Source organism: Dendrobates tinctorius, unplaced genomic scaffold, assembly GCF_039654945.1.
Source record: "Dendrobates tinctorius isolate UK_male_01 unplaced genomic scaffold, ASM3965494v1 ptg000143l, whole genome shotgun sequence".
Classification (NCBI taxonomy): Eukaryota; Metazoa; Chordata; class Amphibia; order Anura; family Dendrobatidae; genus Dendrobates; species Dendrobates tinctorius.
Window position 1 is genome coordinate 14,904,335 of NW_027361810.1, and position 112,553 is coordinate 15,016,887.

Consider the following 112,553-nt stretch of genomic DNA (forward strand, 5'->3'; position numbering starts at 1 on the left):
ACAGGAGGGAGGACCCTGCCCGCAAGAGCGCACAGTCTACAGGATATTTTTAAACGCTTTTTTGTTTTTTTTACTTTTGGCAAACCTCAATACTCTCCATGGGAGACTAGAAGTTGCCATAACCCGATCAGCTCAGCTACATAGAAGCGATGGTCAGATCTAGTTCTTCTGGCGGGATTGCCGGAAGTCCTTGTTAAATGCTGCAGTCAGCGTTTCACAGCAGCGGTTCATAGCTGCGGGTGGATTGCAATTCCACCCTCGGCTATTGCGGGCACATGTCAGCTGTTCAAAACAACTGACATGTGCTGGAAAAGATGTGGGCTCACATCAAAGGGAGGGAGTCCGACATCGGCGTAAATGTACGCCCGATGTCGGAAAGGGGTTAATTTTCACCCTTTTTTTTTTTTTTTTTTTTTTTTTTTACATATTGCGCCTGTTTTTCATTTCCACTTTTTTACATTTTTCATTATAATACAATTTTTTTCACTTTATTTCTATTTGCGACTTTAGTAACGTCTGTTTTCCATGTGTTGCTCGGCTTTATATATACTGTATATATTTTAAATTATGTTAACACTCACCATGATGGACAAGGTTTGGGCTTTCCAGAGGTTTTTGGTTTATTTGTCAATTGCAACTTTTTTTTTTTGGCGCAAACGTCCATCTGTCCGTCTTTCTGGACTAATTTGACTTTTGCCTAAAATCTTAGGCGATCATGTGATTTTTTTTTTTCGCTACACAGTTGCGTAAGAAGAAAAATGAGGATTTCTTTTATTTTTAATGTACTGAAAAATGGGAGAAAACAAAAATTAAACTGGGGTTAAGTTCTGAGCCCCAATAAATAGAAAAAACAGCCCACAATTCTGGAATTGATTTTCGTGTTGGTATTTACTTAGATCGGCAACTTTTTAATTTTTCCAGTGAAGTTGCCGTTTGGGGGCTCGTGTTTTTCGTACAGGTCAGTCGTTTTTCTTGGCACCCCTTGGGAGCTCATACGAGACTTTTTGATCTCTTTTTATCACATTTATTAGTGTAGTGCTGGCGTGTAGATTTTTTTCTCTTCAAGGTGTTTAAGTTATGGGCTAAATCATTTTAAACTTTGACAAATCTGTTTTGTATTGTTTGTTAAACTTATATTTCTGTACTCGAAAAGTGGGGGTGATTATATATTAATATATATTATACATATTTTAAATAAATATTTTTCAAAACTTTTTTGTATATTAATTTTCACTTTATTTTTATCCCCACCAGGGAACTTGAACTTGCAATTACGGTATTTCTTTTGTATACAATAAAACAATGCAGTTTACAGTAAAATGACTGATCTCCAATGAAGCCCGGCATCATCAAGATGGCGGCTCCGGGGGCCAATGCCGGTGGATATCTGACCTATCTGGGGTTGTCCAGATGAAATTGCCTACATAGTATTTATGTGTGCGTTGGGCAGAGAGCTGGAAGCTATCAGAAGTTCAACATCAGAAATAACAGCAGAAACTAATATAATTTTCAATAGCTCTGGAAACACAACCGAGATTACTGCATAGATATGGTACCAAAACGGAGCAGACTACACAGATACGGTAACAGAACCAAGGTTACTACACAGATACAGCAACAGAACCAAGGTTACTACACAGATACAGCAACAGAACCAAGGTTACTACACAGATACAGCAACACAACCAAGGTTACTACACAGATACAGCAACAGAACCAAGGTTACTACACAGATACAGCAACAGAACCAAGGTTACTACACAGATACAGCAACAGAACCAAGGTTACTACACAGATACAGCAACAGAACCAAGGTTACTACACAGATACAGCAACAGAACCAAGGTTACTACACAGATACAGCAACAGAACCAAGGTTACTACACAGATACAGCAACAGAACCAAGGTTACTACACAGATACAGCAACAGAACCAAGGTTACTACACAGATACAGCAACAGAACCAAGGTTACTACACAGATACAGCAACAGAACCAAGGTTACTACACAGATACAGCAACAGAACCAAGGTTACTACACAGATACAGCAACAGAACCACCAAGGTTACTACACAGATACAGCAACAGAACCACCAAGGTTACTACACAGATACAGCAACAGAACCACCAAGGTTACTACACAGATACAGTAACAGAACCAAGGTTACTACACAGATACAGCAACAGAACCAAGGTTACTACACAGATACAGCAACAGAACCAAGGTTACTACACAGATACAGCAACAGAACCAAGGTTACTACACAGATACAGTAACAGAACCAAGCTTACTACACAGATACAGTAACAGAACCAAGGTTACTACACAGATACAGTAACAGAACCAAGGTTACTACACAGATACAGCAACAGAACCAAGGTTACTACACAGATACAGCAACAGAACCAAGGTTACTACACAGATACAGCAACAGAACCAAGGTTACTACACAGATACAGCAACAGAACCAAGGTTACTACACAGATACAGTAACAGAACCAAGGTTACTACACAGATACAGTAACAGAACCAAGGTTACTACACAGATACAGTAACAGAACCAAGGTTACTACATAGTACAATCCCTCTCCGTGATTGATGGGTGCCAGAATGATTGTGCAAGGCCTTCTCTACTGCTGTCAGACAGCGCCAGGTTTTGCTCCACCTACAGATGGGAGATGTGACTGGCTACAATCCGTCTGGACCTACGTAATACACATTTTTTTTCCTGTGAATAAAGGATTATGTATGCACAGATTACAGCACGGCGGGTGTGTTCAGCGCCGGTGGACATCGAACCTTTCTAGGGTTGTGAGGATGAAAATGTCCACTGTATTTATGTGTGCGCTGGGCAGAGAGCTGGAAGCTATCAGAAGTTTAATGTGAGCAATAGCAGCCGAAACTGAGATTTAATGTGGCGACACCAGGTGACCTATGAACAATAACTCAGAGAATAGAAAACATGGAGCAGCCATGAGTTAACCTTTCAAAACAGTGGACAGGCGCATTTCTCCAGTTTTTAAACCGTTTCACCACTCTGGATATTGACAAGCATGTTCCATTCACTGACAGCAAGCAAAGGTCTTGAAAATTGTTAGGGACTAGCCTCATTTTACCTCAGCACTGCTGTTACCTCCAGTATTATATCATATACACAGGGTGGACAGCAGTGTGAGCAGCCTCTTCTTACCTCAACACTCCTAGTATCTCCAGTATTAGATCAGATAGATAAGGAGGACAGCAGTATGAGCGGCCTCTTCTTACCTCAGCACCCCTGATATCTCCACTATTAGATCAGATAGACAAGGTGGACAGCAGTGTGAGCAGTCTCTTCTTACTTCAGCACTTCGGATATCTCCACTATTAGATCAGATAGACATGGTAGACAGCAGTGTGAGCGGCCTCTTCTTACCTCAGCACTCCTGGTAACTCCAGTATTAGATCAGATAGATAGGGAGGACAACAGTGTGAGCGGCCTCTTCTTACTTCAGCACTCCTGATATCTCCACTATTAGATCAGATAGACATGGTAGACAGCAGTTTGAGCAGCCTTTTCTTACCTCAGCAATCCGGGTGACTCCAGTATTAGATCAGATAGATGAGGAAGACAGCAGTGTGAGCAGCCTCTTCTTACCTCAGCACTCCTGGTGACTCCAGTAATAGATCAGATAGATGAGGAAGACAGCAGTGTGAGCAGCCTCTTCTTACCTCAGCACTCCTGATATCTCCACTATTAGATCAGATAGACAAGGTGGACAGCAGTGTGAGCGGCCTCTTCTTACCTCAGCACTCCTGGTGACTCCAGTATTAGATCAGATAGATGAGGAAGACAGCAGTGTGAGCAGCCTCTTCTTACCTCAGCACTCCTGGTGACTCCAGTATTAGATCAGATAGATGAGGAAGACAGCAGTGTGAGCAGCCTCTTCTTACCTCAGCACTCCTGGTGACTCCAGTATTAGATCAGATAGATAGGGAGGACAGCAGTGGGTGAAGCTTCTTACTGCACATTCTCACAAGCAATTGTTTCGATCAGAGTAACAGGGTGATGAACAATTTAATATTGATTACCTCCCTGGACAAAACAAGTGTGATTAGCTACATAAAGCTATTTAGCAATTTATTTTATAATGACATTTTCTTTAGTTATGTCTTTATTTGCAGAGAACCCCTTTAATATTCTCCATCTCCGATCACGGAGCAGCAGTTCAGTCCACCAGACGGCGGCGCTGTTAGCGAACGACACCACCCGATGAGCGATGAAGCACTGACCGTCTGGGTCATTAGCGGTTAGCTGTGATTTTGGAGGATCACTGGCGGCTTTTTCCTTTCCAGAACACAACGTATAAGATGTAACTTTGGAAAGACAATTGAGAAGTTTGTGTCCGAGAACTCGGCTGCGATGACATTGAGATGCGGCTCGTAAATCTGAGTTATCTGCGCGCCGCACGCTCCTCGGATAGCGACATTATTCCTGCGATATGAAGCGGACCTGACAGCGGCATCACAAGAGCTGGGAGATCGGACAGTAACCGGCAGCGCCTCCTGTCAGAGGGCTGAATATATGACCGGGGTCTGATGTACCGCTCCTAGCGCATCAGACGAGCAGGGAGGACGGCTTCTATACTCACAATAAAGTGCTTAAAGGGATATTCCCACTTCCATGACCCTATCCCAATATGTAGTAGGTGTAATAATAATACTAACAAATATGTCCAATTACAAATTAGTATAGTTCTTCTGATTATGTGGAGGGCATTGCAGAAGGTTAGGTATCCATGGTTACGACCACTCATATAGTGAGATTTAGTTGACTACTGCACAGCCCTGCACATGGGGTAAGCGACATAGCAAATCAGAAGAACTATGCTACATTTCTAATTGGAGGTATTTGCTATTATTATTCCTCCTATTCCATATTGGGATAGGATCTTGGAGATGAGAATACCCCTTTAAAAAACTTCTTCACCTTTTTGGAGAGATTATTTTGTTTTTACTTAAATACATGTACTTTTTGCTAAAAATCATTTTTGTCATTGACTTTCATTAAACATTTTGCACTATTTGCCTTCTATAGCTGCAGCGTTGCGCGGTTTACTGCTGGCTGCAGAATGGGTTAACTGAGCACATGTCAGTGAGCTCATTCTGAGAGTTTCTAACTCTTATCTGTCTTTTCTGAGCTCCTCTCAGCTAATTTATGACCATCTCAAAACTGAATGTGCAAAAAAAAAACCAAGGAGCCAGAAAAAGCCAAACTGTGCAACTTTTTTAATAAAACCAAATAGCAAAAATAATTTCTGGACACAAATCCAGCCATTTAAGGGAAAAAAAAATTGTCCTCAAACGTTGACAACCCCTTTAATGAGGTTGCACATAAGGCGACACGCCAAAAAGGGACTATTAAAGGAGTTGCACATAATTGGAAACACATGGTCATTTTCGTCCAATAACATCTGTCCACAGGTTACATGTGGTACTGCAGCTCGGCTCCATGCACTTACACCCAGACACAACCCGTGGGCAGGAGAGGAGCTGTTTCTAGCAGTCACGGGTCAGGACGCTCAGATCTAGGCTGCTGTTTGCTTCAGCACCACCCCTTTTCTGGACTTTGGTGAAGGGTCAGAAATCCGTCTGCGGAAACCTGCACGGATCAGCTGCGATAAAGGGAAGATGCAGCTGTCCGTACATTTACACAGCAGCGCCCTCTACAGGAGGGGGGGAGATTAGCATCTGCCAGCCCCACATATGACGTCCCTCCTGCTTTGCATGGGTGGGCCACCTCTACGTCAGCCTAATAAAGGGGCATCACACGGGAGGGAGCAGTAATGGCAGGTGGCTTTCCCTATCACAAATCTGCACCTCCAGTCCTGCTGTCATCCTGTTAGCTCTCAGGGTGCAGACCTTAGAGGGGTCTTAATAAGTGATCCGGCTTTGGTCACTGGTGTTCGGCTGGTGGGGGGGGGTCAGACCAAGAAAAGTCAGCGAGAGACAACCTCGGACATTGATATAGGAGCCCCGCCATTATTCCCCTCCCCCCACAAAGAAAGAAAAGTCGCGTGACCTCGATCGTATTCAAGTACTTTACTAATTGCCTCGTTAGGAGTCACTTGCTTTTGCAGCGTTCGGCACTTTATGGCACTGTGCAGTTATCGTTATAAAAGACATTGATTAGGACGTTATCGTACGAGGTTACAGGTCTCCGGCCCAGACAGGCGATTAGTGATCACAGGATTAGCGCTGCCCGTTACCTACAGGATATAAACCCGTCTCGGACCAGAGGGAGATCTAACAGGACTGGCGGCAGCCTGGCGGTACGGCTTCCATAGTGCACAGAAAGGTGGTGGCTAGCAGGTGATTCCAGCTCTGGGGGCGTCTTATGGGGTAAGCCTCTTGGGGTCACGGGGGAACATGGAGGTCTGGCGGACATTGTGCAGTCCAAGGTACAGCATGGTGACCCGCTCCAGACCTACGGCAGAGGAAAACAGGGAGTCACGGGGGAGAAAGTACACTGGATGTAGAGGATGTAGAAGTGACCCGTTCTTACCGATGCCGCCGCCGGCGTGAGGTGGAGCTCCGTACCGGAAGGAGTCAATGTACGCCTTGATTTTCTCCAAGTCTTAAGAAAAAAAAAATTAGTGCATTATTTTTTCTATGATTTTAAAGGTCGTCAATAACTTTGCAGCCATTTATAATTGCTCCAGTGCGACCGCAATATAACAATACAGCACACAGCCTCCCGTTTTGTGTACACAGCTCCTCTGCTGATACTCAGGATTGTGATTAATGCTGGCGGACATTCCAGTGTCTGCAGATCATAGACTTCTCTCTGGAAATACACATCACCACGGTGCTGTCATATGGATCCCAGATTGTGTCATCCGGATTTCTTACCGATCTCATGGTGCTGCGCTCGTTCAGTCAGCAGCTGAGCGTCGTGCACTCTCTGAGCCCCCGACAGGATCTCTTCACCCCTCATGAACATGTCATACGAGTTGGAATATTTCTGTGCAAAAAAAGTGAGAAGAAAATATTACTATTAGCAGCATTCACACTGACACCTAGAACTGTGGCACATTGACACCGAGAGACCTAGCACTGCGTTATCCAGACACTGGGGGTCCTACGACTGCGGCACACTGACACTGGGAGACCTAGCACTGCGGCACATTGACATTGCAGGCCATAGAACTGTGACACACTGCCACTGGGGTCATAGAACAGGGGAACACTGACACTGGGTGTCCTAAGACTGGTGTTCACTGACACTAGTGGTCCTAGGACTGGGGCACACTGACACCGGGGGTTCAAGACTGGACACACGGACTTCAGGGGTCATAGAGCTAGCGCACACTAACACTGTAAGTCCTAGAACTCAGGCATACTGTCATCGGGGGGTCCCAGAATACGAGTACACTGACACCAGGGGTCCTGGAACTTAGGCACACTGACATCAGAGGGTCAGAGAACTGGGCTACACTGACATCGGGGGTCCTATAACATGAGCACACTGACACCATTTAATCCCTTTGAAAATGCTGAACACTTCTATTATGGGTATAATACGCACCGGCTCCTGGGGGTCGGGCATTGTGTAGAAAGGTCTCACAGCCAATGGATATTTATCGAGGATGTAGAAATCAGTGTCGTACTGAGAGATAAACAGAGCAGAATATCTGACATCAGCATCTACCAGATCAACGTACATTCGACTGTAAGCCTACGGGTCAAGCTGGAGTCACAGGATTATTTTTCTCTTTATTGTACTGAAAGAAAACTGTAATTATGTGCATAATAATTCTGAGAAATGTGAACTCACCTTTTCTTTCACTAACCGTCCCAGAAGTTTCTCATTGGGGGTGCTGGGGAAAAAACAGAGTAAGTCCATGATGTCTACACCAGGCAGTGAGGTCTCTGAACAGACCTTAATAGATCTTCACAGTGATGGAAGCTCCAAAATCCTGCATAGACTTCTATGTACCTTATGTCTCAGGATAAGCTGCCCTGTGTACATGAGGAATAACACTACTTTGGGCCATTATATGACTTGTATCCTGAATTTTTTCCCAATGTTCAGCTAGTAGAGACCTCCTGCTATGATGTCTCCTATACACAGAGCACACAGACAAGAGGGACTCCTGCTCCCCTGTCTCTATGTAGAAGATGTGAGAAGCAGCAGCATGCAGGACATTATTCAGCAGTACTGAGCAGTGTATCTGTGAATCCAGCATTGAGGTGAGATAAACACTTACTAAAAAGCAGGAAAATGGAAGGTATTATACTGAGGTACTGAGCAGTTTGGCTGTGAATCCTTCAATGATGGATCACGCCTCGTAAATTTTCAGTCTGTTACAGACAAGCTAAGTCCAATATGGCCGAACCTACACTACACAATGACCCCTATTAACACTCAGCAGAAGAAATGTATGTTTTGCAAATATCAGTTAAAAATACTCACCTGAGATCTTCTTCATCTCCCATTTCTACTCCAGCCTCACGTAACATTGCGACACCCTCTCGGTACTCCAGGCGTAACGTGGGCTCCAAGAACTTAAAAGGCTCGGAAGGATATTGTTTGCCCACTGTATGGATTTCAGTCTGAAATCTATAAAAATAAATTAAAAATAAAATCAATACAAGTAAATCCAGTTATAAAGAAGTCAGGCGACCCCGAATACAAACGACTATAAAATTGTGACTGCAATAACTAGAATCAACACAAGAGGGAGCAGTTGTCAAGCAGAACTTTATGGACATTTATTATCTAAGTTATTATTATTTATCCTCATTGCTGTGATCATGAATGTCGCTAGAAAAACAGCGCTGGGCTGCAAGACTATGCAAACCACCTCCAACCTGCCATATAAGTCATAGAAAGTCACATTACCTTTCCTGCAATCCCTTAAATATCTGAACCAGGGTGTCCGCAATCTCATCCACAACTTCATGATAATGGTAGCTGAACGCCATCTCGATATCCAGGCCTACGAACTCCGTCAGGTGACGATGAGTGTTAGAATCCTCCGCACGGAAAACTGTAAGAAACACAACAAAGTCACCAAAAACGGGTTACTAAGAATGAATGAAACAGCACACAAACCATTAAAGGCCAGTAAGACCATAACGCTCAGTATTCACAAGAAATGTCACAATTATATCTTATTCTTAAAATTAGTATTTTTTATATATAGAGAATAGACATCAAAATAAAAAAAAAAAATGCAGTTACACGGGAGATCCACTGGAGGGCGCCACACTCCACCACAGAACATATATTACAGCAGCATCTATTCCTGTGCATGTAGATGTACAGCGGCCAGCACTGCTGTGAGCGGCAACACCCCGTCCCTCCATGGGTCGAGCACAGGATCTGGCTCCAGATTTACACATTAGGTTTAATCACTGCATGACGAAGAGTTCTACAACTTTCTAATACACAGTGTTCAATTCTGCCCCTTTTCAAGATCTCAGCTTGCTGTCAGGAAAAAAAAAATCTAATTCTAATAAAACAACGAAAAACCATCCTGACCGAATAACTCTCACAGCTGAGGGTTTGTTACAATTGAAGACAATCATCTTTAAGCATAGCGCTCTCTTGTGCTGATAGTTTGCTACAATGTGCCATGGCTTGTAAAATGTGTCAGCAAGAAGTCCGTCTGTTCACATGGCAATGTGGAGGTTATATACAAACGCAGCAAACTCTCAGCTGCGGACCCGAATGATTTTTAAGTAGTGAGAACAGGAGAATTGAAACAAAAAGCACATTATTAAAAATGATCAAATATTACAAATAAGCTGAACTTGCAAAAAAACAAACAGAAGAACTACATTTAAAATAAAAACAAAGAGAATCTTAATAAAGTCATGAGAGTAGGGACTTCTGCCACATGACAGTGAGTAACAGCAGCTGACACTCATTGTAGTGGGCTGCAACTTGATTGCCATGTAATAACCTGTGGCTGCCACTAGAGTGAGTTTACAGAAAATAGATGTATTATTGATACATTTATAAGAGCTATATAAATCTGTATGTAATGAGCTCCCTCTAGTGGTGGCAGTATAAATCTGTATGTAGTGAGCTCCCTCTAGTGGTGACTGTATAAACCTGTATGTAATGAGCTCCCCCTAGTGGTGGCTGTATAAATCTGTATGTAGTGAGCTCCCCCTAGTGGCGGCTGTATAAATCTGTATGTAGTGAGCTCCCCCTAGTGGTGGCTGTATAAATCTGTATGTAGTGAGCTCCCTCTAGTGGTGGCTGTATACATCTGTTTATAGTGAGCTCCCCCTAGTGGTGGCTGTATAAATCTGTATGTAGTGAGCTCCCCCTAGTGGTGGCTGTATAAATCTGTATGTAGTGAGCTCCCTCTAGTGGTGGCAGTATAAATCTGTATGTAGTGAGCTCCCTCTAGTGGTGGCTGTATACATCTGTATGTAGTGAGCTCCCTCTAGTGGTGGCAGTATAAATCTGTATGTAGTGAGCTCCCTCTACTGGTGGCTGTAGAATTCTGTATGTAATGAGCTCCCCCTAGTGGTGGCTGTATAAATCTGCATGTAGTGATTTCCCTCTAGTGGTGACTGTATAAAGCTGTATGCAGTGAGCTCCCTCTAGTGATAGCTGTATAAATCTGTATGTAGTGAGCTCCCCTTAGTTGTGGCTGTATAAATCTGTATATAATGAGCTCCCTCTACTGGTGGCTGTATAAATCTATATGCAGTGAGCTCCCCCTAACAGTGGCTGTATAAATATGTATGTAGTGAGCTCCCTCTAGTGGTGACTGTCTAAAGCTGTATGCAGTGAGCTCCCCCTACCGGTGGCTGTATAAAACTGTATGCAGTGAGCTCCCTCTAGTGGTGACTGTATAAATCTGTGTGTACTGAGCTCCCCCTAGTGGTGACTATAAATCTGTATGTAGTGATCTTCCTCTAATGGTAGCTGTATAAATCTATATGTAGTGAACTCCCCCTAGTGGTGACTGTATAAATATGCATATAGTGAGCTCCCTTAGTGGTGACTGTATAAATCTGCATGCAGTGAGCTTCCTTTAATGGTAGCTGTATAAATCTTTATGTAATGAGCTCTCTCTAGTGGTAGCTGTATAAATCTGTATTTAGTGATCTCCCTCTAGTGGTGACTGTATAAACCTGTATGTAGTAAGCTCCTCCTAGTGGTGGCTGTATAATTTGTATGTAGTGAACTTCCTCAAGTGGTGGCTGTATAAATCTGTACGTAGTGAGCTCTCTCTAGTTCTAACTGTATCTATCTGAATATAGTGAGCTCCCTCTAGTGGTGACTGTATAAATCTATATGTAGTGAACTCCCCCTAGTGGTGGCTGTATAAATCTGTATGTAGTGAGCTCCCTCTAGTGGTGACCGTATAAATCTGTATGTAGTGATCTCCTCCTAGTGGTGGCTGTATAAATCTGTATGTAGTGAGCTTCCTCTAGTTGTAACTGTATCTATCTGTAGGTAGTGAGCTCCATCTATTGGTGACTATATCAATCTATATGTAGTGAGCTTCCTCTAGTGATAGCTGTAAAAATCTGTCAGTAGTGAGCTCCCCCTAGTGGTGGCTGTGGCTGCATAAATCTGTATGTAGTGAGCTCCCTCTAATAGTGATGGGCGAACCCGTAGATGTTCAGGTTCAATGGGTTCGGCTGATCATTTAAAAACAAGTTCAGTTCAGGTACCAGAATAGTACCCAAACTCGAAAAAGGGCCCCATTCAGATGAATGGAAAGTCCAAACATCCAGTCACAAGTTTGGCTGATGAGAGAGTACTACTCTCATCAGCGTACGCCTGCTGTAGCTGATAACAGCAAGAACAGGCGAGGCTGAAGAGAGTATTTGACAGCCGGCACGTGTGCTATAAATAGATGAATAAAAAAATTACTTGTGATCATTTAATTGAAACAAAGACACTGACACCTTTTTTTTTTTAATTTAAGAAAAGCAAAGTTATAAGCACCTTTACACCTAATCCACTGAAACCCAAGTCACCTGTTAAAGACAGAAAATAATAAACAACCATAATACTCACCTTTATGCCTAATCCACCGATCCCCATGTCCCCTGTAAAAAGGAAAAAAAAATACTGAACAACCATATCCCTCACCTGTCCAACGTGAAGATAATCCATATCTGTCCCACAAAGATCCAGATGATTTGGATAGAGGTCACATCAGTTTGTAGCACTGAACTCCCATGAGAAAGGTCACTGGAGTTCATAGCCAAGTCACCTAACTTAAAGCACCGGTTACCCCATCGAGGTTCATCAGCATCACTGATGTGATGGCTATCCAAATGACCTGGATGTTCGTGGGACAGATATAGATTATTTTCACGTTGGACAGGTGAGGGATATGGTTGTTTATTATATTTATCGGTTTACAGGTGTCACGGGGTCCTTCTCTGGTATCACACAATCAACAGAGCAAGCGAAGAGTGAACAATTCCAAGACCTTTATTCAGGCAAAAATACGAAAGAATGCAGTCCAGTATCAGGATAAAATGTCCAGGGAAACGAGATTCCACAGCTCTAGCATCCAGAGGATAAAAATGGATCCTTCTCTCTGAAATGCAGCCTTTTCACCATCATGTCTATACCGGAACTGACTTGTCCCAGCTGCTGTTCTTCCCCCCACCCCCTTCCTTGTCCAGGGGTAGTCAAACAAGTTGCCTCGCAGAGGAGAACAAAAGGCCTTAGGGATAAATGCACTACAGGCGGTCATCAAGAGACAGATACAGTGAGGCTGTAGACTTACAATGTAATAAGAAAAACACTATGAAAATAACTGGAATTGTTAAAAATAGGAATATACAAAAAATGACATCCACATAACATATCACACCATCACAACCTCTCCCCCCCCCATAATAAGTGAGCCCGCCATGAAGTCTACACAGACCTCTGGCCTGCTCACTTTAGTCCACATTGCTCAGTTATTTATAATTCCTTGTACAGTGGCAGGGGTAGGTCGGCCTGGGGAGCCTATGGTTCTTCTTGTCGAGACAGCCCATCGGCGTTCTGGTGTTGACTTCCTCGCTTGTATTGGATGGAGAAGCTGTAGGGTTGTAAGGACAAGCTCCACCGCAGCAATCTTCCATTGTCCCCTGATAGGCGATTCAGCCATGTGAGGGGATTGTGGTCTGTAACAATTGTGAAGTCTCTGCCATACAAGTAGGGCTGCAATTTTTTTAGCGCCCATACGATGGCAAGGCACTCCTTTTCAATAGTGGCATAGGCAACTTCCCGATCCAGTAGTTTCCGACTGGCAAAAGCAACAGGATGTTCTTCTCCGGCGGCGTTCACTTGGCTAAGTACTGCCCCAATCCCAAAGGTGGATGCATCTGTCTGCACGAGGAACCTGCGTTTATAATCCGGGGCAGCCAAGACAGGAGCAGTGATGAGGGCAGTCTTTAACGCTGAAAAGGCATCCTCATCCTCGCATGCCGTCGTCCACGTCACATTCCTAGGCATGTTCTTGCGGGTCAGGTCGGTTAGGGGCTTGGCCAAGGTGCTGAAGTTAGAAACAAATTTGCGATAGTAACCAGCAGTTCCTAAAAACGCAAGTACCTGCTTTTTAGTCTGGGGTCTACACCAGTTGCTAATGGCTTCCACCTTGGCAGGCTCAGGCCTTAGTGTCCCAACCCCTTCTCTATGCCCGAGGTACTGCACCTCAGCCATCCCTATTTGGCACATATCAGGGCGAATGGTCAGTCCTGCAGTAAGGATACAGTCCAGCACTATGCCCAAGTGTTTAAGATGTTCCTCCCAGGTTGTGCTAAAAATGGCGATGTCGTCTAAGTAAGCACAGAAAAAGTCCTGACATTGTTGTAACAGTCGATCCACCAGTCTCTGGAAAGTAGCGGGGGCAGTTTTCATCCCAAAGGGCATTCCCAGGAACTCATAAAGCCCAAATGGAGTAATGAAGGCTGATCGCTCCCAAGCGTCCTCCGTCAGGGGTATCTGCCAGTACCCCTTGCTCAAGTCTAACGTGGTCACAAATTGGGCACTGGCCAGACAATCCAATAGGTCATCAATCCTGGGCATGGGATAAGCATCACTCTTGGTGGCATCATTTAGTCGTCTGTAATCAACGCAGAATCGTGTTGTACCATCCTTCTTGGGGACCAGGACGACAGGAGAGGCCCAAGAACTGTGAGATGGCTGAATAACTCCCAGCTGTTTCATCTCTTCCAGTTCGTTCTTTATCATGCCTTGAACAGCCTCTGGAACCCGGTAGGCAGCCTGCTGGATGGGGCGTTGTCCGGGGGTTTCCACATGGTGGCTGGTGAGAGTAGTCATCCCCGGCTTTGAGGAGAAAGCAGCAGCCCTCGACCTTAGTACGGCGACAATATCGTCCTTTTGTATATCCGATAAATGGGAGCCCAGGGGCACTTGTTCCAGTGATCCTCCCGCTTGGGCAACCTGGAGGAGATCTGGGAGATACTCGTCGTCGGCGGTATCACTAGGGGGGTGGCAGACAGCTAGAACAGGCAGAGATCGGTCGTGGTAGTCTTTCAGCATGTTAATGTGGACGGTTTTCTGTCGTCGACCACTAGAGTCCAGGGCAATAACATAGTTAGTGTCATTAATTTTCTTGACAACCTGATAAGGGCCTTCCCACACTGCTTGAAGCTTGTTGGCAGGGGAAGCAGTAATCATGAGCACTTGCTGTCCTTCCATAAATTCCCGGTTCCTGGCATTACGGTCATACCAGGTTTTTTGTATGAACTGGGCCATTCGCTGATGTTCTTTAGCGAAGGTAGCTAGCTGGGCGAGACGGTCTCTGAGCTCTAGAACATAGGGAACGATGGGCATTCCAGTATCTGAGATGTCTCCCTCCAAATGTTCTTTCAGAAGAGTGAGAGGCCCACGGACCTTCCGGCTAAACAGTAGTTCGAAGGGAGAGAACCCTGTGGACTCTTGGGGAACCTCCCGATAGGCGAAGAGGAGATGTGGCAGGTACTTTTCCCAGTCTTTTTCAACGTCAACAAAAGCCCTCAGCATATTTTATAGGGTTCCATTAAAGCGTTCACATAGTCCGTTGGTCTGCGGGTGGTATGGGGTGGTGCGAATGGCTCGAACACCACAGGTATGCCATAGGGACTGGACCAGATCTGACATGAACGGAGTGCCTTGATCCGACAATATTTCACTAGGAAACCCTACCCGGGTAAAGATGGTAACAAGGGCCTCGGCTACCTTTACTGCTGTAATACTGGACAGGGCCACAGCTTCAGGATACCTAGTGGCATAATCCACCACGGTCAGGATATATTTTTTCCCTGACCTGCTGGGGTGGGCCAGAGGACCTATGATGTCGACGGCTACACGTTGAAATGGTTCCTCAATTATGGGCAGGGATTGCAGGGGTACCTTATGTCGAGCGCCTGGATGCCGCATTCGCTGGCACACATCACAGGTGCGGCAATAATGGGCTACAGACTGCGAGACGCCCGGCCCGTAAAAACTTTGGGTGAGTCTCTTTTCAGTCCTTTTTCTCTCTTGATGCCCAGCCAAGGGGATGTCATGGGCCAGTTGAAGTAGCTGTGCCCTGTACTTGTGAGGGACAATGAGTTGCCTGGTCATTGTGTCAGGGTTGCCCTGGTCACTGCCCTTTGTTACACGATAATACAGTCCGTTTTCTCGAGTGAAGCCATCCCCATTATCTCCCATGTGCCCAGTTTCTGCCTTTCGCCTAAGGGCTGCTAAGGTAGTGTCACCCTCTATTTCTCTCCTAAACTCCTCTCTGTCCCAAGACTCTCCCAATGTAGTAGCAGCGAAAGTATTGCTTACCGACTCTGATGCGGTTCGTGGTGGTTGCTCCCCGGTGGGGTCCGGATGACGTAGTGCTTGAAGGGCTTGTAGTCGGGTGACTGCTCCCACAAATTGGCACTGTAACTCCCCAATGTCGTTCCCAAGGAGGATATCTGCAGGAAGTCCTCCTATAACTCCAATCCAACACAGTTTTTCTCCACAACCATAATCCAAACGCACAGAAGCTCGCTGTATATATTTGCGGGCACCGCCCGCCAGGACAATGGAAATTCCCGGACCCTGGTAAATTGCCTCGGGTCGAACCACACGGGGGTCAGCGATAGTCAAGAATGCCCCCGTGTCTCTAAATCCTGACACTTTGTATCCATCAATAAAGACATCCTGCAGGTGGCGTTGCCGTTGCTCTGAGTAGCTAAACGACAGAGGCCGGAGTCCGTACACTCCAGGAGGGGTATCTATGGTGCCGTGGTCGGTGGTCCACTCTGGTGGGGGTGGTGGTAGCTCTTCCTCAGGTGTGGTGGAATGTACAAGATGCACTGGACGAGGTGGGGCTCCCTCCGAATCTTGGAGGGACAGCCAGACTGCAAATGTCCAGGTTGCCCACACCCATAACACCTCCTCTCTGTGATACCCCCAGGTCGTGGTCGGAACTGTTGGGGCCTAGGATTGTGAGGCGTGATTGTCATCGGCTTGCGACTAGGTGGAAGGGCAGATATAATTGGAGGGGGACGGGGCGCGGGAGCAGGCCGTGGTTCATTGTCCGGAAGCCTCCTCCATTGCGGCCGGATAGTAAGGGCTTCATCGGCCAGGGCTGCAGCTCTATCCACGGTACACGGCGTGCGCTCCCGGACCCATTCCCGTACCTCTGCAGGGCACTTGGCAAGAAATTGTTCTATAAGGAACGCCTGTATAACATCTTCCACAGTAAAGGCGTTTTCTGCTTCCAGCCATCTCCGACATGCCTCGGACATCTTATGTGCATACATCCTAAACGATCCCCCCGTGGTGCATGGGAGGTCTCGGAACTTGGCCCTATATGAGTCTGGGGTGATAGCATGGTAATCCAGGATAGTCCGCTTTACAATGTTATAATCCCGATTCCGCAGTGCATCAATGGTTCGGTAAGCCTCCTCCAAGCTTCCGTTCAGGAGCCCCACTAACAAACGCATCCAGCTAGAGTGGGGCACCTCCATCACCGCACACTGCTGCTCAAAGTCTTTGAAGAACCCCTCCACATCTCCAGAAGCCTCATCAAATGGCTTAAACTCTGTACGGGTGATCCGTACAGGCTCCTGGATTGTTGGGGTTACACTCCACATTGCGTTACTCCCTTTTTCAAGCTCCATTGCTACCTGTCTCCGCTGTGCCCGGCGGGCAGCCTCCTCCTTGTACTCCTGAGAGACGCCGGGGCCCAGAACCGCCATCTCTTCTTCATACCACACCAACCACTGGCTTTTCTGGATGGGGATCCCTGTCTCCAGTGCTCGTCCTTCAGACATCTGGGAGGAGGTGGCCGGGCTAGCGTCCACCAGTAGATCGATTAAGGCCTCTTTAGTCAGTCCCTGGTAGTTCAGGCCCAGGTCTCTGGCTCTCTCCTGTAAACTGCATACAGTCCAATTTCTGTACTCACTCTGTGGGTGGTTCTCCATTGGGTGACGCTCTGTTGATCCCACCGCTGCCACCAGTTGTCACGGGGTCCTTCTCTGGTATCACACAATCAACAGAGCAGGCGAAGAGTGAACAATTCCAAGACCTTTATTCAGGCAAAAATACGAAAAGGTCCATATTCAGTCCACCACACTGAGGATAAGATAGTCCAGAATAAGAATGCAGTCCAGTATCAGGATAAAATGTCCAGGGAAACGAGATTCCACAGCTCTAGCGTCCAGAGGATAAAAATGGATCCTTCTCTCTGAAATGCAGTCTTTTCACCATCATGTCTATACCGGAACTGACTTGTCCCAGCTGCCGTTCTTCCCCCCACCCCCTTCCTTGTCCAGGGGTGGTCAAAAAAGTTGCCTCCCAGAGGAGAACAAAAGGCCTTAGGGATTAATGCACTACAGGGGGTCATCAAAAGACAGATACAGTGAGGCTGCAGACTTACAATGTAATAAGAAAAACACTATGAAAATAACTGGAATTGTTAAAAATAGGAATATACAAAAAAATGACATCCACATAACATATCACACCATCACAACCGGGGACATGGGCATCGGTGGATTAGACGTAAAGGTATTATGGTTGTTTATTATTTTCTGTCTTTTACAGGTGACATGGGCTTTAGTGAATTAGGAGTAAAGATGAGTATAAGGCTATGTGCCCACGTAGCGTTTTATTCCGGACACTAAAAACCGGACTCCTTCCCAGAAATCGCGCATTTTTTCCGCGCGATTTCACCGCGATTTTCGCGTGCGATATTCAAGCACTTTCCAAGCGATTTGAAGCATCGCTTGGAAAGTGATTGACAGGCTGGTCACACTCGTCAAACATAGTGTTTGACAAGTGTGACCAGGTTTTTACTATTGAGGCCGCCTATGCGGCATCAATAGTAAAAGACAGAATGTTAAAATGCTAAAAAAAAATAAAAAAATCGGGGTATATTTACTTTCCGGCGTCCCGCGCTGCATTCCCAGCCTCAGCGTTCCCAGTAATGCCTTGCGAGACCTGTGATAACGTTGATCTCGCGTTGCTATAGCGATCTCGCGAGACCGCTAGAGTCACGCGAGACTACGTCATCACAGGACCGTGCCGCAAGGCATTACTGGGAACGCTGAGGCCCGCGATGGCAGCGCGGGACGCCGGAAGGTAAATATACCCCGATTTTTTATTTTTTATTCTTTTTTTTACAGGGGTATGGTACCCAGGGCCTGGAGGACAGTCTTCTCCCCTCCACACCGTGGGTACCAACCGCACACGAGACGCTTAACTTCCCGCATGGTGGGCATAGCCACATGCGGGAAGTAAGCGGTTCTCATGCATTCCTATGGGTGCGGAATCGCGGCAATTCTTTGCGATTCCGCACAAAAGAATGAGCATGCTGCGATTTTTTCCGCGATGCGATTCCGCCGCGGAAAAAAGCGCAGCATTAGCACAGCATGTGCGGAATGCCATAGGAATGCATGGGGTGCGCTCTGTACATGATTTTTAAACGTTTACGCTTAAAAATCGCTACGTGGGCACACAGCCTAACTTTGTTTTTTATTTTTATTTCAAATAAAGGGGTCTGTGTCATTATTTCAGTTAAAGGTTTTTTTCTGGCTGTGTTTATTTTACAGACTAACCTATGGGGTTAGTAATGGGGTCGTCTTGTAGACGCCTCTCCATTACTCCATTTGGGCTTGGTGTCAGAGGCAATAAAACAGCTGACGTCAACCCCAAACCTATTACCCCACTTGCTACTGCACCAGGGCAAGTGGGAAGAGCCGAGCAAAGCGCCAGAATTGGAGTATCTAATAGCTGCACCTTTTCTGGGGCGGCTGCGTGCTGCTATCTTCATACTGGGGGGAGGGACAATGTCCATGGCTCCTTACAAGTCTGAGAATACCAGTCCTGAGTCGTCTGCTTTAGTTTGGCTGGTTGTCAAAAATCACCTTTAAAAAAGAAAAAAAAAGGATTTATTTAAATAATGAAAAAAAAAAAAAAAACGGCGTGGGATCCCTCTATTCTTGACAGTGTGGGAACCGCAGCTCTCTGATCAGTGGTGACTAACTTATCGCCCATCAGGGATGCTGGTGTTTCTCACTCAGTCACACAGATGACAGCGTAGGAAACGGCCAATGTTTGGGGTGCCGAACAGTAACACTGACTTCCTGGAGAAGTCGATGTTTGGGGTCCGTGCACGGACACTAGGTGTTCAGTACGACAATACAGTTCGGGTTTGCTCATCTCTTCCCCCTAGTGGTGGCTGTGGCTGGATAAATCTGTATGTAGTGTGGTCTCCCTAGTGGAGGCTGGAAGCAGACATTCATCATTTAGCTCAACAGCTGTTAATGGAAGCAGTGGATTGAGAGCGTTAACAGAAAAGTGAAGCTACAACCTCTACAAACATATGAGATATATAAATATGATCACATAACATTCTCAGGTGTGTAATATAACCATCACATCATCCACATTAATCCTTTTGTCACTCACATGTTCAGGTACATGGAGCGAATAGCTTCCACAAAGCACAATAAAAAAAAGTGCCTAACAAAAAGGAGGTCACCCCTCCCCCCCGCTAATGCAGAGTTTTATCACTTACTTTGATAATTAAATTACTTTGCGCCCTGAATGAGCTCAGACTCTTTAATGCCAATTATTCTCCTCCGGGCAAAAGAACCGTTGTGTGACAATTACGGAGGCATTAGATCTGTTATAAGTGTTAGTAATTATACACAGCGCAGCGCTCAGCTTCATACTATAGCCCAAAGAATAAGACAAAGCCCAAAAATAATGAAATCTTCTATAAAAAAAATAGATTCATTTATCTCCAAAATCATCAGCAGTCAGTGCAGCCACATAACACGGACATAGAGGAAATATATGGAGTTAATGACACATATATCCTCCTAGATAATTCCTTTATAAAGCGGGCAGTATTATAGTAGTTATATTCTTGTACATAGGAGGCAGTATTATAGTAGTTATATTCTTGTACATAGGGGACAGTATTATAGTAGTTATATCATTGTACATAGGAGCAGTATTATAGTAGTTATATTCTGGTACACAGGAGCAGTATTATAGTAGTTACATTCTTGTACTTAGGGGCAGTATTATAGTAGTTATTTTCTTGTACATTGGGGCAGTATTATAGTAGTTATATTCTTGTACATAGGAGGCAGTATTATAGTAGTTATATTCTTGTACATAGGAGCAGTATAATAGTAGTTATATTATTGTACATAGGAGCAGTATTATAGTAGTTATATCATTGTACATAGGAGCAGTATTATAGTACTTGTACGTAGGAGCAGTATTATAGTAGTTACATTCTTGCATATAGGAGAAGTATTATAGTAGTTACATTCTTGTACTTAGGGGCAGTATTATAGTAGTTATTTTCTTGTACATTGGGGCAGTATTATAGTAGTTATATTCTTGTACATAGGAGGCAGTATTATAGTAGTTATATTCTTGTACATAGGAGCAGTATAATAGTAGTTATATTATTGTACATAGGAGCAGTATTATAGTAGTTATATCATTGTACATAGGAGCAGTATTATAGTAGTTATATTCTTGTACACAGGAGCAGTATTATAGTAGTTACATTCTTGCATATAGGAGAAGTATTATAGTAGTTACATTCTTGTACTTAGGGGCAGTATTATAGTAGTTATTTTCTTGTACATTGGGGCAGTATTATAGTAGTTATATTCTTGTACATAGGAGGCAGTATTATAGTAGTTATATTCTTGTACATAGGAGCAGTATAATAGTAGTTATATTATTGTACATAGGAGCAGTATTATAGTAGTTATATCATTGTACATAGGAGCAGTATTATAGTACTTGTACGTAGGAGCAGTATTATAGTAGTTACATTCTTGCATATAGGAGAAGTATTATAGTAGTTACATTCTTGTACTTAGGGGCAGTATTATAGTAGTTATTTTCTTGTACATTGGGGCAGTATTATAGTAGTTATATTCTTGTACATTGGGGCAGTATTATAGTAGTTATATTCTTGCACATGGGGAGCAGTATTATAGTAGTTATATTCTTGTACATGGGGAGCAGTATTATAGTAGTTATATTCTTGTACATGGGGAGCAGTATTATAGTAGTTATATTCTTGCACATGGGGAGCAGTATTATAGTAGTTATATTCTTGTACATGGGGAGCAGTATTATAGTAGTTATATTCTTGTACATAGGGGCAGTATTATAGTAGTTATATTCTTGTACATAGGAGCAGTATTATAGTATATTCTTGTACATAGGAGCAGTATTATAGTAGTTACATTCTTGTACATAGGAGGCAGTATTATAGTAGTTATATTCTTATACATAGGGGACAGTATTATAGTAGTTACATTCTTGCATATAGGAGAAGTATTATAGTAGTTATATTCTTGTACATAGGAGCAGTATTATAGTAGTTACATTCTTGTACTTAGGGGCAGTATTATAGTAAGTAAAAAAAGTGTAGTCAGCTTACCCGTCTGCAAAGCAATCCCCAAGCCTGCCAACGCCCAGCACGGACTGTGGTGAGCATTCACATGAATTAGGAGCAAGAGGAATTAAAAAAAATTGATCCAGCTGGAGACGGAGGCGGCTGCAATTAACAAAGCTTTATTGGACAACTTAAAAATATGTTGGGTCTAAAAAATTTCTTATAGCAAACGCGTTGATCCGCCTCACTGGTGTGCTTGGTGTTTGCTATAAGAAAATTTTTTAGAACCAACATATTTTTAAGTTGTCCAATAAAGCTTTGTTAATTGCAGCCGCCTCCGTCTCTAGCTGGCTCAATTTTTTTTTCTTTCAGTATTATAGTAGTTATATTCTTGTATATAGGAGCAGTATTATAGTAGTTATATTCTTGCATATAGGAGCAGTATTATAGTAGTTATATTCTTGTACATAGGAGCAGTATTATAGTAGTTATATTCTTGTACATAGGGGGCAGTATTATAGTAGTTATATTCTTGTACATAGGGGCAGTATTATAGTAGTTATATTCTTGTACATAGGAAGCAGTATTATAGTAGTTATATTCTTGTACATAGGAAGCAGTATTATAGTAGTTATATTCTTGTACATAGGAAGCAGTATTATAGTAGTTATATTCTTGTACATAGGAGGCAGTATTATAGTAGTTATATTCTTGTACATAGGGGCAGTATTATAGTAGTTATATTCTTGTACATAGGAAGCAGTATTATAGTAGTTACATTCTTGTACATAGGAAGCAGTATTATAGTAGTTACATTCTTGTACATAGGAGGCAGTATTATAGTAGTTATATTCTTGTACATAGGGGCAGTATTATAGTAGTTATATTCTTGTACATAGGAGCAGTATTATAGTAGTTATATTCTTGTACTTAGGAGCAGTATTATAGTAGTTATATTCTTGTACATAGGAGGCAGTATTATAGTAGTTATATTCTTGTACATAGGAGGCAGTATTATAGTAGTTATATTCTTGTACATAGGAGCAGTATTATAGTAGTTATTTTCTTGTACATTGGGGCAGTATTATAGTAGTTATATTCTTGTACATAGGAGGCAGTATTATAGTAGTTATATTCTTGTACATAGGAGCAGTATTATAGTAGTTATATTATTGTACATAGGAGCAGTATTATAGTAGTTATATCATTGTACATAGGAGCAGTATTATAGTACTTGTACGTAGGAGCAGTATTATAGTACTTGTACGTAGGAGCAGTATTATAGTACTTGTACGTAGGAGCAGTATTATAGTAGTTACATTCTTGCATATAGGAGAAGTATTATAGTAGTTACATTCTTGTACTTAGGGGCAGTATTATAGTAGTTATTTTCTTGTACATTGGGGCAGTATTATAGTAGTTATATTCTTGTACATTGGGGCAGTATTATAGTAGTTATATTCTTGCACATGGGGAGCAGTATTATAGTAGTTATATTCTTGTACATGGGGAGCAGTATTATAGTAGTTATATTCTTGTACATGGAGAGCAGTATTATAGTAGTTATATTCTTGCACATGGGGAGCAGTATTATAGTAGTTATATTCTTGTACATGGGGAGCAGTATTATAGTAGTTATATTCTTGTACATGGGGAGCAGTATTATAGTAGTTATATTCTTGTACATGGGGAGCAGTATTATAGTAGTTATATTCTTGCACATGGGGAGCAGTATTATAGTAGTTATATTCTTGTACATGGGGAGCAGTATTATAGTAGTTATATTCTTGTACATAGGGGCAGTATTATAGTAGTTATATTCTTGTACATAGGAGCAGTATTATAGTATATTCTTGTACATAGGAGCAGTATTATAGTAGTTACATTCTTGTACATAGGAGGCAGTATTATAGTAGTTATATTCTTGTACATAGGAGCAGTATTATAGTAGTTACATTCTTGTACTTAGGGGCAGTATTATAGTAAGTAAAAAAAGTGTAGTCAGCTTACCCGTCTGCAAAGCAATCCCCAAGCCTGCCAACGCCCAGCACGGACTGTGGTGAGCATTCACATGAATTAGGAGCAAGAGGAATTAAAAAAAATTGATCCAGCTGGAGACGGAGGCGGCTGCAATTAACAAAGCTTTATTGGACAACTTAAAAATATGTTGGGTCTAAAAAATTTCTTATAGCAAACGCGTTGATTCGCCTCACTGGTGTGCTTGGTGTTTGCTATAAGAAAATTTTTTAGAACCAACATACTTTTAAGTTGTCCAATAAAGCTTTGTTAATTGCAGCCGCCTCCGTCTCTAGCTGGCTCAATTTTTTTTTCTTTCAGTATTATAGTAGTTATATTCTTGTATATAGGAGCAGTATTATAGTAGTTATATTCTTGCATATAGGAGCAGTATTATAGTAGTTATATTCTTGTACATAGGAGCAGTATTATAGTAGTTATATTCTTGTACATAGGGGCAGTATTATAGTAGTTATATTCTTGTACATAGGAAGCAGTATTATAGTAGTTATATTCTTGTACATAGGAGGCAGTATTATAGTAGTTATATTCTTGTACATAGGGGCAGTATTATAGTAGTTATATTCTTGTACATAAGAAGCAGTATTATAGTAGTTATATTCTTGTACATAGGAAGCAGTATTATAGTAGTTACATTCTTGTACATAGGAGGCAGTATTATAGTAGTTATATTCTTGTACATAGGAGGCAGTATTATAGTAGTTATATTCTTGTACATAGGGGCAGTATTATAGTAGTTATATTCTTGTACATAAGAAGCAGTATTATAGTAGTTATATTCTTGTACATAGGAAGCAGTATTATAGTAGTTACATTCTTGTACATAGGAGGCAGTATTATAGTAGTTATATTCTTGTACATAGGGGCAGTATTACAGTAGTTATATTCTTGTACATAGGAAGCAGTATTATAGTAGTTACATTCTTGTACATAGGAGGCAGTATTATAGTAGTTATACTCTTGTACATAGTGGCAGTATTACAGTAGTTATATTCTTGTACATAGGAGCAGTATTATAGTAGTTATATTCTTGTACTTAGGAGCAGTATTATAGTAGTTATATTCTTGTACATAGGAGGCAGTATTATAGTAGTTATATTCTTGTACATAGGGGCAGTATTATAGCAGTTATATTCTTGCACATAGGGGGCAGTATTATAGTAGTTATATTCTTGTATATAAGAGCAGTATTATAGTAGCTATATTCTTGTACACGGGGCAGTATTATAGTAGTTATATTCTTGTACATAGGGGCAGTATTATAGTAGTTATATTATTGTACATAGGAGCAGTATTATAGTAGTTATATTCTTGTACATAGGAGCAGTATTACAGTAGTTATATTCTGATACATTGAAGCAGTACTATAGTAGTTATTGTACATAGGGGGCAGTATTAAAGTAGTTATATTCTTGTACATAGGAGCAGTATTATAGTACTTATATTCTTGCACATAGGGAGCAGTATTGTAGTAGTTATATTCTTGTACATGGGGCAGTATTATAGTAGTTATATTCTTGTACATAGGGGGCAGTATTATAGCAGTTATATTCTTCAATATAGGAGCAGTATTCTAGTACTTATATTCTTGTACATAGGAGCAGTATTATGGCAGTTATATTCTATATAGGAGCAGTATTATAATAGTTATATTCTTGTACGTAGGAGTATTATAGTAGTTATATTCTTGTATATAAGAGCAGTATTATAGTAGTTATATTCTTGTACATAGGAGCAGTATTATAGTAATTATATTCTAGTACACGGGGCAGTATTATAGTAGTTATATTCTTGTACATAGGGGCAGTATTATAGTAGTTATATTCTTGCACATAGGGAGCAGTATTGTAGTAGTTATATTCTTGTACATGGGGCAGTATTATAGTAGTTATATTCTTGTACATAGGGGGCAGTATTATAGCAGTTATATTCTTCAATATAGGAGCAGTATTCTAGTACTTATATTCTTGTACATAGGAGCAGTATTATGGCAGTTATATTCTATATAGGAGCAGTATTATAATAGTTATATTCTTGTACGTAGGAGTATTATAGTAGTTATATTCTTGTACATAGGGGCAGTATAATAGTAGTTTTATTATTGTACATAGGAGCAGTATTATAATAGTTATATTCTTGTTCATAGGAGCAGTATTATAGCAGTTATAATATAACTAGTATAATACTGCTCTTATATATAAGAATATAACTGCTATAATACTGCTCCTATGTACAAGAATATAACTACTATAATACTGCTCCAATGTACAATACTATACAATACTATATACAACTATACAACTATATACAACTATATACAATACTATATACAACTACTATAGTACTGCCCCTATGTACAAGAATACAACTATTCTAATACTGCTCTTCTATATAGGAGCAGTATTATAATAGTTATATTCTTGTACATAGGAGCAGTATTATAGTAGTTATATTCTTGTACATAGGAGCAGTATTATAGTAGTTATATTCTTGTACATAGGGGGCAGTATTATAGTAGTTATATTCTTGTACATAGGGACAGTATTATAGTAGTTATATTCTTGTACATAGGAGCAGTATTATAGTAGTTATATTCTTGTACATAGGAGCAGTATTATAGTAGATATATTCTTGTATATAGGGGGCAGTATTATAGTAGATATATTCTTGTACATGGGGCAGTATTATAGTAGTTATATTCTTGTACATAGGAGAAGTATTATAGTAGTAATATTTTTGTACATAGGAGCAGTATTATAGTAGTTATATTCTTGTACATAGGGGGCAGTATTATAGTAGTTATATTCTTGTACATAGGAGAAGTATTATAGTAGTTATATTCTTGTACATAGGAGAAGTATTATAGTAGTTATATTCTTGTACATAGGTGGCAGCATTTACTAGTTATTACAATTAATGTCAATATCAATCGGTTCATGAATCATTATGGCCAAATGTTCATTAATTTCTTACCTGGCCCAATGCAAAACACTTTCTCAAAATCAGCACAGATACACATTTGCTTGTAGAGCTGTGGGGATTGCGCTAGGTAGGCGCTGGTTTTGAAGTAGGACACAGTGAATACATTGGCTCCCCCTTCACTGGCCGCTAGAAGAATGAAATAACTACAAATTAATCAGACGGTCACTCGTATGTGCGTCGGAAAATAATAAAAATGTTTAATTTTCAAGACTGTTTCTTGTATTAAGTCTACGTCTACATTAAATGTAGGAAGTGGCTCTTGCAGCATTTATAAAGCTAAATCTTCCATGGCGGCAGTAGCGCTGGTGCCTTCCAGGGTGGTACTGTGTGAGTCAAGTAGTATGCAATGTCATTTTTATCGCTACTGACCGGTTTTGATACCCCTCTTATGCTGGCCATGTACAGCCCCAATATATAGTACACCCAGCATATGGGACCCAGAACAATTCACTTAAAACTCCCATTGACTGTGAAATCACATAAAAGACATCAGTATTTCAAACCTGATATAATTTTGGGAGTCTGAATCTCCACAAATCCTTTGTTGCTTAGTGTCTCCCGGAAGAGTTGACAAACCCCAGACTGGAGGGTGAAGACCGCATGACTGGTGGAGGTCTGCAACGTAAAACACAAGGTGATAAAAAGATCTGAGCAAAGACTGGTGCCATTACATTATAATAATGCCAGTCATGACATTACTATCACTGTACCAGGCCCTTTGTCAGCTGTGTAACTAGATCCAAAATGCAGCCATCAAAAAGACAAAATTGATTTGAAGGACATATTGGGACAAAATGCAGTTCCAGGCACTAAGCAAAAGCATCACAAGGATGGCATAAAAGGAAATACTCGGTCATTTAGTGTGAAAACACAGGACATATCCACTGAGCACTGAACTTGCAGCTCCACAAGCAGGGGACACCCACTGAGCAATAAACTTGCAGCTCAACAAGCAAAGGACACACACTGAGCAATGAACTTGCAGCTCAACAAGCTAAGGACACACACCAAGGCCCGATCTTTAACCTCCACAAGCAGGGGACGCCAACTGAGCTCTGAATTTGTAGCTGGGGACAACCAATGAAAGCTAAACTAGTACCTACATAAGCAATGGACTCTCACTGAGCTCTAAACTTGCAGCTCCACAAGCAGTGGATACCTACTGAGTCCAGAACATAAAGCGCAACAATCAGGGGATATCCACTGAGCTGAATTAAGTTGCAGACCCACAAGCAAGCATGGAAGAAGCAGTATGTAAGAGTAAGATACATTTACTATGAAGCAAATGGGAGCTTATATATCAGTATGTATTGAGCTGCCCTTATTAGAGGCTGAAGGTTGAAAGAACCGTATAGATGAAAGAACACGGCACTTTAACATTTATAAAGATAGAGAATTATATAAAAAAATTACAATGACTATACTAACAAACAGGATCAGACTGGGTTCATTTGTTTTAAGCTAGACTTGAACAAACTCATTAAGCCTGCCGCCGCCTTCTGCTTTGCTTCACCTTTTTTTGCCAAAAACACACACCATACTGACACACTTCTCTACTTCTTTACGCTGAGGATTCGCAGTTATCAGTTTGTTGTTTATTTGGTTACACACATGTTGCTTTATCACAAAAAAACATGTGATGTCAACGCCTGATTGAAGATCGAAGGAGAGATTTGAAAAAGTGCAAAGGGAAGGTAAATAATATGAGAAAAAGAAAGTTATACAAGAAGCCATAATGACACAATTGAGTATTTATGGTTACTACGGTATATAATTCTTTATGATGCATATTTTTTTTCATATTTTGGGTCATTTTACATCATAATGCATTTTCTACATGAGAAGATATACAGTAGGAATTTTCCATATTTATTTTTGTTATTGATTTTTAGTCTTTTAAAATAGAATCTTTCGCTTGCCTTGAATGCATTTTTTTAATTAGTTTAAATGCTGCTATTCTCCTAAATCTGACACCAATTTCCATTTGCATCTGCCCCTCTTGTATATACATCTTATACCATCATGTCAGGAGTGTAAGATTGAGGAGATCAGAAAGCAAATGTACAAAGTGAAAAAAAGAACAACTCGGGAAACCCACTGAACTCTGAACTAGCAGCTTCACAAGCTGGGGACACTCAATGAGCTCTAAACTAGCAGCTCGAAAAGAAGGGAACACCACCTGAGCTCTGAGCTAGCAGTTTCACAAGCTGGGGACACCCAATGAGCTCTAGACTAGCAGATGGAAAGGCAGGGAACACCACCTGAGCTCTGAGCTAGCAGCTTCACAAGTAAGGGACACCCAATGAGCTCTAGACTAGCAGATGGAAAGGCAGGGAACACCACCTGAGCTCTGAGCTAGCAGCTTCACAAGTATGGGACACCCTATGAGCTCTCAACTAGCAGATAGAAAAGCAGGGAACACCAACTGAGCTCTGAGCTAGCAGCTTCACAAGTAAGGGACACCCAATGAGCTCTCAACTAGCAGATGGAAAGGCAGGGAACACCACCTGAGCTCTGAGCTAGCAGTTTCACAAGCAGGGGACACCCAATGAGCTCTCAACTAGCAGATGGAAAAGCAGGGAACACCAACTGAGCTAGCAGCTTCACAAGCAGGGGACACCCTATGAGCTCTAAACTAGCATCTGGAAAAGCAGGGAAAACCAACTGAGCTCTGATCTAGCAGCTTCACAAGCAGGGGACACCCAATGAGCTCTCAACTAGCAGATAGAAAAGCAGGGAACACTGACTGAGCTCTGAGCTAGCAGCTTCACAAGCAGGGGACACCCAATGGGCTCTAAACTAGCAGCTTGATAAGCAGGGAACACCAACTGAGCTCTGAGCTAGCAGCTTCACAAGGAGACACGCTCTAAGTTTCATACTTGCTGCTCCACAAGTAGAGGGCACCCACAAAACTCTGAACTTGCGGCGCCACAAGCGAACATGTCAGAGTAAACTGGTCTTGCAAATAGAAAGAGCAATGGGAATTAATCACAGTTGCAACCCCACCGGAACCATTTCTCCATGGTAAAAATGCACATACCTTCTCCTGAGTCCACAAATTAGCTATATCTGAGTCACTGGGGTATCCTCATATGTGAGGATTCAACATTAGTAAAAATAATAATATATTCATAACCGATTTCTATTGATTGGAGCCCTTACGATCGTAGTGATGGATTTTGTAGAGTTTCCAATGCTCCACTCTGGGAAAGACCATGGAAACGGTTGTGTCATTCGTAGCTTGTGGAAAGTTGGATAACTGCAGGTATGAGGAATCGACTGATCGCCATTACTGGCTCATAACTTTATTAGGCATGTTAAAAAAGAAAACCAAGATGCAAATGGATTAAATATAGATGAAAACTTGACAAGGACTTGAATTGACTTGAAGTTTTTCTGCTTTTTAAGGGAAATGAGTCTTAATAAAATGACAAAAGTGAAAAATATTCAGACTTTTATTTCTCTACAATTTTCTATCAAATACAACCATTGTATTGCACCTTAGGAAGCTCCGTGAGACTCTTGTGTTGATGGACTGAGAATTATTCATGAATGTATAATACGGATTTCCTGGAGAGGGGAAGATGCAAACAGCGGCAATAGATGGGAACATCAGGCGGCACTAGAAGCAGCTCCGAGACTCAAGTAGCCACTTCTCACTGCCGCAAGGATGAACCCTATGGCATCTGTGAAGGGTCACATATGAGATTCCAACTATGTTCGCTGAACGTATCCATCCCATAAACACTTCACAGTTTATTCTCAGAACAAAGAGAGGAAAAAACTGTTGTAAACAAGAATTACAACTATGTCGGATCAGTAATCGAAGAGACAAATCCTTCTATGCAATTCACAAATTACCGGGAACTGAATCAATCTGTGTTAGCGTAGAGAAATCATCACATTGTCATTCATCTAGCACAGAATGGAGGACCTGACAACATGTGACACACTTCAATTAGCTAATATACTGTAATATTGCCCCTTATACTACAATACGTACAACTAGTAAAATACGGGGGCCCTATGTACAAGCATATACTATAATACTGCCCCGTGTACAAGAATGTAACTACTATAATACTGCTCCTATGTACAAGAATATAACTACTATAATACTGCCCCCTATGTACAAGAATATAACTACTATAATAGTGCCCCCTATGTACAATAATATAACTACTATAATACTGCCCCTATGTACAATAATATAACTACTATAATACTGCCCCCTATGTACAATAATATAACTACTATAATACTGCCCCCTATGTACAATAATATAACTACTATAATACTGCCCCTATGTACAAGAATATAACTACTATAATACTGCCCCTATATTCAAGAATATAACTACTATAATACTGCCCCTATGTACAAGAATATAACTACTATAATACTGCCCCTATGTACAAGAATATAACTACTATAATACTGCCCCTATGTACAAGAATATAACTACTATAACACTGCCCCTATGGACAAGAATATAACTACTATAATACTGCCCCTATGTACAAGAATATAACTACTATAATACTGCTCCTATGTACAAGAATATAACTACTATAATACTGCCCCTATGCACAAGAATATAACTACTATAATACTGCCCCTATGTACAAGAATATAACTACTATAATACTGCCCCTATGTACAAGAATATAACTACTATAATACTGCCCCTACGTACAAGAATATAACTGCTATAATACTGCCCCTATGTACAAGAATATAACTACTATAATACTGCTCCTATGCACAAGAATATAACTACTATAATACTGCCCCCTATGTACAAGAATATAACTACTATAATACTGCCCCTACGTACAAGAATATAACTACTATAATACTGCCCCTATGTACAAGAATATAACTACTATAATACTGCTCCTATGCACAAGAATATAACTACTATAATACTGCCCCCTATGTACAAGAATATAACTACTATAATACTGCCCCTACGTACAAGAATATAACTGCTATAATACTGCCCCTATGTACAAGAATATAACTTCTATAATACTGCCCCTATGTACAAGAATATAACTACTATAATACTGCTCCTATGTACAAGAATATAACTACTATAATACTGCCCCTATGTACAAGAACATAACTACTATAATACTGCTCCTATGCACAAGAATATAACTACAATAATACTGCTCCTATGTACAAGAATATAACTACTATAATACTGCTCCTATGCACAAGAATATAACTACTATAATACTGCCCCCTATGTACAAGAATATAACTACTATAATACTGCCCCTACGTACAAGAATATAACTGCTATAATACTGCCCCTATGTACAAGAATATAACTTCTATAATACTGCCCCTATGTACAAGAATATAACTACTATAATACTGCTCCTATGTACAAGAATATAACTACTATAATACTGCCCCTATGTACAAGAATATAACTACTATAATACTGCTCCTACGTACAAGAATATAACTGCTATAATACTGCCCCTATGTACAAGAATATAACTACTATAATACTGCTCCTATGTACAAGAATATAACTGCTATAATACTGCCCCTATGTACAAGAATATAACTTCTATAATACTGCCCCTATGTACAAGAATATAACTTCTATAATACTGCCCCTATGTACAAGAATATAACTACTATAATACTGCTCCTATGTACAAGAATATAACTACTATAATACTGCCCCTATGTACAAGAATATAACTACTATAATACTGCTCCTATGCACAAGAATATAACTACAATAATACTGCTCCTATGTACAAGAATATAACTACTATAATACTGCTCCTATGCACAAGAATATAACTACTATAATACTGCCCCCTATGTACAAGAATATAACTACTATAATACTGCCCCTACGTACAAGAATATAACTGCTATAATACTGCCCCTATGTACAAGAATATAACTTCTATAATACTGCCCCTATGTACAAGAATATAACTACTATAATACTGCTCCTATGTACAAGAATATAACTACAATAATACTGCCCCTATGTACAAGAATATAACTACTATAATACTGCTCCTACGTACAAGAATATAACTGCTATAATACTGCCCCTATGTACAAGAATATAACTTCTATAATACTGCCCCTATGTACAAGAATATAACTACTATAATACTGCCCCTATGTACAGGAATATACCGTATAAACTCGAATATAAGCCGAGATTTTCAGCCCAAAAAATTGGGCTGAAAGTCCCCCTCTCGTCTTATATTCGAGTCATATACAAAGGGGGTCAGAGGGGGAGGGGGGGCGGGGGTGTCAGGTTATACTTACCCGTCCTGACGCTGTGTCTTGAGCCCCCAGCTTCTCCCCGTGCTCTCTCTTCCTGCCTTCAGCGGTCACGTGGTGCCGCTCATTAAAACTCATGAATGTGCGCGATCACGTGACCGCTGAAGGCAGGAAGAGAGAGCGCGGAGAAGCTGGGGGCTCAAGACACAGCGTCAGGACGGGTAAGTATAGCGATACTCACCTGTCCTGCGTCCATGGCTGCTTGCTGCTGTCTGTCTTCGGTCAGTGACTTCAGACAGCAGAGGGAGCGGTGACGTGGTTAGTGCGCGCCGCGCCCCCTGCAGTCTGAACGTCACTGACTGATGACGTGGCAGATAGCGGTGAGCAGCCATGGACGCAGGACTCGTGAGTATCTCAGGTGCCAGCAGTGACACCGGCACCTGACACCCAGCGACGGAGAGGTGAGTATGTCATTTTTTTTATTTTTACATGCAGCAGCAGCAGCAGCAGCATGGGGCAGCATATGGGGGAACAATCTGGAGCTTCTTCTGGGGTCAGCATATGGGGGAACAATCTATGGAGCTTCTTTTGGGGCAGCATATGGGGGAATAATCTATGGAGCTTCTTTTGGGGCAGCATATGGGGGAATAATCTATGGAGCTTCTTTTGGGGCAGCATATGGGGGAACAATCTATGGAGCTTCTTATGGGGACACCATATGGGGGAATAATCTATGGAGCATTTCCCACCCTAGGCTTATACTTGAGTCAATAAGTTCTCCCAGTTTTTTTGTGGCAAAATTAGGGGGGTTGGCTTATACTCGAGTATATACAGTAACTACTATAATACTGCCCCTATGTACAAGAATTTAACCATTATAATACTGCTCCTATGTACAAGAATATAACTACTATAATACTGCCCCTATATACAAGAATATAACTACTATAATACTGCCCCCTATGTACAGTTGTGGCCAAAAGTATTGACACCCCTGTAATTTTGTCAGATAATACTCAGTTTCTTCCTGAAAATGATTGCAAGCACAAATTCTTTGGTATTATTATCTTCATTTAATTTGTCTTAAATGAAAAAACACAAAAAGAATTGTCCTAAAGCCAAATTGGATATAATTCCACACCAAACATAAAAGAGAGGGTGGACAAAAGTATTGGCACTGTTCGAAAAATCATGTGATGCTTCTCTAATTTGTGTAATTAACAGCACCTGTAACTTACCTGTGGCACCTAACAGGTGCTGGCAATAACTAAACCACACTTGCAGCCAGTTGACATGGATTAAAGTTGACTCAACCTCTGTCCTGTGTCCTTGTGTGTACCACATTGAGCATGGAGAAAAGAAAGAAGACCAAAGAACTGTCTGAGGACTTGAGAAACCAAATTGTGAGGAAGCATGAGCATTCTCAAAGCTACAAGTCCATCTCCAAAGACCTGAATGTTCCTGTGTCTACCGTGCGCAGTGTCATCAAGAAGTTTAAAGCCCATGGCACTGTGGCTAACCTCCTTAGATGTGGACGGAAAAGAAAAATTGACAAGAGATTTCAACGCAAGATTGTGCGGATGTTGGATAAAGAACCTCGACTAACATCCAAACAAGTTCAAGCTGCCCTGCAGTTCGAGGGTACAACAGTGTCAACCCGTACTATCCGTCGGTGTCTGAATGAAAAGGGACTGTATGGTAGGAGACCCAGGAAGACCCCACTTCTTACCCCGAGACATAAAAAAGCCAGGCTGGAGTTTGCCAAAACTTACCTGAAAAAGCCTAAAACGTTTTGGAAGAATGTTCTCTGGTCAGATGAGACAAAAGTAGAGCTTTTTGGGCAAAGGCATCAACATAGAGTTTACAGGAGAAATAAAGAGGCATTCAAAGAAAAAAACACAGTCCCTACAGTCAAACATGGCGGAGGTTCCCTGATGTTTTGGGGTTGCCTTGCTGCCTCTGGCACTGGACTGCTTGACCGTGTGCATGGCATTATGAAGTCTGAAGACTACCAACAAATTTTGCAGCATAATGTAGGGCCCAGTGTGAGAAAGCTGGGTCTCCCTCAGAGGTCATGGGTCTTCCAGCAGGACAATGACCCAAAACACACTTCAAAAAGCACTAGAAAATGGTTTGAGAGAAAGCACTGGAGACTTCTAAGGTGGCCAGCAATGAGTCCAGACCTGAATCCCATAGAACACCTGTGGAGAGATCTAAAAATGGCAGTTTGGAGAAGGCACCCTTCAAATATCAGGGACCTGGAGCAGTTTGCCAAAGAAGAATGGTCTAAAATTCCAGCAGAGCATTGTAAGAAACTCATTGATGGTCACCGGAAGCGGTTGGTTATTAGGCTGAGGGTGCCAATACTTTTGTCTGGCCCATTTTTGGAGTTTTGTGTGAAATGATCAATGTTTTGCTTTTTCTTCATTCTCTTTTGTGTTTTTTCATTTAAGACAAATTAAATGAAGATAATAATACCAAAGAATTTGTGTTTGCAATCATTTTCAGAAAGAAACTGAGTATTATCTGACAGAATTGCAGGGGTGTCAATACTTTTGGCCACAACTGTACAAGAATATACCTACTATAAGACTGGACACTATTTTTTTCTTTATTGCTTGTACAGGATCTGCAGCTGACCACGGAGAGGTCTGGTACTTGGATCCCCCCTATCACTCGAACCCTCATGGCATATGTAGAAGTTCCTTATTGATTTGTCTCCTGTGCTATTTTCAGCATTTACCCTTTATAGCTGAGGTCCCACACGTCAGGCTCTTAGGACTTATTTGCCATATTTCCCTGTATGAATGATATCCTGTAACACAAACACTTTGCCGCTATTGTTTGACCTTTGTCCACAATGACAGGAAGGAGCGGAATTAAATGGAGAGCTGGACGCCATTATCGGGGATTGCTTTAGAAAAATCTGAAATATTTGTGCGCAGTCTCTTTCATACACAGATCCACCAGAACATACGACCTGGTAAAGAGCAGACATATTATACACAGGTGCAGTGCGGGGATAGGGCTGTGCCGCCGCGTCCTCGGGGTCAGGTTTCAGGACCGGTGAGGGTCTCAGTGCTGCGCGGCCTCCTGGCAGATGAATGCACTCGAGTAGAACAATACTTCAAAGGTATTAACGTACAGGAAAAATATAGAAGTTTATTTTGTAGCACGTGCAAATAACAGCAAGTGTTTTCCCTTCCTGTTTACAGCGCGGCGCTGAATCACGGTCTCACGGTGGTTTGATCAAAGTCTGCAACGATTCACAGCTGTGCAGATATTTCATTATCAGGGCGAGTCCGCTCCTCGCAGATACATCTCATCTTTTCATAGATAATGCTTGCCTATAGAATTAAATTGGTTTCCCAGAAATATCCACTGATGGTCTATTCTTAGGACAGGCAATCGATGTGTTAACAGTGGGAGTCTGACCATTAAGAGGATCCCCGCTGATCAGCAGAATGCAAGACATGCTGTCAGCTCTGGAGAAGAGCGAAGACGAAGCAGCACTCCAGCAAAAGACAAGACCCTTATGTTCTGTCGAGTGTTGAGGGGCCTGGAGGTCAGACTGCCGCATATAACATATAGTACAAGAGGTGTACACAAAATACATTACTGATCCTGAGTTACCTCCTGCATTATACTCCAGAGCTGCACTCACTATTCTGCTGGTGGAGTCACTGTGTACATACATTGCATTACTGATCCTGAGTTACATCCTGTATTATACCTCAGAGCTGCACTCACTATTCTGCTGGTGCAGTCACTGTGTACATACATTACTTTACTGATCCTGAGTTACCTCCTGTATTATACTCCTGAGCTGCACTCACTATTCTGCTGGTGCAGTCACTGTGTATATACATTACATTACTGATCCTGAGTTACATCCTGTATTATACCCCAGAGCTGTACTCACTATTCTGCTGGTGCAGTCACTGTGTACATACATTACTGATCCTGAGTTACCTCCTGTATTATATTCCAGAGCTGTACTCACTATTCTGCTGGTGCAGTCACTGTGTACATACATTACATTACTGATCCTGAGTTACATCCTGTATTATACTCCAGAGCTGCACTCACTATTCTGCTGGCGCAGTCACAGTGTACATACATTACATTACTGATCCTGTATTCAGTAATGTAATGTATGTACACAGTGACTGCACCAGCAGAATAGTGAGTGCAGCTCTGGAGTGTAATACAGGATGTAACTCAGGATCAGTAATGTAATGTGTGTACACAGTCACTGCACCAGCAGAATAGTGAGTGCAGCTCTGGGGTATAATACAGGATGTAACTCAGGATCAGTAATGTAATGTATGTACACAGTGATTGTACCAGCAGAATAGTGAGTGCAGCTCTGGAGTGTTATACAGGATGTAACTCAGGATCAGTAATGTAATGTATGTACACAGTGACTGCACCAGCAGAATAGTGAGTACAGCTCTGGAGTGTTATACAGGATGTAACTCAGGATCAGTAATGTAATGTATGTACACAGTGACTGCACCAGCAGAATAGTGAGTACAGCTCTGGTTATATCCTGTATTATACTCCAGAGCTGCACTCACTATTCTACTGGTGCAGTCCCTGTGTACATACATTACTTATCCTGTACAGATGCTGATTTACATCCTCCAGAGCTGCACTCGCTATTCGTTTCATTATTAATAACAGTCCTCAGACATCCATCCTTAGAATTTAGCTGAGCTCTTATAGTACATCAGATTACTACATTTTAGAGCACACAGTGCAAGAGCAGGGGATGATGGGAGATTTCGGCTCTGCAGTCAGCAGAATAGGAGCACTATTGGAGTGTGGGGTGATTAATGCTACGTGGATGGTGCGATTATGGGGACATAATTGCTACACAGGTCCGGCTGCAGCGATGACCCTTGGAGCGGTCACCTCGGGTCCAATGAATGTTCGAGCTGAGGAGACACTGCCGCCTGTCGATCAGACATCGATGTGCAGCTATTACACACGTGACCTCCCCACGTGGCAAAAATTAGAAACAAGATCCATCAGTCTGTAAAAGTCCCTGCAGCTTGTGCGCACTCTGAGGTCTTCAGAATACAGGAGTTCACCATCGTGCACAGATCAGATCGTCTGGGTCAAACTTGTTTACATCATACAAATGTCTGACAGCAAAAAAAAAAAGAAAAAAACAAAACATATTTATATAAAAATATAAAGTGATTCAATTGTTGTCAGTGATTGCAGCAGAACTGCCAGACGACTGTCGGAAAGTCTCATGACTCGGACGAGTGTCTCACTCTGCGGTGTGGCAGTGAGTAATCGACAGAGGTCTGTGATGGCAAAGCTCCAAATTAAAGGGACAGTAAACATAAAACATGAATAGAAAAAGTAAACCGGAGATACATTTCCAGTTTTCAGTTGTCTTCTAGAAATTTTTCAGAAAACATAGGAAAGAACTATCAATTTCTTTTGCTTTGACTTGGCAGAAAGATGAGGTTGTGGTTTATTTTAGAAACACGGCACTTTTGTTCCTGTGGTTCTTCAGCATACAAAGCTGTGGGGGGAGGCTCCTGCTGCAGTCAGTTGTCCAACAGCAAGGCATAGGATTCTGAGAAGGAGGAAGGAGCAAAGGGCAAAGGTCCTGGGACACATTCAGAAGAATTCTTTATAGATTTCTCAATTTTAAAAGCAATAGGATACAAATAAGGAGATTACAGGAGATAATAATAATGTTATTTAGAACTCTCTTTCTTTTATGATTTTCTAGTTTTGCTTAATGACCTGTCCTATATCAGATTCGTTGGGTACGTCCCTATAAAGGGTTCCTGGAAGTGAACTTAGGGTGTGTCAATGCGCTATGGAGAAACCCTGGAAGTGCACCGACACGCCCCAATGCACTTTCAGCCTGAATTGAAAAAGACTTCAATGATAGATTTCTCATGACTGCATAACGGATCTCTACAAAAAATGTGTCATTTTTAATCGAGGGACGAGCTCCAATACCATCATATTACTACTACCTTATGTAAAAACGCGCTGACAGTTTCCTTTTTTCTAAGATTAGCAATCGTTGACCTTACCACGTACTGCCGATGGTTGAAGACCCTCACTCGGTCATTTTAGGGTTATTTCTAGCAATTGTTTCTGCCATTCCCTGCAGTGGGCTGACGTTTGCTCCCGGCCTGTGGCACGCATGCTGCTGCACAGGGCGCAGTGTGTTGCCTCTCCTGTGCCTTTGACCTGTATCAATGTCCTTCCGGCTTCCTGTTTGCAATTTGCCACGATCTACATAATCTATAGCATCTGTCTACATCTCGCTACATAACGCCCAGGAGAAGCATCATGGGACATGCAGGTCCCGAAGCGATTGGATATTACACAGTCAAGATGGCGGAGAGAAGCAGGAATAACTGGTCTGCGGAAGCTATCTGTAACTTTATAGGGTTTCCTTGTGCGGCGATGGCCGACGGGGAGACCTTCTAGGGCTGTCGTGCCACGTAAAGTAATAAGCACCTGCAGTAAAGACGCATTTGTCTCGGGGTTGCGATATAAAGAGGGTGAGCGGTGCGTGCTCTGGAATTCCATCCTTACCCGTAAATCAATGACTCTATTGTCCAGCCGAGTATCCTGGTTTACAGTAGCTCTTCCTTCCTAAAGCAGGAAAAAAAAAAACAAAACACAAAGAAATCACTCAGAAAACATCAAGCGAGGTAACATAATACAGCGAAGGGATCAGTGGCCGCTCGCACTGTCCCACTGGGAAACCACAATACAAGACCGGGAGGCGGAAAAAGAGCAGAAAAAGTTCAGAAAGCAAAAACTTGTTATAAAGCGAATGTGAAACACATAAGTGTCTGAAAAGTGCTGCCGAAACTACAACTCCCATCATCTGTCCGTGTTTGATGGGAGTTGTAGCATCACAGCATCTGGGGACCCTGACGAGGCAGATGAGATAATTTACAAATGTATTATAAAGGCTGTAAGAGGTTAGTACAAGAGGAAAATGCTAAAGGATCAATTCTCTTTATTTTTTATTTTGCAAGAGTAAAAAAATCTAGATGTAAGAAATGTAATTGCCACTTAAGCGATTTTCTGACTGTGTCCCTGACTAGAGGTCTAAGGACATCAGTGGCATGATATCAACTCTGGACTGCTCCTCAATAAGGCAAACCGGGCGGATGATAATTGTATGATCGGTGGTGGTCTGATCGCAGGGATCGTCACCGATCACAGAGTCCCCCATGTGCATCCATAACCTACTGCTCCACTTACTTCCACAGGAGTGATAGAGTGCATGTGCATCTCTGCCCTACACATACGGGACCTCCGTTCTCAAGATAATTGAGGGTCCTGATATTTGGTCCCCCCATCAATGTTACATTTATCACATGTGACCACAGTGCAATCCACTGTCTATGGGAGCGGTGGTCACACACTTGCACTACTACTCCCATGGAAGTGAATGCATAACACCATTCTTTTCACCAGGGGAACACAGGGCGCCTATGCTCAGGGTTGGCAGGGGTCTCCCAGCGCTTAGACCCTAAAGGTAATATATTAAATACCTATCCTGCTGGTGGGATATGCCCCTTAAGTCTAGATTTGATTCAATCTATTGTTCTCTGCTATCAGCCATATCAGGTTGGAGAAAGTCTGACTGTAGTGGTGTTTGATGAAATGACAAACGGGGCATCAAGAAAACCCTGACACTAATATAATACATTTAATACGATGCTGGCGTCTTGTAAGGGAGTTTTTTTTGCCCCCATCACTGGTGATGACCAGCTGGGATATGCAAGAATAAGTGGGCAGGACAGTGCACTGAGCCTCTTGGCCACTCCCAGATTGCACTAAAGACCTAATTAACATATTAGATTAAACTTCAGTTTCTGCAGAAAGGAGGCAGCAATCAGAACACTAAAGGTGCAAACTTTAAAGGGGCGATATGCTTAGTGTGTACTGTCATTTGGGGATGACGCACGCCCTGTAATTGCACTGTAATGAATCCCCGTCATAGTTGAGATTTTTTATCAATGGTGTCTGCACACAGGGGATCAGTGACTTGTGAGGTTCCCGCGATGTCAGAGAGCTGTTTACACAGGAGCTTCTCACGAAAGAGGAAAAAACTACTGTGGAAGTGAATGTAAACAGGAGATGCAAAGACTACAATAGCTTCCGTTCATCGTCGATGACGTAGACACAGTGCACGAGCGCTCCGTCTCCAGGGGCCGGTCTGGGGCATCCGACTAACGGTGCAAAACATCTCTCACACAACTCAGGAGCTTAGAAAAAACACATAAGACAGGACAGAGTGTGCTTTCTATAGGGGGCACTAGAGAGGCAGCTTTTATTCTTCTAGGAGAGAGCTAATTTGCATACTATTTTCCCCAGAGAGCATCAGTGACTGGCGTACAAGACTTCCTGGCGGTCTTACCCCCTATATGCTTTCTGCAAATAAAGACCCGACATACTGAGCTGTACGTGTCCGATGCTGCGGCTCAGCCCTGATCATACCCCACCGGACCCCACGCAGTCACACAAATGCAACTGTTTTAGGTCCTGCTGTGAAGAGTCCGCGTTACCGGGGTCCGGAGCGTGGGATCTAAGGAAAGCCATCAATGCAAGAACACGTAAAGCCGTATACTGCCCCAAAATATGAAAGGAAGACATTTATTAATCTATCCGCTGCTGCCCATTCCTGCATCACTGCTCCACCCAACACTACGGGTTACATCAGTATCTCTGCACAGCGCCAAGTACCCTGCCGGACCCCTCCTTATAGGTATGAGAATAATGCTGCTTAGAGAGTTCCTCACCTCTTCCCCTTCGCCTTCAGGCCGCATTGCGTCCTCCAGCTGCAGCGGCAGACGGGGCTCGGAGGCGCTGATCACGAACACCTGAAATCAGGACAGAAATAACTTGAGATTGTTGTGACAGTCGGACTCCATAAGGCACCGGGCGACCACAACGCACAGTGTGAAACTGCGAAAACCCGCCACTGTGACCTGCACACATGTTGGGGAGATGAGCAGATGTCGCACGGTGCTGTAATGACTCATCTGAAAGCAGCCAGTCGGAGTCTTACTCTTTTACTCCGCACTCATGCAGTTGTTCTACAGCATTTTTTGGGGACAATTTGCAAATATTTCAGGAAAACCGTAACAACATCGGAAAACGGACAAAGCATGTGTGATGCATAACTTTCATACGACTATTATGAGGGCGTCGTTGAGGCTGTGGCCGTGATACTTCATTTTGCCGTGTAGCAGAAAACCGCTAAATATTTTTTTTTCGCAGTGTGATTTTCAGAGGTGAATCACAAGGTTTCAGTGTGATTTACCAGTACCACCAGTACCAGCACAGCTGAAACCAGTACCACAAGGCGTCAGTTTTGAAGAACCGAACGCAGATTTGTGGCGCAGTTCTTGTGCACACGACTGGGGTCCGGCTGACCGGCTGCTACGGATGAGATGAGCAGCGCCTAATGGTCACTTACCCGCTCGATGTGAAGCTCGACGTCCTGCTGGGTGCAGCTCTCGATTTTCTGGTCCACCTTCTGCACGACTCCCTCCACGTCTATGATGCTTTCCTTGGTGATACTGAAGCAGAAATGATGGAAAAAACAAACAAACATTCAGTTTACAAGGTTGTAAAATAATTCCTGACCATCAGATGAGGCCTCGTATGTTGATCCCTGCGGTGCACTCAGACATGCAGCAAACAACATACACTACATGGGGGAAGATATTGGGGTATACATTTTAATTAATGAATTCTGGCTTTTCATTCAGTCACATTGCCCCTAGTGTATAACATTGAATCCCACCATACGTCCCTGTGTATAATCTCCGGCCCCTCACCCCCAGTGTATAACATCCAACCCCACCATAGACCCCTGTGTGTAACCTCCGGCCCCTCGCCCCTGGTGTATGACCTCAGTCAGCCTTTACTACCATGTGACAGATCGGCCGGTGGCGCAGAGCTAACTGACACCAGTGCGGTCCTGTAATAGGAGCCACCGGGGTTACAAGTCCGTCCATGACATTTCTTTCTCCTGAAACTTCCCCCATCATCTGTCAGTGATATTATTGTGAAGTGGAAAGAACCGCAGCAACTCAGCCATCAGTGGAGACCCCATAACATTACAGAACGGGGGGCCGAGTGCTGAGGAGCAGAGGTCAGAAAAGTCACCACCGCTCTGCTGACCCCATAGCTGCAGATTCTAGACCTCCTCTGGTATCAGCACAAACACTGCGCCCCCGCCGGGAGCTTCATGGCCGAGCAGCTGCACACAGCCGTACATCACCAAGCACAATGCCGAGCATCGGATGGAGTGGTGTAAAGCCGCCACCACTGGACTCTGGAGGAGACGTGTCCTGTGCAGTGACGGCTCGCACTTCCTATCTGCGTCTGATGGAGGAGTCTTGGTTTGGTGATTCCAGGAGGACGTTACCCCCTGACTGCATTGTGCCCCCTGTACAGATGGTGGAGGAGGATAATGCTATGTGCTGTTATCAGGGGGCGGCCTCGAACCCTCAACTCCATTGAAGGGAAATCATAATCTTCAGCACAAGACATTGTGGACAATTGTAGCTTCAGCTTTGTGGGAACAGTTTTGGGAAGACCCTTTCCTGTTCCCCATGACTGTGCCCGGTGCATACAGTCATAGTTGGGGGACTTTGGTGTGGAAGAACCAGCTCAGATTGATATTCCTATAATAATGATCTGAAACCCCTGCAGATCACCTGCAAACAATAACCGCTGATCACCCAGCGTCATCTCCACATGTAGGCTTCCTTCATTTCTGGATGGCAGAAGATGCCAGTGAGCGCATTAATAGCATCGGCCGTGGGTTGCGGGTCTGATATTGGGGCTGTCTGCATCAAAGCTGCATATAAAACGTCAGTCTAAACAAATCCAGGAAAGGTGGGACCAAAATAGCCGCATTACCCAGGACAAACAAACAAGGGAGACAACAATCTAATGGGAGACGAGAGGTCACATCCTGGATCAGCCATCGCTGCCCGACAAGGCGGAAAGTAAAAGTTTCTCTAATTAGTGCAATGACTGATAGAAACCCGTATGGGACTGACGAGCGCAGATTAGACGGATGCGTTTACAGCAGCGGAGCCGATTTATTATGGACTGGTGCAGAAAACTAGAAAATAAGAAGTGCGCAGCATCTGCACCAACTGGAAGGTGTAAAGGGCCCCATGTGATAATCCTGGCACAGTTCCCACCAGATATGCCAAAAACCATGCAGCGTGCCACACGGGGAAAAAAGTGCACAAGGAAGCGATCTATGCAGCCCACTAAGGACGAAGACCCCAAATAAAGCTTTTCCTGTTCCTCCGGACCCTGAAGGAGGAGAGTCAGAGGGTACACAGACCCTAATAGGCACAGTCCCTACCCAAGGTGATCCTGTGTAAGTACAGACAGAGCCGTCCACTAGAAATCTTAGTGTTTGTTTTTTTTCTTGCCATCCGTCACTATTGATGTATAATTTGGTTTCCTGGCTGTTATGTGACCCCTACACATTGCTTATTGGAGAGCTCTGATCGCCATTTTGTCTGTATTTTTCTCAAATATGATTAGGAGGGTGTCAGTCGCTATCTAAACCGTGCAATCTTGCGTGTAGTTCAGTGACACTTTCACCTTTGGCGCATGCATTATATTATGTTGCATATCCGTTTGCACGCACTAATGCATAGGGAGAGCACATGCACCTGATGAAGCTGTGTGCGAAACGTGCGTCGGGTTTGGTGGGTGAAATGTGTTCAGATCCAGGGGAATTTGCTTGTTGCAATATATTCACTTTTGGGATTGTTGCTTTACCCAAGTAGAAACTACATCCATTTGCAAACTTTGGTTTTGGGGTATTTTAGCCCCGTGATAAATTTTGACCTGAGCCATATCACTGCTGTCTATGGCTATGTATTCTCCAAGTCAGGGGGAGTCCCAGACGGTAGACCACCATGATGGCATGTCTGAGAATAGTGATACTCCACAGGAGCCATCACTTTAATCCCTTCAGCCAATATCACGATCACCATAGGGCCCCCCATGTGTCCAGCAGGGACCCTTAATATGACTCCTCCAGCAACGGCAAGGAGCACAATCAATCATATATCTAGGGGCCGTGTGACCTGGTGGAAGAACCATGTGACCATTAAATTTACAGTATCCATGTACAATCCCTCGCCAGGACTCCGCTGCTCCTCATCCTTGAGATTGCAGGAAATTAACACGGCCGCAAAAAATTTGTCAAGCTAATTGGCATGTCTGGAGATACAGCCCTGTATGAACTGATCAAAGCCGCCTCAGTCATCTGCGAGCCGTCCCTAGAAAGGAGGCATTCTGTAATACAGCTAGGAGCAGAGGTACCTGGGGGGGCACACATAAAGGTAGCCCCCCGCTGAGGGTCCATAGCAGGACGTCAGTCAGTGGAGGGATTAATGTTTGTCTGCTGGGTGTTCCAAAATCTTCCCCGTGCCCTCGGGGGACACTCGGCTTTCACTGGTCCCTTTGTCATTTGCAGTGTCAGGAGAATCATTAGTTGGAGAATTAATGAGCGACTTGAAGATGAAGACAATACACAGGACAATCTCCCATACTGCTGGACTCATTAGGGTCCGGTGCTGCTGCTGAAACAGGCATTTTACAGATGTGAAGGAGGGATGAACAGGGGCCGATGCAAATATGGGGGGGCATGTGATGCAAGCACTAGGGACCGCTGCACACACGAGGGAGACATGCAAGCACTAGGGAGCGCTGCACATACGAGGGAGACATGCAAGCACTAGGGAGCGCTGCATGCTAGAGGAGGACACGCAAGCACAAGGGGCCAATGCACACACGAGAGGCTGATGCAAGCCCAAAGGGGTTGATCTCCTGCGGACCAGGACCACTGAAGCTGCGTCCCCTTAGACTAGCGAGCTGGGCTTTGCAATCTCAGATAGCAAAAGGGGGGAGGCTCCTGCTGCAGCAAGTTGTCTTACAGCTACAAACGAGGCTGCAGCGCTCGCATTGCGCACAGCGCTGGCAGTACTGAGGGGGGAGTATATATATTTTTTATTTTATAAAGGCACGCTATAGTATTTCTCATTCACAGAATATCGGAGGCAACGCACGCTCTCCACTATATGGGGCCATAATTCTTCATTGACTTCAAAAGGAGCAAAGTGAGTAATTCCAAAGTGAATAATTCCCCCCTCGCTGTTTATTTCCCTCCCTGCTGGATGTGAGGACGGACACGGCAGCTTGTTATGGTGAATCAGTCACTCTCTCGCCTCCATTAAGGTAACGTACAGAGATCTTCAGGAGCGCCGGGAGACTAAACATCTATTACTGGAGCTTCCTCCTTCCCAGACTAAAAATATATATACAAAAACAAAAACGGAGGAAATGGAAGAAAACAGGACAATGGCGCAATAACAATGTAAGAGCGGCCTGTTTACTGGGGACAAAACACAAAGTCACTCAACCAAGACGAGAAACCATCAGGGATCGAGCGGCACCGACCAATCCCACCATGCTGGATCCCACCATTTGGATCCTCCAAAATCTACACAGTTACTTGTGGCTGAGCCTGATGATTTTGAAGGATTATTCACCTATGTAATGTCTATAGGGGCCGCCAATCCCTGCAGAGCTCTGTAGACAGAAGGATCGGGCATGTCGTATTTCAATATGTCCGATCCTTCAAGAGATGAAAATGCCGCAAACGTTAATCAGCAAAGTGGTTTTACAATAGGAACGAACACAAAGTCTTTTTCATCACTTACTAAGAGGTTTTATTTTAAGCGGAACATTGACATTAACAGCAGCCATACTCAAAGTCACCCAACTTTTCCAAATTTGGCTACATCTAGGAACAATTTTAGCAATTTTCCATCTATTTTATGTCTTTTTTTTTTTTTCATTTTAGACAAAGGGAAGGGAGGTAATCCAGGGCGAGCTCGCCCGCTCATCCTGTCAATCATTCGTCACTAATTGCAGGTTACCAATTAGAAACATATGAGACACCACGGACGGCTAATTAAGGAACGAACCCGAGGCAGGACTGCGCCCCTCAGGACGGTGTCATTATAACGAAGTGGTCAGTCCATTGACGAGTGTCGGGCCAGTTACCGAAGACGCCCCGGGCAGCAGTATGGCCTCCAGAGTTGTCAATCACATCCAACTCGAGAAAAACGAATGCTGTGTATCTGTTCATTCACTGCGCCAGGAAAAAAATGGCGACTTTGCTTTGATCTTTGTCTTTATAGTACAGAAGCGCGATATAATGTGGATGGTGTAGAAAGGAGGGATAGCAGAAGATGGTATTTAAAACCCAGGACGCACCATGTGGAGGGGGTCGCATGTCTGAGACCCCCTCAATTTGCAGTCGCTAGCCGCACTGATCTAATGCATGGTGTCAGGACCAGGATATACTATAAACCTTTCCCAATTTCAAATCTGACTTTTGCACTACTCATCTGATAATCCAGAATATTTGACAATCTGAGCTGGACTAAAGAAATGTTAACAGAAGTTTTTTTGACTCCTCATCCATCGTATAGGAAATCCCCGTTTCTGAATTATTCACACTAAAAATCAGATTTGCCTTTAATTGTCTCGCCGTTTTCTCCTTTAGAATTGCAGAAGTGGGGAATAAAAGAAAAATTCTGATATTTATAAGGGTAATTTATCTATTAGACTTTGTGGTTGTATATGACGTAAGCAGCTGGGAATTCCCAGCCACAGCTCCCGCCCCGGGGTCTCTACACAACAGAGTTAAGATTTAATGAATTGCTTCTTGTCAAAACTTGGTGTAAAAAGAAAAAATCCTGTGACTGCAGGTTATTATTATGGCCATAGAGAGAATAGAGGAAGACTGATGAAAATTTCACCTGCCTGCAGCCACCACCAGGGGGAGCTCACTGCATACTGCTGGAAGTCAATGGTAAAACTCTACGCAGAGCGCTCCCCCTAGAGGAGAATCTTTCTATGACGCCCAACTCCCATCAACTACATTGATTTTGCATGAAAGTCAATAGTCCTTCCTAAATAAGTGAAGCTTCTATTACATTCAATCCCTTTAAGGTACAAGCTACATAGCAAATGAAATAAAAGGATTTGGAAAAAGCCAGTCCACGCAATACCGTGGCTTATCTGACGATCACGCTGTGATACACAAGAGTTTTCCATGTAAACAGTAATATTTTCCTAGAATGGTCTTCTAATATTGGACTTCTCTGTTCTTCTGACATCTGGTGCATCTTTACCCAGGACTTGTTATGTCGTCCCTCTGCTACTCCTCCTGGAAGTCAGTAACACTGGGCCTGACCTTTCCTCTTGCCAATTAGGGAGTTTCTACAAAGTCTGACACTGACAATACTCAGTGGACATCTGTCCGAGGGTCTAAGTACAAACCCAATGGTCAAGACAAGGGGATCCAGGTTATCAATTTACTTCATATAGTTCCAGGAAGATTAACAGAGGAATGTCACATGGCAGAAAAAAAAAAGATGTTGCATAATTGTTATTTCAAGGTGAATGCAAAATGAGAGATGTCAGGGAAGGAGACATAGCATGTGGTGGAAATGCCCCAATAGGAAAATATCACGTGAAATCGCCATAATCTGTGCGAATAAAACAAGTGTATGTATATTAAAGCCACCCTCCGTCTGCCATGTATGGACACCTTCCCTCGCTGCCTCCGCTTGTCTTTTCCGCAGAGACTGTCCTTCCAGTCCTTCTGCAGGAAGATCGCCGCCATGGCCCGGGGATTGCAGGGGTCGGTGGGGACCCTACCCTGCCATCATGTGTGTCCGCGGTGCAGCGGCATCCAAGATGCAGGAAGACGGGAACTCCAGACTCAGCGGAGAGCAAATACACAGCCACTTTCCAGTGCCAGGGCGGAGGACCGATTTAATATAAGGACAAAGTAAAGTTCACAATGGTGGTAAGACCAATAAAAACATCCTTAAAGTATAAATGGATTTTTATAAAAACGTTGATAAGTTTCGATAGATTGGAACTCCGGGTGCAGAGACCTGTACTGAATGCAGGTTTGAGGATCAGAAAAAGACTTGCGGGATATTCCGGGCGCTGGCAGAGGATGAAGTATGTCCAAAGTCAGATATAAATGTATCATGTGTTTAGGAGTACAGTTGTATCTGAGGAACACGTAATGCAAAAAAAAATTCTTCATCTACCTGACTTTAGACTTTCTTCATCCTCTGGCAGTGTCCGGAATATCCTGGAAGTTTTTTCTGATTCTCAAACCTTCATTCCAGTTCCGGCAGTATATGCCTAGGAACCAGCGGTCGGCTGCAGCCGTCTCCAGCGGATGCACGCGCCCTTCTCCAGCAGATGCACGTGCCCGTCTCCAGCGGATGCGCGCGCCCTTCTCCAGCAGACGCGCTCTCTTCTCCAGCGGACGACCGCCCTTCTCCAGCTTGCAAGAAACAAAGAGGTAGAGAGCGCAGAAGAGACAGCTCTCCTCTGAGACTCCACAGACTCTCTAACGAACCTGTCCGTAGTCTCGGAGGAGACTGACACTTGGTACATTGCATCTTCACCTCTGATTCAGTGATCAGTGGTGGGAGTTCTCAGCCATCTTAAAACTTTTCTAAACTTTAAAAAGTTTTTCCCAACATTAAAAGTTCTCAATTATCCACAAATTACATTGCAGTTCAGAGTGAAGGGAAGGGTCGGGTAGACTGCTGAGACCAGAATCCCTCCTTGGAATTGAGCTTTTAAATGTCTCATCTGAAGACAACCGTGGTCATACAAGCTCCGTTCATTGTGTATGGGATGGGTGTAAAAAGCCGAGAGCTGAACTCCGCTACCTCCAGCAGTCCCCATGCAGAATAAATGGAGTGATGTCACACATGCTTTTCAGAGCCCCATTCTCAAGACTGGAAGAGGCCTCACCACTGATCCTAAGGAAAGGTGATCACTTTTAATCTTGGGAATAACCCTTCAAGGCTTTTACTTTCTTTTCCAGAAACCATCGTCTTGTTAAAAAAAAAAAAAAAAAAAAAAAAAGTTTTAGTAAAGTTGAAAAAAGTTAGCAAATCTGCATACACCCCCCCCCCACAGTGCCCACTTCCTCCCTAAAATCCTGAAGATGCAGCCAGGTCTTTTGTGCTTGGTGTAACGTGGATAGACTGCCGCTTCATCGGCTTCAAATGAATTTCGGGCCCTGGAATCCATTGTGAAAGTAATTTATTCAACGGGACGGTGGAGTGACAATCTTAAACGAGTGCGCCCCCAACTTCTTCTCCTTCTTAAACAAATGGAGCATTGAAGTAAATGTGTGAAAATGGTCCCAGCCCTGACGGACGGACGGGGGTTCTCACCATTGTCTGCTCTGACAACAGGATAGAATTGCTTACTTACTTGGCAGCAAACTTAACCATCTGCTTGCTCGCACGGTCTCCCACAGCCACCAGGGCCTGGACGTTGAACTGCTGCTGACGTAGGACCAGAAAACACTGCTTTCCTGAGGAGAGGAAACAGAGAACAGGTGGATTGAGAGCTCGGCGGTGGCACAATGTACACGAAGAGGAAAAGAATGGACCCGAAACATAAACAAGGGTATGAAAAAAGCCTAAAATAATGTACAGAAGTCACAGATGTAAACAGAGAAATTCCAAGGTGGGGGGGGGGGGGGGGGGGGGCTACCAACATTTCTAGCTGCAACTTTTTCCTTTTTCACACTGTTGTGCTGCAGATTTCATTTTTTTTTTTTTTTTTTCCTCCAATTGGCAGCATTTGGTTTTCACAGGCTCTTTGTTTCCCTGCACATCCAGCTTTGATGTGGCCTGTGGTCATATATGAGCTGAGAGGTCCCCATTCAGAGAGATGCGCTCACTTATGGATTCTTAGTTAACTCACTCTGGAGCCAGCAATAGACAGTGGCACAGAGGCTACAGAAAGCAAAAGGTGCAAACATTTTACAGAAACAAAAAAATTGCAAAATGATTTTTAGCCTCAAATCATGTATTTAAGTTAAAAAAAAAAAAGTCAGGGGAATGCGGAGAGAAGGAGACCAAGTATCGCATGGCTCAATCCATACCTAGTTATTATATATATATATATATATATACAGCGCCTACAAGTAGTATTCAACCCCCTGCAGATTTAGCAGGTTTGATAAGATGCAAATAAGTTAGAGCCTTCAAACTTCACCCAAGAGCAGGAGTTATTAACAGATGCATAAATCTTACAAACCAAAAAGTTATGTTGCTCAGTTAAATTTTAATAAATTTTAAACATAAAAGTGTGGGTCAATTATTATTCAACCCCTAGGTTTAATATTTTGTGGAATAACCCTTGTTTGCAATTACAGCTAATAATCGTCTTTTATAAGACCTGATCAGGCCGGCACAGGTCTCTGGAGTTATCTTGGCCCACTCCTCCATGCAGATCTTCTCCAAGTTATCTAGGTTCTTTGGGTGTCTCATGTGGACTTTAATCTTGAGCTCCTTCCACAAGTTTTCAATTGGGTTAAGGTCAGGAGACTGACTAGGCCACTCCAACACCTTGATTTTTTGCCTCTTGAACCAGGCCTTGGTTTTGTTGGCTGTGTGCTTTGGGTCATTGTCTTGTTGGAAGATGAAATGACGACCCATCTTAAGATCCTTGATGGAGGAGCGGAGGTTCTTGGCCAAAATCTCCAGGTAGGCCGTGCTATCCATTTTCCCATGGATGCGGACCAGATGGCCAGGCCCCTTGGCTGAGAAACAGCCCCACAGCATGATGCTGCCACCACCATGCTTGACTGTAGGGATGGTATTCTTGGGGTCGTATGCAGTGCCATCCAGTCTCCAAACGTCAGGTGTGTGGTTGGCACCAAAGATCTCGATCTTGGTCTCATCAGACCAGAGAACCTTGAACCAGTCTGTCTCAGAGTCCTCCAAGTGATCATGAGCAAACTGTAGACGAGCCTTGACATGACGCTTTGAAAGTAAAGGTACCTTACGGGCTCGTCTGGAACGGAGACCATTGCGGTGGAGTACGTTACTTATGGTATTGACTGAGACCAATGTCCCCACTGCCATGAGATCTTCCCGGAGCTCCTTCCTTGTTGTCCTTGGGTTAGCCTTGACTCTTCGGACAAGCCTGGCCTCGGCACGGGAGGAAACTTTCAAAGGCTGTCCAGGCCGTGGAAGGCTAACAGTAGTTCCATAAGCCTTCCACTTCCGGATGATGCTCCCAACAGTGGAGACAGGTAGGCCCAACTCCTTGGAAAGGGTTTTGTACCCCTTGCTAGCCTTGTGACCCTCCACAATCTTGTCTCTGATGGCCTTGGAATGCTCCTTTGTCTTTCCCATGTTGACCATGTATGAGTGCTGTTCACAAGTTTGGGGAGGGTCTTAAATTGTCAGAAAAGGCTGGAAAAAGAGATAATTAATCCAAACATGTGAAGCTCATTGTTCTTTGTGCCTGAAATACTTCTTAATACTTTAGGGGAACCAAACAGAATTCTGGTGGTTTGAGGGGTTGAATAATAAATGACCCTCTGAATAAACTTTTCACAATTTAAAAAAAAATTAAACAAAGAAATAACATTCTTTTTTGCTGCAGTGCACTTCACACTTCCAGGCTGATCTACAGTCCAAATGTCACAATGCCAAGTTAATTCCGAATGTGTAAACCTGCTAAATCTGCAGGGGGTTGAATACTACTTGTAGGCACTGTATATATATATATATATATATATATATATATATATATATAGATGGATTATTTTAACTTTTATTTAAAGGGGAGGCTTAGACTAATTAAATTATGCAAACAATAAAAACCAACATTGCATAAAATAAAATATCCTGGTGATTCTTCCGCCTGCCGGGTGCAGCAGCAGACGGACGTCACCACTTCCTCGGCAGTCACTCAGCACAGTCGACCATCACTAATGGCAGATACCCTTTTCTATCACAATGGGCTGATTCAGGTCTAGGATAGTTTAATAGAATGTTTTTGTGGTTTTTTTTTGCAAGACTAAAATAACAACTTGACATTTGGGTAATGTGCACCACGCCTGCGGAGCACAGAGGATGGGTGGTCAAGCAATAGGGTGTGGGGTGGGGGGGGGCACGCCATTCTACTACCAGGCTGAGAATTAGAATTAAGTCCTAAATTTTACTCCTACGTCTAAATTACGGAAAAGAAAAAAGACCTTTGTTGTTTTAGAAGTTAACGCGATGCGAAGATACGGCCAACACAGAAAATAAAGAAATATAATATTTTTCTATCATTTCTTTTTTAAATCCCTGCCTTTAAAGAGCCAGTACTTATTAACTTATTGTTTATATGTTGAAAAAGGCTTTTTTTTTTTTTTTTTTTTTAAGGACGAGGATTTTTTTTTTTTACTGGCATTATTTTAGCGATCATATAACTTATTGACTAGTTTTTAATATTAGAATTTTTTTTTTTGCAAAAAAACAATAACTGCCATCCTTATTTGCGTCATTTTTTTAGTTGGATGGATAACACAGCAAATCCGTCCTGTTTCCTTTTTTTTCCTCTGCATTATAAGTAACGCTTTACCTTTATTCTGCAAGTCACTACGATTGTGGCGCTACCAAAGATGTACATTTTTAAAAGCCAATGATAAAATAAAAATAAAAAAATAAAAATGTTTTTTTTTTTTATTTATTGAACATACCGTAACCTTCCTTTTCTTAGGGTCTGACCAGGGAATTTGAACCAGTGATCAACACATTGTATTCCAGCAGATGATAATGGCAGCACTGGGACACCAGTTTACATTGATACCCTGGAATCTTGCCTTAGATGCTGTGGTCGCTTTTTGGGGTTAAGCTGCCAGTATTGGAGCCAATTTGAAGCGGGTACCCGGGTTTGCAGCACCCACAAGATCATCAAACCAGATGTAAAGGGGGTTTCCTGTCTTATCACAGTATGATAACACGTTGTGCAACTCCTTGCCATTTCAGGTTCTCTCCCTGCTGTCAGTGAATGCAAAAATTGGTCATTGGACTGCAAAGCTGAAAACCCTTCCAGTATAACGATACAGTAACCCTTTCAGTATAAGGAGACGATGACCCGTCCAGTATAATGAGACAATGACCCTTCCAGTATAATGATACAGTGACCCTTCTAGTATAAGAAGACGATGACCCTCCCAGTATAATGAGACAATGACCCTTCCAGTATAAGAAGACGATGACCCTTCCAGTATAAGGAGACAATGACCCTTCCAGTATAACGATACAGTGACCCTTCTAGTATAAGAAGATGATGACCCTTCCAGTATAACGAGACAATGACCCTTCCAGCATAAGAAGACCATGACCCTTCCAATATAACGAGACAATGACCCTTCCAGTATAATGATACAATGACCCTTCCAGTATAATGATACAATGACCCTTCCAGTATAAGAAGACGATGACCCTTCAAGTATAAGGAGACAATGACCCTTCCAGTATAACGATACAGTGACCCTTCCAGTATAAGAAGACGATGACCCTTCCAGTATAAGGAGACAATGACCCTTCCAGTATAACGATACAGTGACACTTCTAGTATAAGACGACGATGACCCTACCAGTATAATGAGACAATGACCCTTCCAGTATAAGAAGACGATGACCCTTCCAGTATAACGAGACAATGACCCTTTCAGTACAAGAAGACGATGACCCTTCCAGTATAAGAAGACGATGACCCTTCCAGTATAATGATACAATGACCCTTCCAGTATAATGATACAATGACCCTTCCAGTATAAGAAGACGATGACCCTTCCAGTATAACGATACAGTGACCCTTCTAGTATAAGAAGACGATGACCCTTCCAGTATAAGGAGACAATGACCCTTCCAGTATAACGATACAGTGACCCTTCCAGTATAAGACGATGACCCTTCCAGTATAAGGAGACGATGACCCTTCCAGTATAACGATACAGTGACCCTTCCAGTATAAGAAGATGATGACCCTTCCAGTATAATGAGACAATGACCCTTCCAGTATAAGACGACGATGACCCTTCCAGTATAAGGAGACAATGACCCTTTCAGTATAACGATACAGTGACCCTTCCAGTATAAGACGACGATGACCCTTCCAGTATAACGAGACAATGACCCTTCCAGTATAAGAAGACGATGACCCTTCCAGTATAACGAGACAATGACCCTTCCAGTATAAGAAGATGATGACCCTTCCAGTATAATGAGACAATGACCCTTCCAGTAAAAGACGACGATGACCCTTCCAGTATAAGGAGACAATGACCCTTCCAGTATAACGATACAGTGACCCTTCCAGTATAAGAAAACGATGATGCTATTTTAGAATTTTGGATAACTAGAGGCGGAAGACCTGTGAAGACTCAGACGTCAAGGTTAGATTTCAGAAAGGCAGATTTTAAGGGATTCAGAAAGAGAATTGGAGGGATCCAATGGCTGGATATCCTTAAAGACAAAAATGTCCAGGAAGGATGGGAAATCTTGAAAAATGAAATTCTCAAAGCACAGTTGTTAACAATTCCGAAAAGAGGGAAGAATAGGAAGCAGTTAAGGAAACCAGGATGGATGAACACAGAACTTAAGCACATGCTAAAAAGGAAGAAAAAAATGTTTATAAAATGGAAAGAGGGAGGCATATCTAAAGAAGAATATAATGCTGTCTGCAGAACCTGCAGGGCACAAATCAGATTAGCTAAAGCTGAAAATGAATTGAGGCTTGCAAGTGATGTCAAAAGCAATAATAAAGGATTTTGGGGATATGTCAAAAGTAAAAGAAAAGTCAAAGATGCTATAGGATTTTTACAGGATGAAAATGATGAAATGGTAAGACAGGATGTTGAGAAGGCTGAACTTTTAAATTTCTATTTTGCATCTGTTTTCTCTCAGAAAGGAAATGTAACATCAACTGTTATTCACTGTCCTATTAAGGGAATAGAAGAATCCAGGATATCTATAAACAGAAAGATAGTGAGGAAACACTTAGCTAGCCTAAATGAATTCAAGTCTCCAGGTCCAGATGAATTACACCCCAGAGTACTGAAGGAGATAGCAGAAGAAATTTTTGAACCCCTCTCTATAATCTTTGAAAATTCTTGGAGAACAGGAGAAGTGCCAGAAGACTGGAGAAGAGCAAATGTTGTTCCTATCTTCAAAAAGGGGAAGAAGGTGGACCCAGGTAACTATAGGCCGGTGAGTCTGACTTCTATACCAGGAAAGATCTTTGAACAAATTATTAAACAACATGTATGTCAATACCTGGATAAGAATGAAGTGATTAAACAGAGTCAGCATGGGTTTGTAACTAATAAGTCATGTCAGACTAACTTAATTTCCTTCTATGACGGTATCACTGATTGGTTGGATCAAGGAAATGCTGTAGATATAGTATATCTTGACTTCAGCAAAGCATTTGACAAAGTCTCTCATACAATCCTTATTGAAAAAATGACTAAGTATGGTATGGACAAGGCAACTGTTAGGTGGATTCATAACTGGCTTAGTGATCGGACCCAAAGAGTGGTCGTAAATGGCTGCACATCCAGTTGGAAGGATGTCTCAAGTGGGGTACCACAGGGCTCTGTCCTGGGCCCTGTATTGTTCAACATCTTTATCAACGATTTAGATGAAGGCATTGAGGGTAAACTGATTAAATTTGCTGATGACACAAAGCTAGGAGGGATAGCAAATACTAGAGAAGAGAGAGAGAGGATTCAAAAAGATTTAAATAAACTGGAGAAGTGGGCAGCAACAAACAGAATGGTTTTTAACAGGGAGAAATGCAAAGTACTACATCTGGGCAATAAAAATGGAAAAAGCATATATAGAATGGGAGGAATAGGGCTAAGTGACAGCACATGTGAAAAAGACTTGGGTATACTAATAGATCACAGACTGAATATGAGTCAACAGTGTGATGCAGCAGCAAAAAAGGCAAATGCAATTCTAGGATGTATTAACAGAAGCATACAGTCTAGATCACGTGAAGTCATTATTTCCCTCTACTCCTCTTTGGTCAGACCTCATCTTGAATATTGTGTCCAGTTTTGGGCACCACATTTTAAAAAAGACATCAACAAACTGGAGCAAGTTCAGAAAAGAGCGACCAGAATGGTGACCGGTCTGCAAACCCTGTCTTATGAGGAAAGGTTGCAGGATTTGGGAATGTTTAGTTTGCAAAAGAGAAGACTGAGAGGAGACTTAATAGCTGTCTACAAATATCTAAAGGGCTGTCACATTGTAGAAGGATCAACTTTATTCTCATTTGCACAAGGAAAGACTAGAAGCAATGGGATGAAACTGAATGGGAGGAGACACAGATTAGATATTAGAAAAAACTTTTTGACAGTTAGAGTGATCAATGAGTGGAACAGGCTGCCACGAGAAGTGGTGAGTTCTCCTTCAATGGAAGTCTTCAAACAGAGGCTGGACAGACATCTGACTGGGATGATTTAGCGAATCCTGCTTTGAGCAGGGGGTTGGACCAGATGGCCCAGGAGGTCCCTTCCAACTCTACGATTCTATGATTCTATGACCCTTCCAGTATAAGGAGACAATGACCCTTCCAGTATAAGGAGACAATGACCCTTCCAGTATAACGATACAGTGACCCTTCTAGTATGAGAAGACGATGACCCTTCCAGTATAACGAGACAGTGACCCTTCCAGTAAAGAAGACGATGACCCTTCCAGTATAACGAGACAATGACCCTTTCAGTACAAGAAGACGATGACCCTTCCAGTATAAGACGATGACCCTTCCAGTATAAGGAGACAATGACCCTTCTAGTATAACGATACAGTGACCCTTCCAGTATAAGAAGACGATGACCCTTCTAGTATAAGGAGACAATGACCCGTCCAGTATAACGATACAGTGACCCTTCTAGTATAAGAAGACGATGACCCTTAAAGTATAACGAGACAATGACCCTTCCAGTATAAGACGATGACCCTTCCAATATAACGAGACAATGACCCGTCCAGTATAAGACGACGATGACCCTTCCAGTATAAGGAGACAATGACCCGTCCAGTATAACGATACAGTGACCCTTCTAGTATAAGAAGACGATGACCCTTAAAGTATAACGAGACAATGACCCTTCCAGTATAAGACGATGACCCTTCCAATATAACGAGACAATGACCCGTCCAGTATAAGACGACGATGACCCTTCCAGTATAAGGAGACAATGACCCTTCCAGTATAACGATACAGTGACCCTTCCAGTATAAGAAGACGATGACCCTTCCAGTATAAGGAGACAATGACCATTCCAGTATAAGGAGACAATGACCCTTCCAGTATAACTATACAGTGACCCTTCTAGTATAAGAAGACGATGACCCTTCCAGTATAACGAGACAATGACCCTTCCAGTATAAGACGATGACCCTTCCAGTATAATGAGACAATGACCCTTCCAGTATAACGATACAGTGACCCTTCCAGTATAAGAAGACGATGACCCTTCCAGTATAACGATACAGTGACCCTTCCAGTATAAGAAGACGATGACCCTTCCAGTATAAGGAGACAATGACCCTTCCACTATAAGAAGATGATGACCCTTCCAGTATAAGAAGACGATGACCCTTCCAGTATAAGACAATGACCCTTCCAGTATAACGAGACAATGACCCCTCCAGTATAATGAGACAATGACCATTCCAGTATAACGAGACGATTACCCTTCCAGTATAACGAGACGATTACCCTTCCACTATAAGGAGACGATGACCCTTGCAGTATACCAGAAGGAAAGATCAGACAGATGCAATTGACTCCATGTTAGAGGAGCCATAAGAGCGCTTACCCTTTGCTCTGCTGGTGTGGACCCTGGCACGGACCCAGACAGTTTCATTTGCTTTCTGCAGCGTCAGGTCTTTCACTCTCACGAGGACCCTCTCTGGATGATAAAATAAAAAGAAATTATGGCTGTCAAAGGTTTTTATTTCCAGGTGCTGATTCAGCTTCATCCGATGCAACGCAGGCCCGTCTGCAAACCACTAAGGAAAACTGTACAGAGAAAGGAAAAGGTTGGCAACGATTACATGAAATATTGGGCTTTTTTTTTTGCAGCGAAATAACCCTCTTTTTGCATAGATCTGTCCCAATGAGAAGCATAGAAATGATAAAAGAGTACACCTGCAGCCTAAGACTTGCGCACTGGCTGCACCCTTGGCCCTTCTGTCAGACTCCGATTAAATGCAGATTCTATGCAGTAACGTCACCACTGCAGTCAATCATCGGTGACTCATCCTGTCCACATTAGCAGGGTCGCTGAGCTCAGTGATTGGCTGCAGCGTTGACGTGTGCAGTCGACATTACTGCTGCGGTGAGGATACAGAGCCTGGAGCCGCGGTCCAGAGTCGTTGCTGGTCCTGGGGAGGATCTGTTTGTTTGGGGTCCACTTTTCCCCTTTATTCTCTGTATCTAATTCTCGGTGGTCCCTCTGTGCAGCAGGACAGCTCTGTTTGCAGAAGTCGTCCCATTTGGCTGTATACACGTTTCTGATCTCTCATTCACCTGCACAGGTGAGACCCATCCGAGAACGTCGCTTCCTGCGGGGACACGCGCAGGAGTTAATCCTGGCCGCCGCCTGGAATTCCCCTAATAGCTCCTGGCTGCTGCTAATAAAAGGCGACTACATTATTTGCAGGTTTAATCTTTCTGCATTAAACGGTCGACTTCTCATTATTAACATTTTCCGTTTATTTTCTGTTATGAATCGCAAATAACAGATTCCAACATGCAAAATCTAATGATGAAACATCCCCCGAGCCTGGAATTTATAGGGAGACAGGACGAGACGCAGCCGTCCTCTGGGGTATGCAGAGCACAATGACCCCAGTGCGGTGCGAGGCCTTTCTGTTGGAATATAACCCTAACAGGACTTACCAGCATTCATAAGAGTTTGTCCCAAAATAAAAAGTTATCCTCTACCGTCAGAATAACTTGCTGATCCCTGGAGGGACTGACTGCTGGGACCCCAAGGGAACCCAACATCTAGGCTCTGCGCCCTGTCCCGATAGAAGCGGAGCTGTGCATGTACGGCCTCCGCTCCATTCATTGTCTATAGGACGGCCAAGTGCAGCGCTCGCCTGTTTATGTCCCATTCAAAAGCATTAAATAGAGCGGAGGTCTGGATGGAGCTGCTGAGCTCCATTCTCAGGCATCCAGGGACCCCGAGTGATCAGCAAGTTATACTCCTTTCCTCTATGCAGGGGTCCACCTGCTGTGGTACTACAACTCCCAGAAGGCCCTGCTAGTCCCAGGCTGCTCATAGTGTTGTACGTTGCTTCTCTTAGAAGACTGCATTTTTTGTGACCATCCTACAATTGGAGCCAACACATCACGTGCGAGTTTCTGCCTTGCAACGTCACAGCTTATAAGGTGTAAAAATAGAGACGGAGCACAGAATACTGCACAGAAATACCTGGCTTGTCCTGAGATTGTATCATCGCAGACACTCCATATCTGTCCTTGGCAAAGTCCTGTATAACGAGACATGATATAAAACACACAAGTAACTGACTGACATAGAGGGGGCATAAGAAAAAACTACAAGAACCCACAAAAACCACCAAACAGAACACAGCCACCACGAACGACCGCTGCCAACAAGCCGCCATTTCAACATTGTTCCCATTTTGACATGTCCTCTCCTAAATTATCCTGAGGAGGATCAAGACCATTGCCAGAACCGAGGCGCCTCATCCTCTATAAGACAGGTTCTTCCACTGCTGCTGCCAAGACCTCAGAAAGGTCAAGCTGCAGAATAAAAGCAAATCCTTCTACAGCTGGAACCAAACGGACACCAAACGCTAGGCTGAAGATTACAAGCAGAATACTGAGTGCAGCTCCGGAGTATAATACAGGATGTAACTCAGGATCAGTAATGTATGTACACAGTGACTGCACCAGCAGAATAGTGAGTGCAGCTCTGGAGTATAATGCAGGATGTAACTCAGGATCAGTAATGTAATGTATGTACACAGTGACTGCACCAGCAGAATAGTGAGTGCAGCTCTGGAGTATAATACAGAATGTAACTCAGGATCAGTAATGCAATGTATGTACACAGTGACTGCACCAACAGAATAGTGAGTGCAGCTCTGGAGTATAATACAGGAGGTAACTCAGGATCAGTAATGTATGTACACAGTGACTGCACCAGCAGAATAGGGAGTGCAGCTCTGGAGTGTATAATACAGGATGTAACTCAGGATCAGTAATGCAATGTATGTACACAGTGACTGCACAAGCAGGATAGGGAGTGCAGCTCTGGGGTATAATACAGGATGTAACTCAGGATCAGTAATGTAATGTATGTACACAGTGACTGCACCAGCAGAATAGTGAGTGCAGCTCTGGAGTATAATACAGGATGTAACCCAGGATCAGCACAGGATCAGTAATGTAATGTATGTACACAGTGACTGCACCAGCAGAATAGTGAGTGCAGCTCTGGAGTATAATACAGAATGTAACTCAGGATCAGTAATGCAATGTATGTACACAGTGACTGCACCAGCAGAATAGTGAGTGCAGCTCTGGAGTATAATACAGGAGGTAACTCAGGATCAGTAATGTATGTACACAGTGACTGCACCAGCAGAATAGGGAGTGCAGCTCTGGAGTCTATAATACAGGATGTAACTCAGGATCGGTAATGCAATGTATGTACACAGTGACTGCACCAGCAGAATAGTGAGTGCAGCTCTGGAGTATAATACAGGAGGTAACTCAGGATCAGTAATGTAATGTATGTACACAGTGACTGCACCAGCAGAATAGTGAGTGCAGCTCTGGAGTATAATACAGGAGGTAACTCAGGATCAGTAATGTATGTACACAGTGACTGCACCAGCAGAATAGGGAGTGCAGCTCTGGAGTCTATAATACAGGATGTAACTCAGGATCGGTAATGCAATGTATGTACACAGTGACTGCACCAGCAGAATAGTGAGTGCAGCTCTGGAGTATAATACAGGAGGTAACTCAGGATCAGTAATGTAATGTATGTACACAGTGACTGCACCAGCAGAATAGTGAGTGCAGCTCTGGAGTATAATACAAGCCAGGCCCGGTGACCCCCCCCCCCCCCTCTCTGATACCATGATAGGGTATTATAGACAGAGGTGGTGTGAATTGCTGCAGGGATACAGCAGTTGTCTCTGTGATAATACGATAACCGTTTATTCCATTATGATAAAAACAACAAGATCTGCAATGACACCTGCCCCCTGTGATAACCACAAATTAAGGTGTAAGAAAAACCCCCACGGGGCGGCTAACACTTCTGACACTTCTCCTCTTACCTCTCCTTCATCCGCTTGCTGCTCAGAGGCCTGAAGTAAACAGAAAAAAAAGTCAATGATAGGAAAGATGCCGGAAACAAACGTCGTTTACTGATATATTATCTTTTTCCAATATATTTAAAATAATATTTGACCTTGAATTCTTTCCTTCACAATGTACAAAACATTCAATTCTGCAATTTTTGTTAATGATAAATTATTGTACATGAATGTGTGACTAAGGGAACAGATAGCGGGATATTACTGTCCGATAGAGAAATGGCGTATCGCTAGAATATACCGTCAGTTTATGATGGCGGGGGGGTCCAAACACTATGACCTCCAGTGAATGAAGGTGCCACCTGCACTGATTCTGAGCCTCAGCCCCATCATAGTCTTTTACCCATTTATTATGTATTTTTTTTGTATTTAAAATGATTTTTTTTTTTATCATTTTGTGAACACAATTTAGAGAATTTTAACATTTTTATTTCATTCTAAATATTACTATTTACAATCCAACAGGAGAGTAATGGGGGCCTTTAATAAGGCCAGGGTAGTCCCTTAAATCTAACTACAGTCGCAGAGCTGGATACTGGGGGGCATTATTGCTATTTGAAAGTATAGAAGTTTTTTTCTCCATTTAAAGACAGCAAGCAGAGATCTTAAAGTGGTTTTATGTCTTTTTCTGAAAGTTTACATGTAGCTCCAGTGTGGGAAAAGAATAAGATAAACGATGTACTCATCTATCAATCCCCTGCTCCTCATTATCTCAGCTCTCATTTTTTCCACTGTGGTTGGCGCTTGATAGCTGCAGCCGATCGCTGGGGACACTATTTGTCTGCAGCGGTCACATGTCGACCACTGCAGAAGAGGAGAGCGAACTGAGGAGGGGTATGGCCAGTGGGAAGGAGAAGGAGATCGATAAGCGAGTATGTGCTTTTCTTATTTCTACGCATCACTGGGGATATAATAAAATAAAGGGACGGAAACCCCTTTAAATTGTTGACGTGCTGAAATACAGAGCACTAGAAAGTTTTAAAACTCACATTACTTTATAAATCTAGCATTTCCGCTAGCGGTTTCCAAAACTAGAGGATATTGGGAACATCTGACTACACCGTGAGTTTGTAGTCTGTAACCATGGAGACACATTCACATTGGTCTGGATAGGAGCTGCAGACAAAACGGTTGCAGATTATTCAGATGCATTGGAGCAATGCTCTTTATATGGGTTTTTCTGCACTGATTTCGTAACCTGCAGACCTCCATAGATCTGGTCCTTCAGGGGGCGGCTGTGACCTCTGTGCTCTGCAGGACACCTTTCACCAGGGCTATAACTGTACATGAGGTTGGGGGGGGGTTCGGTGATTGTTTATTGTGTGCTCCATTGTTTTCTCAGGGTGTTTGTGTAAGGCGACATAGGACTGACCAGCTTGGCCTGTTTCTCAGCTTTCTTTGCTGCCTTCTCGGCTTCCTTCTGTTGTTTCTTCTGCGCTTTCTTGGACTGCGCCTGGTCCTCGGCCGCCCTGCAAAGCACAAAGCGAGAATAGAGAGTGATGGCGGCGTGCAGCGATATGACAAGTCGACCTCGCCGCTTCCATCTGCTATTTATTCCACTTCCTATAGGAAGTTTTTCAGTCAGTGGGAACCCCGGACCCATTCATAGCATCGGGCTGGAGCAGGGGGAAGGGACCTCAAGGCCTTTGTTTGGTAGAAGGATTTGTTTGGTTTCTCTCCATTCAAACATTTATTTTTCTCTCTTCCAGAAAATAAAAACAGGAAATTTCTAGGGAAGCAAAAGCTTGGAAATAATAATGGGATATTTCTTTTAACGAGCATTTCAAACACAAAATGAAGAAGTATCCTCTTCCAATTAGGACGCTGACAATGGCGATGCTTCATGTGAACCCGTAAGACTCTGTGACCCTAATCTGGCACAATCTATGATTTATGGGCAGAGGACGAAATAAATCTGTCAGCAGAAAGCTAAATCTAGTTCTACTAGGCAAAAATAATGTTATACCTCAGAGCTGCACTCACTATTCTGCTGGTGCAGTCACTGTGTACATACATTACTGATCCTGAGTTACATCCTGTATTATACTCCAGAGCTGCACTCACTATTCTGCTGGTGCAGTCACTGTGTACATACATTACTGATCCTGAGTTACATCCTGTATTATACTCCAGAGCTGCACTCACTATTCTGCTGGTGCAGTCACTGTGTACATACATTACATTACTGATCCTGAGTTACATCCTGTATTATACCCCAGAGCTGCACTCACTATTCTGCTGGTGCAATCACTGTGTACATACATTACTGCCCCTATTGGTAAAACAATCAGTAGATTTGGTTTCCAGTACCATCTCTATGCTGATGACACCCAATTATACGCTTCTTCTCCTGACATCACGCCAGCCTTTCTAGAAAATACCGGCAATTGTCTAAACGCTGTGTCTAATATCATGTCCTCACTATATCTGAAACTGAACCTGTCAAAGACTGAACTCCTGGTGTTTCCTCCCTCTACTAATGCACCTATACCCAACATTGCCATTTCTGTGTGTGGTTCCACTATTACTCCCCAGCAACATGCCCGCTGTCTTGGGGTCATACTTGATTCCGAGCTTTCCTTTGCCCCCCACATACGATCCCTGGCTCGCTCTTGTCATCTGCACCTCAAAAACATTTCTAGAATTCGACCTTTTCTTACTTTTGACTCTGCAAAAACTCTTACTGTTTATCTTATTCATTCTCGTCTCGACTATTGTAACTCTCTTCTAATCGGTCTCCCTCTTACCAAACTCTCCCCCCTCCAATCTGTCTTGAATGCTGCAGCCAGGATCATATTCCTCACCAATCGTTACACCGATGCCTCTACCTTGTGCCAGTCATTACACTGGCTACCCATCCACTCCAGAATTCAGTATAAACTTATTACCCTCACCCACAAAGCCCTCCATGGCTCAGCACAACCCTACATCTCCTCCCTTGTTTCAGTATACCACCCTACCCGCACCCTCCGTTCTGCTGATGACCTGAGGTTAGCATCCTCAATAGTCAGAACCTCCCACTCCCGTCTCCAAGACTTTACACGTGCCTCGCCAATTCTTTGGAATGCACTTCCCAGGTCAATACGATTAGTCCCCAATCCCCACAATTTTAAGCGTGCCCTGAAAACACATTTATTCAGACTGGCCTATCGCCTCAACACATTAACCTAATCTATCCCTGTGTGGCACAGCCAAAAGTTTTACCATAACCAGGTTCCCCGCATCATGTTCCCACATGCTTTATGCATCCATTAGCCCTCTGTGTCTGTACTGTCACACACTTAACATTATGGCTGGTCCATACAATCAGGGCAACTGTTACCACCCACCTTTCGTGTCTCCCTCTTTCCTCATAGACTGTAAGCTTGCGAGCAGGGCCCTCATTCCTCTTGGTATTTGTTATAATCTATGTGATTATTGTTATGCTGTAATGTCTATTGTCTGTACAAATCCCCTCTGAAATGTAAAGTGCTGCGGAATATGTCAGTGCTATAGAAATAAAATGTATTATTATTATTATTATTATTATTACTGACCCTGAGTTACATCCTGTATTATCCTCCAGAGCTGCCCTCACTATTCTGCTGGTGCAGTCACTGTGTACATACATTACATTACTGACCCTGAGTTTACATCCTGTATTACCCTCCAGAGCTGCACTCACTATTCTGCTAGTGCAGTCACTGTGTACATACATTACAGATCATGAGTTACATCCTGTATTATCCTACAGAGCTGCACTCACTATTCTGCTGGCGCAGTCACCGTGTACATACATTACATTACTGATCCTGTATTCAGTAATGTAATGTATGTACACAGTGACTCCACCAGCAGAATAGTGAATGCAGCTCTGGAGGATAATACAGGATGTAACTCAGGATCAGTAATGTAATGTATGTACACAGTGACTGCACCAGCAGAATAGTGAGTGCAGCTCTGGAGGATAATACAGGATGTAACTCAGGATCAGTAATGTATGGTATGTACACACTGACTGCACCAGCAGAATAGTGAGTGCAGCTCTGGACTATAATACAGGATGTAACTCAGGATCAGTAATGTATGTACACAGTGACTGCACCAGCAGAATGATGAGTGCAGCTCTGGAGTATAATACAGGATGTAACTCAGGATCAGTAATGTATGTACACAGTGACTGCACCAGCAGAATAGTGAGTGCAGCTCTGGAGTATAATACAGGATGTAACTCAGGATCAGTAATGTAATGTATGTACACAGTGACTGCACCAGCAGAATAGTGAGTGCAGCTCTGGAGGATAATACAGGATCAGTAGATACGGTAAGTAATACAAGTTACTTATAACGTTACTCAGAATGGATGGAGCCGTGCACATGTCGGCCCCCCTCTCCATTCATTACTTGTCTAGATGTGCCCACCAGTGGCCTCACTGACTGGTTTAATAGACAGAACAGGGGACCCCTGACCCTGATTATTCCCCATTATGCAGCGAATGACAGGCCCATCGTATAGGTGTCATAATAAATGTCTAAATACAGGAAAGTTGTGATGGGAGATGATCTTCCATGGTGGGTACGTGCGGCAGGTGATCAGCCGTGTAGGTCGCTTGCTATTAACCCCTCGTCCGGCTGACATGATGCCGTCTAGACGGACAGGAGGGACATCGTACCACGGGGAGCAGATTGTGCTACATGACACCCATTCTTTGTGGCCAATTCATTGGGGTCTTACTCTGTATTGTTGGTTGATCCATTCCTTGTGATATTCGTGTCTTCAATGCTCCAGCCGTGGCGGCTTTGACAACCACCCCACAGTACATAAATGACGCCCGTGATGGGTAAAAATCTGTGCAGTGGGGTAGAAAATAATTCCACACACATTTATCCCAAAAGTCCACATGAACAAGGTGAAGCGGCGTCGTACGCGTGCACAGGTTGTGTCATAAACGTCTGATAGACGCGGATCCTCACTATCAGAATCACGGGGCCCCATCTGGCCCTACATGGAATACAGAGGGGGCTTCTATGGAAGGTCGGAGAACAGAACAGTGGTTACAGAAACCAAGTCTACATGTGACTTATCATGGATGCATCCTCCTCTGATCCTGCTCACGTCTCGGTCCCCGATTCTCACTGACTGCACATTTCCTGGTGACTTTGTCATTTATTTTTCCTATTACTCACAATATACCGTAGTTATGTGAGTCGCAGCAGCCAGAAGTACGGCACAATCACCCTCACAGGTGTCACAGGGCAGCCAACACATTAATGCGGTGACTCGTGCGGCAGCTGCCTGACGCTGGAAACCCTTTCTCCAGCCAGAGGGTGTTATAGACGTTCACATCTAGATTTTTTGCACTAGAAAATACTCTATACATAATCAATAATGCCGCCATAGCCTACTGTTATATTACAGCTGTAATTTAGCACAGTGCCATACATGATATGCTCTGTACATAAAGAATACTGCTATAGTCTGTCCTTATAATGCAGTTCTATTTAGCATACTGCCATAGAGGATATGCTCTCTACATAAATAATGCCGCCATATGGAATCATTATAATGCAGCTGTACTTAGCACAGTGCCATACAAGATATGCGCTATACATAAATAATGCTGCTATAGCCTGTCCTTATAATAGTTGTATTTAGTATAGTGTCATTATCATGCTCTGTAAATAATAATGCCACTATAGTCTTGCCTTATAATACGTTATATTTAGCACAGTGCCATTCCCAATATTCTCTGTACTTAATAATGCTGCCATAAGCTGTCCTTATAGTATAGTTATATTTGATATAGTGCAATATCCGGTATGTTTTGTACATAATAATTAATGCCGCCACAGTTTGTTCTTATAATACGGCTGTCTTTAGCATAGTATCACATATAATACACTTTGTACATAATATGTCGCCATTGCCCGTCCTTATAATATGGTTGTATGTAGCATAGTGTCATACCCGATATTCTCTATAAATAAATAATGCTGTCATAGATTGTCTCTATAATACAACTGTATTAAGCACAGTGCCATACCTGGTATGCCTTGTACATTAAGGCTGTGTGCACACGCTGCGGATTCACCTGCGGATTTTTTCACGCGGATTTCGTAAAATCTGCAGGTAAATCCGCATGTCAAAAGGCCGGCGGTCTATCTGCGGATTAGCCTGCGGTTTTCCCCTGCGGTCTGACACCTCTACAATGGAGAAGGTGTGAAACCGCTGCGGATTCCACACAAAGAAGTGACATGCTGCAGTTTTGAAACCGCAGCAAATCCGGGCGGAAAAATCCGCACCGTGGGCACTGCAGTTTTTGTTTTTCATAGGTTATAATGGTACTGTACACCGTAGCAAAAACTGGGCCAATTCCGCTGCGGATCCACAGCAGAATCCGCAGCGTGTGCACACACCCAAATAGTGCCGCCACAGCCCATCCTTACAATATGGTTGTGTTTAGCACCGGGCCATACAGGTTATGCTCTGTAAATTATTAATAATGCCGCCATAGCCTGTCAATATAATACGGTTGCACAGTGCCATACAATTACCTTCTTCCACTTATGCAAACTGTCGCTTAGGACTAGAACTCTAGCGCCATCGATAGGAAGTAGCAATCCTAAAAGCCAATATTGACTTCCTAATGAGTCTTATCACATGACTTTAGGATAAAAGACCAAACCAAACTCTCAATTTGCAGACAATGTTTTGGGGCACTGCCCCTCATCAGTGCAAAGTGTGAGATCTGGTTCGGCTGGGTGAGAGGCGTCTGACCGGGATCCAAAGGGGGTAACGTTTCTCCTCACCTTGGCATGTCACTCTCTGCAAGGAGTAACATTACCCATTGTATCCCCTTCTTCCACTTGCAATGGGTCATTTATAGACTCCCGCTTGTACACTCAGAGTATCTGTCTAAACAAACTTGGGAGATCATTAAAGTCAGTGGTGGCAGCGCGCGGCCCAGGATCGTACACACAGGAACACTAAGTATAGACACCACAGATGTGCACGAGAGGATGTGATCCTGAGAACAGGCGGCGAGCCGCAATCCCAGCAGCCAGGAAAGCAGCACAATAACAGTAACAGGTGTCAGTGCGACTCGTGCATGCACCTGCCTGGCACTGGGCACCGCAGCCTGCAGGATCAGAGCTAGCCGCAGGCCATTGTGGAGCGCCGGACGGGCAAAACACATGAGTCATCGAGGAAACCTTCAGAGTCCAGAGCGAGACGTCCGTCAGATGGGCTCAGTGCAAATCCAACATAACAAAGGCATTTCCTACAGTAGCAACAGAGGAAAAAAAAAGGTTTTTCCTAAGGAAATTTTTGGATAAATACACAAGTGGCCAAGAACTTACTCAGAAATGTGCCGCCCTATATACAATCAGAAGCATGACCTGCTGTATACACGATGGCTCCCGATCACTGACCGGAGAGCAAACGTCAAAATGTTCAATGGCTGCGAGTCCCCTCGGCAACACGTCCCCTCGTGTAATCTCGGCATGTGCTACCAGCTATAAATTAAAGGGTTCTGTACGAGAGATCACATGAATTTGTTGAAGATCCTCGTGACAACTACAACATTTTAATGTAAGAATATGGACACCAATTTTTATTAGTTTATATTTTTTTTTTTTACACGTATCTTGTATTTCCGTTTGCTCTATTTGGCTCTTACACGCTTTGTTTCGCTGCGCATTGCTGCCTGCACAATGAGTTAACTGAGATTCCGTCAGTAAACCTCTTCTCATAGGGGAGTTTTTAACCCTTATCTGTCTTCTTCTGAGCTGAACTTTGATATGGTCATAGATCAGTTGAGAGAAGCTAAGAAAAAAAAAAAGACAGGTAAAAGAGTTACAAAATCACCATCAGAAGGAGCTCACTGATGGATCCTCAGTTAACTCATTCTGCAGTCAGCAATGTGCAAGGAAATAAAACTAATTGCAAAAAATTAAATTTTCGTCACAGATACATGCATTTACAGCAGAGCACTTAACACCAGTTGGGCCGGCTGCCCCCTTTTTTTAGCACAAGAGTGGGCAGCCACATATTGGTGATTTTTCTAGACGTGCCCCTAAAGGGTCGCAACTTTTGAGCTAAAGTCTGCCTCAACTTCTGGGGTTGCGGGATCCCACTATCCTCCGCGGCCGCTCAGTGAAGGAGCGAGATTTCACTCTGTGCATTATCCCAGCCGCGCACTTTACCAGCCTGAACCGCTGTCATTTAGGTTGGAGACGAGTTTACACGACGTATGTGATTTCTGAGCTTTGTCCTCATTTGGTTAATGTCAGAGCCCTGCTCAGTAAGTCTCTACCCATATCATGTGCTATTTCATAAGTGCAACATTTTGTAAATTTCACTTAGCCTCCAAGTTTTTACAAAAATAAAAAGTTTTGCAAAAAAAAAAAAAAAAAGGCGCAATTATTGCTTTAGCCTCACTCCGACTAATTACGAGCCACCAATCTGACCTTGGGAGGAGTCACTTCTTGCAACGTACAGGATACGAGCCACTTAACGATCTACGTCTCCGGCTGGTTTATGCCGAATGAATATTTACCGGATTATTTGACCTTGAGGACATCAAGAAGACAATGGCGGCTGCCAGTCATGATGGCGGAGAGGCTGGCCTTTAATTACGAGATTAAGGCTACAAGCAGACGACACATATGGGAAGCCGGGGGCTCAGCTGTGGAGAAAGTGATGAGAATGGACTAGGAGGAATGTACGGAACTCGAAATGAGTCTCCCCGTCACTCAGCGGCCGCCGCTTTACCCGGAGACTTCAAGGCCGTGGTGCTTTATGTGGGATTACCTTAGATTCCCCGACATTCGGGGAAATTGCTTAATTGATTGGCGTTATACATTCGGCTGTCACCAGCGCGCCATCTGCACGCTGAGAAAATGCCCATCTGCACTTGACTTCTGATCGGAGAAATTCCTCGGAGAGCGAGGCGGGCGTCTGAGGCCTCGGCCGCCGCTCATGTGTCAATCGCTCTATGATTAGGTTTATACATGGGGGAATTTCAGTCCAGAATGGTGTATGATCAGCGACCGATGCAATATGATGAAGTGGGCGACGCTTCGCTAAGCAAGCGGAGACGACACGCTTCGCTTTGTTCCCGCTCTGCTTTGTGCCCATTACTCTTCCTAAATTGGGACTGTCAGGTCCCATATAAATAAAGCTTAATCCTTTGCATTTTGCTAATACATTGCATTTTATTATCCCCAAATCTCTGCTTTCTGTTTGTAAATGGGACCTTCTTTTTGTGTTTACTCTTGTCAGGATCTAAGGCTCCATTCAGACTTGTGCCGTGGTTTCCAACTGTAACAGTAATCATGGTGCAATGGTCCTGTCTTCCTATGGATATGCCATAAATGCCCAATAGGTGAGGATGCCACCACCGGGACCCGCGTCTATCTCAGGTATTGTCCCTAGGAATAGATAGGCGTCATGTGTGTGCGGTTCTGTTCATTCATTTCCATGGAAACTCAGAAAACCTAGAGGAAAAGGTAAGAATGGGAAAAGAAACTTCCAGTTCGGCCAATTACCGGCATCAGCCGTCGCCCACCTCAATGAAGTCATAAGATGGGAGTCTGCTGGGAGGGATCAGGAGACTCGGGAAGTGTCAGGCGTGCGATCGATGAACTACATATCGCTTCTTTTAGATATCTCTGTCATTCTGACTCTTAAAAAGATTAAGGTGGAAAACTCTCGTAAAAGGGTTATCTGACGCCACTCACTTCTGCACCGGAACAGATCTTTGGGCCCATGTGCTGTGCGTCTGCAGACCATCGTGGACTGGGACAGCAGTCTGACCCCCCCCCGGTCTATGGTCGTGGCCTGACCTCCCAGACTGAGGTTAGTTTCAGAAAGACCATCCTTCAGCAAAGTGGGTCATCTGTGCCCCCTGCTGGGGGTTTCATTCATCTCACTGAAGACTGACTTGGCTGATAACCGGCAATAATAGACAGCATTCACCGGACAGTATAAACTTATAAGGTTAGTGTCCCTTTAAACACCTGCTACATTGTTACAAAACTGCTTCCTGCATCCTCACAATGTATCTGAAAACAAAAACAAACAGAATCCGATGTACCCAGTGTAAGCTGTGACTGGTTTCCACTGACAGCCATATTAAGCTGCGCTATCGGAAGATAAATGTGATTTGTAAGTGAGGGTCTCGCGGGCGTCGCGAGGCTAAATGTAAGAGTCTGCACAATGGCAGAGCGGGGATGATTGATGTGTGGTGTAACAAAGGCCGGGGCCACATCCCGGAGCCCCTCCGCTGAGCCGCATTTCCATCCCATTACCATCACAATCTTCGGGGACTCTTCAGCTCCAGACAATCGGCTTTTTTTTATTTTAATCCATTCAGCGGTGTCAACCGTAATAAAACACCGTTGTCGTTCATGCCGATTACATACCATAAACTGCTCGTGAATTTTAATTAATAATTTACCAATTTTTAGCTATTGTTAAAAAGCTATTAACGGACAATGGTATGATGAGAGGGAAAATTCTACAGGAGCGGCAAAAATACGGGGAAAAGCAGAGAACAACACTCGTCATTAATATGTCATTTGATTACCGGGTGTAAATGCTGCCGTCCTCCTGAATCCGGCGTTGTTTTTCTTTAGTTTCTGCTCCTCTCTGTTCCTGAGATAAGGCTCCCTATTCTCTGTATACAAATCTGGTCTTTTACCAAAAAGGCGCGGTAATATTTGTGAGGACCACACCCACTTGACTAACAGGACCAGAGATCTATACAGGGTAAAAGGGGCCGTATCTAAGGAATGGAGAGGGAGCAGAAACAAAAGAAAAACATCACCGGATTTAGGAGAACGGCGGCATTTAGACCGGGTAAAATTCATGGCAAGTGACAGATCTCCTTTCAGGGGGATTTCTGATCTTAGACATTAAAAGTGGACTTACCTCTTGACATGTCGGCTTTAGTAAACGGTTTAACGTGTGAAACAATTCTGGAGCATCTTATCTTTAAGCTTTGCGTTGTGAATTCTGGGAAATATATGATTAAATGGAGTAGTTACCCGGACAAGTCAGGAACACAGACATTGCCTCCTGCGGAAGGTAACACTGGCCATATACTTTAGATGGCTATTCCTACGGACCCCATAATACACATGGCTCGGAGATCATCTTTCCCGGAACCAAAAAAAGGATTGAGCATGTTAATATTCAACATGCCCGATCCTTATCTTCACTGACATCTTCTGTCCGTCCATGCACATTAGATGATTGTCCGATGCCATAAAAAATAGTGGTATCTAATGTGTATGGGGGTCTATTTCTCTATTATGTTCCCATTCAGACTATTATCAAGCTACTTATGGCCACCATAAACCCAAGCAGAAGTCAGAAGTGAACATGAGATTACCCACAACTTTTGGGGCTAGCAGCCATTTCTTTGCACACTGGCCGCCCGCTTCTGACAAATGGGCAGAAGAGCCGGGTGTTATTTCCAGCAGCCCTTTGATGATGATACGTTGTGGAGGGCTCTTGTTCTTTTTCTGTCCTCTGGCCCCAGTTATATCCGCAGTCCAATAATAAAGGATAAGCGAAGAGTCAATTAGTACTAAAATATGATCCCGACGTTTCAGCTCAGCCGCTCCTGCTGATGGGGGCTTTCTTGGCTAAATATAAGGTGTTCCCAAGAGGACTGCTCTAATGATGGGGGTATTAACATAGCAACACATGACCTCTAAAGAAAAGATATTAATATACCTCAGATGTGCCGAAATAGTAGAGATTTCCCACCCATTGATATTTATCTATGTAAGACGCACAGGATATGCTGGGAATATCTGTCCACCCAGTGTAAGAAAGGTGGTCCCTCCATCTGCTACTGCATCTAGGGGCAAATTTTAAAGGAGAAATGGGCACACAGGGTCACATCTCCCCATTCAAGTCTATGGACCTGAATGCTTACCCAGGTGGAATCATGGTCAGGCGTCTCCTGTTCTTGTCTCCTCTTCTCATGGGCATGCATGAATCAAATGATAGAAAACTTTTAAGGGGAATCTATGATTTTACTGCTGCAGAGGGTTGGTAAATCGTTTATCTAGCTGAGACCCCCAGCAGATAAGTAGGGTCGCACATGGAGAGGAAATAAGTGCAGGATAGAAGCTGTGCTGACAAATGAGCTAATGAAGCAGTAGTTTGGATACACATAACTCACATCCAGCCTATATTACTGGGAAAGAAACTCCCACAAGATTAAAAAAAATAGGAAATTTGGGTCAGGCTGCAAGCAAACTGGCTGAGACTGGAGAAGTCTGAAAATGAATGAATGAAACTAGAGGTTTTCCCCTACTTAGATATAGATGATAGTCGTCAATATCTGCTTGATAGGGGCCAGATATAAACAGTGAATGGAGCTGAAGAGCACGGCGCCACCAATCCGTTTACTGACCACTCCCTACAATATGTATCAAAGTGCTTGGATAAGAATACAGTAATTACCCATAGCCAGCATGGGTTTGTAGCAAACAAGTCATGTGACACTAATCTAATTCCTCCTTTGGAATCACTGACTGGGTGGATCACGGAAATGCCATAGATATAGCAGGGGCGGACATACCGCCGGTTCAGCCGATGCAGCGGCACAGGGGCTCTGATGTTGCCGCTTCCTGTAATAAGGGCCGGCAATATACATAATGAGAGGAGACTATGTAAAATGTATACATCGGTATGCTGGTAGCCATAAAAGGAGGGGGGCCCAAACACACTTCTTGCACAGGGGCCCCAAATGGTCTGTGTCCACCCCTGGATATAGTATATCTTAACTTCAGCAAAGCATTTGATAAAGTATCTCATACTAGAAGAAGCAATGTAATGCATCTGAAAGGGAGAAGACACAGATTAGATATTACAAAAAACTTTTTGACAGTGAGGGTGATGAATGAGCGGAACAGGCGGCCACGAGAGGTGGTGAGTTCTCCTTCAATGGAAGTCTTTAGACAGAGGCTGGACAGACATGTGTCTGAGATGGTTTTGTGAATTCTGCATTGAGCAGGGGGTTGGACACGATGACCCTGGAGGTCCCTTCCCACTCGATTCTATGATACTGCAGAGAAAATCTGCAGTGTGAACTGACCAGGGATATCACATGCACATTTGCAGCGTGAAGATGTGTTTTGTACTATACTGTCTGTAATCCGCTGCGGATTTTCCCAGTGCAAAGATGCATTTCAAATCTACCTGGTCTAAGTTCACCTTTAACGGGGAAGTACTTTCTGGGAAAATGCTGATTAAATGGGTGGATGCAGGGACCCCCTGGGTCGTCTTCTCCCTATGGTGCGGCGTGTCTATATTTAATAACCCATGTGAGTCTGATTACGGAGCAGATAGACTCACTCTTGACTGCACTGATATGAATTACCCCCTCCTATCAGAAAAGTAAGTGACCCCCAAACTATGATGACTACTTGTAGTGAAAGCCTGAGCTCGCTCTATTCCTAGCCCCCGGACAATGAAGTAAGCCCCCATGAAGAGTAGATGAGCCGCGGACGCTAAATCCATCTGTCTACATGCTGCGATATGGGAAGTCCGCGCTCGCTGCACTTCATAAACACAATGAGCGCTCTCTCCACGTATGCAAATGAGCTCAAATATTTACTCGCAATGGCGCCAGGTTCCCATGGCAGCCTGGAGCCGAGGAGGGTGGCAGCACTAACGGACCCTCGTCATTATTGGGTGCACAGTGTCAGATGTGCAAAAAAAATGAGAGACTGGATCTTAAGAGGGCGGTAAAGCGAGCACTTTAATTACACCAATTATACGGAGGCTTAAAGGGACGGTCCGGTCTAATGTAAATGATGTTTAATCGCTGGGAAATAAGAAATCCTGCAACTTTCTAATATACTTTGTTTCGATTCCTACTTGCTGTCAGTGACTTGGAAACATTCTCCTTTATATCCAAAGGCTGAAAAACTGCAAATCAATGCATCTAATCTGCAGCTTTGCCATCAGTGGCAGAAATGAGGATGTATTGTTTGCACTTTCGCTAGTGTTACAATATTTTGTTACATTGTATCAGTGCAGATAAAACGTTCCGGGCTGGATCCAGAGCTGCGGATTGCCTGGACTGGATACAATTGCAGAAAACGGTCATTTAGATGAGAGGTATCATGTCTGTGCAGGATTTCAGATTATAGGTTGTGAGCCCCATCAGGGACAGTGATGAAAATGTGTGCAAACTGTACAGCGCTGCGGAATATGTTAGCACTATATAAAAATAAAGATTATTATTACTATGGGTGTAATTAAGAATGTTTCCATTCGCTGACAGCAGACAGGCGTCCTAAAAGTAGAGAGAAAGTGGGACACAAAGTAGAGAGCTGCAGTTTGACTTGTGCAATGATACAAGAAATCAGTTTTTCAAATGGGTTTCCATTAAAAGTTTTGCACCCTTTGGGTCTTTGTTTTCCTGCATATTTCTGACTGCAGAAGGAGTTAACTGAAAGGTCTGTCAGTGAGCTTGTTCTTATGGGAAGACAGACAGACAGACGTATTTCACGGCCAAAATACAGATCACAACGCCCGGGCCGACTACAGGTCTCCAGATCAGAACTTAAAGCCTTGTAGACATAAATGAAGCTGTAAGTTCGGGAGACCCACTGTCCATCCGGGCATTCCGGTTCATATACGAACAGTGAAATATGCCCGTCTGAATTCAGCTTTTGTGCTCATTTACGACCACATCAAAGCTGAGCTGAAAATAAATCAGCTGACACGAGGTCAAAAAAGACAAATAGAAGAGATACAAACTCTCCAGCTCACTAATGGATCCTCAGTTAACTCGTTCTGCCGCCAGCAATAGATTGCGCCAACATACAGCGCTGTAGGAAGCAAACTGTGCAAAATTTTTAATGGAACCCAGTAGAAAAAATTGTTTTTAGTCCAAAATGCATGCGTTTAAGGAAAAATAAATGCCCCTGAAGGTGCTTTTAGTGTTATTTGCGCAAAAGTTGATGGCGCTTTTAAACACTAAGATAAAGCAATATTATTATATACATACTGTCGGAAAATCCAGAACATCAGAACATTTGATAATCCGGAATCCATAAATCTGAATGAACAGAGGTTATTAAACTCTAGGCATTTTATACTTAAAGAGGCGAAAAAACCCCAAAACACTACGATTGCCTATTTTTTTGTCTGTGATATTCGTCAGGTGATAAGACAGCTGACGGGCAGCGCCGCATGAAAACACAACACAAATCTCGCCACATCCTGGAAACCACGAGATACAGAACGTGATGTAACCCCCGCAGATGGAGCGATACAGGCGACACACAGACGCCAACTTCACAGCGTCACACATGAACCAGGTGGAGCCGGCACGCCGGGTGCTGAACACATACGATGCCAGTACACACCAGCAACACTGTACTGGAAACCACAGAAAAGAAAAAAGGAACCAGCCACGAACATGTAGAGCAATTCCAGCATCCACAGATGCCATCCTTGTATCACTACACAGTCAGGATTCCAGAAAAGCTGGGTGGTAGTCAATACAGAGGCCACTGATACGTGTTGTCACACAACTTTCCACAACTCCTCAATGGCACACTAGCCTCCTTCACTCACATATTACTGTTTGGCCGGCACAATGTGCCATTCAGGGCTTCAGAATAGCTGGGTGGTATCCCAAATCTAGGTCATTAAAGCTCCCAGTAATAGTCACCCAGATTTCACAGACTTGAGTGGTACATCTGTTTCCTCTACTCCCATATTACTGCATGACCAGGTAGATTTGTCACTCTGGGCTTCAGGAAAGATGGGTGGAGCCAATATTGCGGCCACTATTTCTATGGAGGTTCACATGCAGTTTTTAAAGTCTCTTTAATAGTACATCTGCCTCTTTAGCTTCTATATTATTGAAAGACCAGGCCAATGTGCCATTCAGGGCTTCAGGAAAGCGGAGCGACGGCCATACAGCGGTTGTCCACCCAGCTTTCCTACTCTCTTGAATAAAAACAATCTACTCCTATATTATTAAATCTCAATTTCTGCCACAAATTTGTGCAGACATAACAAAGGCAAATAGGCAAAAAATAGATGAATCAATAAAACCAATCATTTATTAATAAATTTCATAAAATTCTTTTAACAAGGAAATTTCTAAAAAAAAAAGGAGTACAAATGTAATGATAGATGCTCACAGAATTAAGCTTTATGCAACATAATCACAGAATGTTTTTTTCTTTTCTTTTTTAATTTTTTTACATACAAATTATGTCCAAATAGTGTTTATTTCTTAAGCATAAATTCATAAGCTATATTTATATAAACTTCTGTCTAAATATTTTTGGGAAAAGGCCCAATAGTTCTAAAAGCAGAAGAAACACATCTTTGATTAAATAGTGTGAAATACACACTGCTGAAGGTAAATAACAATTGGGTTTAGCTCCCTATACTATGAAAGAAACAGAAAAGAAAAAAACATTCTGTGATTATGTTTCATAAAGCTTAATTCTGTGAGCATCTATCATTATATTTGTACTCCTTTTTTTTTTAGAAATTTCCTTGTTAAAAGAATTTTATGAAATTTATTAATAAATGATTGGTTTTATTGATTCATCTATTTTTTGCCTATTTGCCTTTGTTATGTCTGCACAAATTTGTGGCAGAAATTGAGATATAATATGCTGAATTGAGGTGGCTATTAGTTTTGGACTATTTTGTTATGTATCCTATATTATTAAGTAGCAAGGAATATTTTTCATTCAGGAATCCGGAAAAGTTTGTTGTCAACTCCTAGGATACTATTCAGCTCACTTGGAGGTTGTGACCCAACTTTCATAGACCCTGGATAGACCAATCATCTCCTTTACTCCTAAATTACTACTTAACTAGGCATAACTGCCATCCATGACCCTGGTGAAGCTGGGTGGCAACTTCTTTTTGATTATTACAGCTTCCATAGAGTTGTGTCCCAGCTTTCCTTTACTCCTAGTTAGCTGACCTATCTTCTCCTCTCCAATATTACTAAACAGCTAAGCATTAGTGCCATTCCTGACCCCTGGAAAGTTGGGTGGCAACAAATACGCTCGCACTGCACCACCTGACACAAGGGTTGTCACCCAGCTTTTCTAGTCCCTTGATTGACACATCTGCCTTCTCATTTACATATTTTATTAACTTGGGCAGGACTCCCATTCAGGACTCTAGAAAAGTTGGGTAGTGACTCAGATTTAGGACATTACAGCTACTAGGGGGATTAGCTAGCCTCTCCTTAGTACAACCTTTCACTATAAGACCGATGGGGTCCGAATGCACCCCAACAATCAGCTGTTTAAAGGGGCCCCAACACTTACGCTGAACTCCGGAAAATGCTGCAATACCTTGCCTGGCCTACACTCACCTCCTATGGAGGGGAAAGGGGGATCAACAGAATTAAGACCCCCACATCCGCAATCCATTGGTCTCATGCCTAAGCAGAGAGGAATGTCACATCGGCCTCATCAAATCTGTCTACAGGACGATGCTTCCCGCAGACACGGCGGCTTCTCGGTGGCATGATACCAGCGGCTCTGGGTCACACCATGAAAAAAAAATGTCAGATCCATACTCTATTTATAGGAAGGAGTGGAGAATAATTCCTGATGTGAATCCAGCATCCTCTAACCCAGAAAATCTGACAATCCGGCACTTATATGTAACAGGCAACATGGTGTAGAATTTTACAAATTAATCATTTGCTGATTTTGGGCAGAAATGTTCTGTTTTCTTAGAAGTTTAATTTGTTTTCTACTTTTCTATGACCGGCCAATAGTCCAGAATATTTCTTCATTCTTTAGATGAAGGGTTAAAGGTTAACTAGAATTTGTCACTGTGTAGTTCAACATCTCTGCTTGCAGCTAAAAAAAATGGAAATTGTAATTGTTTATATTCAGATGCATCCAATCCATAGAGCTGCACATTTGTTACAATGTATCGGAGTCCTCCACCTCCTGTTTTCCCCTGGAATGATACAATGTAACAAGCCCAGCAGTAAACAGGACAAGTTTTCAGCCACTGAATGTAAATGGGGAGGGTTCTTTTCATTGACAGCAAGCATAGCTAGGAGTTGTAGAACATTTCTTTATGATCAAGAAACCACAGCGAGTATGAAGACTGCCTGCAGTCTGGTGATGGAGCAGATTACCCCCCGCAGACCACGTCAGACCTACCTAAAGCCCCCCGCTAACAAACGCTACAGGTATGGAAGTGATGACAATGGCGTGGGCACAACAAAAGACTTGGCAGAGGAGGAGGAAGACGAGGGTCTTGTGTGTATACACAAACCTGCTCCAAACCACAGCGCCTTAATCTGTGATCACCCCCCTGAACACCTGCGTCACACATAGAGGGAGCAGAGCGGCCGCCGCAGACCTTCTTTCCTGTGCTGCATGATGAAAAGCTCTGCAACTTAAATTTTGTGCTTCAGGATCTTTAATTGCTTTTATTGAAATGAAACATAATTATTGTCCCAACCGACATAGGAAGGCGGCTTTTCAGACGATGTCCACAAAATCTGCAAGAATTGCTGTAGATTTTGTTGTGAATTTCTTTCTGGAAATGCTGCGGTTTTCACCCTATACATTACAAACAGTGAAGTACACATTGAATACCCGTTTCATTTCTGCTGCGGACTTTCATCTCCTTATCTGACCCATGTGGATGTACTCCTACAGTGTAGCCCATGGTCGGGGGGAGTTCTCAGGGTGTGTGCACACGTTGCGGATTCTGCTGTGGAATTTTCCACGTGGATTTGTCTAAATCCGCAGGTCAAAAAACCTGCGGTTTATTCTAGTTTCACACTAACGTTTGCGGGCGCAGCACTGCCCCGCTAAGACCCACCCCCGGCCGCGCCCCCTCTGGTCATCTCCTCCTCCGATCGCATGACTGTGCATGCGATCAGCGTACCCTATACTTAGCGTTGGGTGCGCTGGTCTGATTTTGCTGGTGCTGTGTTGCATTTTTGTGCGCTGGGCGCAGCGCCAACAAAATCAGACCAGCGCACGATCAGCGCACCCAACGCTAAGTATAGGGTACGCTGATTGCATGGACAGTCATGTGATCGGAGGAGGAGATGACCGGAGGGGGCGCGGCCAGGGCGGGGCTTAGCGGCAGCCCTTCGCTGCGCCCGCAAACGCTAGTGTGAAACTAGCCTTATCTGCAGATTTTCTGCGGTTTAGCACCTGTCATGGAGCAGGTGCTAAACCGCTGCGGAATCCGCACAAAGAATTGACATGCCGCAATTTTGAAACCGCAGCAAATCCGCGCAGAAAAATCCGCACCGTGTGCACACAGCCTCAGGCTCTAGGTAAGGCTAGTTTCACATTAGCGTTTACGGCCGTAGCGTCGGGCTGCCGCTAAGCCCCGCTCCCTGCCGCGCCTCCGCCGGTAGCTCCGCCTACGGACGCATGACGCTGCATGCGTCCCCTATCTTTAGCACTGGGGACGCAGGCCATGCGCAGGTATCCTTTTGACACTGCGCAGAGCGCACCAAATGCAACAAGTTGCAATTTGGTGCGCTCGGTGCAGCGTCAAAAGGACGCATGCGCCGCCAAATGCATACCTGCGCACGGCCTGCTTCCCCAGTGCTAAAGATAGGGGACGCAGGACGCATGCAGCGTCATGCGTCCGTAGGCGGAGCTACCAGCGGAGGCGCGGCAGGGGGCGGGGCTTAGCGGCGGCCGTGCGCAGCCCGACGCTGCGGCCGTAAACGCTAATGTGAATCTAGCCTAAGGAATGATTTCATAATGAAAATAACTTGGCACTCAACTTCTAGTATTCATGAGATTGGAGAAGAATTTTATTTAGGCAGTCTGCAAAAACGTTTCGGCCAACAACCTGGCCTTCATCAGTCCACCTGCTTAAGATAATTAGGTAAGGCGGTAGTGTAGATTTATCAAGACTGCTGCATCTTTCGGCAGCCAGAAATCCTGGATCTGAGTTGGGGCAGATTTCAGCTACAATCTGTGCTGGTTTTCTGATTTGCAATATAGTAAGTTTGCGGCCGCTCACTTTTGGAAAATAATTATAAGGGCTATGAGGGGAAAAATTTCAAAAATGTTTGCACCAACGTTTGCCACTTTTCACACCAGTAAACAGTTGTAAGAGGTTAATAAATCCCCTCCCAAAAGTACCTTCGATAGTTACAAAACTTCTTATTAAAAGATGAATAAGAAGTATTTGCAAACATGGAAATTCCCATTTTACTGGTCCTGATACAGATTTTACAGACATCTGCAAAAAAATTGTCCTAAAAAACCCAGTGTGAATACTAGAAAATGAAGGCAGCGACCTGAGCACTACTGTGATGGCAGCCATATTGGTTGTTACCCAGCTTTCCTAGAAACAGAAAGCTAAGAATTATTGGAATAGATCTTGACTGGTGACTGTGGCTCTTTATTTAAAGAGGCAGTACACATTTATATCGCTCAGTATGGCAGCAAATGTAAGTATAACCAGCTCTAACATGGCAACTGCCTGTCAGAACTCACTTCTCAGGGCCTCGTCCGCAAAGCCGTGACTGCTGTCACCATCCTTAAATAAAGACCAAACCCAGCGGGGGAAGGGATAATACAGAGACCCCTGGAATGTCACCATGGATGTCTGTCAGTCATATAATGACTAATGAGCCGGAGAATCCTCGCTGCCCACCATGACTCTGTGCTAGGGATGAATGAGGCAGCACATGTGGCTGTCAATCAAGAGTGAGTATCCGCCATGTACGTGATCATAGTAATGGCGCCCGCTCTGCTCGTGACAGGGGATTGTGCAATCTGCACTGTGACAACTGTGCTACAGTGTTTTTAAAAGGAGCTGTCACAGACAGAAAAAAAACAACCTTTAGGCTATATTCTCACGTTGCATTTTTTCAGCATTTTTTAATATAAATTTTAAGTAGCATTTTACAGTACCAGCAAAGTCTATGAGATTTCAGAAGTGTCATGCACACACATTGGTTTCATTTTCCTGACTTATTTGGAAAACTGTTGCACGTTACTTCTTTCAGCGTTCTTTGTCACCCACAGAAAGCAATAAGTAAGCAAAAAAAAAATTACAGGTATCAGTTTTGCTGCGTTTTTGGTGCAGAAACCTAAGGAAGTTAAATCAGGCCTGTAAACTTTATCAACATGTAACGTATGAATATAGTCTAAATCTGGTATTAAATATTCTGCATTATTAGATATTCCCGGTTATAGGATACAAAAAAAAATATTAAACAGATCTTCAGTCTGTGAGGTCTGGGTCATACATGGAGACATACAGTATGTTTGCACTAACACTGGTATTGAAGTGGGCCACGGTCTGAATCTGCCTCTAAGGAGCCAGCTGTATGGACCCTGCTATCAGGAAAATAAGTACCGCTGGGGGCTAGCGATGACCAGTGTGTGTATGCTATATACAGACAAGCCAGTGAAGAGGACATGGATGGGGTCAGAATTACTTTAGGGGTCGGCCTGATGTCAGAATTACTTTAGGGGCCGGCCTGGGGGTCAGAATTACTTTAGGGGCCGGCCTGGGGGTCAGAATTACTTTAGGGGCCGGCCTGAGGGTCAGTCATGAAGGATCCTACACCTGCAGCACTCTTAGGCCGGGGTCACACTAACCGACGCAAAATACGGTCAGTATTTTACATGCGTAATACGGATGAATGGCCCCTAAACAGTGCTCCGTATGTCATCCGTAATCAAGGTGTGGTCGCGTATTTTGCGCATGTAAGCATCCGTATGGCGAGATTTTCTCGCCGCCTTGCAAAATGGACAAATAATGGAGCCCTATGACAGGGTTTCTAACACAAACCAAAGAATAGATATAGACACATAGAATGCAAATATATACTGTATATATGTGTGTGTGTATTCTATGTGTATATATCCTTTCTTTATTAAACCTGTCAGTGTGAGTTTACTGTATCGTGCACTGAATTGCCGGCTTTTCTAAAAGACACCTGGTGCGTATTTCTCGCAAGTCACATGTGTAATCCGTATTTTTTGCGCACCCATAGACTTGCATTGGCGTACTACGGGCGTAGTACGCTGACAATCGCAGCATGCTGCGATTGGCACGGAGCGTAGAATACGGCTGAGAAATATACGGCTGGTGCGAGGAACCCCATAGAGAATCATTGGTCCGTGTGTAATGCGTGCTTTTAGCGCCTCTCACTCGGCCGTATTCCTCGCCAGTGTGACCCCGGCCTTACATGCTGGCACATTGGGACGGGGGCTTCAGCACTGACACTTTTGGGGGGAGATCTCAGTGAGGACTCTGTCGGCCGCCGTCACTGTCTCGCTGCCCCCCACTATGAGGGGGCTGGGGTCACTTTTGGCATTGATGTGACAGCTGGAGACTTACAGCGATTGCATCATGTCCTGTGACAACCAGACACTGCCCCAATACTGTCCACCAGTAAGTTGGCACAGTACTACAAGTCCCAGACTGTCCAGGAGCGGACAGACCCCTCCAGCACTAGAAGCTCCGCAACACCTGATGCAACATTCATGGGACACGTGACTCTTGCTCTGCCGCTAAAATAATCCGTCCGGCCGCGCCTCTTACCCCTTGTCCTCCTCGTTGGTCATGGCGATGACAGACAGCGGGTGTCACTAGCAAGTCCCGAGAAGCCGGCTTCCGTCACCAACGTGCACGGGAATCGAAAGGGGGAAGAAATTCGCGGTGACACACTACAGCCTGTGGATGAGTGTAACCAGGGGCGTCTCGGGTGGGAACAAGAAGAAGAGCGGTCAGGTTCCGGGAGTAGGAGGTTCCTCCCGTGAAGCAGTAAGAGATGATGGTGATGATATCTGCCATCTTTTTACACCTACAACAGCCATTTTATAATATACTATAATATTACACTACTGCAGGTTCAAGTCCAAACGTTTATAAATTTGAAAAATTTTGTAAAAGTTTACATCACCCGCCCCCCCTACACACACCTATCACTTGATGGATTACTCACTGTCTGATCTCCTTGCCTGGCACCCGACATCACAGTTATTGGTCAAGCTAAAGAGGTTGGTGCTGGGTGGGGAAATAATCTTGGGAAGTGCTCTATCCCACCCAGAGCACTTAATGCCTCATTTCTCATTCAAATTAAACGCTAACTTCTCAGGAATGCAGCAACAGATAGAAGATGTGAAGGGGTTGATGGATTTACATTTCATAGACCTGAATGCCCATTTATGTGATATGAGGGGGGGGGGGGTTGATTCCATTTAAGCCATACTGTGATCACGAAAACAGGAAAATCTCTCCAAGAAGCAGATAAAAAGAGATCAGAATGTTGTATGGACCCCAAAATGGTGCTAATAAGAACTATAGCTCATACTGTAAAAAAAAACAAAAAAACCCACAAGTGTTAATACAGCTCTGCCTCCTGAAAACAAAAGTTTTAGCTTTTGGAAGGAGATGAATAAAGATGAAAAGTGACGACACCTGGAGCCGTCTCTGACGAGAGGTTTCTCCTACGTGTGTCATACAAGTCCGATGTGAGAGAATGGACAATTTATTTCATATAGAAAATTATGACATGGCACAAAGATGTCTATAAAAAATATCGCCCCGCTTCTGCCAGCAGAATCCTGCAGCGGCACAGTCACATTTATAACTCACTGTCGGAGCGACATGATAGACGGTCTGCGTGCTTTTCTGGATGATGTAACAACAGACCCTCGGAGTTTATATAAGATCATAGGTTTGCAGCGATGATGAATTCAATCATCTGCCATTCAAATGTTTAGAGGGTCATGTCTTTCAAGAAAGGGAGATAAGTGGTCACCAGAAGAGAGAGGAAGAGCGATAAGCTGTTTTCCAGTAAGTGATTTATCTTGCTCCAAAGCTGGATTCACAGCCACAGTGCTCAATACTGCTGTATAATGTCCTCCATGCGCCTGTTTTCTAGTAAGTGTTTATTTTGCCACAGCGTTGTATTCACAACTATACTGCTTAGTACTTCTGTATGTCCATAGAGAAGAAAGCGGATAGGCACATACCGTCTCGTGTAACAAAATCCTTTATTGTGGCATCATCATACCAACGGTAGGCAGATAAAACAATGGAGCAAATACAGACGACGATCGTTTCGCGCTTACATTGCGCTTCTACAGGTCATATATGTTTTATCTGCTTGCTGTTGGTATGATGATGCCACAATAAAGGATTTTGTTATACGGGATGGTATGTGCCTATCCGCATTCTTCTCTATGGACATACAGGGTCTTTTTCTTTGGAAGTGGCACCCGTAATCCCTGGTGTGTGTGCAGCTTCATTATTCCGAGGTCATACAGCTGTGCTTATGTCCTGCCTCTCCCTCATGGTTAGTACTTTTGTATAATGTTCTTTATGCTGCTGCTTTCTAGTAAGTGTATATCCCACATGAAAGCTGGATTCACATATTCACAGCTCAGTATTGTTGAAGATATGCTGCTGCTTCTGCTTCTGAACGTGCACTAGATAGCGTTAGGAGGGCAGGTATCAATCCTTACTTTGTTGCTGTGATGTCATCAGAGCAGCTAGTGTTCACTCACTAGCTCAGAGACACCTGTAAATTAGAGAGAGAACCGGCAGAGGGAAAAACTGATGCAAAATACAGGATGCAAATCCTATAATGACCAGAAATAGTGTTACTCCTCAAGTGTACACACAGGACTGCTTATTCATAAAAGTCACCTGAAATTACAGGAACAATATGCTTTAACATTTTTTTAGAAGCCTTGGCTCACTGTGAATGTCCTCTTCTCAAGGGAAATGTATTACTATATTTTACAGAAGAACAACAGAGAAAAAAACCAGTGCAGAATTCTAATAAAATATGTAACAGAATTAGTAATTCCTGGGAGCACAGGTTGGCTACTCTTGCTTCCGCTCCAGCAATGCTATCTTCCGACACATCTCCCTAAAATACCAGATACAAATACAAACTCCTACAGTCCTGGGATCTGGATTCGGTGATTTTCACTGATTTCCATATTTAGAGTAAGAATGGAATTTTTTCCCTAAATTGGGGTCATTGGTTCCACCTCCAGGAGTGGTTGGAAAGTGAAGGGGGATGTACTTACTTTTTGAGTACCAAACCAATGAGTATCAGACAATAGTGATATGTTAGCTGAGCGCACCTCTAAGTATTCCCAAAGGCTTGCAATCTACCTTTGCCAATAATAGGTTGGTTAAAAGCCCTAATTATCTCTGTAATGACTGTAATACTAGAGGTATAGACTGAGCCAATTACACATCAGAAGCGCGTCTGTCCTCTGTGTGATGGATGGTGCCATTCTATATACCCGTAAGCGCTCCTGGGAGTTATCAGTCTGCAGTTATTGTCCTGTACGCCGGTGCAAAATGTCAGAAATATCCACATTTATAAGAACCGGAATCCTTCAAATAAGATGTAGCAGCACAGTAATGTAACCCAATGCTGCTCATCAAAAAAAACACTGTGCCCATCTGAAAAAGTCATTAGCATTCCTCCAGCAGATGGGAAAAGTGAACTGGGCGAGGGAGATGGCGGAGGAGACCAATGGATCGCTAATAACCAAGAAAGAGGAGAAAAATATAATTCACTGCTCATCCACTGCATGGTACAGGACTCACGCTGTGACCACATCCATCCATGTGTCGGGCCCTGAAGACCCTCAAATGTTTAATCAAGTTTTCTGAGTTAAGCAAAGTGCAAAATGTCCTAATGTTTCTCATTTAATCATGGCAAAGTCGGAGATGTCCTAGCCTTTAAATAATAATAATAATAATAATAATAATAATAAATTTTATTTCTATAGTGCCGACATATTCCGCAGCACTGTACATTTCAGAGGGGATTTGTACAGACAATAGACATTACAGCATAACAATAATCACATACAGTAGATTATAACAGATACCAAGAGGAATGAGGACCCTGCTCGCAAGCTTACAGTCTATGAGGGAAAAAGGGAGACACGAAAGGTGGGTGGTAACAGTTGCCCTGATTGTGTCTGTACTGTTACACACTTAACATTATGGCTGGTCCAAACAGAGGGCTGATGGAGGCATAAAGCATGTGGGAACATGATGCGGGGAACCTGGTTATGGTAAAACTTTTGGCTGGGCCACATAAGGATAGATTAGGTTAATGTGTTGAGGCGATAGGCCAGTCTGAATAAATGCGTTTTCAGGGCACGCTTAAAATTGTGGGGATTGGGGACTAATCGTATTGACCTGGGAAGTGCATTCCAAAGAATTGGCGCAGCACGTGTAAAGTCTTGGAGACGGGAGTGGGAGGTTCTGACTATTGAGGATACTAACCTCAGGTCATCAGCAGAACGGAGGGTGCGGGTAGGGTGGTATACTGAAACAAGGGAGGAGATGTAAGGTGGTGCTGAGCTATGGAGGGCTTTGTGGGTGAGGGTAATAAGTTTGTACTGGATTCTGGAGTGGAGGGGTAGCCAGTGTAATGACTGGCACAAGGTAGAGGCATCGGTGTAACGATTGGTGAGGAATATGATCCTGGCTGCAGCATTCAAGACAGATTGGAGAGGGGAGAGTTTGGTAAGAGGGAGACCGATTAGAAGAGAGTTACAATAGTCGAGACGAGAGTGAATAAGAGAAACAGTAAGAGTTTTTGCAGAGTCAAAAGTAAGAAAAGTTCTGATTATAGAAATGTTTTTGAGGTGCAGATGACAAGAGCGAGCCAGTGATCGAATGTGGGGGGCAAAGGAAAGCTCGGAATCAAGTATGACCCCAAGACAGCGGGCATGTTGCTGGGGAGTAATAGTGGAACCACACACAGAAATGGCAATGTCGGGTATAGGTACATTAGAAGAGGGAGGAAACACAAGGAGTTCAGTCTTTGACAGGTTCAGTTTCAGATATAGTGAGGACATGATATTAGACACAGCGTTTAGACAATCGCCGGTGTTTTCTAGAAAGGCTGGCGTGATGTCAGGAGAAGAAGCGTATAATTGGGTGTCATCAGCATAGAGATGGTACTGGAAACCAAATCTACTGATTGTTTGACCAATAGGGGCAGTGTACAAGGAGAAGAGGAGGGGGCCTAGAACCGATCCTTGAGGAACCCCAACAGTAAGGGGAAGGTGAGAGGAGGAGGAACCGGCAAAAGATACAGTAAAGGAGTGGTCGGAGAGATAGGAGGAGAACCAGGAGAGAACGGTGTCCTTGAGGCCAATGGAACGGAGCATAGTGAGGAGGAGCTGATGATCCACAGTGTCGAATGCTGCAGAGAGATCCAAGAGAATTAGCATGGAGTAATGACCATTTGATTTAACTGTTAGTAGATCATTAGAGACTTTAGTGAGGGCAGTTTCAGTAGAGTGTAAAGAGCGGAAACCAGATTGGAGAGGGTCGAGAAGAGAGTTATCAGAGAGATAGCGGATCAGACGGGAGTGGACCAGGCGTTCCAGGAGTTTAGAGATGAAGGGAAGATTAGAGACAGGTCTATAGTTAGTGGCACAGTTTTGGTCGAGGGATGGTTTTTTAGTAGTGGATGTATGATGGCATGCTTAAATGAGGAGGGAAAAATACCAGAAGAGAGAGAGAGGTTAAATATTTTAGTTAGGTGAGGGGTGACAGCAGGGGAAAGGGACTGGAGGAGATGTGACGGAAATGGGTCACTGGTGCAAGTGGTTGGGCGAGAAGATGCAAGGAGCCTGCTTACTTCTTCTTCTGTGACTGGTTCAAAATCAGAGAGTGAGCTAGATGCAGTGAGGGAGGGAGGACAGTGCATGGTATGAGGGGATTTGGAGATAATTTCCTGTCGGATCTGGTCAATTTTTTCTTTGAAGTAATTGGCCAGATCGTCAGCTCGGAGCTCCGTGGTTGGGGCCTGTACTCTTGGGTTGAGTAGAGAATGAAAAGTGTCAAAGAGACGTTTCGGGTTATTGGACAGTGAGGTGATGAGGGTGTTGAAATAGGTTTGTTTGGAGAGGTGAAGGGCAGTGTTGTATGTTCTAAGCATAAACTTAAAATGGATGAAATCTTCGTTTAGATTGGATTTTCTCCACAGACGTTCGGCGCACCTGGAGCACCGCTGCAGGAAACGTGTTTGCACCGTGTGCCAGGGTTGTCGCCGTCTGCGTTGTGGTGTTCTATTTATAGGGGGTGCAAATTCATCCAGGGCACTTTGAAGTGTTTCATTGTAATGCTTCAATGCAGAATCAGGACATGAGAGGGAGGAGATAGGGGACAATGAAGACTGCAAGTTCTTCATAAGTTTCTGGGTGTTAATGGCCTGTATGTTTCTATAAGTCTGGACAGTGGGGGTGACCTGAGCAGCCTGGCAGTTCTTGATAGAGAATGAAAGAAGATTGTGGTCAGAGAGCGGGAGAGGGGAGTTTGCAAAATCATTCACTGCACAAAGCAGAGAGAAGACCAAATCAAGGGAGTTTCCGCCTTCATGCGTTGGAGAATTAGTAAGCTGCGAAAGGCCAAACGATGAGGTTAGAGATAAAAGGTGAGTAGCAGATGGTGAGAGGGGAAGAGCAATGGGGATGTTGAAATCGCCCATGATGAGGGTAGGGATATCACAGGAGAGAAAATGTGGAAGCCAAGTGGCAAAATGATCCAGGAACTGATGGGAGGGGCCGGGAGGACGATACACCACCGCCACCCGCATGGAGAAGGGGGTGTAGAGTCTGACGGCATGGACCTCAAAAGAAGGGAAGACAAGTGAGGGTAGTTGAGGGATAACTTGAAATGTACATTTTGGTGATAGGAGCAGACCAACGCCTCCACCTGCTCTATTGTCTGATCTTGGGGTATGAGAGAAGTGTAGTCCCCCGTATGAAAGAGTAGCAGTAGTGTCTGACTGCTGGATCCAGGTTTCAGTAAGAGCCAGGAGGTTAAGAGAATTAAATGGGTGATGTTGTATAAATATCACCAAAAAGTGGTCATTTAAGGTTAGTCGGGGGTATTTTCAATGGGATTGGAGCTTAACAGTAATTTTTGTTTCATTTGTATTTCCTAAATCAATAATACACATGAAAATAAACAACTTTCTAATTAAATATATCTCATAATAGAAATCTGCTTCTTTCTTGTACTGGATTGATCTTTCACTCTCAATCTGTAAACTATGTCCTCAGTGAATACAGATTTCCTCGTTGCTGAGAAAGGAGATGACAGTTGGTGCTCATAAGATTCTATGGAGGGTGGAGCAGCTCTCCACAATAACGTGTACACATGGCTTGGAATGAATGATTACCTTTTATCTGTGTACTTTTTATGGTAAGTTTGCAGCTGTGCTGGTTATATAACAGATGTTTTCTCATTTTTTATGTTCAGGAGGGCACCTCCCTCTGCCTCTCGGCTTCCTACTTGCCAGATGGCCATGCTCTCCTGAAGATTGACAGTTCTGGCCGACGGCATGGTTGAACCTGTGGTCTGGACTGCACGCTCTGCCATGCTGATGGTACAGTCAGCTTTGCCTTTGCAGTATCGGAGAAGTGCAGGACACTGAAGTTGCCCGAATCCAGTTATCTTACCCGCTTTAGAGCAGTGCTTTCAAGCTCTAAAGCAAAGTGCTTGCAAGCTCACACTCCTAGGACACCAGCCACCTCTGGTGGATGGAGGCCAGTAACCTAGGCAATGATAAGTAAATTATAGAATCATAAATTCCTCTAAGTCATACTACAAGACTCGTTAAAGGGTTGATTGTGACTTGTAGGATCGCTACTACCAATAGGTGGCGCTGTAGAGTAAAAGTCCTCTTTCTTTCTGAAGAGGCAATTTGCATATCCATTTCTACCAACACTTTGCAATTTTTACGATTTATCATGTTGAGTCAAGACAACTCGTATAGAGGAAGGTGATATATTTTTTTACAATGCCTGTAAATGCCAACCCATCAGACCCCTATACTCATTTATTATTTATTTAGTAATAGTCATTTCATTGATATGTATTTAGAGATACCCGTATACCTTCAATAGCTGATGACCGGCGAGATGGCGGCTCAGTGGGACATGGGACTTAATGAACCGACTCTACATCATCACCAAACACTAAATTTTTTTTTTTTTTTTTTTTTTTGTAATTCTTTATTTTATTAATAAAGAGAGATTACAGCAATACAGAAGCAAGACATGTTCAAATTTTGAGGTACAAGTCTGTATGTAGAATTACAGAGCATTAATTATACAGTTTTACTGGCCACACATTCCAGCCTTACCTGATTAAAAAAAAAACATCATTATTTTGTGGGATTTTTCCTCTATTTTTTTCTCTATTGTGAGAGTTTAGCTCTTCATCCCGAATGTTGACTTGGCCCCAGTTTGTTCACAGGTTAGGCGCTAAGGTGCCGGCACCATTTACATTTGTGTGTTGATTGTTTAAACCTTGTCAAATGGGTGCTTACCCTTAAAAAGTGCATGTTGTCTACCAGATCTTTCTTTTTTCACCCCTCCCCATTCCCAAAAACACAAACTCTACTGGATCTTCAAAACAACAATAACATGAAATGTGTTGGCTTTAAGTGGCAGCAGACAGACAGCTCTCCTTCCTCTTGTCCTGCAGTAGGACAGATAACTGCGATTCCATAGTCAAATCTGTATACCAGATATCATTTTGGGTTACATCTATAATTAAAGGACATTTTATAGAATAAGTGCCGTTTTTTCTAGACTTCAGATGAGGTATATGACAGAAGATGGTGGCCAACAGCTATACTGCATTTCCTAAAAAAACATGCATGTTTAGTTTGGTCAAGTGTCTGTGACTTTTCAGTAAGGGTAAGGAGATAGGCGGCTGCCAGACATACAGTATATACCAAACCAATAACCACTAAGTATGTATTATTCAGTGGCAAGAAGAAAAGGAAAAATAAAAAGGCAAGGAAACATTGGGAAGGTAATATAGTGGAGAGGTATAAAGGAAATTCTGGAAGGGATCTGATAAACTTAGGAAGGAAGGAGAAGAAACAGGAGACTAGGAGGACAAATGACTGATTTGGGCAACAGATGTAGATCTGAATAAAGGACAGACAGTACAATAGACAAGATACATAGAGGATGGACATGACACATGGAGAAGATCAATTTCATGGAGGACCGACAAGAGACACAGAAGATGGAGAAGAAACATAGATGACAGTCAAGAGAAATAGATGGTGGACAAGATACCCCGAGGATGGATGAGACATGAAAGATGGACAAGAGACATGGATGACAGACCTGAAGTATGGATGACAGACATGAGACATGGATGGTAGACAAGAGATTTGGATGGTAAACAAAAGACATGGAGGATGGACATGATACATAAAGATTGGAAAAGAGAAGTGGATGATAGACGAGAGGTGGATGGTGGACAAGAGACACAGGATAGACAGGAGACGTGAGGAATTTACACAAGACATCAATGACAGACAAGCGACATGGATGGTGGATAAGTAACAAGGAGGATAGACCCGCGATTTGAAGGGTAAACATTTTCATGAATGGACTAGAGACATGAACAGTAGACAAGAGACACGGAAGATGGGCAAAAAACCTGGATAGTGGACAAGAGACATGGAGGGCGATCATTTTCAAGGAGGATGGACAAATAGCATGGATAGTAGACAAGAGTCATGGTGGATGGATAAGAGACATGAAAGATGGACAAGATGCTTGGAGAACAGACAATAAATGTGGATGAGAGTCATGGAGGATGGACAAGAGACATGAAAGATGGACAAGAGACATGGAAGATAGACGAGAGATATCAACAACGAACACATGGCGGATAGCCATGAGACATGAATGAGGAACTGCAGACTTGGAGAATGTACAACTTACATGGAAGACGGATGAATGACATGCATAACATTTTTGCAACATGAATGTTGGACATTGAGGATTGACAAGAATCATGGAAGACAGACATGAGACATTGAAGAGGGACAAAAGACGTGAAGAATGGACATGAGATAAGAATGGTGGACGAGAGATGGAGGACAGGTATAAGATGTGGACGTTGAATAAAACGTGGAGGATGGACAAGAAACCCGGATGGTAAAGATGCATGGAGCATGGACGCGAGATGTCTTTGGTGGAAAAGAGATAAGGAGGACAGGCACGAGACATAGAAGAGGAACAAAACACTGGTATGCATTAGTATTATATTTCTTGGGAAATACATGTATTTACTGAAACAAGCAGCTCCCGATAAGACTACGGAAAGCGGACTGCAGAAAATGTAACTTTTTCTAGATATTGAAGAGAACTAAAAAGTGAAAATGTAATTCTTCAGCCATTCTCCTTGAAAGGCGGTTATCCGAGCAGTTGGCGGAGGCTGTCCTTTGTGAGGGATATTATAGGAAACCGATAGCGTTATATCATGTTCGGTCTCTTGGCAGTTGCCTTAATGGCTCCATTCTCCTGTCCCGTTTGATATGGTGGAGCAGGGCCTCTGCCTCCTGCTGACCAAACATTAAGAATGCAGGACAACTGAAGGCTCTGTATAGGGGGCTCAGAAAGGAAGTGATTGTGTTTCAGAGCTGGAAGAAGCACAAAGATTACTCCATACTCATATTTACATGGGGCTGACTCTGGTCCCTTTTGTCTATTTTATGTTCTGTTAGTATAGTACCTGTGATTCGGTCATTGGTTTTATTGTATTGGCCACTATCCATGATGTGATGCTCTGGCTATGATTTTAATGGGATGTGATACCAATGTACTGGCCCTGGGGCCAAATAACCTTACAGAGTGCCAGATGTGTCCAGGAGACTCGTTACATTTGTTGTATACAGTGATAAGTCATCATAACATTAAAACCTGTTGCCTAATATTGTGCAGCCCTTCCCCGTGCAGCTAAAACAGCTCTGATCCAACAAGACATGGACAGTACAGGATCAGTAATGTAATGTGTGTACACAGTGACTGCACCAGCAGAATAGTGAGTGCAGCTCTGGAGTATAATACAGGATGTAACTCAGGATCAGTGATGTAATGTATGTACACAGTGACTGCACCAGCAGAATAGTGAGTGCAGCTCTGGGGTATAATACAGGATGTAACTCAGGATCAGTAATGTAATGTATGTACACAGTGACTGCACCAGCAGAATAGTGAGTGCAGCTCTGGAATATAATACAGGATGTAACTCAGGATCAGTAATGTAATGTATGTACACAGTGACTGCACCAGCAGAATAGTGAGTGCAGCTCTGGAGTATAATACAGGATGTAACTCAGGATCAGTAATGTAATGTATGTACACAGTGACTGCACCAGCAGAATAGTGAGTGCAGCTCTGGAGTATAATACAGGATGTAACTCAGGATCAGTAATGTAATGTATGTATACAGTGACTGTTCCAGCAGAATAGTGAGTTCAGCTCTGGAGTATAATACAGGATGTAACTCAGGATCAGTAATGTAATGTATGTATACAGTGACTGTTCCAGCAGAATAGTGAGTTCAGCTCTGGAGTATAATACAGGATGTAACTCAGGATCAGTAATGTAATGTATGTATACAGTGACTGTTCCAGCAGAATAGTGAGTTCAGCTCTGGAGTATAATACAGGATGTAACTCAGGATCAGTAATGTAATGTATGTACAAAGTGACTGCACCAGCAGAATAGTGAGTGCAGCTCTGGAGTATAATACAGGAGGTAACTCAGGATCAGTAATATAATGTATGTACACAGTGACTGCACCAGCAGAATAGTGAGCGCAGCTCTGGAGAATGATACTGGATGTAACTCAGGACTCAGGATAAGTAATGTAATCTATGTACACAGTGACTTTGTTTTTTATCACTCATTCTATATATACAGATGTAGTGTTAGATGGTGTTATTATGATCGGACCTCCAGCTTTTGAATACGGGTGATAGGTCAGAAATGCTGCAGAGTTGGGTCTTGTTTGCATGATCATGATCCATATGTGAAATCTGAGTTCTGTGTACATGTCACACGATGCTGACGGGGACTCTGGGTGACAATGTGCTGTAGACCAGTAGAGACAAAGCCTAGGAGACTTTGCCTGGGACTTGTAGTGCCACCAGGATGGCAATGATTCTGGATGCACAGGTTGCCTTCCTTTCTGCCATATGTTGAGAGGTCTTTGCACAGTCAGCTGCGAGCGCACATCTGCAGGGGCAGCTGGTCAGTCTCAGGAAGTCATCTAGGCTTCATGGACATCAATAAAGTCAAGTCTCTGGGGTTCAAAGTGCAGATGATGAAAGTGGAGGCAGGCTGTAAACCAAGAGCTGGAGATTTTATCATGGTGGCAATTCGTGTTGTTAACAGTCTTAGCAGATTCAAGTACCAGAAAGAGCGGGAAGAGAGGAGTGGGCCTGAGTCACACTCACTGCACCACGCTGACTTGTTTTATGGCTGCCCTGGAAGGTGGCACAGCCATTAACATTTCTCTGGCACTTGTACATGCTCTTCAGATAAGCAGACATCTCCTAATACAGCCTAAAGACAATCTGACTGTATTGGGATAAGGCTGTGTTCACATTTATCAAAATAGTTTTTGTTGCCCATAGCAACCAATCAGAGCTTAGCTTTCATCTTTTAAACACCTCTGGTAAAATGAGAGCTGCCCTGTGATTAGTTGCTGTGAGCAACAAAGGTAGTTTTTTTTCTTCTTTAAGACACTTTTGATAATCTACCTTCCAGCCCCATGCAGATACAGCCATTTATAACTTTAGCGCTTTTTGTTTTTTTTCCAAGAGCCATAACTTTTTTATTTTGCCATATGAGGGGGGGGTTTTTTTTGCGAGACAAGTTGTTGAAAAACTTCATTCCTTTTACCATATAATGTAACGGGAAAAAAATCCAAGTGGGGTGAACTTGGTGGGAAAAAAACAGCAATATCCGCTTTTTCTATAGCGTTTTGTTTTCACAGTACTTTGCAGTTATGATGATGCACAATATACGTAGGAGGATTATTATTATTATTATTATTATTATTATTATTAATAACACTAATAATAATTATAGGAAAAGTATACATATATGCATAAAATACACAATTTCAAATTAAATATATAATTTATTCTGATATTTTCTACAAATATTTTTAATGTTTTTTTCCATTTTTGATTAGTCCCCATTAGGGGACGGGATCCTGCATTTACTTTATCACCTATTGCCAGGGACACAACTACAATAAGTGCAGGAGTTGCAATCACACCCGGGCCCTGGAGCCTAGGGGACCCCAAAACTCACTTTTGCTTATATGAAAAGACCAATACTGTTACAAGGTTTGCAATAATTCATAGAATCGTAGAGTGGGAAGGGACCTCCTGGGCCATCTGGTCCAACCCCCTGCTCAAAGCAGGATTCGCTAAATCATCCCAGTCAGATGTCTGTCCAGCCTCTGTTTGAAGACTTCCATTGAAGGAGAACTCACCACCTCTCGTGGCCGCCTGTTCCACTCATTGATCACTCTGTCAAAAAGTTTTTTCTAATATCTAATCTGTGTCTCCTCCCATTCAGTTTCATCCCATTGCTTCTAGTCTTTCCTTGTGCAAATGAGAATAAAGTTGATCCTTCTACAATGTGACAGCCCTTTAGATATTTGTAGACAGCTATTAAGTCTCCTCTCAGTCTTCTCTTCTGCAAACTAAACATTCCCAAATCCTGCAACCTTTCCTCATAAGACAGGGTTTGCAGACCGGTCACCATTCCGGTCGCTCTTTTCTGAACTTGCTCCAGTTTGTTGATGTCTTTTTTAAAATGTGGCGCTGAAAACTGGACACAATATTCCAGATGAGGTCTGACCAAAGAGGAGTAGAGGGAAATAATGACTTCACATGATCTAGACTGTATGCTTCTGTTAATACATCCTAGAATTGCATTTGCCTTTTTTGCTGCTGCATCACACTGTTGACTGATTTTAAGTCTGTGCTCTATTAGTATACCCAAGTCTTTTTCACATGTGCTGTCACTTAGCCCTATTCCTCCCATTCTGTATTTTCTTTTCTCATTTTTATTGCCCAGATGTAGTACTTTGCATTTTTCCCTGTTAAAAACCATTCTGTTAGTTGCTGCCCACTGCTCCAGTTTATTTATATCTTTTTGAATCCTTTCTCTCTTCTCTAGTATTAGCTATCCCTCCTAGCTTTGTGTCATCAGCAAATTTAATCAGTTTACCCTCAATTCCTTCATCTAAATCGTTGATAACGATGTTGAACAATACAGGGCCCAGGACAGAGCCCTGTGGTACCCCACTTGAGACATTCTTCCAACTGGATGTGCAGCCATTTACGACCACTCTTTGGGTCCGATCACTAAGCCAGTTATGAATCCACCTAACAGTTGCCTTGTCCATTCCATACTTAGCCATTTTTTCAATAAGGATTGTATGAGAGACTTTGTCAAATGCTTTGCTGAAGTCAAGTTATACTATATCTACAGCATTTCCCTGATCCACCCAATCCGTGATTCTGTCATAGAAGGAAATTAAGTTAGTCTGACATGACTTATTAGTAAGAAACCCATGCTGACTCTGTTTAATCACTTCATTCTTATCCAGGTACTGACATACATGTTGTTTAATAATTTGTTCAAAGATCTTTCCTGGTATAGAAGTCAAACTCACCGGCCTATAGTTGCCTGGGTCCACCTTCTTCCCCTTTTGGAAGATAGGAACAACATTTGCTCTTCTCCAGTCTTCTGGGACTTCTCCTGTTCTCCAAGAATTTTCAAAGATTATGAAGAGGGGTTCAAAAATTTCTTCTGCTGTCTCCTTCAGTACTCTGGGGTGTAATTCATCTGGATCTGGAGACTTGAATTCATTTAGGTTAGCTAAGTGTTTCCTCACTATCTTTCTGTTTATAGATATCCTGGATTCTTCTATTCCCTTAATAGGACAGTGAAGAACAGATGATATTCCATTTCCTTGTTGAGAGAAAACAGATGCAAAATAGGAATTTAAAAGTTCGGCCTTCTCAACATCCTGTCTTACCATTTCATCATTTTCATCCTGTAAAAATCCTAAAGCATCTTTGACTTTTCTTTTACTTTTGACATATCCCCAAAATCCTTTGTTATTGCTTTTGACGTCTCTTGCAAGCCTCAATTCATAGCTTTAGGTAATCTGATTTGTGCCCTGCAGGTTCTGCAGACAGCATTATATTCTTCTTTAGATATGCCTTCCTCTTTCCATTTTATAAACATTTCTTTCTTCCTTTATAGCATGTGGTTAAGTTCTTTGTTCATCCATCCTGGTTTCCTTAAATCCTTCCTATTCTTCCCTCTTTTCGGAATTGTTAACAATTGTGCTTTGAGAATTTCATTTTTCAAGATTTTCCATCCTTCCTGGACATTTTTGTCTTTAAGGATATCCAGCCATTGGATCCCTCCAATTCTCTTTCTGAATCCCTTAAAATCTGCCTTTCTGAAATCTAACCTTGACATCTGAGTCTTCACAGGTCTTCCTCCTCTAGTTATCCAAAATTCTAAAATAGCATGGTCACTAGGGTGACCGGATCTCATATGGAGGGGGAAAAAATGTCAGAATCTTGTTCGTCTGGACCCCACAAAACGATTCCCCTTTCCAGATATTGAGATAGCCAAAATTTGAGCTCGATCAAACCGACGTTAACCCGTGCCGCTCGTCGCTCAAAGTTTGAAAAAATCCAAATTGAGGTATTTTAAGATTTAGGTATTTTGCATAGTCTGTTAGACTATAAAGAATGTGACAACAACATTGCAGAAATAGCCCTGACCAAATTTTCGAACCATTTGTGGTATTTGAATGCAGAGTTGGTGGGATTATCGTTTTTTGATCCCACCATTACAGACAATGAAAAGTTGTTAATGGCTAATAAATTGCTCAGTAGCACAGATGAACCATCAGAGCACGCTAGGGTTGTAAATCCAAAAGTTAGGAAAGAAAAATTAAAAGAGGTAGATTACATGAGTAATATGTTTTTGGTGGAAGAGAAAAAAAAGGTTCTGTTATTTGGAAAGTTCTGTGATCCTGACACTTTATACGGCGTTTGCTAAGACTTTCCCGGCCGTGTCAAGAACCGTGAAATTCAGAGTTTTTCCCAGGTTACGGTGACTCACAGACCATCAAACAACCAGCGACCGGACACGCCGCAGACATATGCCAGGGAAATATGTCATACGGGTATCGTATTATTACAATTATCGGTCAGTCAGTGTGAGGAGAGTAAGTGATCGACCCATGGATGGTGCAGGGTCACCGAAGAAACTTAACTCCCAAAACTCAAATAACCTTCATTTGTGCATACTCGCTAATCCCCTTGACATGTGCCCTGACGGGGGGGGGGGGGGATCATCGGAGCTAATGTGTGTCAGCAAATAGCACTTTTTCCCTTTGGACCTTTAACATTTTGCTAATTTGTTTACCTGTCAATCAATATTACTGGGAAATGCATGAAAAGCCTTTGGGGTTTTTTATTGTCCTTGTGTTAGGAGACAAAGGGCAAGAAAATGGGTCATTATTGATAAAGTTGTAGCCAGGTTCCAAGGGTTTAGTCCTGGTCCTAGACGTAACTTCAAGCTCTTGACTTGAATCCTGATGTGAAATATTTGCCTCTCCTGTGCCATTTATAACACTGGCCGTCTGCTGTATGGTAGCGGGACCATTGAGCTCTATCCAACACCTTTGGGAGATTGCACCTCCTATAGTATGGCATATTTGGCAAGTCACCCAGAAAAACCAGGAGGCTCCCGGAATAAGGAGAGAATTTAAAGTTAGTAAATCCTCCAGAAAACCATCTATTTTTCAATGTTCCTTCATTCCTTCCCACTCCAATGAGGACTTCATCACATTCAAACAGTCCTTCACTACTTTCAAGGCCACACTCGCTGCAGCAAAACAAACCTACTTCTCATCTCTCATATCCTCCCTGTCTCACAACCCTAAACAGTTATTCAACACCTTCAATTCTCTCCTCCGCCCCCCAGCACCTCCTCCCTCTCCACTCATCACAGCTGAAGACTTTGCCTCATTTTTCAAGGAGAAGATTGATAACATCAGAGACAGTTTTGGTCAACAACCCCCAGTGCCCTTCCTCCTACCTGCCCTGCCCTCCTCCCCCAAAACCAACTTCTCCACCATTACAGAAGATCGACTCTCCACTCTACTCTCAAGATCATATCTCACTACCTGTGCACTTGACCTGATCCCATCCCACTTCATCCCAAACCTCACCAAAGTCTTCATCCCAACCCTAACCCATCTCTTCAATCTATCACTAACAAATGGTGTTTTACCCTCAAGCTTTAAACATGCCTCAATCACACCTATCCTCAAAAAGCCCTCTCTTGACCCATCCTCTGTATCTAGCTATCGCCCTATATCACTTCTCCCCTATGCCTCAAAACTACTGGAACAACACGTCCATCTTGAACTATCCTCCCATCTCTCTTCTTGCTCCTTCCTTGACCACTTGCAATCCGGCTTCAGGCCTCAACACTCCAATGAAACTGCCCTAACTAAGGTCACCAATGACCTACTAGCCGCCAAGGCCAAGCGACACTACTCTGTCCTCCTCCTCCTGGACCTGTCCTCTGCCTTTGACACAGTGGACCATTCCCTATTACTACAGACCCTCTCATCTCTTGATATCACAGACTTGGCCCTATCTTGGATTGCGTCATACCTAGCAGACCGGACATTCAGCGTCTCCCATACGCACACCACCTACTCACCGCGCCCCCTATCCGTCGGAGTCCCGCAAGGTTCAGTCCTAGGGCCCCTGCTCTTCTCCGTTTACACCTTCGGCCTCGGACAGCTCATAGAATCTCACAGCTTTCAGTATCACCTCTATGCTGATGACACACAGATCTACATCTCTGGACCAGATATCACCTCCCTACTAAACAGAATCCCTCAATGTCTGTCTGCTACTTCATCCTTCTTCTTCGCTAGATTTCTAAAACTTAATATGGACAAAGCAGAATTAATCATCTTTCGCCCATCCCATGTGCCCCCCCCAAATGGACCTATCCATTAAAGTAAACGACTGCCCACTCTCTCCAGTCCCACAAGCTCGCTGCCTCGGGGTTATCCTTGACACTGGTCTCTCTTTCAAACCACATATCCAAGCCCTTTCCACTTACTGCCGACTTCAACTCAAAAATATTTCACGGATCCGTACATTCCTCAACCAAGAATCTTCGAAAACCCTAGTCCATGCCCTCATCATCTCCCGCCTTGGCTATTGCAACCTCCTGCTCTGTGGCCTCCCCTCTAACACTCTCGCACCCCTCTAATCTATTCTAAATTCTGCTGCCCGACTAATCCACCTGTCCCCCCACTATTCCCCAGCCTCTCCCCTCTATCAATCCCTGCACTGGCTCCCCATTACCCAAAGACTCCAGTTCAAAACCCTAACCATGACATACAAAGCCATCCACAACCTGAGTCCTCCGTACATCTGTGACCTCGTCTCCCGGTACTTACCTGCACAAAACCTCCGATCCTCACAAGATCTCCTTCTGTACTCCCCTCTTATCTCCTCTTCCCACAATCGCATACAAGATTTCTCCCACGCATCCCCTCTACTCTGGAACTCTCTACCACAACATATCAGACTCTCGCCTACCATGGAAACCTTCAAAATGAACTTGAAGACCCACCTCTTCCGACAAGCCAACAACCTGCAGTAAACAGCAATCCACCAAACCACGACAGAACCAGCTCTACCCTCGCCTACTGTATCCTCACCCATCCCTTGTAGATTGTGAGCCCTCGCGGGCAGGGTCGTGACTTGTATTGTTTGAAATTACTGTACTTGTATGTATTATGTATACCCCTCCTCACATGTAAAGCGCCATGGAATAAATGGCGCTATAATAAGAAATAATAATAACAATTTAGGGAGGCAGAGAATTGGGTATCAATAGGTGATAAATGGGGCGCAGAGGGGGCGTGGCTTCGGTGTCTATGAGGAAGCACACTTGAAGAGGGAGCTCCAGGGAAAATCCCTAAAAAGCGGCAAAAACGCATTTTTCTGGAGGCATCCTGCCCGCAAACCTTCCTTAACGGACCCCCCACTGCACCAAGAATACCCCCATCCTATATTTTCCAAAGAATTTATTTTTTTATTTATTTATTTATTTTTTTTTTGTGCATGGGGCTGAGGACTAATATCACCAACCGGAGCCTGCGGGACCCACTGACTCAGGGAAGCTTAAGAACCCTGTACCTGGGCTTATCCTCTGCACACAATCGCTCCCTATAACCAAGGACCCCACAAAATTCCTACAACATAGACCCCCGGACATTTTGCTGCAGTTGTGGCATTCCTGGCTGACACCAGAGAATAGAGGCACAGCGCCATCGCGCTCTATATATAGCATGAAACGCCGCATTCTCCTCTCCATCGGTGTCTGAGGGGACCCCCCGGAGATTCCAAAACTCAATAAGATCCCCCAAGTTCCTTCATTGAAGCAGGACCTGGACCTCTACAACCCTGCCTGCAAGGTAATAGCACCGCTTAAGCGCCATTAAAACATACTTGGAGACCTGCTATCTGATTAGTGCAGGTCTCCAAACGTAGCAGGGGACCCCTGGGACTAAACCGCAGGATTAGCACCGCTCTTTGAGGCCATTTAGTGGGGGCACAACAGCGTTATTCGCGGCCTTTAAATTTAGTCCCCGGCTTTACCCTGGCGTTCACTGGAGGCCCAAAAAAGTAGTTCCTCCAAAAAGGGATATAGAGCCGATTTAGGGGGGCCCCACTGGACTGATAATTATTGTATGTGCCTCCCCCCATCCCCACTACTAATTGGACTCGCTGGTTTTACCCGCAACTGAGACTTTTAATATTTGCAATTGATGTCTATGGGAAGTAGTTCCGGACGATTTCTCAGTGCATCAGGAAGTGGCTGATAACAGCGAGACTCAAGTGGAAATAGCTTTAACAATAAAATTTTCTATTCCCTGCCCTAATTTGCACACATAATAAAGGATCCCTTGACTTAGTGGCCTTGATCTTTGCCCCTATTTTTGTGACTGATTATAGTGCTGCCGGCAATCTTGGGCACATAGAGTTAAATTTGCCCGTCCTTCTCACTCTCAATCACGATCATGAGCAACCAAAAATTTAAGGGGAAAAATGTCCCTTCTACCCCAATCAAAACTCAACTGGGGTCACAATTTGACAGACCACAGGGCCGCAGAGATCAAGAAAGAAACAGACCTAGTCTCATCGCCTCTCCCAGGCGTAGGTCCAGATCTCCGCAGAGGGATAAGCCTCGCTTCTTGGACTATGGACTCAACAACAATTCTGCAGGCGATAAATCATCCGCTACCAAAATGGATTCCTCTGTAAATTTAAAGAGAACAAACCCAGGAGCCTATAATGAAAAATGTACCTTTTCTGGGAACAATTACGAAGACAAAACGGAATCTAGCCATACATCCCCTAACCCATCTCCATTAAAAAGCAAAGGAAAATACGAAGACTCTGAGTCCCACAAAGATAAAGGTCCACCAAGTCTACTCCCTCCTCTACATTCAGCCAGCTCAGGTCAATCGGGCCGTGATGACCTAATAAAAAAATTCTCTCGCATGTTGGATGAGAGATTTGAATCCCATCGTAGGGAAGTGAGATCAGACATGGAGTCCTACTTCCAAAAATACTGCGAGAAAATCGACAGTATAGACAGACAACTGACAAAACATGAGGAGAGGATCAGTAGACTCGAGCACAGGTCAACTATTTCCTTTGAGGAAGTGGACAGACTCACCTCAGAGATGAAGCACCTGCGTACTAAGATGGCGGATCTTGAGGACCGGAGCAGGCGAAATAATTTGAAGGTCAGAGGTATCCCGGAAGATGTACCTCAAGAACAACTCTCGGAGCACCTCAAAGCTATCTTTAAATCAGCCCTGCCAGACCTGTCTGACTTGGACCTGACGATAGATAGAATTCACCGTCTACCCAAACCCAACAAGATCCCGGCGGAATTGCCCAGAGATACCATTCTTAAAGTGCATTTTTTTCAAAACTAAGGAACGGTTCCTTAACTACTTAAAAGATATAAAAACTTTTCCGGAACCACACGGAGCTCTAAAAGTATTCCCCGACTTTTCCAAAGAGACTTTGGAAGGCCGAAGAGAGTTCAGACCAGTGACTATGGCCCTCCGCGACAAGAGAGTCGACTACAAATGGGGATTTCCTCTACGACTGCTGATCTCACATCAGGGCAGGAATATACCAGTCTACACCGTCGAAGATGGAATGGACTTTGTTAGGTCACTTGACAGAGACTGACCAGGCATCCGCTGGAAAAATGTCTTCTAATTAATAGAAGCCTCCGCTTCTCTGCAACCTAGGATTTTCCCTTTTTCCCGTCCACTTTCACTAACCCCCTCTTACTTTTCAGGTAGCTCTACGGACCTACTTGTGTCTATTTTACAGTTGACATATTTGTTGTTGTCTATTCTTTATATTCTATATTTTAGGTTCTAATTTTACAGGATCCAGAGTTCTCTCATTGGATTCTTCAATCAAAAACCCGTCATTGCTCCTGCAACACTCGTAGTTGGTATACTTATTACTGTTAATTACAATATTCAGTGCAATTTTTGCTTTTTAGGTTCAAGACTTGTAAGTTTTCTAGATCTTATCTTGTTATCCAGGTCAAATTTCCTTTACAGGTTCCAGTTATCTAATGGTTAAAATGACTTTTAAAATTGTGTCCTACAACGTGAGAGGACTAAATAGCCCCCAAAAGAGGCACGCTTTGTGGAGAGAATTAATCAAATCACAAGCGGACATCGCCTGTATTCAGGAGACTAAATTTTTGACAGGAAACCACCCCTACTTTCAACATCGCAGCTTCCCCCATATTTTTGAGGCCTGCAATTCTAGCAAACGAGCTGGTGTGGTTACCCTAGTCAAAAATACGGTTCCATTTGAGGTAATTGAAGATTTTGGTGAAGCTAAAGGCAGGTATCACATCTTAATCTGCATTATTAACGGACAAACTAGCACTTTGGTCAACATATATGCACCGAATAGACACCAGGCCAGATTCTTGACGAAAGTGATGAAAAAGGTAACCGAGGTGAGAAAAGGGACCCTCATACTTCTGGGCGACTTTAACACCACTCCAGATAGGACTATTGATTCCACTTCAGATTCCCGACCGGCCTCGAACGATCTGAATTGGTGGCTGGATAAGAATGAACTTTACGACACATTTCGATGTCTAAATTCATCCTACAGAGAATACACACATTTTTCATCAGTCCACCAATCGGCCTCCAGGATTGATTTAATCTTATCCGACATCTTTTCCCTTAAAAAATTTAAAAAGGTCAGTATTGGAGATAGGACTATATCCGATCACTCCCCAGTCATTGGCGAATTCCTCTTTGGGCCGCCATTAAGAAACACCAGAATGTGGAAATGTAACTCTAACATCATACACGATCCCATCCATAAAGCAACAATCCAAAAAGCCATAGACGATTTTTTCCTTGAAAATACCCCGGAGGCTACCAATCCATCTAACAACTGGTGCGCCCATAAGGCCGTCATCAGGGGTATTTTAATCAATATTTCCTCCAAGATCAAAAGAGAAAATAGGGAAAAATTGGATAAACTTCACAAGTCCATACGTGAACAGGAGAAATACATATTAGACCACCCCTCATGTCCCTCTAATAAACAGGCAGAATTGGCAAAATTAAGACAAGACCTACGCAATTTACTTTATTCACCCTATGAAGCAGCCCTTAATTCCTCGAAGTATAAATTCTATTCCGCTTTAAACAAACCCACACGGTATATGGCAAATAAAATTAAAAGACTAAGGATCCACAACAGAATTAGTAAAATTTCATCCATGGAAGGCGATAAAATTCTTCACCATCCCCAAGATATAGTTAATGAGTTTTCCAAATATTATAGCAAACTTTATAATTTGAACACGGATCCCCTATCACCACCCCCAAAAGAACAGGACATCAAATCATACCTGACAAACATTAAACTACCATCTTTAACCAACGACGATATAGAATCTTTGTCTGCTCCATTCACTACTCAGGAAGTCGAAGACACGATTAAACACCTCGATCTTCATAAGTCACCTGGGCCGGACGGCTATAATAATACATACTACAAAATCTTCAGTAAATCCCTTTCCCCACAGTTAATGAAACTCTTCAACCATGCCTCCGCAATAGGTTCCTTTCCGCCTGAGATGCTGGAGGCCTCCATTACCCTAATTCCCAAACAATCTGGTGACCCCCTATCTCCAAGTAACTACAGACCAATTTCCTTGCTCAATACAGACACAAAATTATTTTCAAAAATCCTAGCAAACAGGTTGTTATATACTTCCCAATTTGGTGGCGAACGACCAAATGGGTTTCGTAAAAGGCAGGCAACCAGCCGATGCTACAAGGAGAATACTGGACTCCGTCAAACTTACTAACTCCACCAGGTCCCCAACAGTTTTCATATCACTTGACGCCGAGAAGGCATTCGACCGCATCGACTGTTGTTTCCTGAAACATACCTTAATTAAATTTGGGTTCAACAACAATCTCCTTAAAACATTCATGGCACTATACAAAAACCCCACAGCTAAAGTTAACTGCAATAATCACATCTCAGATACATTCGCTATCAATAACGGCACAAGACAAGGATGCCCCCTCTCACCACTATTATTCAACTTAGCGTTAGAACCATTAGTGGAGTCCATAAGACAAAACTCAAAAATAACTGGCCTCTCTACCAACAACCGCCAACATAAACTCAGCCTGTTTGCGGACGACATAATCCTGACCCTTACAAACCCTGTATCATCAACTATGGAAACCCTCAAGGAACTAGAAACCTTTTCAGCCCTTTCAAATTTTAAAACCAATAACTCAAAATCCAACATACTACCTATCCATGTCAATCCCGAAGAAACTACTCGCCTAAAATCTTTTATTTCATTTAATTGGTGCAGGAAGGAACTACCGTATCTAGGTATTATAATCAATAAAGATTTAAACAAAACCTGTTATTTCAAACATGAAAAAGTTGTCGGACTCGATTCAGAAGGACAGCAATACCTTCAGAGATAGAGACCTGACCTGGTGGGGGAGGAACCTAGCGGTGAAATTGTTTACATTACCTAAAATTCTGTATATTCTCAGATGCATACCACTTCCTATCACCACGGCATGCCTAACGGCCATTCAGTCGCGAATAAACAATATTATTTGGAACCACAAAAAACCAAGAACTGACACCAGAACATTATTCAAAAAGAAACTTCATGGTGGATTTAGTCTTCCGAATATCTCCGCTCATTATTATACTTTGTTAATTAAACAGAGTATACATTGGTTATCAGACACGAGTGTTCCCGCATGGCATGACCTGGAGGTAGACATCAACAAAGGTAATCATCTCAAATCTCTGGTTTTCAAAGCCATTTCTAATCTGACTACAAATAACCACACTCACCCGATATTTCAGGCAATTTCCTTGGCCTGGTGTAAAATCTCTAGATTAGATGGCCGTAGCCAAAAAATATCCACGCTGTATAGACTACCTTTAACCCATGTCTATACATTCTTGGGAAAAACTACACCCCCTCACTGGGCTGACTTCAAAATAAATACAATAGGTGACATCTTCAATGGCCCCAACTACTTGAGTTTCAGTTTAATAAAGAATAACTTCAAAGTGCCTTCTTCTTTCTTCCATGAATATTTGTTACTAAGGGAACATATCAAATTATTCTTAAGTAATAAACCTAGATTTACAGAGGCGTCTCTAAAAATTTTGGTTAACCTGCATCACCAAATCTTCTGGGGACATAAATTTATTTGATTGCTTCAACAAAGACTTGTCTCTTACAAAAAGCGCCCATATGCTCACTTGGGAGAAATCTCTCAACCTCACTACCTCTGCAGATGAATGGGAGGAAACATTTTCATTATCCAACCGGTCTAAGATATCTATGCCTCTCCTGGAATCACACTTCAAGGTATACACCAGATGGTACTATACACCGTCTAGACTAGCTCACATAGATGTCTCCAACTCCCCACTTTGTTGGAGAAAATGCGGCTGTAAGGGGGATCTATTACACATTTTCTGGAGCTGCCCTACTGTTGTTACCTTTTGGTCAGGAATTTCCTCTATAATTACCAAACTCTCTGGTTCACCATTTACCTTCACACCACAATTGGCCCTGCTCTCTCTGAATACCTCTGCCTTAGATAATTCTCTTCAACGAATTGTTATACATATTTGTATGGTCGCCAAAAATGCTATCGCCTTTCACTGGAAAAGTCATACTTTACCTGATGTTGACTTCATTGTCAAACTAATTACACAACACAGAGACCTCGAACTTAAGTTCGCTCTGTCCAACAATAGTTTCGGCCAATTCTACAGAAAGTGGCACAAATGGGATCAATCTTTCCCTCCATCACTTACCTGATTAGCCTTTATATTTAATTATTCTTGGCCTCTGTATTATCTTATATTGGTCCTGTTCTATCATAGCACTGTTTGCTTCTATTCTGTATACCATAGTTTGTTGTTTACAATGCTATTTTTTCAAGGGCTGCGTCCCTTGCTTTACTTGGGTCAAATTGTTGCTGCTTTGCAAATTTACGTTTGTTGTTATGTTTACTGCCCTACCCTTACATCAACTACCCCCCCCATCCCCTCTACCCCCCCCCTCTATACCCTTGTTAAAAAAAAAAAAAAATATTGGAAAAGATAAATGGGGCGCAGAGAGATCAGGGGAGTGGGAATGGATGGGCATGACTTTAGCTAAAAGGGTTTGGGCACAGGTGGAAGTTGCCAGTGAAGAGCATCGCCAATGCATACACCTCCTTGGTTATAGGGGTCATTTTTAAGTTACAACCCTAGAAGCGTGGCTATTTTGCACCTCCTCTGGCATCAACCATCTGCGGTAAATGTTCTGCAATCCCTTGGCATGTAGGACATATAGATCTACCTCCTAAAACAATTCTATCTATGATGCATCTGTTTTTAGCTTGGAGTGATCAAAAGAGCTACCCAGCACTTATAGGGGTAGTTTCTCAGACAAAAGAGTCACCCAGCACAAAAGGGCTAGTCCCCTCCAGAAAAAAAATCCAGCCAGCACACATAGGGTCTGTTCCCTATGGTTGTTTACAGTGTGGCTGCCATGACTCTTTGGCCATGTGGCTCCTCCTTCATGACTCCTAAAAAGAGAGAAAAAAGGGGAAAAAGAAGTCCAACCATAAAAGTCCCAATACGTCAAAAATAGTGAACCAAAATTATACTTTATTACAATCAGGTGACAACAAATAGAATGGTGCGGAACTCAATGTCTTAAAAATACATAAGTTAAAAAAATGTAAGAAAAACCAAGGGGCGCACATCCAGAAAAATATTGACTGATGCCCACAGGAAAGGTATTGGGGTCAAAATTAAAGGAGTATCTATATGGAGTTCATAGGAATTGCACATTAAGATGACATCATTTACATATACAGCTCATGTATTATTGGTATAGTAAAAAATCGCTCTTCCTGCTGCATATCTGTCATATGTGGACCAATATCTGATGCCTATAATGTTCACTATCGCAGGAATAAATATGCTTGAAGAATAAATGAAAATAGTTTAGGGACTTACAATATCAAGCTGTCTTTCGAGCGGCGTCCACCCCGACGCGCGTTTTGGCTACCACCTTTGTCAGACATTGGTTTTGTTCTGTTTGTCACCTGGTTGTAATAAAGTAGAATTTTGGTTCACTATTTTTGACATATTGGGATTTTTATGGTTGGATTTCGTTCTTCCTTTATTTCTCATTGGGTCATTCACCGACTGTCCCCCTTTCTTTGACACACATGCTCTTTTTTTTCAGTTTGTGAGGATATTATGCACACTATATAATAGTATTACCTATATTATTTGCCTATCCCACAATGGGACCAATTTTTTTCCCTTGTTTATGTGACTCCTACAAAGTATTATGCTCCTAGCTAATGTAACAATGTAACTTGTTATTTTATTCATAATTAAATTACTAATATTAGATAAAGGGACACCTTCAGAAAGATAAAGAGTAACAGCGGCGTAAAAACTAATGACGAATTCCCCTTACCAAAATTATTCTGCCTTTTGTAGAAATTTTTTTAATTGCTACAATGCATTTACTATGAAAAATGATGCAATGTTGCAGATAGTCTTTATTAAAAACTTCCTGATGCTTTGTGTCTGCATATACTATGTCTCCAAGGTACCAGACAACAAAAAAAACTCCTGTATTCTGTATGCATAATCTCATTATTTTGTCCACAATTTTTTAATAAGATTATTATTATTATTATTATTATTATTATTATTATTATTATTATTATTATTATTCATTTTTATAACACCATTTATTCCATGGAGCTTTACATATGAAAAAAGGGCATACAAAGCCAAGAACAATAAACATGAGCAATACAAGGCACACACAAGTACAAATGGGGAAAGGACCCTGTCCACGAGGGCTCACAGTCTACAGGGGATGGGTGAGGATACACTAGGAGAGCTGGTTGTGCGGCGGTTCAGTAGACTGGGGATCACTGCAGGTCTTAGGCTTTCTGGAAGAGGTGGGTCTTCAGGTTCCTTTTGAAAGTTTCCGTGGTAGGCGAAAGTCTGATGTGTTGGGGTAGAGAGTTTCAGAGTATGGGGGAAGCACGGGAGAAGTCTTGTACGCGGTTGTGGGAAGAAGAGATAAGAGGAGAGTAGAGAAGGAGATCTTGAGAGGATCGAAGGTTGCGTGCGGGTAGGTACCGGGAGACGAGGTCACAGATGTATGGAGGAGACAGGTTGTGGATGGCTTTGTATGTCATGGTTAGGGTTTTGAACTGGAGCCTCTGGACGATAGGAATCCAGTGAAGGGTTTGGCAGAGAGGAGATGCTGGGGAATAACTGGTATATTAGCCAGAACTTGAGGACAGATTGAGTGGAGTATGGCTACACAATCAGACTAGATTTGTCTGCTACAATACTTCTGCATAGGAGCTGTAAACAAAGTATGGTCAAAATAAAATAAAAAAAGACAAAAAATGCTACTTTAAAAAAAAAAATCGTACTAAAACATTGTGTATGGAACAGATTGCC

At 43.1% G+C, this 112,553-nt stretch overlaps 1 protein-coding gene across 1 annotated transcript; it reads right to left on the reverse strand.

The window, feature by feature from the left end:
* Positions 1 to 6,065: 6,065 nt before the first annotated feature.
* Positions 6,066 to 85,273, reverse strand: DARS1 (aspartyl-tRNA synthetase 1). Its single transcript, XM_073545557.1, has 18 exons — positions 85,067 to 85,273; positions 63,884 to 63,980; positions 62,473 to 62,502; positions 60,588 to 60,645; positions 58,965 to 59,057; positions 50,546 to 50,648; positions 42,654 to 42,756; positions 41,974 to 42,054; positions 39,749 to 39,808; positions 27,403 to 27,514; positions 26,891 to 27,025; positions 8,884 to 9,031; positions 8,455 to 8,601; positions 7,816 to 7,858; positions 7,567 to 7,647; positions 6,891 to 7,002; positions 6,544 to 6,615; positions 6,066 to 6,465 (listed from the first exon to the last, which is right to left on the reverse strand). The coding sequence occupies exons 1-18, from the start codon at positions 85,087 to 85,089 to the stop codon at positions 6,374 to 6,376; spliced, it is 1,590 nt and encodes a 529-aa protein (XP_073401658.1). The 5' UTR covers positions 85,090 to 85,273; the 3' UTR covers positions 6,066 to 6,373.
* Positions 85,274 to 112,553: the final 27,280 nt, after the last annotated feature.

Bases quoted from the DNA above. Each gene is read 5' to 3' on its own strand.
- DARS1 (XM_073545557.1), bottom strand. From the start codon at position 85,089: ATGACCAACGAGGAGGACAAGGG. The intron at 60,646-62,472 runs GTAAGAGGAGAA...CTCGTTATACAG, and splicing joins AGCAAGCGGATGAAGGAGAG to GACTTTGCCAAGGACAGATA. The intron at 8,602-8,883 runs GTAATGTGACTT...TTATTTTTATAG, and splicing joins TTTAAGGGATTGCAGGAAAG to ATTTCAGACTGAAATCCATA.